General features: G+C 43.9%; 1 protein-coding gene and 1 long non-coding RNA gene across 5 annotated transcripts in view; both read right to left on the bottom strand.

Moving 5' to 3' along the window:
* Nucleotides 1–3510, bottom strand: part of ZNF706 (zinc finger protein 706) — a 7592-nt gene extending 4082 nt beyond the window's left edge. Inside the window, exon 1 of one of the 3 annotated variants that reach the window (XM_060611034.2) lies at nt 3357–3510. The gene's annotated coding sequence lies outside the window, so the exon portion shown is untranslated. Of the gene's footprint in view, nt 1–2418; nt 2738–2770; nt 3044–3356 lie in introns of those variants that run through there. The other 2 variants (XM_060611036.2, XM_060611035.3) reach the window with 2 other exon arrangements.
* Nucleotides 3511–10872: 7362 nt separating this feature from the next.
* LOC132664361 (uncharacterized) lies at nt 10873–89735 on the bottom strand. Of its 2 annotated transcripts, XR_013553380.2 has the most exons (5): nt 89381–89735; nt 79123–79250; nt 50773–50933; nt 23964–24089; nt 10873–13713 (listed from the first exon to the last, which is right to left on the bottom strand). It is a non-coding gene; the product is annotated as an uncharacterized LOC132664361 (long non-coding RNA). The 2 variants fall into 2 exon arrangements; XR_013553381.2 differs by lacking the exon at nt 79123–79250 and having other exon boundaries at nt 89381–89731.
* Nucleotides 89736–144179: the final 54444 nt, after the last annotated feature.

Here is a 144179-nt window from a genome sequence, read left to right on the forward strand (position 1 = left end):
ATCTTTCTAAACAACTGATCTTTGCAGGATTGCTGGAGAAATTACTAAATAAGATTAAATTAGCTCCCAATTGAGAGAATAAACCTTGTAAAAAGGGTAAAGGTACCTTTACAAAAATGAAAGGTACCACTTTTTACTACTGATAGTCTGAAATGAAGCTAAATGGGTTAAAAATAAATGTCACTGAAAAAGTTACTTTTACTTTTTCATTAAATTTAAGTCTTCGTGGAGCACCTGGGTGGCTGTTGGTTGATTCTTGATTTCAGCTCAGGTCATAATCTCACGGTTATTGAGTTCAAGCCCCACACTGTCAGTACAGAGCCTGCTTGGGATTCTCTCTCTCCCTCCCCTGCTCTTGCTCGCTCTTCAAATAAACTTATAAAACAAAAACAAAAACAAAAAAAAAAAAAAAAGGAAGAACTGCAGAAACTTAAAAAAAAAATTAAAGGCTTCTCAAACCAAGAAACAGACTCTTAACTATAAAGACCTGACGGTTATCAGAGGTGGGTAGGGGGATGGGTGAAATAGGTGATGGGGATTAAGAAATACACTCATCATTATGAGCATTGAGTAATGTATAGAATTATTGAATCACTAATATTGTACACCTGAAATTAATGTAACACTACATGTTAACTCTACTGGAATTAAAATAAAAACTTAATAAAAAACATTAAAGTCTTCTATTGGACAACACATGTTAAACGTGCTCATAAAGGGCCTATGAGCCCCAGCTACCTTTTAAATATATTGAAATTGGGTCCTAAGTAGAATTCCTATGTATAGCTTTGACTAGCACTGCAATTAAGTTTTAAACTTCTAAATCACTGCAGGGCGTGAACATAACATGGACCTACATCACCTTTAACCAGAAAACAGTACTGGCTTTTTCTGACTGGGATCCTAATTAGTTAATGGATATAAAATCAAAGCATTTCATAGAAGCACATGAGGTTCTCCCCAAAAAAGGAAAAAGGGAAACAATACATAAATACACTGCTTGGACAAGTTCCCACTAGTATTTAACACTGAACTGAAAGTCAAGTAAAATATAGAAGAGACCCAACGCTTTTCTAAAAAGCCAGCTATTTTAACAAACTACAAAAATTTTTAGTATGCTAGCCGAATGTAAGAACCCCGTTCCCATATAATGGTAAATATTACCAGATGTGTTAGTCCTTGAACACCAAACTTCCATTTTCGCTTTTCAAAAGCCAAATATTTATCATTTCCAAGCCAAACGGAATGATTTTAAGTATATTTAAGTACAAATGTTATGGCAGCATATCAAACCTGTTCCCACAGAAACAGTTTTAGATACTTGAGTATGATGTGGATGGTAATAGGTACGCAATCTTTATGTATCCCAGTCTATTATAACATCTTGTATCAGTACCTTATGTTACAATACTTCAGTCCTCTCAGGCTTCTGAACTCTTCTACACAATGTCTGCCACGCATGCTAACACTGATTTTGTGGGTAACCTCAATTGTTTTAATGCCACTAATTCCAGAAATTTCTTTGATAATTACAAGATATTAGCTATTCTGATACCACTTTCAGGCAGCGCTCTGTACAATGTCATGAGATATTATTTTTAACTTTTCCACCTAGGACTTCTCCTAAAATATAACATTACACAATAGATTTAACCTATTTTCCACTGTCATCTAAAGTAGTAAATAAAACCATAAAAGCTTTGATAAGTAAAGACTGTTGTAGCTTGTTCTTATTTTTAAAACAGAAAACTGAACACCCCGTAAAGGAAATCGAATCAACAGTCTAAATGCGTGGGGTAGGCCCCTAACTTCCAACAACTCACTGCATTAATTTCCTTTCTGAAAGCAGAAATGCAAACGAACAAGCCACCTGCTTTTGGACAGCTCAACTTAAGAAATGCTCTCAAGCCAAATCGAATTTTCTACAAAATCTTAAGCACAACTTCTTAATTACATACGACAAACTCAGAGGCAACAAGTCACTTACAAACACCTTAAACGCAGATTTTTAATGTTACTCTTATTTACTGTAATTTTCCGAGAGGGCTGCAAAGAGGGAAGTAGAACGAATAAAGAGTTGTTCTAAAATGAAGAGCTTTTACAGGAGGCAACAAGTAAGGAGTGCCCCCTAAGATCCTCTTAAAACCCAAACAACTAAGAAAAGATTTTTCGATCCAGGAAGTAGGATCATTCTCCATAACCATCTGAAACGAAGAGGCCCAGGCAGTGATCAACATCCTGACCCCCACGTTTTAACTACATCCGTTCACCGAGGGTAGAGAAAAGCACCAGGAGTAAGGTCTATCTCACCCAACACTTGACCGACCCCAGCTGCAGCCCGGCCCACCTTCCTTCCCAACCGGCCTCTCCCGCCTCGGGGAGCTCCTTCCCCGGTCCGGCCACGCAGCCCCCACCTACCCGCCACTCCGCACAGATTCCGGCCCGAGACGCGCCTCCCCGAGGCTTTGGCCGCCCCAAACCCGGCCCCTTCGGCCACGGGGAGCCCGGGCCTCGAGAAACCGACCAGCTGCTGTCGCCAAGGAGTAAGGTTACCGCTCCGCTCCGCGGCCTGCAACCCGGCCACCTGCAGGGCCTGGCAGGCGCCCGAGCTCTCCCTCCTGCCCGCGGCCCGCGCTGGGACAGGACGGGCCGCCGCGTGGGAGACGGGGAGGCCGGCGGCCCCTCGCGACCCGCGGCGACCCCGCCGCCGGGCCCCCACCCCGGCTCCCGGACGTCCTGCGGCGTCAGCGCCGCCCCCACTGCCGCTCACCCGGGCCGGGACAGTCTTGCGTCGGAGAGACCGCGCAGCGCGAGAGGGCCGGGGGAGGTGGCCGGAGGGAGAGCAAGGGGGAGCGCGCCCAGCACCGCTTCGGCCTCCTCCACCCGCCAAGGAAGGGAAAGAGGAGAGCGGAGAGCACAACAGCCCGCGCCTCGAACCCGCCGCCGCGCGCGCCCGCCGCCGCCTCAGCCTCGGGGGAGGCCACTACGCTCGTGCCCGCGCACGCCGCGCAGCTCTCCCAGTCGCCCCAGCGCCCGCCCGCTTTTCGCCGCCCACTCGCCTTCCTGCTGCGGCCACCTCCCCCGCCCCTCCTCTGCTCGCACGCCTGCGCCCTTTCCGGTCGCGCAGGCCAATGGCAGCGCGCCCCTATTACATAAGCGCCAGGGGGCGGGGCCTGGCGGCGCCGGCGACCCCTGCGAGACGGGAACTGCAGGGGACGTCGCCCTCTGTCCCCGGCGCCCCTCCTCTCCCGCGTGCGCTATCTAGGCGGCTTCAGCCGGCGCCGCGCCGCGTGTTCGCTGTCCTGCTGGGTGACGGCCCGCGGCGTGTTTCACAAGTCGCTCGCTAGCACACTCACTCGGGCGGCGGCCAGCCTCGGCCCCCGCGGCCCTTCGCACTCGCCTCCCGCCTCGCCGGCGCCCTGCTATGCTGTGGCTCCGGGGACTGGCCGGGAGAGGTGCGCCAGCGCCGCGGCGGCGTGGGACACCGGGCAGCCCGCCACCCGGACGCACCGCCGCCCTCGCCCCCAGTGCGGCCCGTGGGCCCGGCAGCCCCTAATAGGGACGCGGCCTTTGTTCTCTCATCGGCCTCCCTTTACCGCGTTCCCACGGAAACCCCGGTTATTTATTTATTTTACCAATCTGGGGTTTTTAGGGAGTTCAGGATTCCAGCCTCAGTGTTGCTGGCTAGGGCTCCCTGATCGGATTAGCGGACTACTAACTATACAGAGTTGCTAACATTTGGGGAAATGGCTAAGTTGGGTTGGTTTGGTTTCTCTTGATTTATAGGCCACAACAGCCAACTTCCAGTATCTGATTAAGAGCGATTGCGATTGTAACGATTATTGTATCTGCTGATTATCTGGAAAGGGCATTTTAGACATTGGCTTTATCGCTTCTCGGCCTTTTGGCTAAGATCAAGTGTAGACATTGGCTTTATTCTCTCGTGCACCCACCCCCCCCCCCTTGTTGGTTTCTAATTTGATTTATTCGTAACAAGGAAAAGGGAGGCTTTTGCATTTGACCCAGTCACCTTGCCCATAGCCTCCACTCTCCCAAATTTGCCTGTAAGTGCGCAGGAGTTGCTAGTTTAATATAACTACATCCCAGGTTAGCTGGACTGGGATACAGATATTACAGCTGAACTGTTTAACCAGGAAAGGGGCGCCTGGGTGGCTCAGTCGCTTAAGCCTCCGACTTGAGCTGAGGTCATGATCCCACAGTTTGTAAGTTCCAGCCTTCATCAGGCTTTGTGCTGACAGCTCAGAGGTTGTAGCCTGCTTGGTATTCTGTGTCTCCTCCTCTCTCTGCCCCTCCCATGCTCTTGCTCTGTCTCTCTCTGTCTCTCAATAATAAATGTTTAAAAAAATTTTTTTTAAATATCTTTAGTTTTCAGTTGTAAGCTAATTTTCATCACCACATGCCCAAATAGATACTGACCCAAAGGAACTGGAGGTGTCTAGAGAAACCAAAACCTGGCATATCATGAAGCTCTAGCTTAATCAATATTCACCATAACCATGATAACTGTATTAACCTGTCTACTAGAAGGGGATTGTGGTATTTGGAGAACCTAGAGACAGGAAATCCAAAGAGTTGTGTTTGGCCATGAATCAGAGTGGGCAGTGGAAAGGGACAGCGAAATTTGGCCAGCTAAGATAAGTCGTCTTAACTAGAGAGGTGATTTTTGCTGTGAAATAGTATTAATATGCCACTTGTTACCAAGGCCTAGGTGAAACATCCATTTAAGCCAGTGTTCCTTAAAATTCTGCGTTATACCACCTTTGAGAATTTGGTAAAAGCTAAGGAGAGTGCTCCCGGAAAGTTCATATACCTAAAAACTCAGCCCCATTGGTACAGTTTCTCAACCTTGGCACTACTGACGCTTTGGGCTAGATAATTCATTGTTATGAGGGGCTGCCCTGGGGATTGTAAGATGTGAGGCAACATCCCTGTCCTGTACCCTTTTGAAGTCAGTAGCACCCTATCTCCAGTTCTGACAAAAGAAAAATGTCTCCATACCTTTCCACATGTCTTCTGGGGGTCAAAAAACTCCCTCGGTTGAGAACTACTGCATAGAGGGTGTGGTATTATAGTAACTATATGTTGGTTAGGGCATTTGAAATCTGAAGGGAAAAAGGGAAAAAAGGGATGGATAAGATTCAGCATCTGAGAAGTGACAAACAGTAAAGGAAAGGCGGATGAATTAGCATTACTACCAGCTGGTGTCCTACTTATTCTATAGAAATGTGGCAGCAAATGGGATACGAACGCCTTGGAAGGATTTTTATACACATTTCTGCTTTTAATTGTGAATGCTGCAGTATTTCTACCGACTGGTTTTCTTCTCCTACCTTTCGAAAATTACTCTAGGTCAATATGCAATAAGCATGTGCCTATTTTCAATCCAAAATCACAATCAGATTAAAATGCTTCTCTGGAGACTTGAAAAGACTGATTTATTTGTATTCATGTCTGATTTTCAGGGCTGAGAGAGCTGATGGTTAATCAATATATTATTTCTCAAATGAACGGATTATTCTGAATCACTTTTCCCAATTTATCTGTGATATGTAGGTTAATAGCTAAATATAGGAAAGTGCTTAGCTTAGAGAGGTTCGTTCGAGTATAAAAGAGGCAAGGTCCTGGCCCCATAGGTCCTTCCACTTAGTGATGCATAATAATAGCAATAATGACAACAATAACTCAAAACAAAAATGTTCCCTTTTCTAGATCTTATTCTTTTAATCGACTTCTTATTGTGATTTCTCAGGGCAGGAACCTCTGTTTTCCCAAAAAATCTCATTCATTGCTGTGGCTTTAAATTAATGAACTTCGGGGGTGCCTGAGTGGCTCAGTCGGTTGAGCATCTGACTTCAGCTCAGGTCATGATCTCATGGTTTGTGAGTTTGAGCCCTGTGTCAGGTTTTGTGCTGACAGCTCAGAGCCTGGCGCCTGCTTTGGATTCTGTGTCTCCTCTCTCTGCCCCTCCCCTGCTTGTGCTCTGTCTCTTTCTCTCTCAAAAATAAATAAGCATTAAAAAAAATTTTTTTAATAATAAAATAATGAACTTCAGATGACCCTACATCTATCTTCTAGTTCAACTCTCTTCTGATTTCTAAATCGATATATCCAAATGCCTATTTTCCATTTCCACTTTAATGTTTTATAGACATTTCACATTTAATACCATATGGTCTTGAATCAAAGAAGCTATTGATGGTAAATCACATGTATCTCCACCAAGATTAAAAAAAAAATTACTGCCACTTGTACTATGGCATAATGCTAAGATACCCTTGATTGTACAGTATATTTCAATTTCAGAGATGTTAGAATTGGTTTTTAAAATACCGCAATTTATTAGAATAGCATCAAAAAGAATAAAATACTTAGGAATAACTTTACAAAGAAGTGCAAAACTTATATTCTAAATGCTACAAAACATTGTTGAAAGAACTTAAAGAAAACCTAAATAAATGGAAAGGCATTCCATGTACATGGATCAAAAAATGTAATATTATAAAACTAGCAATATTCCCCAAATTTATCTGCAGATTCAGTGCTTCCCCTATCAAAATCTCAGCTGTCATTTTTGCATAAATCAACAAGCTTATTTTGAGATTCACCTGGAAATTCCAAGGAACTCAGTTAGGGTAAAATAAGAAATAGATTTGGTCTTCAACCCCATTCCCAGCACAAAGCTCCTAAACCCTTGGAATTTCCTGAGTGATAGGAGTGTCTTTTGTCATTGATAAGGAGCTCCTTTTGAGCTTACCTGAATTTATGCTAATGCGTGGCTTAGGGTGGGGCTCCTAGATGGTCTCCAGATAGGACTGGTGAACATATCAAACAAGGGAGTGAGGATTAAAACTGTCTTTTTTTTTTTTTTAATGTTTATTTCTTTTTGAGGGAGGGGTGGGAGGGGGAGAGAGAGAGGGAGACAAAGAATCTGAAGCAGGCTCCAGGCTTTGAGCTTAATCAACTGAGCCACCCAGGAGCCCCAAGGATTAAAACTTTCATCAACAATAGCCAGACTATTGAAAAGAGCCCAAGAGTCCATCAATAGATGAATGGATAAAGAAGATGTGGTATATAGGGGCACCTGGGTGGCTCAGTGGGTTAAGCCTCAGACTTCAGCTCAGGTCTTGATCTTGATCTTGTGGTTTGTGAGTTGGAGCCCAGTGTTGGGCTCTGTGCTAAAAGCTCAGAGCCTGGAGCCTGCTTTGGATTCTATGTCTCCCTCTCTCTCCTCCTTCCCCTGCTCACACTCTCTTTCTCAAAAACAAACATTAAAAAAAGAAGATATTTTATATAAATATATATATATATATATATATATATATATATACACACACAGATATATATTCCATTATATATATTATATATGTATTCCATTATATATATTATATATTCCATTACATTCCATTATATATGTAATGGAATATTACTCAGTCATCAAAAAGAATGAAATCTTGCCATTTGCAATGACGTGGATGGACCTAGAGTGTATTATGCTAAGTGAAATAAGTCAGAGAATGGCAAATGCCATTTGATTTCACTCATCTGTGGAATTTAGAAATTAAAACAGATGAACATATGGGAAGAAAAAAAGGGGAAAGGGAAGCAAACCATAAGAGACTCTTGACAATAGAGAACAAACTGAGGGTTGATGGAGGTAGGGAAGTGGGGGATGGGCTAAATGGGTGATGGGTTAAGGGTTATTAAGGTTATTAAGGAGGGCACATGTTACGACGAGCACTGGGGGCTATATGTAAGTAATGAATCACTAAATTCTCCTGAAACCAATGTTAACACTATGTTAACTAGAATTTAAATAAAAATTTGGAAGAAAAAAAAAAAAAACCTTTCAGCCCTAACCACCAAGCTCTAGGAAGGCAAAGGGAGGGGGCTGGAGATGAAGTTCTATAAAAACTATTGAGCAAGATTAGATGAGCTTCCAGGTTGGCAAACTCATCCACATGCTGGGAAGGTGGCACACCCCAGTTCCATGGGGACAGAAGCCTCTGCACCCGGGACCCTTCTGAACTTTGCCCTATGTACCTCTTTATCAGGCTGCACATCTGTATCCTTTATAATGTCTTTTATAATAACAGTTTAAACATAAGTAAATGTTTCTCTGAGTTTTGTGAGCTGTTCTAGCAAATTAATCAAACCTAAGGAGGTGATCATGGGGACCTCTAATTTATAGCAGGTTAGTCACAAGCACAGGTAACAGCCTGAACTTGCTACTGACATCTGAAGGGCGGGGGTGGTGGCAGAGGGCACTGTCTTGTAGGACTGAGCTGTTAACCTGTGAGACCTGATGATATCCCCAGGTAGATAGTGTCAGAATTGAGTTAAACTGTAGGACACCCAGCTGATGTTGCAAAATTGTTTGATGTTTGGAAAACCTACATGTCTGGTGTCAGAAGTGAAGTAGTGTTGTTCTGAAGTATTGGGAGTAGAGGAGACACAGGGAGGAGGAGTCTGCTCTCTCTTTACATCAGAATAGCCAAAACAACGTTGAAAAGAGGAACCCAAGTTGGACGACTTACCCTTACCAATTTCAAAAGCTTGGCTATAAAGCTACAGTAATTAAGACTATGGTACTTGGAGAAGAACAGACATTTGGGGGGCACCTGGGTGGCTCAGTCAGTTAAGCATCTGCCTTCGGCTCAGGTCATGATCTCGCTGTTCATGATTTCAAGCCCCACATCAGGCTCCCTACTGTCCACGCGGAGCCTGCTTCAGATCCTCTGTTCCCCTCTCTTTCTCCCCCTCTCCTGCTTGCACACACACTCTCTCACAAAAATAAATAAATAAAAACTTAAAAAAAATTTTTTTAAAAACCCAGGCATTTGGTCAATCAGATAGACTTGAGAACCCAGAAATATTCACACTGATTTCAACACAGATGCCAAGAAAATTCAACAGGGAAAGAATAGTCCTATCAACAAATGGTGGGGGAACACTTGGATATCCACATGCAAAAGAATGAAATTGAATCCTTATCTTATGCCGTACACAAAAATTAATCAAAATGGATCACAGACCTAGGTGTAAATGCTAAAGTATAAAATTCTTAGGAAGAAAATATAGGAATAAATCTGCATGACTTTCAGTTAAGCAAAGCTTTCTTAGATACGACACCAAAAGCATTCATGACAAAAGAAGTAACCTATTTAAATAATGGGTAACAAATCTGAGTAGATATTTCTTCAAAGAAGATATACAAATGGCCAATGTATACAAGAAAAGGTGCTCACTGTTATTAGCCATCATGGAAATACAAATCAAAATACTGAGATAGTATTTCACACCTACTAAAATGGTGGATGTACTAAAAAAAGACAGGAATTACGCGTTGGAGTGGATGTGGAAAAAATGGGACCCCCATGCTTGCAATGTAAAATGGTGCAGCCTCTTTGGAAAACATTCTGGCAGTTCCCCAAAAGGTTAAATATAGGGCTGCCATACGATTCAGGAATTCCTATTCTAGATCTATATCTGAGAGAAAGGAAAACATACATCTACTCAATAGCTTGTACATGAATGCTCAAAATAGCATTTTGGCTATTTGTAATAGGCAAAAAGTAGAAACAACCCAAATTTTCATCAACTGATGAGTTGATAAAGTGGTAGATACATATATATATATATATACACACACACACACACACACACACACACCATATATATATACACACACACCATATATATACACATTATATATATAATAATTATATATTATAATATTTTTATATTATATAATTTATGTAATATAATTATATATATATATATAATATGGAATATATATAATATCCATTTAAGGAATATATATATTTAAAAAAAAAAATAATCCCTAAATGGAATATTATACACCCATAAAAATGCATGAAGCACTGAGACATATTACAACATGGCCAAATATTGAAAACACTATGCTAAGTGAAAGAAACCAGTCACAGAAGATCATATATTGTGTGATTTAATTTATCTGAAATGTCAAAAATAGGCAAGTCTTTAAAGATGAAGTAGATTAGTGGTTGCCTAAGGCTGGGAGAATTGGAAGGAGATGGGAAGTATATGGTAATGGGTACAGACTTTCTTTTGGGATGATGAAAATGTTTTAAAATTGACTGTGGTGATGATTGCACCACTCTGAATATACTGCAAACTACTGAATTGTGTACTTTAAATGAGTGATTCGTATCTTATGTGAATTATATCCCAATAAAAACTGTTATATTAAAAAAAATTTTTTAATGCTTATTTATTTTTCAGAGACAGAGAGACAGAGTGTGAGTCGGGGAGAGACACAGAGAGGGAGATACAGAATCCAAAGCAGGCTCCAGGCTTCGAGTTGTCAGCACAGAACCCCACGTGGGGCTTGAATTCACAAACCGCGAGATCATGACCTGAGCCGAAGTCGGATGCTTAACTGACCGAGCCACCCCCCTACCATGGGGCCTTGCTATATGCCCTCCTCTCTCTTGTATGCCCTGCCCTCCCTTCCAGTATGTCTACTTTATATTCCTTCTTCAAATTCCAGCTAAAATATCACATTCTCAGAAAAGCCTTCCTTCCTTGAGCCCCCATCTAAATGAGGATTCCTCTGTGTGGAGAAAAAGGAACTCTCGTACACTATTGGTGGGAATGTAAACTGGACAGCCATTGTGGAAAACAGTGTGGAGGTTCCTCAAAAAATTAAAAATAGAGATACCATATGATCGAATAATTCCACTATTCGGTACTTACCCAAAGAAAACAAAAACACTAATTCGAAAAGACATATGCATTCCTATGTTTATTGCAGCATTATTTACAATAGCGAAGATGTGTAAGCAACCTAAGTGTCCACTGATAGATGAGTGGATAAGGGAGATGTGGTACACACACACGCACACACGAGTGTGCACGCACATTGGAATATCACACAGTCATGAAAATGGACGCGATCGTGCCTTTTGAGACAACATGGATGGACCCGGAGGGTATTATGCTACGTGAAATAAGTCAGAGTGAGAGAGACAGATACCACATGATTTCACTCATATGTGGAATCTAAAACAAAAATAAATAATCGAAAAGCAAAATCAGACCTATACATACAGGTAACAAGCTGATGGTTGCCAGAGGGAAATGGTGAGATGAGCAAAATGGGCGAAGGAAAGAGGGAGATACAGACTTCCAGTTATGGAGTAAATACGTCATAAGAATAAGACGCACAGCAGAGGGAATATAGTCAATAATATTGTAACAGCAATATACGGTGACTACACGTGTGGTGAATATAGCATAACGTGTAAACCTGTCAAATCACTATGTTGCACATCTGAAACTGATATAACATTGTCAATTATACTCAAATAAGAAAATTTAAAAAAAGAGAGAAACACAAATACAAAAGGCAATTCTAAGAAAGGGAAGCATTTTATACTGTCGACTATGCTCATGAAAGTAAAAATATTGAATAGCAAAGAATAGAAAAGCTATGATGGAGTGGGGTGTGGAACAGTATTTGAGTGGATGGCGTCAAGGTTATTGATTCCTTTAAGGGTGGCTAATGAATGCAGGAAAACCTTCAGGTACTTACTTTTACAAAGAGCTCCGTTGGGGCACCTGGGTGGCTCAGTCGGTTAAAGCGTCCCACTCCAGCTCCAGCCACGATCTCAGGGTTCATGAGTGCAAGCCCCACACTCAGATCACGGAGCCCACTTGGGATTCTCGCTCTCTCCTCTCTCTCTGCCCCTCTCTTCCTCATGCTTTCTCTCTTGGTCCCTCAAAATAAATAAACAAACTTAAAAAAATAATAAAAAGAGCTTTGCTGAGGTGTAACTGACACACAATAAACTGAATATACTTAAAGTGTTAACAAATAAACAGACAAGGATCCGTCTGGTTTAGCACTCTGTACTTTTCATTCTTAGTAATTTATTATAAATATAGACATCATATTCACATATACATAAACACGTATGTATATACATATACAACCATATATAATCATATATGTAAGTTCGTGGAATATATGTAAATTTTTCCTTTCCATTTGACTCCTAAAACAATAATATGTAACATTTCTGTGTTGCCTACTCTCTACCAGGTACTATTACTCATACTTGATAGTACTTCACACATTTTCATTCATGTAATTGTGTCAACAATACTTAGGTAACTGAGGTATAAAATGGTTAAGTAAGTTACCCAAGATTACATGACTAGAAAGTGGAAAAGATTTTTTTTTAAGTTTATTTATTTATTTTTGAGAGAGATCGCGTGAGAGAGCGGGAGTGGAGGTAGGGCAGAGAGAGAGAGAGAGAGAGAGAGAGAATCCCACCAGCGCAGAGCCCAATGCAGGCCCGATGTGGGACCCAAACCCACCAACGAAGAGATCGTGATCCCAGTGGAAGTCGGACACTTACCCAACTGAGCCACCCAGGCACGCCGAAGGTGGAAAATATTTGACCCCGGCAGTCTGGTTCCAGAGCCTGGGCTGACTGTTCTACACCACAACGGAAGGCCCATAGCTCCTTGGTTACCCCTATGTAACCAGCATTGAGCACAGTGCTTGGCAGGGTGTAAGCATCAATAAACACTTGTCAAATGAAGATACACCTGAATGATCCCTCCATACTAGGTGAGAAGTCCTCCTCTAAGTATCACAGAGCATGCTGTAATAGCATTTACACAGCGGTAATAATGTAGATATGGATCTAACCACAATTATAACTACAAATATAACTTAATTGGGAGGATGCAGGGGTGCGAAGTCGAGGCAGGATGGGGCCAAGGAGGTGGGAAGAGCACTGAAAGCGAGCTAAATTCTTACTTGCCACAGTGGGAAGTCCTTGGATGATGCGTAACACTGAGAAAAACTTGCAGGAAATGGTAGTATAAGAATGTTTTGCAGAAGTGTAGAAGTAAATACCAAAAGAATTGACGGACAGGATTGTACACAGCTGTGGCTGAAAAGAGAGAAAACGGCAGGCAGGAAACTGAAACTGTTTTTCCTAACTAGCCTGCTAGGACTAGTAGGGTGTTTTAACTGTGCGCGTGCGTTACTGTGACAAAACAAAAACTAACTGAGCAAACTAGTCTGCGTTTCTAATCATTTTCTAACCGTATCTGTTTCCAGGCAGTATGTATGTCTTCATAGTGCTCGGTGCTTCAGAAAGACGGATGAACAATTCCGGGTATTATAATGAGTCCAGGTTTTATTAGCACCTTGGCATCTCCCTGCAGTTAGTCTCTGCTTCTCATTCCAGGTAAGGACATGCCTTGGCTTCCCCTGTTCCATTTTTCTAGTTCTCGGCATACCGTCTTTATCTTTAGACTCAGGCAGCTGAATGAGCTAGGGGGAAAAGTATCCAAAATGTAATGTGCCTGTCCTTGCTGCCTTTACATTATTAGTCTTAAACAGGTGGAAACACCAAGACAAAACAGAAAAGTCAAGAATGGAGTGTTTCATTCTTCCTCAGACAGCAATTCATACAGATGTCTACTGGGTGAGGGCCTTTGCCGTGATCTTAACCAGAGAGCTGTCTTGGTCTAGCTGATGGCTTTGATTTTGTCCAAAGTCCACTGATTGCATTGGTGGTGGCAGGCTGATTCCATACGGAGAAATCTGTCCTGAAAATGACTCCTGTGGTTTCGCCTGACTTCTGCTGATCTGCAGAGACATTTTTCTAACGTCTCCACTTTGAACCATTACTTTGGAGGAGAGAAGACAAGAAAAAAGCATTTAGTTGCACTCTGAAATGTAACTACTTTTTGGCTGAGTATGGTTATTAATGTTTTTAATTACATGCTTAATTATATTCTGTGTTTGATTTTAATAGTAGTTAAGCCATTGAGACTCCGGAGAATGTTTAATGGTTGATTCCCCAGATACAAAATGAAAGAGGGGGTTTGAGTGACTTCCCAGACCCCTCTAGTCCTTGAACTTCTATGACTTGATGACTCAACATGAACTTCATGGTCTTTTAAAAGAACTCTATTTATGAAAGGCAGAATTAAAACCACTCCAAACTCCATCCAGCTGCATTTTTTTTTTTTTTTTTTTTTTTAAGGTATGCTTCACACCCAGTGCAGAGCCCAATGCAGGGCTTGAACTCATAACCCTGAGATCAAGACCTGGATGCTTAACCAACTGAGCCACACAGGTGCCCCCCCCCAGGTACAGATTTGAAACCAAGGGTGCTCACTATTTACATAGAAGATGACAATGTAGTTTCTGCATACTATAGGAGAACTCTAAGTGTTTGAGGGATGGGTAGAAAAATAGTGTGAAGAAGGAAACACTTGTTTGAAACTAATGTCACTGTGTTCATCATGTTTTTTGTTTCCCGTGTCTTATGGAGTTTTAATATTTGGGAGGCCTTCCAGCCCCAGGGAGAGACTGCCCCTCCCGGTGCTAGCTACTTCCTGGGGATAATGGCAACCTGCCTAGAACTATGCCTTCTGTATGCACGTATAGTCTCGTGTGTATCCCCTCAACACTATCCCTGACTCTCCGACAGCACACCGGTGTTAACCCCGACCTAAGTCATCCCAGGGCCAGGTACCAGTCAATCAGAGATCATCCCTATAGCCCCAAACTGGCCTGAATTATTCAAACTGGCTAATTCTAAAATGTTTGCTCTGCCCAGCCTTGACTTTCCCACACAAACCCCGATAAAGGCGCTGGCCTAGGCTTTCCACTGGCTTCTGCTTCTGTGTCCTAACTACAACCTGGTACCCCCCCGTGACCCTGTGTGGTGTGGTGGGCCCCTCTTTTTTCAATGGCATTGACCTCGCCATATCGTCATTCCATTACTTCCATAAATTAAAATCCCATGGGTACAGATGAGACAATGATCTACATTCAGTGTTTGTTGAGTGTGGAAACTGGGAGAATTCCCTGGCCTCCATGTTCTTTGTAGGTATGGTTGGCTCACCTGCTTAGGACACCTTACAAATGATAATCCAGACTTCTCACTCAGTCCCCATGCAGGCCATGTCGCTTTATAGCATTTCACGATCACGCATCCAACCCCGAGACTGGGTCAAATTCTCAAAATAAATGTTTTATCTTAAAGTATAATGTGACAGGCATGTGGGGATAGAGGTGGAGAATGACAGATAATCACTTCAGCTTGTTATTTTGGAACCATTAGTCATAGGACATGCCCTACTGAAGCTAGGTCCCTAGTATTGTTCTTAATACAATTCTTAAAAGAATTCTTAAGAATTCTTAAAGAAGACATCCAGATGGCTAGCAGACACATGAAAAAATGCTCAACATCACTCATCATCAGGGAAATACAAATCAAAAGCACAACGAGATACCACCTCACACCTGTCAGAATGGCTAACATTAACAACTCAGGCAGCAACAGACGTTGGCGAGGATGCAGAGAAAGAGGGTCTCTTTTGCGCTGCTGGTGGGAATGCAAACTGGTGCAGCCACTCTGGAAAACAGTATGGAGGTTCCTCAAAAAATTAAAAATAGAACTACCCTACGACCCAGAAACTGCACTGCTAGGTATTTATCCAAGGGATACAGGTGTGCTCTTTCGAAGGGACACATGCATCCCCATGTTTACAGCAGCACTATCAACAATAGCCAAAGTATGGAAAGAGCCCAAATGTCCATTGATGGATGAAAGGATAAAGATGTGGTATATATATACAGTGGAGTATTACTCGGCAATCAAAAAGAATGAAATCTTGCCATCTGCTACAATGTGGAGGGAATTAGAGGGTATTGTGATAAGCGAAATAAGCCAGAGAAAGACACATATCATATGATTTCCCTCATATATGGAATTTAAGATACAAAACAGATGATCATAAGGGAAGGAAAGCAAAAATAATGTAAAAACAGGGAGAGGGACAAAACATAAGAGACTCTTAAATACAGAGAACAAACTGAGGGTTGCTGGGGGGGGTTGTGGGTGGGGGGATGGGCTAAATGGGTCAGAGGCATTAAGGAAGACACTTGTTGGGATGAGCACTGGGTATTATACAAAGGGGATGAATCACTGGAATCTACTCCTGAAATCATTATTGCATTGTATGCTAACTAACTTGCATGGAAACTAAACACTAAAAAATAAATAAGAAACTGAATTCACAATTACATCAAGCCTCTTATTGATGATAATAGCTATAATTTGGCCACCTACTGTGTGTCTCTAATCCTCACATCAGACCTTCACAGTTAGGTCTGATTATCCCCAATTTTTTGATGAAAAAACTGAGGCTCTAAGAGGTTACTTTTGTCACTGTCACACAGCTACAGGGTGGGGAGCTAGTAAGTAAAAGAGCCAGAACTGAGAATGGAAAGCTGATTCTAAACCCTGCCTTCTTTCCCCCACACCACACTGCTTCAGGAATGCATTCCAGCATGGAGAATTTCTGTGCCTGTGAACTGCTGATGCCCTGCATCAGACTTAAATAGTGGTTAACATGGGCAGCAAGCTTCTCTCTGTTGCCACGACTATGCCCTGCTGCTCTTTTGGGTGCCACAGGGATATCTCTTATCATGTCTGGCTCTTGTTTCTTAATCTGAAAAAACAAGGGATTCGGAGTAGACAGCTGTCTTTTATGATAACAACTTGGATTCTTTTTTTTTTTTTTTTTAACGTTTATTTATTTTTGAGACAGAGAGAGACAGAGCATGAACGGGGGAGGGTCAGAGAGAGGGAGACACAGAATCCGAAACAGGCTCCAGGCTCTGAGCTGTCAGCACAGAGCCCGACGCGGGGCTCGAACCCACAAACCGCGAGATCATGACCTGAGCCGAAGTCGGACGCTTAACCGACTGAGCCACCCAGGCGCCCCACAACTTGGATTCTTAAAATACGCTGGTAACTTTGCTACATCTGATGTATGAGAAATTTATATTTCATAGCCTTCTTATTTCCAAAGTAGGTTTGGAGTACCCAAATACCCAAGTGTTCACTTTATTTAGCTGACATTTTAACTTTTTTTTTTTCTTTCTTATAATTTCAGAAAGTCAACAAAGAACATGAATTGGTTAACCTTAAAGAGAGCTATCTTTAGTGGCCTGGAATTTAAAGGACAAATAAGAGAAGGATGTCTTTAATAAACAAGTGATGTGTCATTTGGGACAAATGCAGCGTGACATGTGGGTTCCTCCAACATAGTCATCAGAATACTTCAGCATACCTGGCATAGTTCACATTTGCAAGGTGTATGTGTGTGTATGCGTCAACCTTAGTGTTTAATTTCACTACTCGTCCGTCTCAGCAGGGCTTGTGCTTCCGGCGGTCTTTCTGCCCGTGAGGACAGGTATATACACAGATTCTTCTTGTGCCCGATCTATATTTTGACATGTGGCTTACACAGGTCAGACGTTTGGCTCACCAGAATCTGTGACCAGGATAGTATATTATTATCTGGCCCACCAGGGGATTGGACCCAAAGCGTAGCCAACTATTCTCACCAATCGGTTCAGGAAATGTGACATTTTCACATCAGCTGGGCCATGCATGCTACTTCTTTGTGTCTCCGTTTCTACATTTTTCCCCCCAGAGATAATAACACCTCCGTGACACTTAATGGAAGCCAATATTTTGCCCGATACAATATGTTGACTGCAGGCTGTTAACTGGCTTATAAGATAATCCAATTAACTGGAGAGAAAGACAGACAATGTTAAAAACAGTTGCATTGATTAAAACCTAATTATAACTAAGTTGAACACTGGCTTTTTTTTAAAAGAACTTTTTCAGTTTGGAGGAAATTCAATATGGGGAAAAGAAAAGGAAAGAAATTGAAAGAAATAGGAAGAGAATTTTTCCTGTTTTTGAGTCAAAACTTTTTGAGGAAACATATCTATTCCAACCCCTGTTTTTCTTACTCATCAATAAAATGCAGCATCCCATAAAATTTGCTATAATATGATGCTCCAGAGTTCTTTAATTATCAGATAAAGTCTCTTTTGCTGTTACATTATTATTGTAATTAGAGTGTACTTTTCAGCTGGCCCAGCATTTTTTTTCGTAATATAAATGCTTAGTCTGATTTGTGATCAAAAAAGCGGCAGAGTTAAAAATTCAGGTCATAAACATGTATTGAAATGGGAATGAAAGTAGCAGGTCCAAACTATTGGAAATGCGGCTGAATAAGCATTTACAGCAGGGCGTGATCCTGAATAATGCCAATATATCTGGTGGCTGCCTCGTTGGGAAATGGATGAGTCGACTCGCTAGACAAGTCCAACCGAGACTAACATGAGGTTCTGAAACTAGGGGACAGCTCTCACCTTCTGCTCCCATAGGATGATGTTTGTCAGCTTAAAAAAAATTGCCAAGCACTGTGTTTTTCAATAAGACAAAACGGGCCATAGGGTTCTAATGTCAGAGCAGGGCTTTGGTATTATCAGTGGAGTTCGTTTCTGAGAGCAGCTGACTGATGTTCTGCATTTTCCAGCTGAATACTTCACATGCCATGTCACTGACTCCCTCACACCAAAACCTCAAGTGTCCCTGTACCATGATGCACCTGCAGAATTACTAATGGACAGTCATTTTCCACCCTCTAAACATATGATCAATCTATTTGCTAAAAGGAATTCTGGCTCCACAAATGTGAGTTTTATTTTCTTATTCATCTTCTTCCTCCTTCCAAACAAAAAATAAGCTAGACAACTGTTGAAAATTTCTTACATCATTCCTGCTTCATTGCCATCCCAAAGTATGTGTCAGAGAGGGGAAATGTAGAGGGACTGTCTTAATTCAGTGTGCAGACTAATTGGGAATCCCTCTGGAAATTTATGGAAAACAAATCAAGGACTGCTCATATGAAATAATCATGAGATTGATCCTATATAAAAAACATGTTGATTTCTATGAATAACTCAAAATATCTAATCTGCTTACTTATTGGCCTCTTTGTAATTATAGGGAATATTTTTTCTTTTTCTCTTTACATCATTTACTTCTGTTACTTTGAATTTGCCTTCACAGCAGGTAAAGCATTTCCTTAATGCTTTTTCCATAAAAAGAGTAATATTTAAGGATCTGTTAGGAAGGAATTTAGAAATAGAAGAGTCCTAAAGTTTGCAGGAAACCATCAAAGACGTCCAAATAGCCAAAGCAATCATGAGAAAGAAGAACAAAGCTGAAGGCATCATGCTCCCTGATTTCAAACTATATTAAAAAGCTTTAGTAATTAAAACAGTGTGATATGGGCATAAAAACAGACACATAGATGAATGGAAAGGACTAGAGAGCCCAGAAATAAATCCATGCATTTAGTCAATTAATTTATGACAAAGCAGTCAAGAATGTACAATGGGGGAATGACAGTCTCTTCAATAAATGGTATTGGGAAAACTGGACAGCCATGTGCAAAAGAATGAAAATTGACCACCACCTTATGCCATATACAAAAATTAGCTCAAAATGGATTAAAGATCTGAATGTAAGCTCTGCAACCATACACTATGGAAAACAGCATGGAGTTTCCTCAAAAACTTAAAAATAGAACTAACATATGATCCATTAATTCCACTTTTGGGTATTTACCTGAAGAAAACAAAAACACTGATTGGAAAAGATATGTGCATCCCCATGTTCATTGCAGCAGTATTTACAAAAGCCAAGATATGGAAACAACCTAAATGTCCATCAGTGGATGGATGAATGGATAAAGCTGTAGTATATATATACGATGGACTATTACCCCGCTATAATAAAGAATAAGATCTTGCCATTTGTGACAATATGGATGAATCTTGAGGGAATTACACCAAGTGAAATAAATTAGACAGAGAAAGGCAAATAATATATGATCTTTCTTATATGCGGAATCTAATACATATATATAACGTATATATTATAAATATATATATATTATATATATAACGTATATATATAATATATATATCTCAAGCTCACAGCTATGGAAAACAGATTGGTGGTTGCACAAGAGGGGGTGGGAGAAGGTTGGGGGTGGGAGCAATGGATGAACTGTTTTGTGAGGTTTTTTAGCTTAAGTAAATTGAGTTGTTTTTTTTTTTAATTTTTTTTTTAACGTTTTATTTATTTTTGAGACAGAGCATGAACGGGGGAGGGGCAGAGAGAGAGGGAGACACAGAATTGGAAGCAGACTCCGGGCTCTGAGCCATCAGCCCAGAGCCTGACGCGGGGCTCGAACTCACGGAGCGTGAGATCGTGACCTGAGCCGAAGTCGGCCGCTTAACCGACTGAGCCACCCAGGCGCCCCTTAAATAAATTGAGTTTTAAAAAAATCTGTTACTAGTGGTGAAGCATGGGGAAGCTCCATAGCTGCTGGACACTGGTGGGAGTGGGGAGGTTGTGGCCACCGTGAGCCCAGTGGGGGTGGGAGATGGTGCACTTGGTGCATCCTGTGAACAGTGAGAGGGGAGAACTGCAAAGTCTCTCTCCCAGAAGAAGGAAATTGTGCAAAGGCAAATCAGCATAAGCACCATTTTTTTTTTCTAGTAGCAAATATCCTCAGGCAAAGATTGGCGTTCAGATTTAAATCGGATTTAAATCACCCATTTAGTTCTATGTCTCGTAGAGTGAATTTCATGTTAAAGGTCTGCAGGTCTTTTCTATTAACAGAAGTAATCAGCTATTTGCCATTATTCATGTAAATTAGAAATGTGCATGTTTTCTGTTGAGTCCTTTCTTCTGCCACCTGGTGGATTTTACTTAAAACTTCAGTAATAATGTGCTGAGTTGAACATGTCAGCTGATGATGTTTTATGATTTATCTCCTTTGAGTTTTTCCAAGTGTTTGATAGACACTGTTAATAAACATTTTAAAAACACATCATTGGATAATAATATAAATTTCAGGGATATCTAGGTCTATTTTAAGACACTCTAAAATTGTTACTGTTCAATTATTTTTACTTAGGCCCATTTCTCTGAAGAAATGGAATGGTCATGACTTTAGGTTATTGTCTTGGTTAAGGTCTCTAATTTCTTTTGGAGTTTTTATTTTTTTAATTTTTTGTGTTTACTGCTTTTTGAGAAAGAGATTCAGAGCACAACAGAGGAGGGGCAGAGAGAGAGGGAGACCCAGAATCTGAAGCAGGCTCCAGGCTCTGAGCTGGAGAGCACAGAGCCCTATGTGGGGCTCAAACTCATGAACTGTAAGATCATGACCTGAGCTGAAGTCAGACGCTTAACCGACTGAACCACCCAGGTAGCCCTACAATCTTTAGTATGCTTTTTACCTCCCTCTTTACCTATTTTGACCCTTTTGTATTTTGTAACTTCTTCAAATAATTCTTGGACTGAAGTTAAAAATGAAATTAAGCTAGTTTAGTATACTGTTTAAAACATTGATATTAAAAGAGAAAGTCACTAGTGGTGTATATGGGGGGGGGGGCGGGGAACAGAGACGGAACACAAGAACAGGTTAAATATTGTTGTTGTCCAATCAGAGTAAGTAGACTTGTTAACCAGCGTTATTCACAATAGCCAAATGGTGGAAACAACCCAAGTGTCCATCAACAGAGGCCTGGATAAACAAACTGTGATAAACACATGGGACAGAATATAATTCAGCTATAAAGAGGGAATGAGATTCTGACACATGGATAAGCCTTGGAAACATGATGCTAAGTGAAATAAGTCAGACACAAAAAGACAAACACTGTATGGTTCCACTTATGTGAGATATCAAGAATAGAAAAATTGGGGGTGCATAGGTGACTCAGTCAGCTGAGCGTCTGACCCTTGATTTTGGCTCACAGTTGTGAGATCGAGCCCCACATTGGGCTCCCTGCTGAGCATGGAGCCTGCTTAAGATTCTCTCTCTGTCTCTGTCTCTCTCCCTCTGCCCCTGGCCCCTGCTCATGATCTCTCTCTCTCATGGTGGGGCTGGGGAGGGGGGGGGGGTGGGGGGAGACAAATTCACAGAGACAGAAAGTAGAATACAAGTTTCCAGGGCTGGGAGAGAGGGGAATACGAAATTATTGCTTAATGGTTATAGAATTTCTGTTTAGGGTGATGCAAGAGTTTTGGAAATGGATTATGGTGATGGTCACACAACATTATGAATGAATCCCACTGAATCATACACTTAAAAATGGTTAAAACGGTAAACATCATGTTGTATGTATCTTACTGTAATAAAACATTTTAAAACACGTTAAATATCATTCTTTTATGATTAAGATAATTAGAGTCATTACTCTTAATGGGCTGTCAGTAATTGTCATGTGGTTTTCCCATGAGGCATCCCAGAACCCATGCCACATAGTTGATCATTATAAAGAAGATCATATTTTATTAAAGGAATAAAGTTATAATCGAGAGTTACATTTGGGAGTACATGAGCAAGGAAGCAGGAATGTGTAAGTTTCAGAGATGACCAGAAATATGCCATAAAAGCCAAGACGTTGTAATAGTTGTCATGGCTTAAGACTATTGTGTATGTTTACACACGAGATAGAGAGGGCATTAGGAGAAGGCAGCACCTGACTCCGGACACCCACCAGGGCAAGGGTGACCCTGTGCAAGGGTCTGGTAATGTCTAATATGGTTCAGAAAAATGGCGTGCCTCAGAAGACAGAACAGTGGGGCAGAGAATCTGGAAATCTGGAAAGGGAGCCATGACAGAGAGGTACGCCTGTGATATAAAATAGACATCTGGGAGGCCGATATATGAGAGCCAATCTCCCAGCCACTGAGAGGGACAAAAAGCAGGACTCTAGTTCCAGGGAGGAGTTAAGAATCTACTCAGTTTTATAGATCAAGAACTTGGAAATAAGGAAAGCTAGCCTAAGTTTTGATAATATTTATATCCTTCAGTTTAACAATTTGTTTATAGGGAATTGATTCCATAGAAGTAATTATTTAGCACAAGGATGTAACTATTAATACAAACATTTTAATAGCAACAGCACTTAAAATAATGAAAATTACTATTAACTGAAAGGCACAATAATAAGGAAATCCATACAACAAAACATGTAGTCATTAAAAATCCTATCATGGAAGAAATCCCAAAGGGTTGTAAATATGGTTTCGTTTCTGTAAATACTAGAGACTGTTCTTTGGTTAGACAGTACTTATGTAAGAACTCCACTGGAAAAAAATAAAAGGAGATTACACTGTCAACATTTTATATCAGAAGCCCTCTGTTACTCAGAACTTCTTTTCATCGCAGAGAGAGATCATGGGATAAGAGAGGTCTTTCTTTTGCTCATTTCATTCATGTTGTTAAAATGTTTTATTACCTTTGTATGCTTTACTAAAAGAGTGCTTTTATAAAGTCTTGCATGGATGCAGAGACCAAAAAAAAAAAAACAAAAAAAAACCTATATAAAAAACGTTTGCTTCTGTTATTGCAGAGGGGCTCTGCTCGGTAATAAATACCAGCTTCATTCATGCATTCACTGAACACCTACCTTGTGCCCAGTTAACAGTAGACAGAGCCCTTGTTTATAGGTTGCTTACACTCTAAGGCAGGGAGGCAGACAACCAATCAGGACACTACACATGACTGTGGGCGGTGATTGATGCTATTTACAAGATAACAGGAGACAGCAAGACTGGAGTGGCCGCTTCCGGGACAGTTCAGGAAAGGCCTGATGACCAGCTATGTATGTCCACCGGGTGGAAGTGTCCCGCACTTGACACTTCTATTGAATAATAAATCATGTCATTTCATACAACTCCTATTTATCTGCTCTGCGTTCAAGTATGGCAGGAGGCAGGTGGTGTATTATTGAGAAGGAGCTTTCAAGAAATGTCATTCTTGACTCACTTCACAATTTATTGAAAAGCCAGGAAAAGCATTACCAGATCATTAATGCAGACGTTACAAAATGAGCTTCAACATTTTTCTGTCCGGAAAATGTCTAGGACACGACTCTAAGTGGATCCTGCCCCAAAGCTGCTAGACCAGGGTGCAAACGCCTAACTGTGGTGCCCAGCCAGCGTGCCAACTTAGCCCGTCCTCTGCCTCACCTGTCCTCCACCAGACTCTGCTGTGCCAGTGCTTCTGCCACTGCCTCCAGAGTTGGTCGGACTCATTCATTCAGTGGACATTTCCTGAGTGCCTACTGCACACCCTGTGCACACAGAGCTTGTAGCCTTGTAGAAAAGGCAGACAATTAAACAAGCAATTACAACAAATTGTAATCATGCGATAATAAGCTGCTTCAGGGATTCTGAGCATAGGGCACAGGGAGAGTCATGAGAAAAGGGAAGCCAAGGACTTGCCAGTTCTCTTTACCCATCATTTTTCTAACAGAACATTTTCAAACCTACACTGAGGCAGAGAGAATAACAGAATGAAGTCCCATCTCCATCAGCCTGCTTCAGTGACTATCGATTCATGGTCAGTCTTGTTTTCTCTATACCTCTTCCATTTGACCAACTCTCCTCCCCTACTCCTTGGATTATTTTGAGGCAAATCCCAGACATGGTTTTATTTGAAAATATTTGTGTATTTATTTTATCTTCAGCTCCTGGTACAATATCTGCTCATGGTAGGCACTCACTGGCTAAACTGATTTGTTTGCTAAACCAATAAACACTTGAGTGGGCGGAAGAAAGGCACATATGAAGGACAGTGTCTGCCATATTGGAGTTTGGACTCAGTTCTGTGGCTACTGGGAAGTCAATGCAGGGTCTTGAATCAGAGAGTGACATAAAGTAGTCACTCTGTCTAAACTGGAGAAAGAATTAGAGGTGGAGGCTGCATCCACAGAGGGATTTTTAGGAGGCTATTGTACAAATCCAGGCAACCAGATTACAGTTATGTGTGGGAGAGGCTAAGTAGCTGGAAGAAGTGAAAGGGGGCTGGGGAGGAGGCTGGAAAAAAAAAACCCAAATTAACACCTAGAGATAGAAAGAAGAAGAGAAGGAACATAGCCAATAAGGCAGAACGACGAAAAAGAGCCAGAGAAAGAAGAGCGTAAGAGTATAAGCGAGAGGATGCTGAGGAATATGGAGGGAGAGGGGGGCATAGGACCAGGGGCCTGGCAGGTTCTTACGTTGATCTCACTGTGCCATGCTGGGCAAATGCCCACTGAGAGGAGGTTGCCCATTTCCTGCCAGTTCTCTTTGCCTCTCTGGATTGAGTGCCAGCTATTCTCAAGCCAATATTTGATCCAAGAAGGGAGGAGGAAGGGAGGGAGGGAACAAGGGAAGGGCAGTGCCAATAGTTCTCAGGGATTTGCGGGTATCCTAGAAGCATCTGGGCAATGTGAGAGGAGGTGAAATCTAGGCAGGAAAAGAGCTAGCAGGAACCAGACTGAGGGGGGAAGAGCCTGCAGCCAACTGGGAAGAGGTTCAAGGCCAGGTCTTCTCTCAGAGGGAGCTGGAGGGGGAACAGAGCTCTGGGCAGATGACCAGTGTCCCTGGCACATCCAAGTGGTATTTAATAGAATGCAGGCAGCTCAAGGCTCCCATAGATACTGGCAGCAGGGGAGGGGGCAGCCACCCTGTCCTCAAGCACACACGGAGCCCCAGGTATGGAAGCCACTTGTTGTCCCTACCCCCCCTCTGCCAGACTTTCAGGTTCAAGGCCTTGGCAAAATAGATCTTACAAGTGAACAAACAGCCTTTAGAATCCAAAGCTCGGCAGGAAGGGGATGAATATTTGAGATATTCCTATTTTCTAAACTGGCGAGATTTAATAAGGTTTCCTAGCCTCCATGAATATCCATTTGTCTTAGGGGTGCTGTGAAGGATTTCCCTCCATACAGCTGCCCTCTTACCACATTGCTTCCTCTGCGGTCTTAGGTGGGTAAGACTTTGGGTGGTGGCTGACAGTCATTGGTCAAGTTTGTTGCCGGGGCAGAGTGACTGGCCATAGCTCCTCAGCAAGGATGAGTTGACTTTATTCTTCTCCTTCATTTTCCTTCCAGGCCAACCAGAGGCTGCCCCCTGCAAATGTGTTTACTTTACAGATTCCACCTTCCCTTGGGTGGAGGCTGACCTTTGACTGGGGTTAGCAGACCCATTTGGGCAATGACCCTGAGGTATGCTCCCTGACCTAGCTTTCACTGGCAGCAAAGGTGGAATTTTGTTAGCTCTCTGCTACCTCTTCTGTCCAGAACTTGGGGACTTGCTCTTCCTGGATCCCTGGTGGGCCTGGAAAATGCTATGGGCAGCCAGGCTTCTGCAGGCAAGCCTTGGCCTCCAGCAGAGGAAGAAGATGTCCTGGCCTGCTCTGTCATTCCCTTGGGGCTCCTGGTGACATCCCTGACTGTCTTTTTGGCTTCTTTGTGATATATGTGGACAAGTTTCTCCCAAACTCTTCATGGAGATATTTGCATCAAAAGAGAAACTAACAGGAACAGTAAACAAAAGGGACCACAAGCAAGGGACTGGTGGATGTTATTCAGATTCCCTGTCCCAAACCACACATATTTTACAGAAAAGGGAACAGTCACCCTTAGTTTATCTTGCTCAAGAACACTGATTGCAATCTATTATGTACTTTGTTCCTGTAAGACGGATAACCTGTATCACTGCAGGTCCTGAACTGGGAAGTTCAGGCCCCATTTGACAGTTTTCCTACTTCTCTCCTTGTCCCTCCAGATGCCGCAGGATCAGATCAAACATGAACCTCTGCCCTTGGGTCTGAACGTCTGGACTTAAAACCGGTGCTTCTAATGGTACAACATAGTAATAGCTCAGCGTGTGTTAGCAGAGAATAGTTCTGGATAATGACATCTTCTCTAAAATGTGACAACTGAATTCCTGAAGTTCCTAGTGTATAGCCATTTTAAAAAGAAAGCTTTCAACAATATGTACTCATTACCCTGCCTTGTTAACAGAGTGGGCTGGAGCAAGCTTAAACTTGTGTTAATTTAGAATTGCCATTGGATGCTCCTGATATCATACTTGGCCCATGGGTGAACGAAACATAGCCTGTTGCTTCTCTGACTTCCATCACATTACCTCCTAGCCAGCCATCTGTGTCCCTGCTTCTATTTCAACAGTCCATGTTTAATAGTCAAGTTTAATAGTCTTTCTTTTGTACCACTCTCCCTTTAGTAAGCTCTCTAAAGCCACAGATATTCATAGAATGAGAATTTTTAGAGCTAGAAGGAAATTGGAGCTCCCAATTTGTCACCAAGGGCAGGACTGCAGGTTGCTAAGGAAACCTGACAATCCAGTGTTGGTACCACTAAGTCAAGATCGCTTTCTCTGTGCCTCTGAAGGAATCAATTATCAAGACTTTGTCTCAATTGGCATTGTTGAGGTCAGTCTTGTAAACTAATTTACAGCTTATTTTCACGGTCACTGTTAACCTGGAACCAGGCCCAAGGAGGAGAACACTGCTCCACCCAGATCCAATCCCACCTACCAGAAGTGTCATACATAGAGATTGGAACTCTCTAAGTTCCTATCCACAGTTCACGTGCCTCTTGCGTCCATGTGAGATAGAGCCACAGGTAACACTGAGCATTTAAGATGTGTATGAAACAGTCCGAGCCAAAGATTAGGGAATCGTGATGAGAACAGGAGAGTGTCCAGATCCTCTCCGTTGCCAACATGAGAATTGGCAGGTTTGGTGACTGGCTTCTGGGTGAAGTAGGGGGATGGTCCCAGATAAGCCAGCTCTCTAACTTGGGTGTGGCATAAACCAAGACTTAGAGCACACAGGTAAGAGCTATTTTAGAAGTGTAGATAGCAGGTTTATCTTTGAGCACATATTTCAGGGGATGTGTAGGGGAAATATAGTCCCTGGCTTAAACACTCAGACTGTAACTATTCTGAAAGAGGTTTATGGAATTTCTCCAACTCTGAAGATCCTGTGGTAGAAAGAGGCAGGACACATTGGTTCTCTTGGACCAGGTTCTTCCACTAACCAGCTATGTTTCCCTAAGCATGTCATGACTTTCCTGAAATTTCTGAAACATGTTTTACATATTTAATGAGAATATTTTCAAGGTCTGGGTTTTTTTTACTTTTTTTTTTTAATCTTTATTTATTTCTGAGAGAGAGAAAGACAGTGTGTGAGCAGGAGAGGAGCAGAGAGAGAGGGAGACACAGAATCCGAAGCAGGCTCCCAGCTCTGAGCTGTCAGCACAGAGCCCGATGCAGGGCTCGAACCCAAGGACTGTGAGATCATGACCTGAGCCGAAGTCAGACACTTAATCGACTGAGGCACCCAGGTGCCCCTCAAGGTCTGTTTTAACTGTGACATCCATAGCCAGGTCTCCTTTTCCAGGGTGGTATATTCAATCAATGCGTTTATGTATTGCCACTGAGACAGCTATGTTGGCCTCACACTCACAGCCTCAGGGTCTTTTGGTTTTGGTTTTGCTTTCTTTAAGTGGTGGTAAAAAAATCACATAATATAAATTCACCATTGTAGCCATTTTTAAGTGTACAATTTAGTAGCTTTTAGTACACTCACAATGTTGTGCAACCATCACCCCTATCAAGTTCCAGAATGTTTTCATGATCCCCCAAGGAAACCCTGTACTCATTATGCAGTTATTCTTCATTTCCCCCTCCCCCAACCCCTGGCAACCAGTAACCTGCTTTCTGGCTCTATGGATTTGCCTATTCTAAATTTTCACATAAATGGGATCATACAACATGTGTCCTTTTGTGTTTGGCTTTTTCACTTAGCATAACGTTTTCAAGGTTCATCTATGTCGTATATATGAACATATATATATGTGCGTGTGTGTGAGCACTTCATTCCTTTTTATGGCTGAATAATATTCCACTATATCCATATACCACATTTTGCTTATCAATGCATCCGTTGACGGACATTTGAATTGTTTTCAACTTTTGGCAACTGTGAGTAGTGCTGTTATGAATGTTTGTGTACAAGTTTTTGTTTGAACACCTGTTTTCAATTCTTTTGGGTATGTACCTAGGGGAGGAATTTCTGAGTCATGTGACAATTCTATGTTTACCTTTATGAGGAGCAGCTGAACCATTTCACATTCCTACCAGCAACGAGTGAGGGTTCCAATTTCTCTGCATCCTCACTAACACTTGTTATTTCTTTATTCCTTTATTATAGCCATCCTAGTGGGTGTGAAGTAATATCCCCCTGTGGTTTGGGTTTGTATTTTCCCAATGACTAGTGATGTTGATTATCGTTCCATGTGCTGGTTGGCCATTTGTATACCTATTAAAATCTTTTGCCCATTTTTTTCATTGGATTGTCTTTCTGTTGTTGAGTTTTAAGAGTTCTTTATATATTCTGGATAGTAGGTCCTTATCAGATGTATGATTTGCATATATTTCTCCCATTCTGTGGATTGTCCTTTCACTTACTTAATTCTTTGATTTACAGAAGTTTTATTTTTGATGAAATTCAACTCATCTATTTTTTTTTCTTTCATTGTGTTTTTGGTGTCATATCTAAGAAAACACTGCCAAATCCAAGGTCACGAAAAGTTACCCTTTGGTTTTCTTCTCAGAGCTTTATAGTTTTAGTTCTTACATGTAGGTCTTTGACCAATTTTGAGTTAATTTTTGTATACGGTCTGAGGTGGAGGTCCAACTTCATACTTTGCAGGTATATACCCAGTTATCTTGACAATACTTAGGAAGGTGCTTATAGCTGTTGGTTTAATTCCACAGCAGCTAGCCATATTAACTGTGCTACACTTTCCATGTATCGTGCCCATGTGCAGTGGACACTGCTGATTGTCTACCTGTATCCATTATTCCCTCTTTCTTCCTAACAGAATCCTAGTTTTGTTTAGTACCTACTTCTCTCCTCTATGATTCAGGGTAAAGTGATCCCACCCTGTACTCCAGATCTTGCTAAGCCTAAGTCTGCTGTTCTCACAGTATGGTTCCCCAGGCCCTTTCAGGAGTTTTATGGGATCAAAACTATCTCCATAATAATACTAAGATATTATTTGCCCTTTCCTCTGTAGCTGACATTTGCACTCATGATGCAAAAGCACTGTCGGTGCATCAGCATGAATCGAGTCATTGGCACATATCATACACACTGTAGTAGTATCATTGTATTCTTGCACTGCACCATGCACTTGCAGAAAAAAACACCCCAACTAGTTTTACTTAATGTCTTTGATGATGAAGAAAAAAATTTAATTCATTAAATTTTGACCCTTGAATATGCATTTTTGATATCTGTACTTTTAAAAATGGCAAGTTTTCATAAATTTCTTCTCTGCATATTGAAAAATATGATAATTGTCTTGAGGGAAAGCAGACATGTGATTGTGGGGTTGCAGTTTAGCTCCTTTTTTACTTGAAAGAAGGACTGACCAACTATGGTTACTTAAATTTGAGTATTTGGTAGACATTATCTCAAATTTGGACAAAGTGAGTCACTTCAGAGAAAACAATGGACAGTATTTGTTACCAGTGATAAAGGGCAAGCTTTTGAGCAAAATTAGAATTTTGGAAAATTTGTATTTGTCTCTGTGAGCTTGATAGCTTTCCTATATTTACTGATAGCTTCCCAATATTTAAAGACTTTTTTTTATAAAAAAAAAATTTTTTTTATATTTATTTATTTTTGAGAGACACAGAGAGACAGAGCACAAGTGGGGGAGGGGCAGAGAGAGAAGGAGACACAGAATCCGAAGCAGGCTCCAGGCTCTGAGCTGTCGGCACAGAGCCCAACGCGGGGCTCGAACCCACAAACTGCGAGATCATGACCTGAGCTGAAGTCGGATGCTCAACCGACTGAGCCACCCACGCGCCCCAAAAGACTTTTCTGATAAGATCAGTGGTGATACTAATTAATTAGATTACTGTGATATTGTATAATGAAATGTGTCAATATTTAAAAGATCTGCATAACTCATTGAACTAATATTTTCCAAATGACCAATGCTTGACTTTACAAAATTATGCAAGAGTTAAAGATCCATGCAAGATAGATCAATGGATGTAACAGAACATAAAAACTTCACTGATAGGGTTTCAGATCCACATTATAACCAATCTTCAGGAAACTAATCTTGGGTTTGAGTATAGTATCAAAGAAGAATATCTACAATATCTGAAAAGACTATTAAAATGCTCCTTTCTTTTCTAACTACGTTATCTGTATAAGACCGATTTTTTTCCATATACTTGAAACCAAAACAACATTGAGTATTTCTCAGTTTTAGTTCTTACTGCAACAAATGTTGATAGATATAACCCACATCAACAGTGTCCTGAGACCAATAGTTTTGAGAACTACTCAGACTGGGTCTAAGCTGTAATGGTATCATTGAATTAGTAATTTTACTGTTACTAGAATTTGCCCTAGCTCTGTGTATCTTGTTTTGAACAAACTAACTTTCTTCCTTTGTTTAAGCCAGAGTAAGTAAAGCTTTACTATGGCTTACAACCTAAGCATTCTGAATGGTGCATCATGGCACAAACTTCAAACCAATGGACTGTTTTTCTCTGATGAAGTGTATCTAATGCTAAGACATCTTCAGCTGTTTTTGTTTCCTATATCTGTAATGCATTTTCATCATTTAAATCATTTAAATCCAAGTAATTTGATTCTTATTGTTTACTATCCACAAAATACAGTGAGCTTAATACTTCCTTCCTTCCTTCCTTCCAGCTAGCCCCTGTTTTTTTTTTTTTTTTTTTAGCTTCTTCAAGATGTTATACGTAATGTTGTTATTATTCTATCTGCAGTCTCAAATTCTTCCAATTCCTGAGCCTGTTCTGAGTAAGGCAATAAAGATCTCATGAGCCTTAGCTTAAGACTCACTACTGCTCTTTACCTGGGGTTGGTGCATGGTGGTAAGTTCTGGGCTACAAGGAGCTCTCACTTTTTCTTGCTGTTTAATTCTCTGACCCGGTCTCCTTACTGCTTTCCCTTCCTAGCCTTTCAGTTTCCTATGAATCCTATAGTGGACATCCAAGTTTTTTGCCTTCTCAGCATTGCTTCTTCTGGAAACAGAATTAATGGGATTCTGATTTTCCTTTGAGGAACCAAGTCTTCACATAGTGCATACAATTTTCTGGAGACTGTTGCGCAATTTTCTGGGGACTGCCAAAGTAATGGCAAATGGCCCATATTAAGCCAATCAGGCTGTCTCCCCTTGGATAATGAATCTTGATTGAAAAGAAGAAAGGACAGAAAACTGCTGAAGTTGGCACTAAGAAGAGATTTTCCCTTTGTCCTTGTTACCTGAATCCTCAGAATCAATCTAGTTCTTGTCCTGAGGGCTGGATGTTCAAGTTTTCTATAGATTTGTGAGCCACCTATATTCTTTCTTCTTTACTGTTTATTTATTTTGAAGGGGAGTGCAGAGAGAGAGAGAGAGAGAATCCCAAGCAGTTTCCTTACTCAGCACAGCCAGACATAGGGCTTGATCCCACAACCCTGGGATCATGACCTGAGCTGAAATGAAGAGTTGGAAGTTCAAACAACTAAGCCACCCAGGCGTCTCCACCTGTATTCTTAATAGATTATTTTTGTTAAAGGGAGTTACAGTCCAAATTTGTGGCTTTCTACCAAGAACTTGGACAGAGATGTGAAAAGCTGCTCTGAGTTGCCTCCTACTAGATTGGGACTTTGGTGCTCCACCTACCTCATTGGGCCTCTTGTGCCTCTCACCCATAGATCAGAGACTAATGAATGACACTGATGGACAATGAATGAAATTAGTTAACCTACCAGCTACTTAGCTGGTTAAACATTCACCATCCCCATCAGATTCCTCCATCAGATCACATCACTGTGGATGTGGATGAGCAAAGCCTGAATGAGCAAAGCCTGTTCCCTCTGTGTCTATTCAGACAATGCACAAGTAATATCTTGGATTACCCCTGGAGGGCTAAGCACTGACTGGTCCCAATTCCTTTTCTCCCCATCAGTTCTGTGCTTATGAGTCCCAATATTCTTCAGACTCAAGACTTCAATGAATTTAGACTAGATAAAGGACACATACCTGTTTCACATACATCTTTAATATGCATTAGAAAGAACATGGGACCGAGCACAAGAACACCTGAATTCAAATCCTAAGTTTACTACTTGCTATGTAGCCTTGGGCAAATGATTTCATTCCTCTTGAGCCTCAATTTCCTCATTTGCAAAACAGGGGTTGTAATTATTCTTCCTTTACTTACCTTTCAGAGAGGTTGTAAGGATCAAATTAGATGCCGGATGTGATAGCAGGTAATTCCACCAGACAGTTTCTAAAGGACTGGGATCTTTTACCTGCATTCTAAGTACATGGCATAGCACCTGGGTCATAGTAAATACAACATGTTGGTTGAAGTAATCCACTTTGGGTGGGAACCAACTAGAATTGGGACTAAATTGGTGATGGGGAAAAAAGAGGAGCAGATCTAGGAGCATGGGGTCTCATTATTCTGTTGTCTTGTTCTTTGGCTCCTCTTTCAGGGCCCTTTATACTAGACTGAATTTTTGCAACACTGAAAACCTGGGTTTTCTTCCTCTCTGGTTGCCATTGACACTGGAACAGCCTGAAAGAACAGCTGAGCAATTCATCAGGTTCTTGTGGCTTAGAAGGACTGGGAGCCCACTCTAAATTAGATTTCTATTGACACACAGGCTCCAGTGGGGATGTTACAATTTGTGGTTACAAGCATTGTTCAGAGGTTGGGTGAAAGCTTTTGCTAAGCCCAGCTGCCTCAAGTTTTGCATCAACTTGGGCAAACTGCCAGCCCTTCTGCCACATTCTTTCCAGACCAGAAAGACTGAGTATCCATCACAAATTTTTCTAGAGTAAAATAAGCCAGCAATATATAGGTACATGTGCCCTTGGAATGAAGCAGAGATCAATGGGATTTTTTTATTGTTAATTAAAAACTTATTTTTAATGTTTATTTATGTATTTATTTTGAGAGGTGGCAAGGAGGGGGGAAGGGCATAGAGACAGAGAGGGAGACAGAGAATCCCAAATAGGCTCCACACTGTCAGTTCAGATCCCGATGTGGGGCTCGATCTCATCAACAGTGAGATCATGACCTGAGCTGAAATCAAGAGTTGGACACGTAACTGACTGAGCCACCCGGGTGCCTCAAAAACTTATTTTTATTGAGGTCAAATTTATATTCAATACTACTCAGAGATCTTAAGACTACAACTGGATGAATTCTTTCAAAAGTATATACCTAAGTAACCAATCCCCCCAGTCAAGATGTAGAACATTTCTGTCATCCTAGAAAGTTGTCTTCTGTCCACTTCCTTTTAATCCTTGCCCAACCAGTAGGCAACAATTTTTCTGTCTTCCATTGGCATGAATTAGTTGCCTTTTCTACAATTTCTTATAAATGGAATCATACAGTATGCTGTTTTTTGGTCTACTTTTCTGTGCCTGGATTCTTGTTTTTGAGATATATCCTTGTTGCATGCATTTGTAACTGATTTTTTTAATTGCTAATATTTCATTATATGAATATACTACAATTTGTTTATCCATAATGTTTTTGATATTTATTCTCATTATTGAGTGTATGAGCCTCTCATTATTTTTTACTGCTGAGTAATATTCTATTATACAAATACGCCATAATTTGTTTACCTCTCCTCTAGTTAAGAAACATTTGGGTTGTTTCTAGGTTTTGGCTATTATGAATAAAGATAATATAAAGATTCTTAAAAAGTCTTTGTGGATCTATGTTTTATCTATAAGTGCAACTGCTGGGTCACACAGGAGGTATATATTTAACTTCCTAAGAAACTGTCAGATCTTTTTCCCATAATGGTCGTACCATTTTACATTCCCACCAATAATGTATGAATTGCTTCATACCCTCACTTATACTTGTTTTTCAGTTTAATCGGATTACTGGGAATGATATTGCTGGTATCTGACAGGGTCAGTGGGATTTTAATGGAATTCTCTATACTTGCTACACACACTTCCAGGCAGGACAGATGAGGGCGATAGGAGGATCCTGGCATCAGTTAGGTGTTCTGGAATTCCACACTTGCCTTCTCCCTATACTTCACCAAGTTCTGCTGATATTTCCTTCATAATCTCCCCCATTTTCTAGACCCTTTTCCATTTCAGAGTTATCATTGTATTTAATGCTCTGACAGTTTTTATTCTGGGATTGAGCCCTTGAACCTAGGTCAAATTCTAGCTCCTGTTCCAGAAAAGAAGACATCCTTGAGGGCAAATAGTGTCAGGAAGAAAAGGTCTTACCTTCACCTCATCTCAGCCTATTGGCCTCCTTTAGGACACACTAGAGTGTGCAAGTCAGAGCAGATACCATGGCCATTCTATCATGTGGAACAGAAAGTTCTTTGGGTATTGAAGATGATTTACAGTAATCATAGGATTTAACCCAGTGATCATCAGAGCTTTATCAAGAGAATACAGTCAAGGATGACTTCAAAGTTTTGAGTCTAAAAAGGCATCTCTGTGGATCCTTAGACTTCAGTTCCAAAAACCTATTGGTTTAGGGGAGCTCTCCAGGGTACTGGACTTCTGCCTGAAAACATCTCTGACACCAAAGACTAGTGTTCCATGCCTGCATCTAACTAATATCTGTGTTTTAAACATTGTCCTCCCTATACCAGTTTTAAATGCCAACTCAAATTCTGTATGCCTATGACTATCTTTAAGACATTCCCTCTACTCTCCCACCTCCCCAGTCACTCTGTTGGGTCAAGCTACCATGATCTTCCAGCTTAGTGCTTCTCAAAGTTTAAAGTGCAAATGAATCATTTGGGGATCTTGTTAGAATGCAGATTCTATTTCTAGATTTGGGGAGGGACTAATATTCTGATGCTGCTGGTCTATGGATCACACTGAGTAGTAAGGCACTAACTGATTTTCCCACTACACCTCTTGTCCCTCAACAGTAAAGTTATCATTTTGAAAAACAAGATCTTTCAGTGACTCTAGTTACGCTAAGAATGAAATCTAGTCTCCTTCTTGTGGCCATAAGGCCCCTGCTTCATGAACTGGCATCTGTTTACCTTCCTTGCCACCTTAGGTACATCCTTCCCCCTCATTCTCTATTCTTCAGTCTCCTAGAACTTTGATTACACTTACAGAGGGTAACATTCTTTCCAACCCCAGGGCTTTGCACGTGCCATTTCCCTCCTTGGAACCCCTTATTTTTTTGTGTGGAACTGCCTCTTTCTATTCTTTAGGGATCAGCCTAAACCTTCTTAGAAACATCCAACTGGAAGGTAAGCTCTATGGAGATATAAACATGTCTACTTTATTCCTCCTGTAGTCTCAGCGCATAGTACACACTCAATAAATATTTGAATGAATAAATATAAATACCACAAGCTCTACCCAAACTGGTCTTGATTAACACAGGTTTTGTTGTTGGTTGGTTTGTTTGTTTGTTTACCAGTTTCAAGTAAATAACTTGTTTTTCTGACTAGTACCTCCAATCACTGATTATTGCATCCTGAACAATTTCCCATAACCTTCTAATGGCTTTATCTCTAAATTTCCAGCTTGTTAACCCACTGTATTCTCCATCATCAGTTAGTGAACCTGAAACACGCAAATATGCCTATGTCCTAATGCCCAGAACCTATTAATATGGCACATTACATGGCAAGGGTGACACTGAGGATGTGAATAACTGAAGGATCTTGAGATGGGAAGATTTTCCTGGATTATCTAGGATCAGAGTCAAAGAAAGGTGATGACAAAAGCAGAGGTTAGAGAGAGAAAGAAGAGAGAGAGAGAGAGAGAGAGAGAGAGAGAGAGAGACTGACTTGAAGTTGCTATGATCCTGGTTTTGAAGATGGAGGAAAGGGTGATGAGCTAAGGAATGCAGATGACCTTTAGAAGCTTGAAAAGGCAAGGACTTCTTATCTCCAGAACTGTAACATAATGAACCTGTGTTAGTTTAAGCCACTAAATTTGTGGCAACTTGTTACATCAGCAGTTAATAACATAGAGAACATTCCAAAACTTAAGTTCCCAGATACCAGCCAAGGGTCATCTCTGCAAGCAGGTCTTTCTAAAGAGCAGCATCAGCCTACAATGTTAACTTTCTCCTGGACAAGCCGACGGCCAGCCAATCATGTAACATGTGAGAGGAATCAGCCAACATCAGCAGGGCTGTCTACTCACACCACAGCAGGCTGCAGAAGTCCGGAGAAGACCCAAAGAACTGCCCAAGATATTATTACTGTGGGCAATAACATTAAATATTTATTATTTTAAGCCAGTGGATTTTATGATGGTCTGTTATGCGGCAACAGCTAAGTCACGTGGAATTTGAGAACTTTGAATAGGAATTCATGAGCCCGACCCATATGCTTCATCTTATCTTTTGTTCAGAAACGGCTTTATTTACACTGGTGTACGTCATGTCAACCACTCTTTGTTCTTCTCCTATCACCATACTTTCCTCCATGTCATACCCTTATCTGAAATGTCTTTTTCCTCCACATCTTTGCCTACTAGTTCAGAATGTAATTGACAGACATTTGGCATGGACTCTTGTGAGCATCTGACTTTGCAAATCTAGTCAATTGGTGCCATTTGGAATTTGGTGAGGATCAGGCGGTGTGTTACTAGTATTAAAGAGGCATTGAAGTCATTGCCGTCTGTAAGCTCTCAAAAGAGCGAATACTTTAGGAAACGTTCCCCTTGGGTGAGAAAGCAGAGTTGGTGAAGAGAGCTGCCAGTTGTTTTTTCCTGTCGGTAAGAAGGAGGTTTGTTGGTCCTTTGAAGGCTTATGGGACTCTTACTTCTTCCATCCCACAGCCGAACTGTCTGGTACTCTCATTGGCACTTTATGACTGTGTTTATAAATGCTAAGAGCTCATCTGGCCCAAAGTTAGGCAGCTTGTTGTCTTTCGTTGCCATTTAAGAGTTAAAGCTAGCTACAGAGTCCTGAAATCGGCCAGTGTTCTGAGGGAAGAGCTGCAAATCTTGTTGACAACCACAAAATGGCGACTCAGCAAACGCTCTTATTGAGTTGTAAAAAAGAAACACAACAACCAGTATTTATGGAGTGCTTACTCCGTGCCAAGCTTGGGGTTCAGTTATAGAGGTACAGAGTTGAATAATATAGAGATAGTTCTTAACCTCATGGAAATTGTAATATTGTGTAAAAACAATAGTTAATGTCAGAAGCAAATAATATCCCTAGGTCAGCAATGAGATATAAAGGCATCTGAAGACAAAAAGAAAAAATCTGACAATCATGATGTCATCTTAAGAATATACTAATATCTTTTGCGTGATATGACCTATACATTTCTAATTTTTGTACCAATATTTCATAACAGTCCCATACTCAGCGATATTTATTGAGTACTAACTATATTCTAGGCACTCTGAGGAAAACATGAAGAAGACCAATATAGTCCCTGCCCCCGTGATTCATGCATTCTATCTAAACACTAATAGAATGAACAAAATATCTGGGCCACAAAAGTGTGGTTCATATTATATTCTTTGTATATTCTGCATTATTGCAATTTTCGAATTTTGTTATATCATCAAACACACTCCTAAAAATTGTTATTTTCTGGCCAAGCTCTTTGATACATAGAGAGAGATGCAGATTATGTGGGTAGTCAGAGTTAGATTATGAATGAACTGCAAGAATGAAAGAGCAGACCTTGGGACTTCCGGTGATGTTTTCAATGGACCACCAGAGCATCTCACTATTCGTATAATGAACATTGTGAAAAGAGCACCGCACTTGAAATCAAGAGTTCTTGGTGGACCCTTTGCTGTGAAACACTGCCGTGTGGTTTTGGGTAAATGACTTTAGACCTTCTGTCTCCTATAAAAACAAGAATTTCAGCTCTGCTCCGCTCCAAAGATCGGTAACTCTCTGATCTATTTTTCCCATATAGTTGTTATTGAAATTCCTCGGTGACTTCTGAAAGTTTAAATTTAGTAGAGAACCGGCTATCTAGATACAGAACTGTCCGTAAAGTCACATGTTACTACTATTCATTTCAGCAGCAAGAACATGAGCAGCAAAGTACATTTGCTAATTAACCAGGGTTTCTTTGTGTTTAGGCAAACAGGATTTGGGGCACTAGCCTGGTAGGATCACTGACTCTGAAAGCCTGTTTTAGCCACTGTTTCAGAAAGAACACTGAGCTTCAATTTCAGGATGTTAGCCCTGGCACAGGGACTGGGACATAGAGGGGTGGTGCTAAGGCGCGTGTGGCCTTTGTAATTCTGCTCACCCACAGACCTACAGACTCAAAGTCCTGGAGGAATTTGCCTTTCAAATTTTTTTTTTTTTTCCTGCAGCAGAGCATGAATGGCTTCTGCCTTAGCCACTGGGGAACCCCTGGGGATGAAGGGTTTGCAATTCAGTCACCTTAAAAGCCACCAGGCTGGTTAGGGAGTTTTCTGAGCTTGAAAATGTAAGTAGGAGTCAAACAAAATGAAAAATCTAAAGATGTTATTGAAGCCCCCCCAGCAAATATTGGTGCTTTAAGAATATCAGAATACTTTTTGGAGGGGAGACCATCTAATTGCTTCTCACCAGGGAACCTTGCACACGTCACCTCTGACAGCACCAAATTGATGGCTCACTCCTTAAACCCCGGGTGAAGAAGGATGGCGTGGGCTAATAAATATTAATGAGGCCATCTCAGGCATCAATATTTATAAAGAACTATTAATGTGTAAAAGACAGAGGGCGATGGGGGGCGGGGCGAGGGATAGAGGGCACACTGCCACTAGCTGCTACCTGGCTGCAAAGGAATTCCTGCCCCTGGCTGAAAGCCACCTCTCCAGATACCCTTTCTCTCCCCACTCCCATCCGTACCAGGCCTCATTATTTAGAGAGCCAACTTCTTTTTACAAAAGGTACATTTTGATTACTCATAGTTGAATATCTCTTCCTCCCATCTTCGTGGTAAATATCTAACCCAGCATGACATTTCCTGTGCCCCTGTGGATTCCCAAGTTCTTCTGGTATCTGTCATGGCTGTTCAGGTAATGCAAGCACTTTTTAATATTAGCCTGAGTAAAACACGGTGTGAAGGTGAGTCTGTTGTTAGCAAAATTAAATGTTGTAAGGCTTGCTGGTAGGATTAAATGAGTGAATGCACATGAAGTCCTTAGCACAGCCTCAGACATATGGGAAGCATTGGTACACTTCACTAGCAAATTCATCAGGGCTCTGGCAGGAACCAGATGGCACGTTCAGACTAAATAATCCCAGGAGGGTTTAATAAAGGGTCTACAGGAATTTACAAAGGTATGGACAGCATTATGAGGGTTAAGGACAAGGGATACTGCAGTAATGTGGGGACACTGAAGGTAAAAGCCCTCAGTGAGTTAGGGCCAGGGCAGGGAGTGGTTCGCTGAACCCAGAAAGGGCTGCAGGGATCGCCTCCCTGACCAGCCAGAGCTGTGGCTTTCCCCAAAGGAATACAGCCAGCCCACGTGATCTGAAGGGAGGGAACACCACACCCTGGGGAACAAATGCTGCTCCTTGTCTCTCCTCCTTCCCCCTCCCTCGATTCCCACCAGTACCTCCTTTCAGCTGAATCCAACTAGAAGGGAACCTGTTTTTACAGTCCACATGGGTCAGCCTTCCAGGGCTTAAAATAGGAGGGACAGACAAGCAGAAACTACCCAGGAGAGCTAGCATTAAACTCTCACCTGTTTAGGGGCCCCTGGGTGGCTCAGTCAATTGAGTGTCTGACTCTTAATTTTGGCTAGGGTTGTGATCCCAAGGTCACGGGATGGAGCCCTACATTGGGCTCCACGCTCAGCATGGAGCCTGCTTAAGATTTTCTCTGTCTCTCTCTCCCCCTCTGGCCCTCTCCCCCATGCATGCTCTAACAACAACAACAACAACAACAACAACAACAACAAAATAAAATCTTACCTGTTCTGACTAGCTGAGGAGACAACTAGTCAATCTAAGTTAAAGAGACATCTGAACTACCAACTAGCCTATGAGACCCAGCATGGGAATCAGTAATGTTCCCTGGGCGGGGGGGGGGGGGGGGGGGGGGGGAGGGTGATCACTGCAGTAAATAAATAAGAAACCACATTTAGTTAGTGCCTCAGTTATATGTAAATAGTACTTCTAAACCAAATGAGAGTTTGAAAACAATCTGTTTTCTTCGAGTAGTGTATGCTTCCTCTTTTATGCTACTCATTCAGCAGACGGAGATAAAATTTACTCAGTGCTCTTCTGAATTCATCCTAATTCCTGATCCAGTTGAATCCCATTGAATAAAAATTCTATTCTGATACATTTCAAAGATTCAATCAAATAATTCTGGGATATTCAAGACCTGGAAGTTGTATTACTTTGTGTGTATTACTTTGTGAGGGCTGCCACAACAAAGCATCACAACTGAATGACTTGGAAATATATCGTCTCAAGCTTTTGGAGGCTAGCCGTCGGCGATCAGGATGTCTGCAGGGCTATGCTCCCTCTGAGGGCACTAGCAAAGAATCTGTTCTATTTTTTTTTTTAATTTTTTTTAACGTTTTATTTATTTTTGAGACAGAGAGAGACAGAGCATGAACGGGGGAGGGGCAGAGAGAGAGGGAGACACAGAATCGGAAGCAGGCTCCAGGCTCTGAGCCATCAGCCCAGAGCCCGACGCGGGGCTCAAACTCACGGACCGCAAGATCATGACCTGAGCCGAAGTCGGACGTTTAACCGACTGAGCCACCCAGGCGCCCCGCAAAGAATCTGTTCTAAATCTCTTTCTTAGTTTCTGGTAGTTCCTTGACTGGTAGCAGCGTATTCCAATCCTCACATGGTGTTCTCCCTGTGTGCATATCTGTCTCTGTGTCCAAATTTTCTCTTTTTATAAGGACACCAACTATATTGGATTGGGGCCCACCCAAATGACCTCACTTCAGCTTGATTACCTCTGTAAAGATCCTATGTCCAAATAAGGTCACGTTCTGAGGTACTGAAGGTTAGTACCCCAACATAACTTCTTGGGGGGCACAATTCAACTCCTAACAGAATTCTTTGGGCTAGCGTGTCCTCCTCAGGCAGACAATAAGAGCTGGCTGTGGGGTTATCTCTGTGTCCTGCCTTCATGAAGGAGAGCATCTTCCTGTGGGGAATGATAGGCTATAGCTGGGGGCAGCTTCACGAAACCTGGGGCCCCAGATGAGATGACTCCCTGATATTAAGAAACAAAGAGTAAGAGCAAAATTAATATAAATCAGCCATTTAAAAGGGAATCCAGGGTTGCGTGTGAGAAAACAAAGCAGTCGATGTTATAGTAGCAGCAGGGCTCAGAGCCCCTTAGGGACTTGCAGAAGGAAAGCTTCTCCTGGGCACTCTTGGAAGCAGACCAGCCATCAGTGCCCCCCCACCCCCCACCATAAAGCTTCTGAGAGCCCACAGCACATCTAGGCGAAATCAGAACCTATTTGCAACAGTTTCGACCAACAACCCCGAAACAATTTGAACATGCTTAGCCTATTACTTTCTCACCAGCCTCTTGCCCCTAAAATCCTTGGTCAGTGACAAAAAAGCAACTTGTTTTCTCTTCCTCTCCCTGGTCCCGTCTTCTTCCTGCCCCTCCCTGGCCCCCAGTATCTCCTACCCTTTCTTGTATGTCTTCTCCCTTACTGCTAAGCACAAAAATGAATGTTGATATTTCCCAGGATTTTGTCCTTGGCCCATCCACTGTTCTTCTTTTGTGCAGTCCAAGGATAACCTTACTCAGTGTCATGATTTCAACCACAGTCTATATTCATTTTCTCGGTTCTCCGTGTCTGTGTCAGAGCTCTGCATTGTCTCTGTTAAACCACTTGCTACAGCGAATGTTTTCATCTTTTTCACTAAACCATCTCTTGTTTGTCATTGTATTTCCTGGTGCCTCAGAATGATTGACATGGTTGTCAGTCAATAAATATTTGCTGAATTGTACGGTATAAGACGACTCCAAAATATTTATCTTGATACCCCTCCTAAGCTTCAGACGCCTCCTTACATCTGCCATCTTGCTGTTCCATGGGTGCGCATGTGTTCAAAACTGGACCACTCCCAGTCTGCTTTGCTATCTCGGGATGGCCCAACCATTGCCCTCACTGCTCACACTGGAAACCCAAGAAGCCATACTTTATTCCTCTCCCCTGCACCCTCCATTTTCAGTCAGTCATGAGGCCCTAAATATTTCTCACACTTACCCCTTCTCCAGTCCACCCCCCACTAGAGTGCAGGCTCGTGCATCCATTTTGTTCACCTGCAAGATTCCTGGTACCTGCAATTGAGCCTGCCACAGAATAGGTGCCCCAACATATTTGTTGAATGAATGAATCCCACTAACACTGTCTATTTCAGTTATCTGGGCTGCTTCACAAACCTACCCTAAAGCAACACTCATTTATTATTCTGATGGGTGGTTCGTGGGCTGGTCTTGCCAGGGCTCACTTAGCAGTTGTAGGCGGAGGGTTGCTGGAATGACTATCTGACTGGGATGCTCAGTTCTCCACCTTGTCTCTCATCATCCAGTCGGCTTGCCTGACTTCTGGGTAGCATGGTGGTCTCAGAGTTCCAAGAGGGAGAACCTGAAGCTGCATGGCCTCTTGAGGCCTAGGCTTGAAAGTCACATAAGGTCATGTCTACTGATGTCTACTGATGCACTCTACTGATAAAACCCTGTGACAAGACGAGGGCAAATTCAAAGGTGTGAAGGATAAACACCTCTTCCTCAGAGGAGTGGTGATGCCACATCACAAAAGGGTGTGAACACAGGAAATCCTCGGTCACTAGAGAACAACCACATCATCTCTCTCCCAGTTGCCTGCAGCAGCCACCAACCTCCCGAGCTAATGCACCCTTCAGATCTGTCTCCCACATAGCTTCCAGAACCATCCTCGCAAAGCAAAGATCTGACCCTGCTGTCAACTCCCTTCGTTTTCTTCCAGAAGGTAGAAGCTGCCAAAAAGGACAGCCTTTGAATAGCAAACGGTTAGCTGTAATTACGGCTCCATCTACCTTCCAGTGACAGTATTTTGGTGCAGTGCAGAAGGAAACGCACGGACACGCGCACCCACTGGCCTGCTCAGGACGTGGTGACGAGGCATCGAGACACCCCCACTGAGTGCGGGCGGCAGCAGCCTGCAGTTGCTTTTACAATTTGGCCATCTCCCCATTTTGACTGTGAGCTGAAATCTCGCAAAATGGGGAGTGGCAAGGGGGCAAGCTGAACAGAAGGGAGGTTCTGCGCATGCACACACACACACACACACACACACACACACACATATGCACACACGCCAGGCGGTTGGGAAAAGGCAAAACCTGCGGGAAGAAGGGTGGCAAGGGGAACGCAGCCGGGATCTTTCTCCCTCCTGCTTCAGTTCTCTTTCGGTAACTAAGAACATCCACGGAAGCTGGAGTGAGGGAGAATGTGCCCTTTCCTTATCTTTTTATTCGTTGTTAATTTCAATTTACGGATTGTCAGCATTTGAAAGCTATGGCAGGCGTCTTCAATGCTTTTGCTAACGAGCTTCTCAGCGCCAAGTTGCCATCATTAGCATCGTGGGGAAGTACTTCCCCAGCACCCACCAAATGCTCCTGGGTAGTGTTGCCTGGTTCTGTTTCTGCACAGGCTGTGTCCTCAGAGCACCCAGCAGGAGATGATGGAGAATCCTGAGATTGAAGGGATGCAGGGATGGCCTAAGGTGCAGGAAATGCATCTCTGCAGATTCCATTTCCCTGGTGCATGGTTCACGTTCCAAGCTGTGAGATGAAGGAGGAATGGCAGGTGGCTCCTGTTTACAGGGCAAGTGGGCAGAAGGGGGATCAGCTCAAAATGCACCCCATCCAACCTTTTCTTGTAGGCCTCAGCACCAGGGAGCACTTGGAGGTTCTCACTGTTCTCAACAGAATGACAGAGGAGAGGGTGTTAGCAGTGAAAGGAAGAAATAGGTGTGGGTCTAGGACAATGGGAAAACCAGAAAAAAGGAGGTGCACTGGGGACAATCAGGATGGGGCACCCAGAGCCAGGGCTCCTATGTTTGAAGCCTGGGTGTTTCCTTACCCTTCCTGGAAAGGTGATGGGAGCTAGAATGCCCATGTGGTGGCCACCAAGACAGGCAGCCCTAGGGCTTCAGAAATCTGGGACCTTGGAAGCTGAAGACACTAGAAGACAACAGACATGGAATGGAATGGAATTAGACTAGGGGCCCCAGACACATCTGCCGGCTAACTCTGCCTTTGCTCCTGCTTGTAATTGGAACCGGAGATAGAATCTTGGCAAGTGGGGATGCCAGCTTACAGCACGGAACACGGTTTTCTAATGTAACCAAGGTCTCTTGCTCTACCAGGTGGGTACAACAACCTCCCGCCCCTGGAGTGGAGGCCCCTCACGCCTCCATTAGCAGGAAGTCCACACCGTCCCTCATCAGGTCATGGAATCCCAGAGCCCTGGGGGCTTCCCCAGTGCAAGGGATCAGTCCTATCACTCCTACCTCATGGGAAGAAACCATAAGTCCGGTCATCCCATCAAAGGCACCTCTTCTCTGCCCCTTTTTGCCACCGCATGACATCACTGGAAGACCATCACCTCCGCACTTGAAGAAAAACCCCACATCTTCGGCAAACTCCAAGCTTCATACGGCAGTGATTTGGGGGCAGGACTCACTCTCCTCCATCTGCCCTAGAATTCTAGCCCCCCAACCCCTATGTGTTTCCATAGCAGTGTCCTTACCTACTTTTAAGTAATCTCTACACCCAACGTGGGGCTCAAACTCATGATTCTGAGATCGAAAGTCTCATGCTCTTCTGACTGAGCTGGCCAGGTGCCCCTCCACAGCAGACTTCTTAATCACACCTCTTTGACAGCCCTTTCCACATAGCCTCGCTATTATTTCTCTAAAAATCTCTTTCTCTGTCAGAACTTGTATACAGCGCCTGATGTATATTGTGTTCATTGAATGAATGAATGAATGAAAGAACGTTACTTTAAGAAACACCTAAAATCCCGGCTTATATTTATATAGACCTGCAAGCGAGTAAAGAAGGAATATAGATAACAAAAGTAGGCTAAAATCTTGAAGTTACACAGGGGGCATCAAAAGATGTTATTTCATTCCCTTGCTTTGATAATTAGAAAAATATATATCCAAATATTTTTAAAGAGATAGATGGCTTCTTCAGTCCTCTACAGTTATCCGTTCAAGCGGCTCCTATGATTTTACATGAGGAACCTGAGGCTCGGATTGGTTGACTTGACCAAGGTCGCACAGCTAAAAAGCCGAGGAGGTAGGTCCTGTACTGAGTCTCTCTGCCTCCAAGCCTCTTTCCTCCAGGCCACACTGATTTCCTTGTGATCCCTCACTTAAAACCATTGATTTATTTGTTTGCTAATTTAAGCTCCCAGCCCAGAGTAGTCACTGTTTTAGGACTTATGCATAAAAGGATACAAAAAAAAATCTATATATCCTGCCTAGTGGGTCAGAGAAGGCTGACAGAGCAGTAGCATCTGAGCTAGGCCTGCCTCTCCTGATTGAGCCAGTAAATCCCCTTTTGACAGAAGCTAGCATGAGCAATGATATGTAACTTGCAACTAAAAGTTTCCTCATACATGTTATATGGATGTAGCAGAATTTATTAACCAATCTAATATTGTTGGACATTTAGGTTGTTTCTAAAATTTCACTATTAATAATAAGATTATGATGAACCTTTTGTTTTATTTATTTATTTAATTTTTTAATATTTATTCATCCTTGAGATGACAGAGAGAGACACAGCGTGAGTGGGGGAGGAGCAGAGAGAGAGGGAAACACAGAATCTGAAGTAGGCTCCAGGCTCTGAGCTGCGTCAGCACAGAGCCTGATGTGGGACTCAAACTCACTGACTGCGAGAATATGACCTGAGCTGAAGTCAGACGCTTAACTGACCGAGCCACCCAGGCGCCCCTATGATGAACCTTTTCAAAAAAGATTTTACTGGGGCGCCTGGGTGGCTCAGTCAGTTAAGCGTCCGACTTCGGCTCAGGTAGTGATCTCGTGGTCCATGAGTTCGAGCCCCGCATCGGACTCTGTGCTGACAGCTCAGAGCCTGGAGTCTGTTTCAGATTCTGTGCCTCCCTCTCTCTGACCCTCCCCCGTTCATGCTCTGTCTCTCTCTGTCTCAAAAATAAATAAACGTTAAAAAAAATTAAAAAAAAAAATAATAAAATTAAAAAAAAAAAAGATTTTATTTTTAAGTAATCTCTACACCAAACATGGGACTCAAATTTACAACTCTGTGATTAAGAGTCACACGCTCCACTGACTGAGCCAGCCAAGTGCCCCTATGATGAACCTTTCTGCATATGCCTGTTTGTATACGTGTCTCAAAGCATCGAGGATACGTCTTTGATCTGTTACCATGTTGCCTTCCAGAAAGATTTGGATCAATTACTCTTCCGCCGTAATTGCAAAAGAATGCCAATTTCTCCCCAATAACCTACTTCCTAACTGCAAGGCCCTGTATAAGGATCAGGATAATATGCATAAAAATACTTTACAAATAGTTATTAAATTTTTACCTATTATCAAAGAGCTTTCCTCTTAAGAAGGGAAACTATTATGTTTTGGGTGCTTCCTATGTGCTGGGCACTATACTAAGAACTTCCCATGCATCATGCTTTTTAAACTTCGTAACAACTCTTTGAGAAAGGGACTATTTTTTATTGAAATATAACTGACATACAATATTCTGTTAGTTGCGTGTGTGTATAACACAGTGATTTGACTTTTGTAAACACTGAAAACTGATCACCACAATAAGTCTAGCTACTGTCTGTCACCTTACAAAGTTAATTCAGTATTATTCACTGTTCTGAAAGGGACTCTTATTATCCCCATTTCATAGGGGAAAAAAACGAATTAAAGTAATTTGTCCAATTTGCAAAGCCAGCATTGGAACCCAGATCAGTCTGATTTCAGCTTCTCACTCTTACCGTTGCTTATGTTAAGCGGAATGTCGAAGTATGAAATAGCGGGGGCATCAGACACATAACAGTTAACGATACTACCAGGCAAAGTTAGGTACTAGGTAAGTTAAACAGATGGCTATGCAAGGTAAATGTGTGCCTTAGCTAGGGTGACCCAGCCCCGGCTTTCGGACGGCAGGTGAAGGTGAAAACATACGTAGCCTGGCAGATAATACTCCTCAAAGACATTTCTCCCTCGTTTCTTTTCTACCACCAGGCACCCCCCAACTCAGTGTGGGCATCCCTTCCTCACCGAAGACGGTGCTGCGGATCGTCCAGAACTTCCTCATGTCATTTTCATCAAAATTCCCTGGTTCATAAAAAAACTCAGAAGGTGTTAAGATTCCTACTTGTTCTTGAGTCGTTGATTATTACAAGTTGTTGATTTGGGTAATAACTATTACCCAAGAAAGACTAGGTTTTTTTTCCCTATCTACTCCCCTTGTATTTTTATTCAAACCAAGAAGCCTCGCTTAATTATAAAAGTAATTCATTTTCATGCTACTGCAAAATGAAAATATGAGTCAAATACACCAATTACATCTCTCTCCTTTTAGTAGCTATCCAGGTACTTTGAAAACCGCTCACAAGTCTTTGGAGACAGTCAACTGGCTTCCGGTCTCCTCCCAGACTGGTGCTCAGGTGCCCACGTCCCAACTTAGGGCTGTCAGTTAACACAGATCAGTCTTATCAGGCTGTGGGCCTGAGGCCTTGGACACACCTGCCACACTCCCATGTCATCTCTTTGGGACGAAGGGGGGTGAGCTGCCCACGTGATGTGCGACTTTGTGGCGTCCTGGTAAAGAGATACAGGGACTCTGCCAGTTTACGTTGATGACCTGAGGTCAGCTTCTATATCTGTTTCCTCATCTGCAAATCGGTGAAAAATTACATTCTCGGGGCCTTTGTGGGTATTAAATGAGACACTGTATATTAAACTCTTCGCCCTGTGCTCGGCACATATTGTGTTCAAAACATAATTGTATACGCGGCTTCACACTGGGAACAAGAAGGGAAAAGATGTCCTTTCAAGACCCCTGTCTTGAACCTCAAACAGCTCTGCCTCTCCATTCCCTGGGCTCCGTATTCCTCTGAACCTTTGGGAAGCGGAAGGTAACAACGAAGGAGACCACACCACCTCTCCTAACACTCTCAATGCCATCATCACAGATCCAAGCTCTGTCTCAGCTGCCTGTTTCTGGCTACTACCTTTGTTCCTGCTTATATCATGCATTTTCCCCTAGAGAAAACCCAGAGGCATTCCTTGTTCTTCCTCTCGCTTGGCCTCCTGCACGGCTACAGTGCGAACAACGGTTGGAGTTGCAGGATTGAAGAAAAATAATGAAAATGATGAATTCATACCCATTTGCACATTAGAAAAAACCTCTGCTTTCATCAAAGCAGAAGGTGAAAGAACATTCCTAATCTGCTTCAGGTTATTTAAAGTTACATTCTTATAACAATAGAGTTAATAAAAGATTGTGTACAATTCACTCTACCTTAAGCCAGATGTTCACAAAGCATGCTCTATAGAATACCTGTTCAGAAGAATGTTAGCAACACAACATTAAAGAAAATCCCTTGCTAGCAGAACATGGGAAAAGGTGGGCTAAGCAAAATTTAAATTGTAGGACTCTCTCAAGGCCACAAGATGAAAAGTGCACACTGAAATCTCCAATGGGGGTTATGGTGTGTGATATTTTCCAAATTGGACTTCAAGCTCTGTTTTTGAGGAACATCTCGGAGGACGTGCGTTCTTCTCGACCCACTTTGGAAAACAGATACAAATCCAAGGAAGATCACATTTAACGACTGTTCTAGAAATAGAAGTGAGGCTGAGAATGATATACTTGAAGATAACCAGAGAACCTGTCCTTCTGTTGCCAGACAACAGGAATTTAAGAGGAAAGGGAGGGTAGTGGTTAGTCCTCTACCAAACTGGGGCAGTAGATTTTGGGGACAAAGCAGCACCTATGTAAAGAGCTCTTTTGCCCCGGACAGTTGTCACCGAAGGGGAAAATCAAACATGCCCTAAAAAGAACATATGCTACATAAACATGGCATGGTAGAGGGCAGCGGAGAATGGTGTGGGGTATGTTGGGGGGAGTGCATTCCTCTCTTCAGCTTTTTGGAAATATGGTAGAATTACGCAAAGGAACTAAGCCAGTGCCAGTGATTATTAAATAAAAGGTCCAACCGTGTATTTCTGCAACAGTATACAAAAATCACAACTTCTTCGACCACATGGGAAAAAAAAAAGAAAACTAGGAGTGCTTCGGGTTTGCCTCACTTAGACTTATAACCACTACACCTGAGTGACTCATACTTCTCTCCCTCCCTCTCTACGTATCAGTCATGCTACTCCTGCTCGTGAGGCCTCTGTCCTTGGCCACCGACTTCCCCCCACCACCTCTGTCTCATCCCAACCTCAGACAGGATATATCCCTTAGTTTAGGGCTATTTCACTTGCCTGTGGCAACAAACGAACAAATGTATTGGTGCATTGCACTGAAGAGCTGAAGAGGAGTCTGGGCTCAGGCCCAGCGTGAGCAGCGTGAGGGGGCCTGGGTCAAGGTCATGAGGACCCAGGTCTCTCTGCTGCATCTTTTGGCTCCACTCTTCTGTGTGCTGGCTGGCTCCGTACTCGAGCTCCACAGCTTGGCCAGATGGCTGTGGCCCCCCACGCCAGGCAGATACAGCGGTCTCTTCCCCAGAAGTCCCTGCAGTGGTCACCACTGAATCTCACTGGCTCTGGCTGGGTCCGGTCGCTGAGCCAACATAAGCATTCCTATCTGCTCCTTGACTGACCTTGTCCTCCCTCCAAAATTTGATGAATTTTTCACTCAGTGATTAATGTTCTATTGCCTCTGTATCTTGGTGAATTTCCCTATATTTTAAACAAGCTACAAATTATTCTAACAAAATAGTAAGAGTTACAAATGATACCTGAATAGGGTGGATACAGGTGGCTCGGGGTCGTGAAGGCCTGGCCCTGGAGGCACTGCCTGGATGGAAGGCACATGAGAGTGATTCTCCACGACGGTCCAGATGGCATTAGGGACCCTCTTCTCCCTCCGCGTCCTGAAGGAGACCAAGGGCACTGGGCTCTGTAGATCAGAGTAAACACAGGGTCTTGGGTCAAACGAGCAATGTGGGAGAAGCAGACTCTTTCTTGTTTTAGTACCTTTCTCCCCTTTTACCTGATCTTTAGAATATTCTAAAGCGTTCAGCTTTACTTTTCAACCATTCCCTGGTGGTTCATTATAGGATTAACCAGGCCAACATGCATAATCCACTGGTGTGAATTTTGTGGCTAGGGTTATGTTCTAGATTCACTTATGTTCGGGTCTGTGGCAGAAATACCAGACTCTTGCTGGCACAGTACCAATACCGGTAATATCAGGATCCAAGCTTCATCTGGCTGCTGTCTCCCCCTACCCCACACTTCTCAACTCACCAGCGTCCTTCTCCTTCACCCCACCTCTGTCTACCTTCCTCCCAGCCTACCCTGTCTGCTGTGCATCCCTCCAGGAGTATAAAAGAGGGTCTCACTTAGAGGTTCCCCGGCTATCAGTGACAGAGGACATTACACTATCCCTGCGGCCTTTGCAGTTAAGGCCTCGGAGAGGTGGGCAGCCCAAGACCCTCCCCATCTCTCCATCCCATTCCTTGGGCTGGTAGCACAGCATGTAGATAGACATGCTGGGCTCCCCCACACCCACTCTGTCCCGTTGCCTTGGCAACGAGACTGAGAAAGTTGGGTTTCTTGGTATCCAAGGTTACACTGTGCTCAGACGACTGCTACATGTACAAATGGATCTCTAGTTCGGTGAGAGGTTTTAACTGTATACAGGTGGATACGAGTGACACAGCGAATCTGGGTCTGATCACAAGATTCCCTTTCGTTTGTGTAACTAGAACTCAGGGTTATCACTAGGATCATTTGCAATCAGCAGAAAGAGCTGCTTTCTTTCTTCCCAGGAGTAAGGAAAGTGGGTTCTTAAAGGCAGGGGTGAGAACTGGGGCGAGAGTTGATAGAAAGGGAGGGTCAATGTTATTATTTACTTTTTATTCAGTCACGTGAATTTACAAAAGAAGAGGACCGTGCATCTTTGCCCTTTACAGTTCATAGCCCAGGGTGTTTTTTGGGGTGGTCCCACAGATCATCTCCCCCAAGACAGCCAAAGGTCAAGCTGGTAGTCAAGGGACACACATAGCTCACCCCAGATACTCCTCTGAGCAGAGGCAGCAGGCCCTCAAACCCACAGTCTTTTGTTGCCTCAGCCCTGCTCTGCCTTCCCTGCTCTCTCCTGCCATGGGGGGGAAGCTTCTCTGGGCCCAGCTCTACCTGGGTTGTGGCCTCTCAGCCAAGCTCAGCCACACAAGCGTCTCAGCTGGGTTCCTGCAAGGAGGAACGGCTCCATGGGCCGTTGGATCCAGAGTGCCTGTCTTCTAGCTTGGTTCATGACAGACAGCCCTTGATGGTTTCCAGGGCAGTTCCACAGACATCTCATGCGATGTTGCAAAAATCCAAGGAGGAGGAAGGTACAGTTTATCCGGCCCATGTTGCAAGTGAGCAAACAGGGACTTTGATGAGCCCACTTAGTAGCGTGGACCCGGCGCTTGTGGCCTGGGGTCCTCCTCTCCCTATCTCTTAGCCCCATGACCTGGGAACGTGGTCCTGCAGAAGGCAAATTTGCCATTCAGTTTTGAAGGAGATTTTGCAGACCCATTTTACTTGGCATTCTCTCAGAGAAACTGGAAGAAATTAAAGACAACCCCACCAGCTCTAGTATTAAAGTTCTCAATACAGAAGTTCATGGTCAGGGTGCCTGGATGGCTCAGACAGTAGACTATGCAGACTCTTGATCTCGGGGTTGTAAGTTCGAGCCCCATGTCGGGTGTAGAGCTTACTTAAAGAAATAAAATCTTATAAAAAAAAAAAAGAGTTCATGGCCGCAGTGACAGTATTTTCTGAACTAAAAAACAGGATATGTGGTCTCACCAATGGTTCTTGCTAATTTCAGAACTTGGTCTTATGAAAAAGAAAGCTCATCAGATTTAAATCTCATTCAGTTATACATGTAACCAATTGCCATCAGTGGAAAAAATAAAATGACTTGGATCAGGATTATCCCAGAAAGTTGGGGCCAGTGGGGCTGCATTGATGATGCTATGAGGTTTGAAGCCACACTTATTTTTTTAAATTCACATTCTTTTTTTCTTTCAAGAAGATTAAGGTGATTTATAAACAACTTCTATTAATCCTTTTGTGAATACTGAAATCAAGTTTAATAGAAATTGATCACTACAGGTTTCTTCTAAGAAACCTGGCAGGATTAATATTTAAGAGGAACCGCAGAACTCTGATCATTAACGATACTCTTTTCAAAAATTCAGATTAGGAAATTGGTAAAGTCAACAGTTCAAACATGGAAAAAAAGTGATTTTCGGTTAATGTCATGATCCATTTTTCTTTCAAAACTTTTAAAGGAGGGGTGCCTGCGTGGCTCAATTGGTTAAGCGTCTGACTTCTGCTCAGGTCACGATCTCATGGTTCGTGAGTTTGAACCTCACATCAGACTCTCTGCTGTCAGCATGGAGCCCGCTTCGGATCCTCTGTTCCCTTCTCTCTCTCTGCCCCTCCCCTGCTCGTGCTCTCTGTCTCTCTCAAAAATAAAAAATAAACATTAAAAAAAACAAAAAGCCTTTAAAGGAAACTTTATCTTTGTTTTCAGGGTTGTTGTTGTTGTTTTCTTCTGATTTCCTTTCAAGGAAGTTTCAGAAGGATTTAAGAAACATGTAGGTCAGGCAAATGTCTAGAATTTTGAAGAACGAGATTATAAATTCTTTGCCACCAGATCTCTCCTCACAAGAAAAGCTGGTGACAACAATGTGCCAGGGACTTTATTTCATGACAAATAGAAATAGTGAAGTTTTAGCATTAATTTGAAAAAGCTATGCTCCAGAAACATGGAAACACAGCAGCCAAATCATTTCTTAAAGGTTTTAAAATTAATAAAAACCTAATTGCAATATAATTTTATTACATTTTTATATTGCTTGTAAAATTACAATTACACAAATATGAAAACAGGCTTCTGTTACTTGACTGTCTCATTTTATGCTGTTCTTGGGGCAATTTATCCTTAAATATAATACTAAGCAGCTTTAAGTTGCCTATTTTACAACATCAACAAAATTAAGCTCCCTGTGTCTTAACCTGGAGTATTTTACGAGAAAACATTCTTCAGATTTAATAAGTGTTTTATGGATTTAAAGGGAATCGAAATAGAGTCGCATGATAGTTTTTTTTAAAAATAAGATTTGCATTCTCTGTAGGTGATTATAAAAAAAAAAACACCAAAATTTAAACTCAGAACCATACATACGGAGGCTCCTTAAATACACGTTTGTTCTTGCTTAATCTTAAAGATTGTAAATTACCCACCACCACACCTAGTGTCATTTGCAGCCTCGTGCCCAGGGGCTTAAGTTTCTTCCCACTTCGGAGATGCCCTGTGTAAAACCTATTTACACAAATATTCAAAAACTCGCAAAGTGCGTACAAGGCTAGCTGCCTCTTCCCTGCATCTGACGGGTGTTAAGGATTTTCGACCCTGAGCAGTTGAGACACAGTCTCTTCGGGAGTCCAGGTCTGAGGTAATGAACCCACTTACTGGAGAAACGATACACCAGAGAGAAACCCGGTACAAAATGTATCCAAGTTGAATCAGATTCCCAAAACAGCCACCAGATTTGCCCAGATTTGACTCTATGACCGACACAACCAACAGCAGTTGAAATGGGTCACAAACACAGCTTGTGTGACCAAAGTGACCAGATTTCGGGCACTGCACCAAGACCTTTCTTCTCCCTTTTTTCTCCTCCGCACTTTGTCTTTGGCCAGGCTACGCACCAGCACAATTGGACCTTTGTTCCACGGCCCACCCAGTAGTCAGCGGGGCTTCCTATTCTTGTGTTTTTCCTCCATCTGCACAAAAACCAGCCCTCCTCCTACCCTCTAAATCAAGATTCATGCCGTGGGCAGCAGCTTTTGCTAATAGAACTTGAACTTGAAGGATGAAAGAGGAAACAGAATCGAGTCGCCTTTTGAGGGGTTAATTGAACTTAATCCCGGATGGAATGAATGGCTTGAATGTCACTGCCCTCCTCTTCCCGTCCCCACACTCCTGCTCCCAGTGCTGTGATGCTGGGTTCCTGACACGCTGTCCTAATGCCAGCTTCTTCACAGAGACTTTGCACAGCACATTTCTTCTCTCTGATCTGCACTTCCGAGTTCAGTCAGTTATTTGTCCATGAGCTCGACACATTTACTGATCTTTTACCGTGGACCAGGCATTGTGCTGGGATGCAAAGATCCATTCATTCGACCCATTAATTATCAATATTTGTTAGGCTACTATTATGTGTTCTAGGTGCCAGTTACACAGCAGAAAACACAGCTGCCTTCATGGGGCTTATAATTTATGGGGAGTGTGGCAAAGACACATTTACAAATTACATATATAAATGATATACCATGTTAGGTGAGTGCCTCAAGAAAAATACGCCTGGGAGAGAGATAAAGTGTTGGATAAACTTAAAACTGAGCAGGGCGGGGGGGGGAGGGGGGCGCACCTGGGTGGCTGAGTTGGTTGAGCAACTGATTCTCAATTTCAGCTCAGGTCATGATCCCAGGGTTGGGGGATGGAGCCCCAGGTTGGGCTCTGTGCTGAGCATGCAGCCTGCTTGAGATTCTCCCTCTCTCTCTCTCTCTCTGTCTCTGCCCCTCTTCCCTGCTCACTCACTCTAAAATAAAATAAAATTAAATAAATTAAAATAAGGTGGTTAGGGAAGGGCTCACTGTAATGATGAGCATCTACAGATGTGTGGGGCAGAGCCCTGTAGACAGAGGAATAGCCATGCCAAGGCCCTGAGGCACAAGAGTGTTTGGAAAGACTGGTGAGGCGCCAGTAATGTGGCTGGGACTGCGTTAATGAGGGGGAGAGTAGCGGGAGGTGAGATTGGGAAATAGGTAGAGGCAGATCATATGGGCCTTACAGGATGTGAGAAGCACTATGACTTCTCAAAGTGAAACGGGGAGCCATTTGAAGGTTTTAGGGCAGAGGAGGGACATAATGTGCTGGGGTAACAACTGACTGGCTGGGGGATCGGGGGAGGCAGAAGCAGGAAGATCCGTGGAGGCCCCCGCAGTAGGAGTGACAGACCGATGTTGGGGAGCAGGCGGGGCGGGGGGGGGGGGGTGTCCAGGTGGTAGGGAGCATAGGAAGTCCGGATATATTTTGAGGATGGAGCTAATAGGATTTGCTATGGATCAGATACGGGACGAGGAAACAAGGAAAGGAGGTATGACTCCGGTTTTAGGCCTGAAATCTGGGACAATAACAACGAGACGCAAATACGTGCCTTCAAAGAGCTCACGGCTAACGAGGGCCCTCGTGGCGGGAGCGCCTGCTGTCCCAGCATGAGGCCGCGGGGAAGTCGCCCGGATGCCTCGGAGCAGCCAGGGCTGGCTGGGGCCTGGGGCGGGGAAGGCACTGCACCAGGGTCGGGGTCGCCAGGCGGCCGAGGCGGGGAGGATGTTCCAGACTCAGAATCCACCAGGGGCCTGCTGCTCGGGGGGTGGTGGCTGGGCAAAGCAGGAGTGGCCACCAACGATGGCCCCGGTGCTGCCGGACCGACGCGACAGTCCCTAGCCGTTCTTCTGCGGTTGGAGAAGCCAAGCCCGCCTTTCACCCCTTCCTGTGCAGCAGGGAGGACCACGTGACAGTCCTGGCCAATGACACGTAAGCTCGTGTGGGTGGGGCTTTGCGGCAGAAACGTGCTCCGCCCCCCCGAGGCAGGAGTCCGTTCGGGCCGCTCGGGCGCCTTGCGCGGCTCTGGCTGCTTCCGGGAATGCAGACACCGAGTGCCAGCAATACGCGTGCACCTTCGAGCTGGCAAACCCACGTGCTAAGTCAGGAGGATGTAGAGGGAAGGTGGAAGAATGAGTCTTGATAAGGGTGAGCTGTTGCTCCCACTCTGATGGCCTGCTTCTAGACCTCTCCTAGGTGAGGTCATGAAAGGTCTTTGCTTGCGGAAGCCTCTGTTAGTTGGATGTTCTGTAAGTGCCCAAATCGTTCCTCAGTAATGGAGCCAGAAGCCTTGCAGCCCTTGAGAGTTGCTCCAACTTGTGGGCGATGGGGAACCCGCTGAAGCGTTTATGGGGGAGTAATGTGATCTGATTTCTACTTTAGAAAAACCTGGCAGCAACATGGGAGCTGAACTAGAGACTGGAGGCAGGGAGGCCCAAATGCAAGAGAAGGACCAGAGGTGTGGAGGGCCCTGTGTGCCAAAAGCTGGAAGACTCTTAACCTTGGGCACCTCTTCCATGCCTTCTCTAAGGTCCCTCTCTACTTGTGGGAGAAGCAGAAGGGGCAAGAAGAAATTTCTCTAATCATTGCCTTTTCTTTCTGTAGAGATTTCAATGCTACATAACAAACTAGCACAAATATAGCAGCCTACAGCCACACGCATTCATTATCTCAGAATCTCCAGTAGGGTCCGAAGTCCAGGTGTAGATGTGCTCTCTGTTCAGGGTCCCACCAGGCTGAAATCAAGACATCAGCTGCGTGTGATCTCAGTTGGAGCTCAGGGGCCACTTCCAAGTTCAGTTAGTTGGCAGAAATCAGTACTGGGTCTTTTAGGACGGGGGTTTCTGCTTTCTTGCCAGCCATCAGCCAAAGAAGCTCTCAGCTCCTGGAGGTCTCCCCGGGTCCTTGTCATGTGCCCCCATAAGCAGTTCTCAACATGGCAATTTGTTTCCCTCTTTGAGGCCAGTGGGACAAATCTTTCTTGCCAGTCCAGCTAAGATGGAAGTTGTATGTAACACAAAGGAATCACAGGCATGACTATCCCATCCCATTCCCAAGTCCTCTTCATATAAGAGAAGGGGATTAGACAGAGAATATATACCAGGGGGGTGGGAATCTTGGGGGCCATGTGGAATTCTGACCACTCTACCCATTATTCTCTTTTCCTCTCCTTTGCTCCTACTCTCTGCACTCATGTGGGACCTCATCTCTATGTAGTTCCTACCTCTAGAAAAATGTAAGTCATATTTTGGCATAGGAAGTTTCTTGTCAAAAGGGAATTTGAAGTGAATCAAAGGAACCTGACTAGAACTAAACCTCCCTCATTGGCCAATATGAAGTCCATTAGATTTGTTTGCCAAACTATAGTATTCATTGTGTTCTAGGTATTGCTGTTGAATGATTTATATACACGATGTTATTTGATTCCCTCAACGTCTGTTTGAGAGGAGCATTGGTGTCCCCATTTTACAGATGAGGAATTTGAGACTCGAAATGGAGGCACTCAGGCTCACACAAGTGGCAAGCTGAGGAGGCAAGTCTTTTCAAAGGCCTGCTCTTCACCACCATGCCATATTACCTCTGGCTGTCCCTTCACCAGTATGTGTGTGGTGGCCTGGGGGTGAGAAGCAACAAAGGCACCACTCAGAATGACATTCCTCCATTGCATTAGGTAGAAAAGGCACCATCTTCCAAAGTTATACACATCCAGTGCCTCAGATGGGTTCCTTTGGCTTCTCTCTGTGATGAACAGCGTCTGACATTTTCAAATCGGCCTTGACACATCCTCATCAGAAACACAAATTTGAATGAAAGAAGAATTTTAAGCCTCAAAAATCAGAAAGAAGACTTCTCAGCCTGCTTCCTGTTCATGAAAGGATTTGGGCCTCTACCAGTAATTATCAAAATGTTGAGACCGCAATAACTTCCCAATCAAGTATGAGGTAAACAAAAGTGTCTAATCTACTGCCCAGGAACTTTATGATTGTGTTTCACGGACTGAGTATTGGGGGCTGCCAACTGGTTGAGATGGAATATTCCATGCAGCAGTGCAATGCATCCGTCTCTATGGAGGCTCCAAACGGGGGTGGTATGAAGACATATTAAACTATAGGACCTAAGTGCTGGTTTATAACTTAAAAGGAACTGCATTTGTCTTCGAGAACAATAGAGAAGCTTTCAACCGAGTCAAACCCAAGAAAGACTTGTAAGAAACGTCTCCTAGAGGCGAAAATATCTCATAGGTGATTGACTATCACTGAAAATCTCATCGAGGTTCTAAAAAAGCCGAATGCACCCATTGTGGGATAAACTGTGGACTCGACTCATTGCAGTTGACAATACCTCCCTGCCTCTACTTCTGACACCGAGCCAGTCTGTCTAAGGAAAGGAGGGCCATCCTTTTAGTCATCTCAAGGCAGGAGCCACCGTGGCATCTGTGGAGGGCCTGGGGCACAGCATTAACATATCCTTCGCCCCTAAACATGGGTACATGACCAGAGACACTTTGAGACCCCAAGAAAGAATTAGGACATGGCCATGTTTCCCATGCCCCACAAATGAAATCTTAACCCTGGGCTGTTTTGTGATCAAACTGTCTTCCATGTAGACCTGGTGAACATATAACAAACGTCCCTTCCACTTCCCCCAAGGCAATGGAAGTAGAGTTTTGACTTCAGCTCTAACTTGCTATACAGCTTCTTCTCTTCTTCCCTGGGCTTGTCACTTTCCAATGCATTTCTAACAGGAAGAGCCAGGGAGACCACTGTGTGTTTTCCTTAAATGAGAACCAGCACGGAAGTATGGGATGAGGTGGCAGTGACTCGTGTTTGCCCTTCGCTAAACCAAGTGTTTAACTGACTTCTTATTTAGTTACACAGCAGGTTGGAAATCCTTGTTTACGACAGTATATTATGCTCTTGTTGATACATTCGATTAAACCTAGTTTGATTTTCTATGATAAACATTACATTTTTTACAAAAAAGTGCATTTTATCCTTAGTAAAAAAATGGCACAAAAATAGACACATAGAGCAATGGAATAAGAATAAAATAGAATTGAAAACCCAGAAATAAAGCCACAATTTTACGGTCAATTAATCCTCGACAAAGGAGGAAAGAATATACAATGGGAAAAACAGTCTCTTCAACAAATGGTGTTGGGAAAACTGGACAGCAACATCCAAAATGATGCAACTGGACCACTTTCTTACACCAAGCACAAAAATAAACTCGAAATGGATTGAAGACCTAAATGTGAGACCCCAAACCATAAAAATCCTGGAAGGGGGCATTGGCAGTAATGTTGACATTGGCCATAGCAACATTTTTCTAGATAGGTCTGTGAAACAAGGGAAATAAAAGCAAAAATAAACTATAGGGACTCCATCAAAATAAAAAGTTTTTTGCACAGTGAAGGAAACGTCAACAACAAAATCAAAAAGCAACCTACTGAATTTGCAAATGACATATCCAATAAAGGGTTAGTATTCAAAATATATAAAAACTGATACAATTCAATACCCCCCAAAATGAATAATCTAATTAAAAGTGGGCAGAAGACATGAATAGACATTCCTCCAAAAAAAGATATACAGATGGCTAACAGACACATGAAAAGATGCTCAACATCACTCATCATTAGGGAAATGCAAATCAAAACTACAATGAGATATCACCTCACACCTGTCAGAATGGCTAAAATAAAAAAAAAAAAATAGAAGAAAAATCGTGTTGGCGAAGATGTGGAGAAAAAGGAACCCTTGTGCACTACTGGTGGGAATGTAAACTGATGCAGCCACTCTAGAAAACGGTATGGAGCTTCCTCAAAAAGTTAAAAATAGAACTACTCTATGATCCAGTAATTACACTATTGGGCATTTACCCAAGAAATACAAAAACACTAATTCAAAGGGATACATGCACCCCTGTCTTTATTGCAGCATTATTTACAATTTCCAAATTATGAAAGCAGCCCAAGCGTCCATCATTTGATAAGTGGATAAAGAAGATGTGGCGTATATACACACAATGGAGTATTATTCATCCATAAAAAGTAATGAAATCTTGCCATTTGTAATGGCACGGATGGAGCTAGGGTATAATGCGAAGCAAAGTAGGTCAGAGAAAGACCAATACCTTATGATTTCACTCATACATGGAATTTAAAAACAAAACATAAGAGCAAAAGGGGGAAAAAAGAGAGACAAACCAAGAAACAGACCCTTAACTATAGACAACAAACTGATGGTTGCCAGAGGGGAGGTGGGTAGGGGGATGGGTGAAATAGGTGATGAGGATTAAACAGTACACTTATCATCATGCGCACTGAGTAATATATGGAATTGTTAAATTACTATATTGTACACCTGACACTAATATAACACCATGTTAATACTGTAATTAAAATAAAAATCTTAATAAAAAAATAAAATTGGGGCACCCGGGTGACTCAGTTGGTTAAGCGTCCGACTTGATCTCAGCTCAGGTCATGATCTTGTGGTTGGTGGGTTCGAGCCCCACATCAGGCTCTGTGCTGACAGTGCAGATCCTGCTTGGAATTCTGTCTCTCCTTCTCTCTGCCCCTCCCCTGCTTGTGCTCTCTTTCTCTTTCTCTCTCTCTTTCCAAATAAGCCAGTAAACTCAAAAAAAAATTTTTTTTAATTAAAAAATAAAATTAAAAACATTTATTTATATCTTTAAAACAAATCAGAAAGAAGAGACTGTGTGGGGGTTAAATCCAAGGCAGAGCTTCCAGCTTTTAGGACTTACATAAATTTTGTCTAGAAATCAATGGAGCATTAATAGAAATGCTGACCTACCCCAAACAAAGCATACACCTTCCCTGGGCCAATTGCCCAGATCTTTGCATGGGCCAGTGATGCCTGGGCATTGCTTCTTCAGAATTTAGCTCTTGATTTGTTGCTGCCAGGATTCGGACCAAGGCTTACAAAGGAGGCAGGAAGCTATCGGCACAAAATGGCCACATTGCTTTGTTTTAGAATCTTTGTCTACACACGTGGGTGAAGAAAGCACCACAGAAAGCCTGGGAACGTGTAAGGGAAGCCACTTAGTACAGTGGTAAAGATCATGGGCACTGGCCCAAGTCCTGTGTTTAAACACCTGCTTTGCCCTTTAATAGTTGTTTGACTTAAGAAACTTTTTATTATTTATTTATTTAAAAAATGTTTTTAATGTTTATTTATTTTTGAGAGAGAGAGAGAGCACGAGCAGGGGAGGGGCAGAGAGAGAGGGACACAGAATCTGAGCTGTCAGCACAGAGCCCCATGCAGGGCTTGAACTCACAAACTGTCAGATCATGACCTGAGCTGAAGTCAGATGCCTAACCGACTGAGCCACTCAGGCAGGCGCTCCTACTTAAGAAACCTTTTAAAAAAGTGATACAACCTTATTTCATTCACTGTTACACTACTACAATTTAAATAGGAGTACCGATCTCTCTGTTTGATTGAGGTGTTATTGACATATAACAGTACATTAGTTTCAGGTGTACAAAGTAATGACCCAATGATACGTATATGCTGCAACATGATCACCACAATAGCTAACATCCATCACCTCACAGAGTCACACATTTTTTTTTCTTGTGACCAAAACCTTTAAGTTCTACTCTCTTCGTCGCTTTCAAATATGTGACACAGTCTTGTTAACTATACTCACTGTGCTGTACGTCCCATCCCCATTTAGGGAAGATTTTTTTTTTTTTTTTTTTTTTTTTTACCCTCTCTGAGCCTCAGTTTCTTGATTTGTAAGCTGGACACGCGAAGACACCCACCCATGAGAGAATTTAAATGAGATATGAAACCACCTCGCCCGGGGCAGAGACCCTGCCCCCAGGAAGTGTCTGATAAGGGATGATGGTTGGTGTTTTCGCCTTTGCAGCTGTTCTGGTCTGCTCGTCACTGTCTGCCAAGCTCTAGCAGAGGTACCTCCATGCCCCGGTGGCAGCTTAGTCAAATCGTAGGCAGGAAATGGTGCATCTTCTTTTAGGCTAAGCTCCTAACCAAGCTAGGTTAGGGAAGCCCTTAGCACGAGAGGATGTTCAGAGTGCCACTGACAGATGCACAGGAGAGTGTGGGGAAGGGATCTGGGAAGAGAGGCCAGCGCCTGTGAAGGCCCGGCGATGAGACACGGCGCCTTCCTAGTGCTCCGCGGTTTGTTGTTACTGAAACTTAAGTCCTTTACGTGTTTCCCGCCCTGGTGTCTAGAGGAATGTGTAACACAGAGGAGTGTCGCCATCTACGTCACTTAGAGATTTAAGCGTTTTGAAAAGTTTGTGTCCGTGTATCTGAGTCATACACACACACACACGCACGGAGGCAACATTCTCCAAAAGTTCGATAATTCTTGTCTCAGGAATCAGGACCTGTTTCACAAACTGTGACCCTAGGAGGAAGCCCACTGCTTCTCAGATGCAGGGACCCTGGGAACAATCCTCCCACTGCATATTTTATTTTTTTTTTTAATTTTTTTTTTCAACGTTTTTTTATTTATTTTTGGGACAGAGAGAGACAGAGCATGAACGGGGGAGGGGCAGAGAGAGGGAGACACAGAATCGGAAACAGGCTCCAGGCTCCGAGCCATCAGCCCAGAGCCTGACGCGGGGCTCGAACTCACGGACCGCGAGATCGTGACCTGGCTGAAGTCGGACGCTTAACCGACTGCGCCACCCAGGCGCCCCCCCACTGCATATTTTAAAGCGGCAAACCTGTTAGCTCCAAGTCTAGGCGCTGTGGTCAGCAGTTTGCCTGCATGACGTCAGTTATGCCGTTGTCTTTATCCATTTCCCCTCAACTCAGGCTGTAGGCCACTTCCTGTAGACCTGGAATGTTTGATGGGCAGATGGACCTTATAATACCCTGCCTAACTCGGAGACGGGAGATACTGCTGGCTTGTCGCTCTTGTTGGGGAAGCCTGAATGGAGGCTCTTTGTACCCATGGCCTTGTGACCCAGAAGGGACAAAGACCAAAGGGCCGGCCACCCTGGTGAGGGGGGACAGAGCGCTTTCAGCTTTGGGGCATGGCAGCTCTTCCTTTCCGGCTCTTTGATTCCGTACCCATATCGTGTTCAGCCTTGTTTGCATCCTGTCTCTTTCAAACTATGCCACAGAATGACACCATGTGCAAACAAAAGTATCTTCCCCTAGATCTCCTAAGAAAGAAAGAACGCAAGCAAGAAAGCAAGCAAGCAAGAAAAGAGAAAAGAAACGAAACGAAAAGAAAAAGAAAAGAATAGAAAGAAGAAGAAAGTCCTGTGTCAACCAAATGAAAACCAGGGCAATGTCAGTGTCCTTGGGCCTCCAGATACTGTAACTTATGGGCAAAAATAGCTGCAAAAGGAATCACAGATCCCTCCGGCCCTGACAGCCTGGATCAGGCCAGATGGAGACCACAGGCTCCCCCGCAGGGCCAGGCCTGTGGCTGGCCAGCCTCACCTGCCTGCCCCTTTCCCCAGGTACCATTTTGAAGCCTGGGTTCCTCTGCATTTTTATTCTCTTCTCTCTGGAGTCTGCTGTTCACACGCAGGAGTTACTATGGTAATAGAAAAACCCTGTTGTGTTAGAAATTTTGTAGAAATATCATTTAGGCAGAAGCGTGAAGCTGGTGTGTTTATCTTTTCGTGGGGATGGCAGCCCAGATTCTGAGTTTCCAGGGGAGCTGGAAGAATTCAGGTCTGAGCACAACTGTCCAAACGCCCGGGAAGTGGGTCATCGCCTGGGCCGGTGGACTGGAATGGACCATCCGCCAGGCCTGGGGGAAGCAGGGAAGGCCTGGCGTGGGGCAGAGGACAACACCCTGGCCTCACTCCCTTCAGAAAACTGTCAGCACTCCAGGTGTGCTCATCACCCGGAAGAATCTTGTGAATGAATAAATGAGGATAGGGCCTTATTTTTAGTTTGTTCCCCAAGCTTCCCCTTCTCCCCTTATTAAGGGAGGAGGCTGGACTGAGACCTCCTGAGAGCAGAGCCTAAAGCTTATTTGGGTTTTGCCCCCTCTTCCTCTGCTCCCCATCTGGCCCCAATCCTAGGCTCAGTAAATGCTTATGTTGACTTAACCCATAGCACTGAGAACAGGACAGGCAGATTTCATCAGTGATGTGAGGAATAGAGTGGACAGCCCCTTCTGCAGAGATTTAACTGAGCAGAGTTCCCAGGACAGAGCAGCTTGGAGTTCTCATGTGAGTCTTGAGACCTCTCTCTACAGGGCTGAGCCTCCCCACCTCCCCCAGACAACCCAGGGCAGTTCTTGATGACCTACTATGCCGAACATTTCTGTGCCTCACAGTGTGACCGACTGGCTTATCGGCCCCGCCTCCACTACTCCACCCCTTCCATTGTGTTTTGAGGCTAATTATCTTTTCCTCTGCTCTGCGGCATAAACCACAGGGAGGTGACTTAGGTGTTCACACTAGCGTTTTATCAGAATCATAGTCTCGTGGAGTGTAAGCACTGCCATGGATCTGAAAGATCATCTGGAACCATGAGCGATTCACAATCTTTTTTTCCACCCAGCCCTCTAACAGGATGAAACACACTTCGATCAGGAGGAGGAGCCCTTCTAAAGCGGTGATTCTAACTGGGGGCAGGGTGGGGGGGGGTCACATTTGGAATCACAGAGGGTTGGGGGAGGTACCTGTCAGGTTTGCTTTCTGTCATCTAGAAGGCAGAGGTCTGGGGGAAAGGCAACACAGGGCAGATACATTTTGATAAAGGTGACCAAGGACAGCCTGAACGACACAGCTAGAAGCAGTCCCGAACCCCCTACACCCCATGGTTCTGATATCCCTTTGTGCCGAAAAACACCAACCAAGTTAACAACTAATTGTTTAGATGTGGGAAGCCAGGGGGACCCAATGATGGGAAGCAACCAGAAACACACAGAAAAAAGACAATGCTTTGTGTCAAATTCAGGTCCCTGACTCCCAACCCAGGTTAGGATGTAGCACAGTACATAGCTGCCTAAAAAGGACTATGCTTTCTGAAGGAGAGGAGTAAAGGTATTGATCTGTTCAATCATTAATATGATATTGTGAGGTGCGTCTGGGATTAAGCGTCCGACTCTTGATTTCGGCTCTGGCTGTGAGCTCATGGTTCACAGGTTTGAGCCTCACGTTGGGCTCTACACTGACAGGGTGGAGCCTGCTTGGGATTCTCTCTCTCCCTTTCTCTCTGCCCAACCCCCTCCCTCCCCCCCCCCCCCCCACAGGCACCGTATCTCTCTCTCTCAAATAGATAAACTTAAAAATAAAATAAAATAAATGTGGGATGAAGAAGGAGCCCAGGAGAGCGGTGGGAAAGGCAGGGGACCGCGGGCATCAGCTAGAGCTAGGGAAGCGGAGCCGTGCAGTGGGAGGGCAGAGGCTGTTCTCCGGGATCTGCAGGCTGGGAAGGAGAGGCCTGCAGGGCTGAGGGCCCGCGCTGGGACACCTCTCTCCAGCTGCCTAGTCACTGACATCATGTTGGTCACACACCAGCTCTACCACTTGCCAGCTAAGTGACTCTGGCAAGTTGCGTAAATCTCTCTCTGTGCTTCAATTTCATCTTTCGTAAAAACGGAGACGGCAACGAAAGTCCTCATCTGCCAGGTGACTGTGGGGATCAAGCAAGGTAGTAAGTGTGAAGTGGTAGAAGGTGATCTACTGTGTTAACAACAATGAGTGTATCGCCCTGGCTGGTTTAAGGGTGCCCAGAAAGCCAAACAAAGAATGTCAGAGTTGTTAGAAAACGGGAGCAGTTACCATGGAGAAAATGTATCAAAGCAAAGGGGGTGGCAGGCGGGGGGAGAGGGGAGGTTAACCAGAGCCACCAGACTCTGTCTTGGGCAAGTCAGTGAAGGGGGGGCTTGAGTGTTAAGGCCTCTCATATACCTGCCAAGCTTGGTACCAAACGATTTTCATTCTTTTTCTCCAAGCCCTCCCTGCTCGTAGAGCCTTCCTCCCACCTCCCAGGTATCCGCTCCCATCCCACCCTTTGGCCGTGGGTACAACCTCCCACCACCTGGTGTGGTTCCCTCATGCAAGGACACTTGTATTTGCCACTTTACTGACAGTGGCCATCAGACCTTCCCTGTGCTCAGATCCCTGCCTGTCCCCTGCTAGGTGACAGACGGCTGCATCGAGGAACAAATCTTAGACATTCATGGCATACTGCTTTCTGAGTGCCAGAGTGGCCTTCAAAACCATTTCAGGCGACAGTCACAAAGTTTTAAATTGGTATTCTAGACAAATATGTGGTTTGGGATCAAAGGAAAACAAAGTGCTCATCAGGAAGGATTCCTGGTCATAGCAGAGCGAGCTATTTCTTTCCCAGGGTGACGTTCGCCACACCCAGTTTCCTCTACCTATATGTCCCAAAGACACCTCCCATGCCATCTGTCCTAAACTGATGGCACCATCATATCTTCAAAACCAGCTGGGGCACCTGGGTGGCTCAGTCGGTTGAGCATCCGACTTCAGCTCGGGTCATGATCTCATTGTCCGTGAGTTCAAGCCCCGCGTCGGGCTCTGTTCTGACAGCTCAGAGCCCGGGGCCTGTTTTGGATTCTGTGTCTCCCTCTCTCTCTGACCCTCCCCCATTCATGCTCTGTCTCTCTCTGTCTCAAAAATAAATAAAAGTTAAAAAAAAAAATTAAAAAAAAAACAACCAGCTTCCCCTTTGTTCCTTTTCACAGGTGCTGGCAGCCCCCACGATTAATCAGATCTGAAACGGGTCGTTCATTCTTGATTCCCCCCTCTTCCTGAACACCCTGCCACCATTCAACCGCGTCTGCTAAATTTGGGGTGACCAAGTGCTACGGTCTGATAGGATGTGTTACCCCCAAATTGGTATGTTGAAATCCTAATCTGCAGTGAGATGGTATTTGGAGGTGGGGCCTTTGGGAGGTACTTAGGCCATGAGACTAGCACCCTCACGAATGCAACTAGTGTTCTTATAAAAGAGACCCGACGAGAGAGCTCCCAAGCCCCCTTGTGCCATGTGAGGATACAAGAAGTCTGTGACCTGGAAGAGGGCCCTCACCTGACCATGCTGCCACCCTGGTCTTGGGCTTTCAGCTTCTAAAATTATGAGAAGTTTGGGGCGCCTGGGTGGCTCAGTCGGTTGAGCCTCCAGCTTCGGCTCAGGTCATGATCTCACGGTTCGTGAGTTCGAGCCCCGCGTCGGGCTCTGCGCTGACAGCTCAGAGCCTGGAGCCTGTTTCAGATTCTGTCTCCCTCTCGCTCTGCCCTGACCCTGCTTGTGCTCTGTCTCTCTGTCTCTAAAATAAATAAACATTAAAAAAAAAAAAATTAAAAAACAAAATACATTTGAAAAAAAAAATTAAAAAAATAAAAATAAAATTATGAGAAGTTTCTGTTGTGTATAAGCCACCCAGGCTGTGGTATTTTGTTCGAGCAGCCTGAATGGACTAAGGCACCAACTGTCCCAGTTTTCCTGGGACTGAGGAATTTCCCAGGATGTGAGACCTTCAGTGCCAACATTAGGGAAGTGTTATGGACGTAATGTTCTAGGCAAAATTCTGGGAAGGATGTGACCCTTAAGCATTCATATAGCAGTCAGTGTTATGCCACATCCATTATCTCTCAGAATTTGGGGGCTCTTGTTAACATCCACTGCAAGTCTCTGCCTCTGAACTTAGGGGCTTCACCTCCCACCCCTGCCCAACCTCCGAAATCTCTGCCCACCTGCATGTAGATCAGAAGTGCTAGGAAACGGGGCTTCTGGGTGGCTCAGTCAGTTAAACGTGCGACTTCAGCTCAAGTTATGATCTCAGTTTGTGAGTTCAAGCCCCATGTCGGGCTCTGTGCTGACAGCTCAGAGCCTGGAGCCTGCCTCAGATTCTGTGCCTCCTTCTCTGTCTGCCCCTCCCCCACTCACGCTTTGGCTCTCTCTGTCTCTCAAAAAGAAACAAACATTATGGAATTTTTCCTTAAAAAAAAAAAAAGCGTTAGGAAACTCTGAGCCTTGGAAGCAGTTCTCTGGAGTGGTGTACAAATGCCCCAGCCCCCTCTCTTTGGAAAGGATAATTTGGAGATGTGTTATTTTACACCATCTCTCAGTTTCGCCACACATTTAAGCAGGTGATTCGCTGCCTGCCCCTCTCTCTGGGTCGCTTCCCTGCCGGCGCTCCCTGTACTTCTCAGATAAACTACTTGCCCCCCAGTCTGCTTCCGGGGAAGCCCAAGCAAAAACAGTCACCCGAGGAGAAGCCCTACATTGGAGCTTGTAGATCAGAACTATTCAATAGAGCTTCCTGCGCGATGTGAATGGTCTAGATCTTCGCTGTCCATAGCGAGCGTCACTGGCCACGGATGGCTATGAAGCATTTGAAATGTGGCTAGTGGGGCTGATAGGCTGAATTTTCAAGTTTACTCAATTTTAACTAACTTATACTTTACTAGCCACATGTAGCTTGTGACTATCATATCGGAGAGCACACATTAGGGGTCAATCATACCTTTCTCTTTATAGAAGTAAAAAGTGTTTTGATTTCTTAAAAAACAAGGGTTGGGGATTGATAAGAAGAAGGGGTGTGGAAGAGGTGGGGTGAAAACCCCGGTTGTTGACAATTCCCTTTCCCCTGGGTCTGTGGAAAAAAGTTGTGTAGTTGGAGGATGATTCACTGATGCTGTCCATAAAAGATAGGACTCACAAATCATAGACTTACCTGCGTTAATTATAAATAAGGCTGGCACCCCTCAGGATGCTCTTAGGTCTTGTAATTAGTTCATATAAAATCACTCAAGTGTTCTCTCAGTAAAGTTCAAGCTACATCCAAGCTACTTTAGTACCTCCTGTTCTTTCAGCCACATGTTCTTAGAGACGAGGTTTCCCATGACCTTGAGTTTATTAGGTCACCAAGAGAGGTTGAGAACGACCTCCTTGGCAGGCACGTTGAATACATCTTCCTAGGAGAGAGTGTTTGCTAATAACCATTTGTAGTGCTGAGAAAAAAATTAAAATCTCTTCCCAAAGTCAGGCTGTTCACACAAACCGAGGGCCCTTGTAATTATGCAGAGTTTTGTGTTGTGACCGGTTGTGCCTCTTGCTGTTGTTGAGACAGAGGATGCAGTATGGCGACAGGTAAGTGCTTGGGCTTTGGGCCACCGTGACCTAGGGCAGACACCTGACACTTCCTCTATGTGACTGTGACCCTTCGTCACTTAATCTTTCCCCATCTGTACAATGGGCATAATAGTTGTCCCTAATACCTGCCCCACTGCAGCGGTGTGAAAAGAGTAAACGAAACAATGGAAGGAGAGGTCGGCACATTGCCTGGCATCCAGAAGGCACTCGGTAATTAACATCACCCTCACCAGTGGCAGCCCACAGACCCGAGTTCCAATCCCAGATCGTGTGACCTTAGCCAAGTTGCCTAACCTCTCTGTGTCGCCATTTCCTCATTTTTAAAGTAGGGATGATCTCGAGCTTGAAGGATAGCGTAGAACACAGATCATTCGTAGGCAGTACTTGGTATGCAAATCGGTACTAATTGTGTAATTATTATTCTACCCTTTTCCCCCTGTAGTGATAGGCACATAGTGGAAGTGGAATGAACACTTTCTAACTTGATTTTTCCCTCCTCTGCTGAAAAATGCTAGGCCTCTTTGAAATCGCATTAGTGAACTCTGAAATTTGAGTTGCAGTCTATCAAGCTACGTCAAGGGTATTCCCTCATTTGACCTCTTGTTTTTTTCTGAATGTAGTCAGGGATAAATTTTGTATTTTATATGGCAATTTCAGTCAGATTTTTTGGGAGGGGGCTAGGAATAAACCAACATTATATGAGTACTCTGTGTCCAGCACTGGGTCCAGATTTACCTATATAATCTCATTTTGTCTTCATAACAATTCTTCGTTGTTCCTCTAAGGGGCTAGTCTCATACCCATTTCAAAGGTAGGGAAACCGAGGCAAAGGGTGGCCGAATGGGTGGTACAAGATCATACAGGGCAAAGCCATGTTTCAAAGCCAAGCTGTCTCTCTCCAGAGCCCCAGGTCTCTGATCGTCTGCTATCTCCACACGATGTGAACTTTTCCTCTTCCTCAAGGGGCTCAATCCTGGCCAAATCTTGCTAAAATGGGTGTGGCCACATCCACTTAAGCTCTTCTGAGTGTCTCTGTTCTTTCCTCTCCTTGACCCGCTAGATCCCAGCAGCAGTTCAGGCCCTGGTCTCCCTGCCCTCGAGGTCTAGGTGGACAGCAGCTGTCCCCACTTGTCACATCATGGCGGTAGATCCTGTGCTTGCTTCTCTGTGGTTAAAGAGCTCAGTGAAGCATATAATGCTATAATGGATTTCCAGTTGCTTTAGCTAACGTCCTAGCTCTGGTTTCCTGCTCTGGTTCCACTGCAGGCCTTTACCATTCTGATGGAGACCCGGTAGCACAGATTGGGGGGTAAGTGGTAATGCGGTGCATGCATGCTGCAGGGAGTCAAAAGCAGGTTTTTGGTTCGGTCTAATCTCTCTTGTCTGTCTCTATCTCTCTGCCTCTCTCTCCAACAAACTGTTTATTACACAGATGCAAATGTGTTGCAAAACTCCCCCTTTTTAAAAGCAAGATGGGGGTGCCTGGGTGGCTCAGTCGGTTGAGCGTCCGACTTCAGCTCAGGTCACGATCTCGCGGTCCGTGAGTTCGAGCCCCGCGTCGGGCTCTGGGCTGATGGCTCAGAGTCTGGAGCCTGCTTCCGATTCTGTGTCTCCCTCTCTCTCTGCCCCTCCCCCGTTCATGCTCTGTCTCTCTCTGTCTCAAAAATAAATAAACTCTAAAAAAAAAAAAAAAAAAAAGCAACATGGCGGCTCATTTCCAGGCTGCTCTGGTGGGTTGAACAATAACCATATATGGGCCAGATCCGGGCTGCATGTCACATAATTCACATTCTTGGCTTCTTGAGTCACTGTCATTATCTAACCTTTCCAGAGAGCCTGCAGTGTGTGGGCATGGATGGACAGGAAATCAGAGAAGCCCCATCTGGGTGCGCATCTGCTCGGGGACCTCTTTACCTGTTTCTGGAGAAAGAGTTTCACATTTGCAGTAACATGACTGAAAAATTCTTGCCTTAGAATCTAAGGCCTCTTTAACTCTGGAGGGAACTATCAGAGGTTCCAAATAGAGACAGATTGTAAAACTGTTCTACAGTGAGAATCATTCTCCAAATCCGGTCTTCATGCCAAACCTCTTCCTATTCCCTTTAATCTCAAAACTATTGAGACAGATTCTTCTTCTGCCCTCAGTCCAGCCCTCCTCAAACGGGAAGCACCTTTGGAAGCTTTCTTTTGGAAAGTTATCCCTACGTGGTGGAACGCGTCCCTGCCCCTCTCCTTATCTGTCCGTGTGCCCCCCACCCCCATCTTTGCCCCCTGGTTTGTGTAGAAAGCCTTAATAAGAAACAGTCTGTGAGAGTTTTCCAGGGCTCTGCAGTGAGGTGAGGTGGGGGAGCTCATCCCATCCCAATGGTCCCTGTGTGAGGTCCAGGCTTAGGGTTGGGATACCCACATTCTCCTGAGGAACTGGTTGGCTACTATCCTAGGGACCCTGTCAACGAACTCTGGGCTCACGCACTTGAAGGCCCATGGGGCATTTCCCATGAGGAGCGTGGGCTGGGTGGGCCACGTGACAACTGAGAGCACGTGTGTCCTTCAGAGGGGAGCTGTCAGCTCCAGCTGATGCTGCCATCTGGGAAGGCAGGCCCAGCATTGTTGTACCTTCCATATCTTCTGATTGTTTTTTTTAAAGAGAAGCCAGAAATGCTTTCGAACAATATGAAATGTCTCAATTTGTTAAGGTTGGCGACCATCCAACTGAAACATGAACAAATAGTACTGGAAGGACCCAAACAACATATCAGTGGGCCACATTTGGCCCACAAGCCGCCATTTGCAACTTTAGGCAAACCCTCCTGGCATTGACTACTGAACCCACATGCATGGCCTACACTTAGCAAGCCTAGAGGATGTTGTGGCATGCATTTTTTTACTCGATGGTATTTCAGTCTTCGTCTTCTGTATCCTTGTTTCCGTTTTTGTTTTTTCCATCCTCATCACTTAATCCTGTTGAATATTATCTTGTTAAATTGCATGTGCCACTGAAGAGAGCTTTCTGGAATAAGAAAGCGAAGTCATCCACTACTTGTCTGCAGCACGCCTTTCTGCCCCGTTTCCCCACGCCTGCCCGTTTGGACAGGTCTTCAGATGAATGCCAATTAGTCTAAGACAATCATAGTAACTCCACTCCTCTTGCCAATGACTGGGTTGGGCATAGTCATGTGACACACCTCTGACCAATGAGATGTAAGATAAAATCGGAGGGAAGGGGATGCACCATGGGAAAGTTTTCCTTGGTGAAAAATCTCCTGAGTTCCTGATGCCCTTGTCAGTCCCAGAACTAGCAACCCAGGGCCTCCCTCCCTCTGCGTCTGGTCAGGTGAAATAGTTTTTCTTCATATTGAAGCTACTTTTGGTCAGGTTTTTCTATTGTTTGCTACCAAAAGCATCCAAACTGATATAGAAAAGAAAATTTCTGGGTCCCGAACCATGCTCCACTCAAGAGATGAGATTACTTATCTATCAGTGGGCCCAGGCTGACTGCCCCTTGAGGCCTCTTACATGGAGAAAACCGAAGACTCTGCCCTCTCTGCCAGGTACTTGGGAACAGATCACAGGCACATTCATTTGGCGACATTTACCAAATGCCTCCACGTGCAACACTCACCTCCAACAACCATGTGGGTAGGGGCAGGAGGCACCAGATGTGTGACAACCTCACAGAATTCCAAAGATGAAAGCTGGAGGGAGTCCTTGCTTAAAAGGGCCAGGTGAATACATTTTCATCTCACAACCTCTCAGGATTCCCAAACTGTCAGGATTGGGCCAGCTTGGGCCTCCCTCCTTTCCTGTAGCAACATTTTAGCCTCTTCCTCTACCATCAACTAGAAAGTGTGGTTAGAGACACCTGGCGGAGGTGTCCAGGGCTTAGCCAGCCTTGAAGGGGCTGCAGTGAGGAGACGTGGAGGGTGTTCACTACATTCCACAGCGGCCACCCTATGGTCTGGGAGTCCTTCTCCCTAACTCTAGGTTCCTCCCAATATCTTCCATCTCCTGAACCCATTAACGCTACAGAAAACCCTACGAGGAATGATGATAATACTAACAGCAGCAGTAATGGTAGGGATGATTAATCCCGAGTAGGACTGTGTGCGTCAGACCCTGTTCTAAGTGCTTTACTTCTATCAGCTCGTGTAACTCTCACAGCAACTCACGACTTAGGGGATAAGTTGTCCCCATTGTACACATGAGGGAACTGGGGCCCAAGTCACGTAGCTAGTCCCCTCACAAAGCAGGGATTCGAAGCGAGCGGGTATGGTTCCCAGGGCTAGCACTGTCCCACCCAGGGCTAATTGCACCCACTGCTGGTGTGGAAAGAGGGGATAGGAAAACGTTTACTTCTCACTCTCTGCATGACTTGGATTTTTTAAAAAATCTTGAACATGCACTACTTTGGGCTGGGTTACAAATATTAGACATGACAGCGACCACACACTCTTGGGAGCATGTGTCTAAAGACTGTACATCTTAACCTCTGACATGCTGCCCCTCGTACAAGCCTATGTGTCCCATTCCTCCAAATTTCTACCATCCTCCACACTGAGGAGACACTAGAAGAAGAGAGATAAAGGGTGGATTCTACAGGAACCATATGGTCCCCAGATAACCTTGGCTAGAGCACCTCTGACCTGGGGAAGGGGTGAAGTGGAGAATTAGTCAAGTAAAGATGCAAGGAAGGTGAACTTGGGCGGGGCATTTGTCTTCGCTCTTAGATTGCAGGGTTTATAGCATGAGGGTCAGAAGCCACTGATACGTTTCTACAAAGCAAGCATCTGATTTCTTGGGTAGGTGTCTTTCTTCATTTAGATGCATGTGCCAGTACTATGGCTATGTAACAGTTACCCCCTCAATTCGGTGGCATAAACAGCTACCCATCACGCTTATGGATTCTGTGGGTCAGAAATCCAGCCGAGGCAGAATGGAGATAACTTGCTGTGTCTGCTCCGCAGTGCTGGGCCTCAGCTGGAAGCCTTGAAGGCTGAGGGCTGGGATCCTCTGAAGGCTCGTTCACTTGCGTGTCTGGTGGTCAGTGCTGCCTGTTGGCCGAAGGTCTCAGTTCCTCTCCATGTGATCCCTCTACTTGGACTAGTCTTGGCTTCCTCACTGCATGGTGGCTGGATTCCAGAAGTGAACGTTGAGAAGATGGCGGGGAAGGGAAGGAGAGAGAGAAAGACAAGCACCAAGTGGAAGCTTTACCCTTCTTGGGATCTAGCAGCCTAAGTCACACAGTTTCACTTCCGCCATTCCCCAGTAGTCAGCACAGTCACAGGCTCGTGCCTAGACTCAAGGGAAAGGAAAACAGACTCTACCTCTCAGTGACTGGGTGTCAGTCGCACTGTAAGAAGGACAGGCTGTATGAGATAGATATCTCCATCTTTGGAAAACCATCTGTCCTGTCATATGAGGATGACAGCAGCAGTAGAATGTCAGGTGTCATCGACCAGAGAGACCACCCGCCCCTGTTATAGCTTTGAAAACACTCCTCACACTAGTTTTAACAATTACCCATCCTACAGGTGTGCTGTTTCAAAGGGGCACATGCACCCCCATGTTGATAGCAGCACTATCGACAATAGCCAAAGGATGGAAAGAGCCCAAATGTCCATTGACTGAAGAATGGATAAAGAGGATGTGGTATATGTATAATGGAGTATTACTCGGCAATCAAAAAGAATGAAATCTTGCCATTTGCAACTACATGGATGGAACTAGAGGGTATCGTGCTAAGTGAAATCAGTCAGAGGAAGACAAAAATCCTATGACTTCACTCATACGAGGACTTTAAGACACAGAACAGATGAACACAAGGGAATGGAAGCAAAAACAATATAAAAACAGGGAGGGGGACACAACATAAGAGACTCTTAAATATGGAACAAATGGGCACCTGGGTGGCGCAGTCGGTTAAGCGTCCGACTTCAGCCAGGTCACGATCTCGCGGTCCCTGAGTTCGAGCCCCGCGTCGGGCTCTGGGCTGATGGCTCGGAGCCTGGAGCCTGTTTCCGATTCTCTGTCTCCCTCTCTCTCTGCCCCTCCCCCGTTCATGCTCTGTCTCTCTCTCTCTGTCCCAAAAATAAATTAAAAAAAAGTTGAAAAAAAAAATTTAAATATGGAACAAACAGAGGGTTTCTGGAGGGGTGGTGGGACGGGGGGTGGGCTAAATGGGGAAGGGGCATTAAGGAATCTACTCCTGAAATCATTGCTGCACTATATGCTAACTTGGATGTAAATTTAAAAAATAAAAATAAATAAAAATAAAATAAACAAGTAAATAATGCATTTAATTTGTTAAAAAACCAAACAATTACCCATCCTTCCCTTCCATCAGAGTCTTGTTCTGAGCCAGTTAATCTGAGAAACCGGTCTCTGTTCACAGATGCTAATGGGTTACTCATCTCCTAAGACCTAATTGCAACAAATAGGGACCTGCTTTTTGGAGACATGATTACTTGGCCTAAGAAGTGCCTTAATAATGGTCCCAGAAGAAGGGAGTGGGCACAACTGGCTCTCTTTTGGTGCCGCTCAGCTCATACTGGGTGGACAGCCACTTGTCTCTCTGAATGCCAAGCAAGGATCTGTATGACAGTTCAATTAGTGTAAGATTGCTAAGAGCAGGTACTCACGACATACCTGAGCGTGTAGAGGGGAGCACACAGAAGTCCTTTATCTTCTGGATCAAAGATGTTAACAATAATGGTGTCGAAGTGGTAGAATTAGGAGTAATTTTTGTTCTCTAATTTTCTCTATTTTCTAATTTTTTCATGAGTACGTATTACTTTTATTTTATTTTTTTTTTAATGTTTATTTTGAGAGAGAGAGAGAGAGAGAGACAGAGTGCGAGCAGGGGAGGGGCAGAGAGAGAGGGAGACACAGAATCCAAAGCCGGCTCCAGGCTCTGAGCTGTCAGCACAGAGCCCGATGCGGGGCTCGAACCCATCAGCCGTGAGATCATGACCTGAGCTGAAGTCGGACGCCCAACAGACTGAGCCACCCAGGCGTCCCTGTATTACTTTTATAATAAAAGAAAGAACATTTTTAAAACTTTCATCAGTAAGAGATAGGCCGACAGGAAACCTTGGCTCCAACCCTTCTCTGTCACTATCATTGTGACCTCTGCCAGGGCCCTAGAGAGACAGCTCTCTGACTTTGTTCAGCCAGGTGTCAATGTTGATACCATACCTAACTCCTGCTCCATCACAAGGTTGTCACGATTATCTCATGGGTGAGCAAATGCAAAACATTTGGAAAAGGCATTATTGCAAAAATACTATTTCTTGCTATTTGCCCTTTTTCCCCCTGAATAAGCTAGACTTCCCCAAAACGATAAAAGTGAAGCCAAGTTGTTTACTTGTTCACCCTAACATCCATGGCCATTGTGGAGGCAGACGCCGAAATATAGGTTTCACAACATATTTAGAAATCCTGTGAAGCTCCTATCACAAATAGAATTTCCTTTAGCATTTTCTTCTTTGGCCTTCTCGACGTCTATCTTACAACTCTATGCAGGACCTGTGAGCTAATAAATAATGTATTCAAAGAATTCTGCAAATCCAGAAAGGTCACCATTTGTACACCATCAGTCTATCAACAGAAATTTTTGGCTTAAAGTAAAAAAGCAGGTTTATTTTGGTGACTGGTGACTTGGAATACCAGCTGCAAAAAAGGAATGGGAAATGAAGGCCTGCCACCTAATCCCTTTCCAAATATTCATTTAAAGTCCAACTTTCATCAGAGTGGGTGAGTCTTCATGGGTGAAACCTTGCCAGATGGATTGCTGGTGGGAATGCAAACTGGTGCAGCCACTCTGGAAAACAGTATGGAGGTTCCTCAAACAGTTAAAAATAGAACTACCCTAGGACCCAGCAATTGCACTACTAAGTATTTATCCAAGGGATACAGACAGGTATGCTGTTTTGAAGGGGCACCTGCACCCCAACGTTTATAGCAGCACTATTGACAATAGCCAAATTATGGAAAGACCCCAAATGTCCATCGACAGATGAAAGGATAAAGAAGACGTGATATATATACACAATGGACTATTACTTGGCAGTCAAAAAGAATGCAATCTTGCCATTTGCAACAACATGGAGGGTATTATGCTAAGCGAAATTAGTCAGAGAAAGACAAATATCATATGACTTCATTCATATGTGGAGTTGAAGATACAAAACAGATGAAAATAAGGGAAGGGAAGCAAAATAATATAAAAACAGGGAGAGGGGCAAAACATAAAGAGACTCTTAAATGCAGAGAACAAACTGAGGGTTGATGGAAGGGTTGCTGGAGGGGTTGGGCTAAATGGGTAAGGGGCATTAAGGAGGACACTTGTTGGGATGAGCCCTAGGTGTTATATGTGGGGGATGAATCACTGGCTTCTACTCCTAAAATCATTATTGCACTATATGCTAACTAACCTGGATGTAAATTTAAAAAATTAAATTAAAAAAAAAAAAAGAAAGCTTGCCAGATGGGTACATGAAGATTGGGAAAGCGGCATAACCTGCAATTGAGACGAGTTGGGTTGCTACAAGCCTTCATTAAGAACTGAGGGTATGGAGGCCGCTGGGTGGCTCAGTCAGTTAAGCATCCAACTTCCTCCTAGGTCGTGATCTTGTGGTTCATGAGTTCAAACCCTGTGTCGGGCTCTGTGCTGACAACTCAGAGCCTGGAGCCTGCTTCAGATTCTGTGTCTCCCTCTCTCTCTCTGCCCCTCCCCATCTCGTACTCTGTCTCTCTTTCAAAAATAAATAAACATTAAAACAATTTTTTAAAATAAAAAGAACGGAGAGTATGCACAGCCTGCCGTGGGTGTCAGCTCTGTTATGGCCTGGAGTCCCAGGCCCTGCCTGCCTCGTGGCACAGCTGAAGAGGTTAATGACCCCGCAGAGACTCAGGACCACTCACCACCAGCTCCTTGGATCCCAGAGCAATCCCGACTGAGGCCCTAAGCCTTGCACAGAAGCCCCGTCCTTGCCCCCAAGCTGGGAATGACTTGTATCGATGACTTCAGTCTCACCGGTTTCTTATGTTTCAACAGCCCCACTCTTCCCTCGTCCTGTGCCGTGAACATGACCTGCAACAGGCACTCTCACCCAGAATCCATGAAACAGACGATATCCCCATTCTCCCAATGAGGAATGTAATTTAGAGTCGTCAGAGGACTTGCCAAAGGCACACGCCAATGGCAAAGTCAAGTGTGCCCATCCCAAATCCCTTCCTTTTGGCCCGTGTGCAGCCCTGCGTCCCCAGCTCCCGCTGGATCCCCGGGGTGAGCTTCCACCCCCTCCTTCCGCCCTCACCGTCTCCGTTCAGTAGCACCTGTGTCTTCTCCAGGGCACGTCACTGTTGCTTCCTGTGTGCTGCGGGCTTGGCCGCTTCGGAGGTATAATCACTGGGTGTCAGGGAATTTGGTCGGGAGAAATTTCACCTTATCGGGAGAAAGGAACACTTTCATTCCTTTCTCCGCCTGAACAAACACAGCTCACCACCGGGAAACACAGTATTGGCCATTTCCCCTTCTCTCCAGGCCGTGGGATGCCCTCAGGTCTCTGACTTCCAATATCTGGCCTAGGATGCAGCCGGTTTCTTTCAAAATAAGGGGTCCTGTCTTTGGAAGATGGCACCCTGACCTCACAAGAGCTGTGCTAACCGTACTCAGAGCAACTCTCACAGTGAAAAGGTGAAAACCTCAAGCACAGAAAAGCCACCTGGATCTCTCCTGCTGTCCTTAAACAGGGTGGTCCGGCAGGGAAGTCTGATTTGTATTGTTTTCAAAACCTAACATTTTGTTTGTTTTCCATCAGGGTAGGCTAGTCAACAGTGAGCAAAGCCTTTCTTATGGCTAAGAACACAGGGAGAATTCTAAACCAGTTTTTAAAATTGAAAACGGACATCCGGCCCAGGAATCTTACCCTACAAGACAGAAATACACGTTTGCATGTTCTGTCTCAGTTGCTTGAGAAGAGGCTCCCGTATCTTGTGACCAAAGGCCTCTGGTCCCAGAGGCTGTGTGGCTCTGGTTCCTGACAGGCCTAGAATTCCAGCTTCTAATCTTTTGCAGACCTCAGTATGGACAGACTAAACTTGAAATGTCTGCAAAGGCACTACATGTGCTGGCTCTTTTCTGGGCTCAAGTTCATGCCTTGATTGCACGAACTGTCTTCCCTGGAGAGGCAGACTTATTCCACTCCAGGTCTTTAATCATTGTTTATACGAGGCTTGATCAAACTTCTGAAGGGCAATTGGTTTTAAATAAGCAGTCACAGGCTCAGCTGAGGTCTAAAAAATACATTTTCATTCTATTGTAGTGGCAGGATACACAGAAAATTGCACGGGGATCAGAGAAAGTAAGAGAGGAGAGGGTCAGCTCAGGACAGGAAGAGAATACATGTGTCCACAAATTACACAATCTACAATTACGTAATACATTAGCAAGTAACACTCTAGGTCCCAAACTCTCTGGGAGGAAAAAAATAATAACTTGTTTTCCTCTTCCCTTGTCCTTTTCTTCCTTCTCAACAGTGAAAATGAGTTATGATGCAAAATCATATTGCTCTAAACCTGTTATCAACACCCACCCTTGGAGACAATATTAAACAAGCAGAGAATGACTATTCTCCATTTAATTCTCCTGTAACACCGTTACTATAACTACCACTACTAAGTACGACATCCGGATAGGCCTTCTCAGATTACAAAACTCTTCTTATTCCATTTGTCACTCCAAAAAAACTCTGACTCTTTGTTGCCATGATCCTCACTTCGGAGATGAGTCAATCCATCAGTTTCTCACTATGTAGACAGGAAAGGTCCAAATCTACACTCTCTGATGATACTGTGGATTGGGATTTGGGGATGGCTGCCCCCTCCGTTTCTACCCTTAGACCCTCTAGAGAGTGACCAGCACACCGTGTGTGAGTAGTGGCCACCAAATTCTGTCTGGTCATCAAATTGTTGCAGAACAGTCTTAAACCTAGAGGTTTAACACTACAACCTCTTTCTTGTATGTCACAATTTTGTAGATCAGGAATTCAGAGAGGACTTGATAAGGTGGTTCTTCTGCCTGTGGTGTAGACTGAGTCATTCGGTGGTATTCAGCCGGAGTGAGCTGGTCTGGAAGATCCACGACAGCTTGCTCACATAAATGGTGCCCTGGCAGGGATAGCTGGGAGGCTGTGGCTTTCTTCCTCTCCCAGCAACCTCCAGACCTCTCCATGCAATCTCCCCAGCAAGGTTGTTGGACTTCTTACCTGGAAGATTAGGCCTCCAGATCCAGTGTTCTGGGAGACAGGAAGTGAAAGCTGTCTGACTCCTAAGGCCTGGACACGGTCAAAGCAGTCCCAGACCCTGCCCTGATTTGAGAGGGATGGCAAATGTACCTAATGTTTGCACAACCCCATAGAAACCACACAAGTCCAAGACTGAAGCTATTTGATGATGATATCTCAATAGTTGTCTATGGATACTCACAGTTTTGAGCAATTTTGATTCACAAGGGAGAAAATGCATATTGTCTGCTTCGGGGACCACAAATTTCTACCCTTCAACAAATGACCAGCTTTGGATTTCCCAGAGTACAGTGTATGTGACTGTCAACTGGCCACCCCCAAGAAGACTAAAAGAAGAGAGAGTTCTGGGGTGGTTTATGAGGCCTGGATTTTCAACAGCTCGTTCCTTCCCTTAAGCAATGCCCAAATCCTGATCCCCTGAACCTGTAAATGTTACTATATATGGCAAAAAAAAAGAGACCTTGCAGATGTGTTTAAATGAAAGATTTTGAGATGGAGAGATCATCCTAATGACCTGTGGGTGCCCAACATGATCACAAGGATCCTGATAGTAGGAAAGCAGGAGACCAGGGCGGGTAGCAGGAGATGTGATGCAGAAGCAAGTGGTCTGAGTGATGTGAGGAAGGGACCACGAGCCAGGGAATGTGGGCAGACTCTAGGAGCTGGGAGAGGCAAGGAACGCATTTTCGGCTAGAGCTTCTAGAAAGTACCAGGCCTGCCAACATCTTGATTTTAGTGCTGTAAAATTCATTTTAGATTTCTGATCTCTAGAACCATACCGTGATAAATGTGTGTTGTTTTAAGCCACCGAGTTTGACCAATGTGTTACAGTAGCAGAAGGAGACTAAAACCTTCCTCTAAAGCATAGCTAAGAGATTACAACATCTCATGGGATTTGTATCAACAAAGGAGTCAACCTAATAAATAAAATATAGCAAAATCTTCTTCTGCCCGGCGAGAAGTTACAATTTAGCTTTCTACCCTCCACTAGATCCCTGTTAACGCACTGCACTCTTCGATTTACTCTCCCTTCCTTTCTAAGGGGAACGTCTTCCAGGGAAAAGAATGAAAACTAACCAAGAGCTAAAGACCATCTTCTAATGACCGAGGGAAGGAAGAACAGTGGATTTTGTTTTTGTTAAATAACACTTCTAAACTCAGAAGAGTGGTTTGACTGGGTGGGGGAGGGTATCTCTTTTAAGAACAAGGCCATTAAACATTGAATGCATTTCTTAAGAATTATCTGAGTGATTCAGTTGACTTTTCACATCAGAGAATAGAGCTTAACTAATATCTTTTTTTTTTATATAGCGAAATACTGTTGGGGATTTATGTAATAATGCTTATTTGCTTTTGATGAGTACTTAACAGATCACTGTGAATTTTAAGGCTCATAACAAGTAAGCTTGTCTTTCCCTCAGAGAGCAGGGAAGAGAAGGCTCATCCAGATCCCACCCTAAGTCATAAGCCACTTGCCTTCCTCTAAACCTCTCAAGTCACTGTCAATGTTCTTACCTAACTTCCTGCTCCTCACCCAACAAGAACTGGGGAGTTGGAAGTGGGTTAAATGGAAAATGAATACGATATTTGCCCGTATCAAGGAACAATTTGGTCTCAGTTTAAGCAAACTGACCTTCAAGACAATAGGGAGGGAGCCTGGGTGGCTCGGTCAGTTGAGCGTCTGACTCTTGATTTGGGGTCAGGTCATGATCCCAGGGTCGTGGGAGTGAGTCCTGTGTTGGGCTCCTAATTGAGCATGGAACTGCTTAAGAGTCTCCCCTCTCTCTTTCCCTCTACACCCCCACTCAAAAGTTGAAAAAAAAAAAAACAAAAAAAGACAACAGGGAAATATGAATATGAACTACTGTGGTATTAGGTGATAAATGCATGGTGAGCGTGTTGAAAATGCTATCTGTTAAAGATGTGCCTCTGACATATTTATGGGTACCATGACATGTTATCTGAAACCTACTGTACTTCCCTATCCCCGGCTCCTAGAGTTATAATGACAGATGACAACCTGTTGAAGCTGGATGACGGGGTCCCTGGGGTTTCACTTTACAATTCTTTCTACTCCTGTGTGTGCTTTGAATTTTCTATGATTAAAAATAAAGAGAAAAAGAACTATGGCCTTGGGCCCCAGGAAAAATACCATGGAGATCTCATTACAGAGGGTTCTCTTCTCTCTCTCTCTCTCTTTTAACGTTTATTTATTTTTTGAGAGAGAGAGCATGGGCAGGGGTAGAGAGAAAGGGAGACACAATCTGAAGCAGGCTCCAGGCTCTGAGCTGTCAGCACAGAGCCCGAAGCGGGGCTCAAACCCATCAGCCGTGAGATCATGACCCGGGCTGAAGTCGGATGCTTAACTGACTGAGCCACCCAGGTGCCCCGAGGGTTCTCTTTAGTATGTCTGTTCTCAGCCTAGATCCTCCCCTCGCCTCCTTGAGCACTTCAGTGTCTGAGGGCAAGATCTGCCCTGGAGCACGAGTCTCAGGAAGGTGCATGTGGCGAGCCATTCCTGGCCAGCATTTCAGACGAGGGAAAGACAACCTCCAGCTTGTCTGAAAGAGAAACAAGGAAATGCTCTCCAAGACAGCTCACTGTTGGGCACCAGTGGAGATGGGACCCATGTGTCCCAAACGAGACAGAATCAGGGTCAGCAGCTGAGGGCTGGAGTCCATGAGGCTCCCAGAGCACACCTGGGCCCACTCAATAGTTCCAGAATCTAGTCCCGAGAGCCCCTTTCCCTTAAAGATTCCCCCTCCCCATTTATTTATTTATTTGAGTGTGGTTGACCCGAAAGTTACATTAGTTTCGGGTGTATAACATAGTGATTCAACAAGTTTGTAAGTTAGGCTATGCTCCCCGAACTGTAGCTACCACCTGTCACTATACAATGCTCTTACAGTGTCACTGACTTTACTCCCTATGCTGTGCCTTTTATTCCTGTGACTCATTCATTCCCTAACTGGAAGCCTGTATCTCCCTCTCCCCTTCACCCATTTTGCCCACTCCCCATGCCCTTTCCCTCTGGCAGCCACTGGTTTGTCCTCTGTGTTTAGCCTGAGACTCTTGATGAATTCCAGAGCAGAAGGCGGAGAGGCAGGGAGTTAGGTACAAGGTCAGAGAGGTGCAGTTGTAGGAGAAGCAGCTTAAGGTGGTCACCTGGACAGCAGAAAGCGTGCTCCCTACCTTAAGACAGACAGGTGGTAGGAAAGTCCTCTGCTCCCAGGTAGGGCACCCAAGTGTACTCACATAGGGGTAGGAGAGGGATCCTTTCTAAGATGATTCCCGGGCCCGGAGGCCTGGCAGGGTCAGGTGTGTTTTCTGGCTGGCCGAGCGAGCTCAGCCGCCCAGCTTGGCTGGACTTCGGGGAGCCGCCTGGGACAGTGTCACCACCGGTCCAGTCCCAACCCAAGGCCTCCAGGATGCAGCCCGCCATATGTCAGTCAGGCAGCAGCGAGAAGAGTCGCTGACACCTTTCTGAGTCCTATCATGGAACCCTTTTCATTCAGTTACAGGAAAATACTCTACCAAGGGGCATGATTTTCTGCTGAGGTATTGAGAGTCAATGGTTCTCAACGCCGGCTGGACATTAAGACCACCTGGGAGAGTTCAAACCCCCAGCGCCCCGACCCTGGCCCTGACCAATTAGGTCAGCACACCTCAGGGGTGCTGAAAAGCTCCTCAGGTCATTCTCAGGTGCCCTGGAGGTTGGAGACACATTTTGTGAATCATTCAGGACTCTGCTCACCTGTCACCCCACAGAAAGGCTTTCTCAGACCAGCCCACTGAAAGAACCTGCTTATTTTCTCTTCCGAGTACCACTGATGACTGAGATTACGTTACGTGACAGATTTATTCGTATGTTTTCATCGTCTCACGGGCAGTGGGCATCATTTAGTCATCTGCTTTGCTCACCCCCATACCCCCAGCTCTGAGAACTGCACCTGCCACACAGGGGACACTCACTGGAAGGTTCCTGAATGAATGTATTAGCAGGAAGCAGTTTTTATACGTTTTAGGATCCATTGACGGCTGTGGTGGATGCATAATGTCTGTAAGATTGCAGAGGAGAGGAGAGTGGATCAGAGTGGAGCCTCGCCCTAACTCCAGGCTTTGGAGGAACAACCTCCCTGAGTCCCTCGACGTTACCGGTAGATGGCCCAGCAGAGTGTGGTGCACAGCGCCATCTGCTGGATAAAACAAAAGCGGGTTTGTTCTAATGTCCTGGTGGGTTGTTTCAAAGCGGCTCTCCTTGGAAGAGAGCAGAAGGCAAGCCTCATCCTCAGCCCATTCACCAGTTTGAGTGAAGCACCACGATGGATGAGTGTGTGTGTGTGTGTGTGTGTGTGTGTGTGTGTGTGTGAGAGAGAGAGAGAGAGAGAGAGAGAGACAGAGAATGGAGACAATGATTGAGATTTTACCGTGGATGAAATTGTGGGTGTGTGTGCACGTGTGGACAATGATGAAGATTGTACCTAAAGCACAAATGCAAAACCAAAACCCGCCACTCCTTTAGGATTGATCCAGGCAGCGAAGAATCGCTGGGTCCGTGCCAGGAAAGTCACACCTAGGAATCTTCAAGTAGCTCTCAAAAGTGAAAAATGCCAAGCTCACACTCTGTGGGAAACACTGCTCTCTCGCCCCTTTCCACATCTGTTGCTCTGAGGCCAGACTGAGGTGACCCCATAAAGGGCTAATTGATGGTCTTTGATCAATTTCCTGGAGCTAAAATGACAGAGGGCCCAGCTGTTAGAAGATTCCAAGTACTTAAGCGGGTTTCCAAATGCTTACCGCATGTTCGGTAAACTTCAGACTAGTTTAGTATTTTTTTTTTTTTAATTTATTTATTTTTGAGACAGAGAGAGACAGAGCATGAATGGGGGAGGGGCAGAGAGAGAGGGAGACACAGAATCGGAAGCAGGCTCCAGGCTCTGAGCCATCAGCCCAGAGCCCGACACAGGGCTCGAACCCACGGACCGTGAGATTGTGACCTGAGCTGAAGTCGGACGCTTAACCGACTGAGCCACCCAGGCGCCCCTAGTTTAGTATTTTTATACCATAACCTGATCTTTAGAAGGACAGTTCAATAATCTCTCAGTCTCCCTCAGACAGACAGACACATACATACCCCTCACTTACACCCACACCCCCCCCATATACACACCCCTCACACACACACACACCCCCCACATACACACCCATCACAAACACACACACCCCACATACACACCCCTCTCTCACTCACACACACACACACACACACACACACACACACCATACAGATACACACAGGATTTAATATACTTAGAAGTTTCCTTAGACCCTTACAAGAATATTTATTTCTATTTCAACTTGAAAACATTGGATAAGGCCAGAAATAATCTCTGGGGGGAACAGAGATTATTTAACCAAGAAGGAGAAAGTTAATTTCATAGAACCTTCAAATGCACAGGAGGCATTGATTAGAGAAAAACAGGACTATGATGCGTGTGCGCTCGTCATGCCATGTGGAGGCTTCCACGTTATGGGGTTCTGTTCAGGGACATCACGCTACCCTGTGTGATAGCAGATCATGTGACAGAATTCTAAGGTCTACCAAAAATTGTTATGCCAAATATGGGCACCAGCTGTTCTCCAAAGTACAGAGGTGATAACAAGAACAAGAACAACAAAAATCAGCCTACGGTGTGGCTGGAGAAGCTGAATTAAACAGCAGGATGACCTTCCCAACAGTGAGATACCATATTCTAGACCAAGTCATGGAGAGAAGCTCTGAAATACCTCTTCTGTGAGTCTTTTCAATAAGTGACAGATACTCATTTGAGATTTCTGGAATTGAAGGTTCTCAGGAATTGGAGGAAATGAAAAAATAAGTAAACCCGGCAGTCATTCAGCGAATATTTAACGAGTGCCCAGTCTATGTCAGGGCCAGTCCTGGTCCCTGGGGGGCATGCAAGCCTGTGCATGACCCAGTCCTGGGAGCGAGGCATGTGGCCAGTAGGCACTAACCCCCCCCCAGGAGAGGCTGCCTCTCATGGGCATGACCAGGTTGTCCTTGACCTGAGGCTGGAGAGATGGGTCGGATTTTGTTTGATAGGACAGCTGAGAGGGAGATGAGGGGGTGTGACCAGGCCAAGGCAACAGTGGGAATGTAGACCCAGACCTAGGAATACACAAGTCTGGTCTAAATTTAGGAGAGTGGGTCGTGTGGCCTGGAGGAGAGATATGTGGGGCTAGGTGGGGACCGGTGAACTGGGAAAGGTAGTTGTGGGTGACCGCGAAGGCCAAACTGAGGAATCCGGACTTTGTTCATGAGCAACAGGATGTTAATTATGACCTTGAAGATGCCAGTGGTCAAAAGGAATGCTGTGACTCACATACGTTCTGAGCCTGGGTGTTGGTCTCATGGGTGTCCCCTCTGTGTCCTGAACATCTGGGTACAGGCACGGGGGAGACCACCGGGTCCTCTCTGGGAGAAAAGGCAGCCGTGGCCCAGGAAGATGCCACCTCCCTCCAGACACGCTTGAAACCCAGCTCGGAAGGCATAATCTGAGCGGCATTGCCTTAAAGGGTCATCAACGAATTTCTACTTTATGATGTTTGTAAATTACAATCTTCTACAGATGATAACCCTCTATTCCAGATACAAAGAGGTCTATAAATATCTTGCTATTTTTCGGGGCGGGGGTGGTGGTGGGGAATACCTCCAGCCTTGGTATTTTGAGACTGGTTTATTTCCCTTATTTAAAATTTTTGCCTACACTCTAGTTGCTCCCTCTGATCGGCCTACTGCTATTTGGAGGCATTTAAAAAACTGAAGTCCTGGGGCGCCTGGGTGGCTCAGTCGGTTAAGCGTCTGACTCTTGGTTTCAGCTCAGGTCACGATCTCATGGTTTTGTGAGTTCAAGCCCCACGTCGGGCTCTGCACTGACAGCATGGAGCCTGCTCAGGATTCTCTCTCTCCCTCTCTCTCTCCCCCTCCCCTGCCATTGTCTCTCTCTCTTTCAGAATAAATACATGAGCTTTAAAAAATAATAAATAAATAATAAATAAATAACTGAAGTCCTTCCAATATTTCTGGGATAAGAGTAGCAAAGTGGTTAAAGTTGGGCTCTTGAGTCAGGCTTCCTGGGTTCGCATCTTAAAAACAAATTGTGGGGGCACCTGGGTGGCTCAGTCGGTTAAGCTTCTGACTTCAGCTCAGGTCATGATCTCGCAAGCCAGTGAGTTCAGGTCCCGCATCCGGCTCTGTGCCGACAGCTCAGAGCCTGGAGCCTGCTTCAGATTCTGTGTCTCCCTCTCTCTCTGTTCCTCCCCCACTCACACTCTCTCTCTCTCTCTCTCTCTCTCTGTCTCTCAAAGATGAATAAATGTTAAAAAAACAAAATTTAAAAAAATTGTGGGCATATTACTTACCCTCTCTAGGCCTCTGTTTTCTCATCTGTAAAATGAGCCTAACAATGGTCTTACTACCTGATAGGATTGTGAGGATTAGTGACCTAACACACGTCAAGTGATTACAAGTGCCTAACACAGAGTCAAAGCTCATACATGCTCCCTTTATCACTTTGCGTCCTGTACCTGGGCCAGAGTCTGCCCCTCTTTGGTAACAGCTCACCTGGTAACAGCACACCTGCCTCCTGATTCCTTTATTTTTATATTTTTTATTAAGTTTATTTATAACTGAAATAAATGGAGCTGGGGAGGGGCAGAGAGAAAAAGGAGGGCAGAGAATCCCAAGCAGGCTCCAGGTTGTCAGCACAGAACCCAACGCAGGGCTCGAACTCAAAAACTTGAGATCATGACCTGAGCCGAAACCAGGAGTTGGACGCTTAACTGACTGAGCCACCCAGGCACCCCACCTGGCTCCCGATTCTTGCGTCAGGAGCCTGTCCTTGTGTGGCTCCTGCTACCTTCTGGCCCTCAGCTCCTGCCCTCTCCCTTTGCCTCTGTACCCAACAGTACCAGCCTCTGCTAGAAACGTGCACTCACGCATGCTTCCATGGTTTTGGGCGGATATTCCCAGGAATTTGTACATCTCCTCTCCGTCACTCAAACCCAACACAGGGGTCACCTCTTCTGTGAAGACAGCTCCCTCCCCACACTACCCTCTATCACGCCCCCGCTCACCCTGGAGACAGCGCCGTCTGCTGTCGTGGCCTGGGCCTTACTCGCATTCCTGTTACCAAGCGCACGGCGCTGATGGGTAATGGCAGCTTCACAGGCCTGAGACCCAGTGGACACCTGATAAAGGTTGGCTCACCTGAACCAAATTGAGCTTAGAAGATCCAAATTGGAGCTCTAGGCGTGTCAAAGATGTCGTCTCGGGCAATGTGAGGTGGGAGTCGGGGACACCCAGACCCAATCAGCAGCGTTCCACAACGCTTCTGGCTTAGTTAGGGACTCCATAGGCCTGCAGGTGAAAGAACAAGATAAATAAGAACAAACATGTGGAGCTGGTAAATACAAGTGTAAATGCTGAACATGGGATGGGGTGAATTCGAGGCTGGGGTAAGGGAAGCTAAGACTTGGATTTGAGGAGAAGGTGGAGGGCGAGGCAGGCAGTGTGGGCACGGCAGCGCCTTCGGGAAACCCGACAGTCCCAGAGGGAGGACACACACGCCCTGTGCGGGTGTACTGCCTCCAAACGAAGCCAGGTGAGGGTAGGGTTTCGAAGTAAGAATCACAAGGGGAAGACTACCAGACATTCTTGGGCAAGGGGCCTTCATAATACGGGTCCTGTTCTGCTAGTTTTTAAGTGCTTTTAATACAATCCTTTAATAATTATTTATACAATGAATAGCAAGGGAGGAAGCGAAACACAGAAGAAAAAAAGATGAGCTACGGACTCAAATGGACACCTGTGTTTGAATCCCAGCCCCACTACCGGCTAGTTCTGTGACTTAGGCATGTTCCTTACCTTCTATATGCCTCAGTTTCTTCAGCTGTGGACTGGAGACGACACATGCTTCATTTGGGGGCAAGGTCACTTTTACGAAAGGTATAATTTACATACAACAAAAACTTACCAATTTTAAGTGTTCAATTTGATGAGGTTTGTTTTACACATATAATTGTGCAACCAACACTGCGGTAAAGATGTTGAGCATAATCACCTTAAAAAGTTTCCCCCCGTGGGTGCCTGGCTGGCTCACTCAGAAGAGCATGAGAGTCTTGATCTTGGGGTTGTGAGTTCGAGCCCCACATTGGGTGTAGCGGTTACTTAAATAAATCATGAGGGGCACCTGAGTGGCTCAGTCGGTTAAGCGTCTGACTTCGGCTCAAGTCATGATCCCAAGGAACATACAGTGTTATAATCTTTGTGTTCTATTCTTTTTTCCCCCCGACTTGGCGTAATGCTTTTGAAATTCACCCACGTTGTTGCTATTATCAAGAGTCTCTTCCCGGCCAGTTCAAGTACAGTGGTCTTTATAATGAATTGTCACAACCAGTGACAGGTTTCTTTCTTTCTTCTCCCCGCCCGCTGCCTCACTTGATTAGCCTGAAGTAAAAATAAAATAAATAGTTCATTCCTTTTTATTGCTAAGTAGTTTTCTATTTTGTGAATATTATGCAATATATTTGTCTGTTCACCAGTCGATGGACATTCAATTCCAGTGTTTGGCTATTATGAATAAAGCTAGTACAGGCATTTGTATATAGGTCTTTGGGCAGACATACATTTGCACTTCTGCAATGTAAGTGCCTGAGGGTGAGAGTGCTGGCCATATGGCAGGTGTACGTTTAACTCCATAAAAAATCTTTTCCAAAATGGTGATATCATTTTACATTCTCACCAGCAATGTATGAGAGTGCCAGTTACCCCACATCTTCACCACCATTTGGTGTTATGCGTCTTTTAAAATTTTAGCCATTCTAATGTGTTTGCAGTAGTAACTTATTGTAGTTTTGATCGTCATTTGTTTTTCTGGTAACACTTTTTATGTGCTTAGTGGCCATTTATGTGTCTTCTTTGGTGTAGTGTCTGTTCAAATATTTTGCCCATTTTTTTTTTTTTTTTGTATTGAGTAGTTCCTTTTCTGAACTATATTGAGTGGTAACACTGCTTTATATATATTCTGGATACAGTCTTTTATCTGATACATGATTCGCACATATTTTCTCCCATTCTGTGGCTTGTCTTTTCATTTTTAAACAATGTGTTTTGAAGAACCAAAGTTGTTCATTTTGGTGAAGTCTAATTTATTAACCTTCTCTTCTCTAGTTCATGTTTCATGTGTCCAAGGTAAGAAATCTTTCCCCAACCCAGGTCACTAAAATTTTTCCTGTGTTCTCTTCGAAAAGCTTTGAAGGTTTTCTTACCCTTAGGTCACAGGATCCATTCAGGGTTAATTTTTATCTATAGTGTATGATAAGGGTCAACATTCATTTTTCTTTTCTTTTTTTTTCTTTTACATATGGATAGTCAACTATTTCAGCCCCACCTGTGGAAAAGATTATTATTCTTTCCCCATTGAATTGCCTTGGCTTCTTTGCCAAAATCCAAATAGCCATGCATATTTCTATTTCTGAATTCTCTAGTCTTTTCTAGGATCTATATACCTATCTACATCAACACCACTTTTGATCATCGCTGTACACTTAGAACACACCTTGAAATCAGCTAGTATAACTCAGATGTTCTTCTGTTTTAAAATTGCTTTGCATATGGTACTTCCTTTGCATTTCCATGTATACTCTAGAACCAGCATGTCAATTTCCACAAAAGCCTGCCAGGATTTTGACTGAAATTGTGTTGCATTTATATATCAAAATTTGGGGAGAATTGACATCTCAACAATATTGAGTCTTCTGAACCATGAATATGGTATATCTAGCCGCCTTTAATTTTTCTCAGTAATGGTTCATGATTTTCAGTGTATGTGACTTATACATGTTTTATGAAATTTCCAATAAAGAGTTTAATATTTTAATGTTATTGCCTATGGCATTTTTAATAATTTCAGTTATGATTGTATTTAATAATACAAATAATTTGTCTATATTGTTGTATGCTGTGATCTTGCTAAATTCACTTTTTAAAAGAATTTTTTAAATGTTTATTTATTTTTGAGAGAGAGAGAGAGATAGAGTGCGAGCGGGGGAGGGGCAGAGAGAGGGAGACACAGAATCTGAAACAGGCTCCAGGCTCTGAGCTGGCAGCACAGAGCCTGATGCAGGACTCGAACGCATGAACTGTGAGATCATGACCTGAGCCGAAGTCAAAGCTTAACGAACTGAGCCACCCAGGTGCCTTTAAATTTACTTAAAAAAAATTTTTTTTTAATTTACTTATTTTTGGGAGACAGAGAGAGGCAGAGCATGAGCAGGGGAGGGGGAGAGAGAGAGGGAGACACAGAATCCAAAGCAGGTTTCTTCTGAGGCCTCTCACCTTGGTTTGTAAATGGATGTCTTCCCTGTATCTTCACATGGTTTTCTCACTATGCATGTCTATGTCCAAATTTTCTCTTCTTCTATAAGGGCACTAGTCATATTGGAGTATGACTCACCCTAATGACCTCATTTTAACTTAATACCTCTTTAAAGAAACTATCTCTAAATAATGTCACATTCTGAGGTACTGGGGGTAGGACTTGAACACATGAATTGGGGAGGGCAGTCACAATTAACTTATAATACTCTCTCTCTCTCTTCTTTTCGAACTTCAATTTATAGGCCAATTTATATTGTTCTACAGATTACTGACACTCTGTTCTTACACTCTTTTTTTTTTTTCAGTTTTATTCCTCTCTGTGTTTCATTTCGTATAGTTTCAATTGTTCTGTTTTCAAATATGCTAACATTTTCTTCTTCCATGTCTGATTATGCACTTTTTATATTAGAAATTCCACTTGGGGGGCACCTGGCTGGTTCAGTCGGTTAAGCATCTGACTCCTGATCTCAGCTCAGGTCAGGTCATTATCTCACAGTTTGTGAGTTCCAGCCCCCTGTCTGGCCCTGCACTAAACAGGACAGAGCCTGCTTGGGATTCTCTCTCCCTCTGTGTCTGCCCCTCCCCCACTCATGTGCACACTCAATCTCTCTCTCTCTTAAAATAAATGAATTCACTTAAAAAAAAAAAAAGAAATTCCATTTGGGTCTTTTTTACATCTCTCATTTCTCTCCTTGTCACATCATGTTTTCCTCTGACTTTTTAAACATGGATTGTATTTCTAATAGCTCATGTACCACTCATATCTGTTAATTCAGTTCTATCTATGCTATTTCTGTGTATGTTTCACTTAATAATTGTTCTTTTTTTTTGGTTTATGAGTTGTATTTTCCTTCTTTCCATGTCTAGTAATTTTTTTTAAAGTTTGTGGATCTATAATCTCTCTCTCTCTTTTTAGTTTATTTATTTATTTTGAGAGAGAGAGGCAAGGGAGGAGGGCAGAGAGAGAGGGAGAGAGAGAGAGAATCCCAAGCAGGATCTTCACTGTCAGCACAGAGCCCAATGTAGGGCTCAAACCCATGAACCCTGAGATCATGACCTGAGCTGAAATCAAAAGTCGGCTGCTTGGGGCGCCTGGGTGGCTTGGCCGGTTAAGCGTCCGACTTCGGCTCAGGTCATGATCTCATGCTCCGTGAGTTCGAGCCCCGCGTCGGGCTCTGTGCTGACAGCTCAGAGCCTGGAGCCTGTTTCAGATTCTGTGTCTCCCTCTCTCTCTGCCCCTCTCCTGTTCATGCTCTGTCTCTCTCTGTCTCAGAAATAAATAAACGTTAAAAAAAAAATTAAAAAAAAAAAAAGTCGGCTGCTTAACTGACTGAGCCACCCAGGTGCCCTGATGTCTGGTAATTTTTTATTAGAAGCCAGATATTGAGAATTTTACATTCTTGGATGCTGGATATATTGATATATTCTTTAAATATTGTTGGGCTTTGTTCTGGAATTCAGTTACGTCACTTCGGAAGAGTCTGATCCTTTTGAAGCTTGATTTACGATTAGTTAGGAAGGAATGGTTAGAATAGTCTTTTATCTAGAACTTATTTGGCCCCACTATCGAGGAACACCCTATGATGACTATCCAGTGCTCCATGGGAAGATTTCCCAATTGGGCTAGTGTATATGAACTAATCTAGTCATCTAGGATTTGTTAGAGTTCTTGGAATTGTTATATCTACCCTATTCCAGGGATTATTCCCCCTCCCTGCTCAGTGGTTTCCTTACATGCATATGGAGATCAGGGCGACACAACCAAAGATTACAAGGAGATCCCTCTGAAGAACTTTGAAGTGTTCTCTCTCTCTCTCTCTCTCTCTCTCTCTCGCTGCATGTGTCTTCTCCAGCATTGTCTCTGCAAAGTTTATCATTTTTGCCTCCCTGTGCTCTGAATTCAGTCTTCTCAACTCAGTGAGACTACTAGACTCTGTTTGGGGCCATCTTCACTGCACTGCAGCCTGTAAACTTATTCCAAGTCCCAAGCTCGGATACTCATAGGACTCACCTCCTTTGTTTCCGTTCTCTCAGTGATCACTGCCCTGTAGTACCTATTGTTTAATGTCTGAAAGACATCATTTCGTATATTTTGTCCATTTATCCAGTTGCTTAAGGTAAGAGGGTGAATCTGGCCCCTGGACGGAAGCAAAAATCCTCATATTTTCAAAATTCGTATTAAACCTGGTAATATGCTGGGGATGTAAATCACCTAGCAGAGTACTCGGCACTTGAATAGAGATAAGCTCCTTTTCTTCTCCTCATTTTGAAATGGTACAGGAACAACGTGAGCCATTTGAGCCATTCGAGCTCACGTGAGTCATTCCTGATGCTACAGGAAATGAATGGTTAGAAGAACATTCCATCTTTGTGCTTTAGAAATATACTTCAATTCCAGACGCATTTACTGAGCGCCTGTTGATGTGAGTTGCTATTCTAAAGCAAAAGTTTTGTCCACAACAGTGATTTCAGAGATGCTGGCATTCTTCCTCACGAGACTCCGCTTAGACTCCCATTTATGAGAAATTAAGGTTTGATGGTGAAGGAGGGTACTTCCTGGTGAGATTTACTGCCACAGACTTTGTCAGAATAGATTTCTTCTAATGATCAGGTCCTTCAGTAAAATGTATCTTCTACATTTCTAATTATAATTGACCAGGGAGCTATTGCCCTGACCCATTAGTGTGGAGGTTGAAGCCTGCATTGCCATAATTTGGTGCTTGTCTTTCTTGTTTCCCTGCATTCTTCTCCTTGTCCAGGATGCCTGCTTGTGTCTTTATAATCCCAACTTTTAGTGAGTAATGCTGTTAAACTCTGTACTTCAACTTCTTCCTGCATACAGTGACAATAATAAGAATGCCTGTTTTGCAGGATTGTTGGGGGGATGCAGTGACTTCATATGTGTAAGGAACTACAAACTGTACCTGGCAGACAGTGAGTCCTCATCAATGTTTGCTATGATTATCATTGTTACTACCGCCGCATTGTTGTTTGTGAATTATTATTTTTACGTTACCCAGTGAGAGCAGGATGCACTGGAGAGGATCCTTATTTTAACTGGACTGTGATTTCCTTCAGGGAAGGGTCCATTTAGTTTATCATTGTCTCCCGCATGTCCACCTAGCCCATAGGAGCACTAGGGTGAGATGGTTAAGGTCAGGGGTCAACAAACTTTTCAGTAAAGGACAGATAGTAAATATTTTAGGGTTTATGGGACACAGTCTCTCTGCCCTTGTAGCACAAAAGCAGCCATAGTCAACACAAATGGGCCTGGTTATATTCCAGTAAAATTGTATTTTCAGGGGCGCCTGGGTGGCTCAGTAGTTCAGCATCTGATTTTGGCTCAGGTCATGATCTCATGGTTCATGAGTTCGAGTCCTACGGTGGGTGAGCTCCAACCCTGCATCAGGTGAGCACAAGCCCCGTTTTGGGTGAGGCCCACCTCTCTCTCTTCACCCGATCCCCCTGCCCCATCCCTCCTGAGATTCTCTCTCTCTGCCCCTCACTCACTTGTGACCTCTCTCTCACTCTCAGAAAAACAGTTGTATTTTCCAAAACAGACAGTGGAACAAATCTGGCCCATGGGCCATAGCTTGCCAACCCCTGGTTAAAAGTATTACTCTGCAAATCACACTGCCTGGACTCAAATCTCAGCTCTGCTACTAACCTTGTGACTTTGAATTACACCTCACTCATCCTTTGAGAACAAAGTCAAGTTCTCTTCCTGTGGGAATTCCCTCTTGATGGCCCAGCCACAGGCCACCTCTTCCTCTTCCTCTTTATGGAAGTTCATTTGACATTATACTCTAGGTGGCCTTGGGTTCTCCAGAGAAATTTGACTACCTAACTTGTCCCCACATACTTTCTCTGTTTACCTCGTCATCAAATCTCTCCTGCAGTGGAACATAAGCTCCTCAGGGCAACTGGATGGCTCAGTCGGTTAAGCGTCCGACCTTGGCTCAGGTCATGATCTCATGGTTCAAGAGTTCGAGCCCTGCGTCAGGCTCTGTGCTGACAGCTCAGAGCCTGGATCCGGCTTCAGATTCTGTGTCTCCCTCTCTCTGCCCTTGCCCCACTCATGCTCTGTCTGTCTCTCTCTCTCTCTCTCTCAAAAATAAATAAACGTTTAAAAAAAAAAAAAGAACATGAGCTCCTCGCCATTGGTTCTCCAGCACCCAGGACGGTGCATGGCATGTAGCAGGCACCTAACACAATGTCGTTTATTGAATGAATACATGAATATTTTGTATTGTTGTACCCTGTTGTTTTTATCATTTAATTTTTCTCTTTTTGGCTTAATTTCCCAAACTAGAGCCATAGTTTCTTGAAGACACGTCTCCGATCATCAATTCAGGATTATCATGAAAACTAAAATTACACGTATAAGCATCTAACCCAGAGTTTGATGTATACGTGTCAACTGCTTGTTTACTAGTTCATATTTTCTTCTATTCACTTAATAAAGGTTTACTTTCCAGCCACCGTGAAAGGAATTGAAAGGCAAGGTCCTTAGACAAGTATGACATCTAAGACACTAACTGAGGTATATCATCAATGTAGCTGCATGAAATTGCCATATTTTAAACTCTGCAGTTCTGCAGGAAAGTGGTGGTATTTTTGCCACAGCCCACATCAAAGTCCAGATGGAGTGAGGGAGGGATGGAAACGGAGCCCCATAACCCCCAGGAACTCTTAAGATTTCATCTCCTGAGTAGTATGGTCCATCTGTTTTCTGTAACTTCCTTAGCAACTTAACAAGTAAATTCTTAAATAGTAACTGCCAGCAATATTTCAGGGGTTTTTTGTATTTCTTATCAGGTACAAGAACCACGAAGGTAGCCCCTTATAAACCGTTCTGCTGTGAGAGACGTCCACCGAGTTGCTCTTCTGGATCCATACGCCCTTCAGTCTGTCTCTAGGGGAGGTCTCTACTCACAAATCCTTCATTGGACATCCATCGTTCCTCCATTTAGCATCCGATATCCCTTCCTGAGGCAGCAGCTGCCAGGTGTTCCCCAGGACCCTTTCCCATCTCAGACTAATGGTTAGGGTAAGGATGGTGTCCCTTGGATAATTACTTATTTAGCAAATCATTCTGAGAAGCACCCCTCTTATCTATCTATCTACCTATCTATCTATCTATTTTGGGAGAGAGAGATTGGATCCCAAGCAGGCCCCCACTGTCAGCCTGGAGCCTGTCGTGGGGCTTGATCTCATGAACCTTGAGATCATGACCTGAGCCAAAACCAAGAGTCAGACACTTAACTGACTGAGCCACCCAGGCACTTGAGAAGCACATCTCTTTTTTTTTTTTTTTTTTAAGTATGTAAAAACAATGCTTGTTCTTGCAACTTTCATCTCCTGGATGGTTCTGTCTTTGAAGAGATTTTTTTTTTTTTTTTTTTTTTTTTTTTTTGTGGTTTGATTGAAATGTGCTGGTCAGACCTGGAAATACAATGAGTGTGTTCACACGTCAAATCGGTTTCTTATCTCAGGTGATGTTTTTCACATCAGGTCTTTTTGGTTTTCTTTCATTGTTATTTTAAATACGACTGAATTTAGTCACCACCAGACTTGTCAGTGCTGTTTTATCATTCAAACTCCCAATAGCTAGAATCCAAACCTCAGAAAATGTGCATTCTTACACTGTTGACCATCATGAAATGACATCAGCGGATTGGAATAGGAGGCTTCGTGTTCTTCATCTTGGTTCGTGGGTTCCATCAGCAAGTTCCCAGCACCTGCCAAGCCCAGATATGACAATCATAGATATTTTCAGATTTTTCAGTCCTGATTTCTAAAATATCCTTTTGTCTCCAACCATGTCTAATTGGCCAGCTGTCTCGATTTTTGGATTGGGAACCCAACTCACTGTAAGAATAGAGTGCTTGCTTTCATCACCCAAATTCTTAGCTCCTTCACTCCACTTACTCTGTTCCTTGTCCCTCTTGTTCTTCCTGCTTCTGGAATGTGAGTCTTTGGCTTTCAGCCCTTCCTTTGGCAAACTGTGATGACCTTTTCTCCTGATGATTATTGTAGCAGACAATGTCATGCTTCCTGATCCTCTTGGGTCCCCTAAAATATTACTATTTTTAATTATTGTTTAACTACACAAAGACACAGCACTGGAAGTGCTCAGGGGTTCCCCATCCCCTCCTCCATAGTCTCAAGACCATTAGCCACTGACTGTAGAAGGAGCACAAACACCCAGCTGAGGCTGGGACAACTGTGAGGCATTCCTTATGCCCATGGTTCCCCTCAGGTTGAGGCTGAGGCTGAGCCTTGCAGAGCCTTCTGCCTGAGATCTCCCCCTTGCTTGGTGTTATGGGTTGAATTGTGCCCCCCCCCACTTGCACCCACCACCCAATTCACACATTAAAGTCCTGACCTCTAGTACCTTAGAATGTGAACTTATTTGTAAATATAGTAGTTACAGGTATAATTAATTAAGATGAGGTTATACTGGAGAAGGATGGGCCCTAATCCAATATGATTTGCATCCTTGTACAAAGGGGAAGTTTGGACACAAAGACGTACACATGTGCAGAATGCCAGGGGAATGTGAAGGCAGGGATTGGGGTGAAGCATCTACAAGCCAAGGAAGACCGAAGATTGCCGGCAAACTACCAGAAGCTGAGAGAGAGTCATGGAACAGATTCTCCCTCACAGCCCCCGGAAGGAACCAACCTGCCAAGACCTTGGACTTCTAGCCTCTGGAACCATGAGATAATACATCTCTGCTATACAAGCCATTCAGATGGCAGCACTTTGTTAGGGCAGCCCTGGGAAACCAATGCCCTTGGCTTCCTACCTTTTCCTGTCCTACTTCCCACTCCCTTACAGGTGTCTTCTGGGAGCACTTCCTTGATCAAACCACTTGCACATGAATTCTCATCTCAGGGCCTGCTTCCTGGGAACCTTGGACAGATATCGGGTGTTAGATATCTCTCACCAGCATGGATCTCTCCTGAGCTAGACAGAGGATCCAACTGCCTACCCGACACCTGCACCTGGTCGTCTCTCAGATATTTTAAACTCAGTGTGACAAAATCAGACTCACCACTTATGGAAGTCTCTCTGCTCTCCAACCGTGCTCCCCTAAAATGTGATGGCACCATCAAGCTTGAAATGGCTCATGTCAGAAATTTGAAAACTACCTTTGCCCACTTTTCCTCTCTCACTCTCTTAGAGCTCATCATCGTTCAAAGCCTGTCAGATTCCCCCTCAGTTCCCAAGTCTCTCCTCCCCACTCCATTCCTTTCTGTTACTGCCCTGGCCAGTGCTTCACTTATCTCTCTTGGATGATTACACTAGTCTTTTCGTCCCTAGTCTTCCCTCTTTTATCCCCTATGCCATTCATACCAGAATGCCTCCATGACCCAACCCAATGATGTTACTCCTTTTCTTAAAACTTGTCAATGTCTCTCTATCACCAAGAGATGAGATCCAAATTCCTTGGCATGGTGAGCCTAGCTCCTGCCCCACGTGGCAGCTTCCACAAGGGCCTCACTGAACCATCAGGAGTTCCCTGGGTGTGTATGCCAGTGCTCTCCTGCCTCCTGCTTTAACTGTTTTTAAGTCTAGAACTACCCCCTGCCTTCATCCCATGGCTGGCTAATTCTTATTCGCGCTCCAATCTCTTCTGAAGCTTGACCAGCTCCATGGAGCCCCCCAGCCACTCCACCTGTGGCTGTGCCCTGAACACCTTGGTCACACCCCAGGACGTTACCCATCTTTCTGAATTGTAATCGTTCACCCTTCTCACTAGACTGAACTCTGTGAGGAGCAAAGGAGAGAACACAGCCAGAGTTAGAGCCAGAGTGAGGGAGCTGGGCAGAGCCTGGAGGAAGCTTTTCCAAGCCCTGCTTTGTTATCCTACCAGCAGTGTTTTCTTTAATACCATGTTCCTGGACACTGTAAAACCAAAATTAACCTCATCTCCATCCCCCCTCTCCTCTCCTTGATTGGTGCTACCCTTTGCCTGGGACAGGCAGACAATCATGCCTATTATTCTGGTGGCAACGGAAAGACAAGTTCCTTCTAAGGTTTTAGGGGTTTGTGGTTGTCTTGAGTAAAGGAGGAGGGTGAAATGAGAACTCAGAAGGGGAGATTAAGCTCATCTTTAAGTATAGTCTTTTTGTTTTCTGCCTCTTGTCTATTGCTTTAATGCAAAGGTTTCCATTGTTAAAGAAATGAGAACTCATTTAGACTTTGAGATTAGAATGAAGGTAATGAGTATCCTCAATGCACTACTTACATAAAATGCATTTTACTTTATCTTTACTGAGTTTACAATGGAAGGTTTGTGCTCTGTGACCCATTCATTCAGTAAGCATTTACTGAGCACCTTATGTGCCAGGCACTGGGCTAGATTCTGGGGATACAGAATTGACTAAGATGGTGCATCTCCACTGGCAGACACCCAAACACTAAAGAGAACACTGTATGGCTGTCAGATGGCCAGTTGTTCCCCAATCTTTCTTCTTGCCTTCTTCACAGTAACAGGTTCCTCAGCCCCTGTGGGCACTTGGGGCAGATAGTGAGAGAGGGGCCGGGACTCTCAGAGGCCAGTAGGAAAGGATGACCGTGGTGGTGGATGGGGTGGGAGTGGGGGTAGTTCTCAGGAGCAGAGAGGAAGGAAACTTTGAAGCCATAACATGTGACCCAGACTTCAGGAATGAATACTGGAGTTTTGTTAATCCTTTTTTTTTTTTTTTTTTGGAGATGATTATATGGCTTTTCTTTGTTAATTTCTTAATATAGTGAATTATGTTGATTGATTTTTGAATATTAAACCCATCTTCCACATCTGGGATAAACCCCATTTGGTCATGATTTATGTATTGTTGGATTTGAATGGCTAAAATTTTATTTAGAATTTTAACAACTGTATTTATGATAGATTTTGGTCTGTAGTTTTTCTTCTCTTTTCTCCCTTCCCTTCCCTTCCCTTCCCTTCCCTTCCCTTCCCTTCCCTTCCCTTCCCTTCCCTTCCTTTCCTTTCCTTTCCTTTTGTTTTTTTTTTTCCTCTGTAGTTTTCTTATAAAGTCTTTGTCGGATTTTGGAATCAGGGTAATATTGGCTTCATAAAATAATTGGGAAGCCTTAGACCTTGGATTTCCTGGAAGATTTGATGTCGATTTGGTACTATTTCTTCCTTAAGTGTTTGTTTGAGAGAATTCACTAAACAAGCATCTGGGCCAGGAAGTTTCTTTGTAGGAAGATTTTTAACTAAATATTTAATTTCTTTAGTAGATTTAGGGCTATTCAGGTTCTCTGTGTCTTCTCGAGCGAGTTGTTAGTTTGTATTTTTCAGGGAATTTGTCCATTTCATCTAAGTTGTTCATAAAATTGTTCATATTATCCCATTATTATTTTCTAAAATATCTGCAGGATCTGTAGCAATGCTACCTCTCTCATTCCTGATATTGGTAATTTGTGTTTTTTCTCTTTTCTTTCTGATCAGTTTCGCTAGAGATTTATCAATTTCATTGATCTCTTCAAAGCTTTTGGTTTCATCAATTTTTCTCTATTACTTCTCTAGATTTTTTTCTTTCATTGATTTTTATTCTTATCTTTATTATTATTTTCCCCTTCACCTTTCTTTGGATTTCATTGGCTCTTCTTTTTCTGGTTTCTTGAAATAAAAGCTGAAGTCCTTTCTTTGACAGCTTTCTTCTTTCTGAATATTTGGTGCTATGAGATTCCTTTTAAGTATTTCTTTAGCAGAATCCCATACATTTTGTGTTTTCATCTTCATTAAGTTCTATTTTGCCTTTTGATTTCTTCCTTGACTCAGGGGTTAGTCAAAGTGTATTATTTTACTTCGTTTCCACATCCCTGGGACTTCAGAGATCTTTTTATTACTGATTTTTAATTTAATTTCATCATGGTCAGGAAACATAATGTGTGTGACTTGAGTCTTTTTATACTTGAGTCTTATTTTGTTGCCCAGAATATGGTCTATTCTGGTAAATGTTCTGTGTGCACTGGAAAAGAACGTCTATTCTGCTGTTGGTGGTGTTCTATGAATGTCAGGTCAAGCAGGTTGCTAATGCTGTTCAAACTCTCTTTATCATCACTGGTTTGCTCACTACCTGTCCTATCAGTTATTGAGAGGGACACATTGAAATCTCAGACTGTAATTGTGGATTTATTACTCCTTAAAGTTCAGTCAGTTTTGGCTTCGTGTATTTTGAATCTCTATTATTAGACACATAAGCATCTAGGATTTTTATGTCCTCTTGAGGAGCTGACCCGTTTGCCATTAAGAAATTGCCTTTTTAAAATTCCTGGTAATCTTCTTTGCTCTGAAATATACTCTAATATTAATATAGCTACTCAACTTTCTTTTGACTGGTGTTGGCATGGTCTAGCTTTCCCCATCTCTTTAGTTTTATCCCATCTGTGCCTTTCTATTTTAAGCGTATTTATGAAAGGCCCTACACAGTTGGGTCTTCCCTCCGAATGCAATCTGACAGTCTCTGTACGTATTTAGACCATTTACATGTAACATGATGATCGGTATAGCTTGTTTAAATTGACCATCTTACTGTTTGTTCTCTAGTTTTACCATTTGGTCTTCTTTCTTTTCTCTTTTTCTGTCTTCTTTTGGATTCCTTAAATATTTTATATTTTATTTTTTTTTAAAGAGAGAAGGCATGAGTTGGGGAGAGGGATGGGGGGAAGGAGAGAGAGAGAGAGAGAGAGAGAGAGAGAGAGAGAATCTTAAACAGGCTCCAGGCTCAGCACAGAGCCCAATGTAGGGTTCGATCCCACAACCCTGGGATCATGACCTGAGCTGAAATAACAGTTGGATGCTCAACCCACTGAGCCACTCAGGCACCCCTGGATTCCTTAAATATTTTTAGCGATTCCATTTATTGGCTGATCAACTATGATTCTTTGTTTTCTTTTATTAGTGGTTGTGTTAGGAGTTGGAGTATATATTTAATTTATCCGTCTACCTTCCAGCGATACTATATCACTTCACATATAGTACACAGACCTTCCAATAGCGTATTTTCATTTCTCCCCTCCAGACCTTTGTGCATTTAGCACAAGCCTGGGAGGTGATTCTTTATTTCAATTTATTATTTATTATAATACTGCTATCAATAGGACAGTAGCTAACATATATTGAGCACTTCACATGTGAGTTCTCATTTGGGAACTTGTTTCATCCAAGTAATCTCAGAATGGCATCTCCCATGTTACAAAATATCTTTACATAATCAACATTTCTGAGTACTTGCTCTGGACCCAGCACTGTTCCAGCTGCATGCAATCGCATGCACTGATTTATTAACCTTAGTAATAACCCTGCAAGGAAGGTAGAGGGAATTTGGGTAGCTTGCTCAAGACTGGAATCTGAGCCTATCAATCTGACTCCAATATCTACCTTCTTAACTGGTGCACTATTAATAGGGACTATACTGATCTGTTAAATTAAAATAAATGATTATAATACTTTTAGTAGGAGGTACTTCACGTCAGGATAACAGATAAAGATATCAAGGAAGTCATCTTGGCTCTCCGAAGGCAACATTTTTCTTTTGAAGACCCACATACTAGTCCCCTCTTGGAGGCTTGCTGATTTTGACGGCTCATGGAGCCGTCAGGCACTCAGATCTCTTTCACTGTCTGCTTCCTCAGATCAAAGTCTTGGCTTCACTTTAGAAGTAAAATCTACGTTTTTAAGAGTATAATCTTACTTCACTAAGTTTTATTTTTTGATAAGTTTTCAGTGAAAATCATTGTCCAAGAACCATGAAGTTTAAAAAGAAAGGGCCAAAGATCTATTCTACCTTCTGAGTTCTCCTTTTACTTTTAGAGTCTTGTAGGGGATTTATGCTTTAAAATTGTATTTCTTTTAAGAGAGTTCTAGAGGAGCGATGGTGGATGGGTGCCTAGTTAACACAATGATTTTTTTCTTGAATAAAAGAAGACTAAATCAACACGAACTAAAGTACTTGTGCTACGAGCCATGTAAATGCGGGTTGTTCTGCAGGACTATACACTAAGGTATTCTTATTTCCATTTTACAGATGAAGAAACCGGGGCTCAGGTTAACACGGCTAATACATGGGAGAGGGGAACCGTGAAAGCAGGTCTCTCTTCAGCACACGCCATGCTTTCTCTAGTTCCGCTCATCACCAGATAGTGCATCCGTTCTTATTTTCTTTTTACGGTTCTTATTGATTAACTGTAAGGGCTAAAGTACATTAAAAAAGAAATAACCTTGTGGTTTCTTATTTTACATGGAAGCATATTTCTAAAGAAGTCAAGAAAGGAAAAGGAATCTGACGTTGATGTTTGCCTGGGCAAAGTTGGGAAATCCCATAGGTTTTTGTTTTTGTTTTTGTTTTTGTTTTTTGCGTTGAGACACAAATTGCTGTAATCCGTATCCACTTTAAAGGTGATATAGCTGTTACACATTCTGCACATACTGTTTAATGCGCCCAATTTCACTGTTTTTGCTTTGGTCAGCAGGTGGCAATATTGGGTCGCAAGGAACATTTAATGTTCTTAAGCGATGAGGTCAACAGTGACTTTACTTTCGTGGATATAACTGTATTGTACAATAAAATAATGGGTTACAATTTGAACTCTTGAATCCTATTTCTTCCCATGAAGAAGGTAACACAAATATTTCAGGCAGCTTCTTTGAGGGGGTTGCGTAGACGTCAGGGTGCTTGTCCTGGAACCTCAGTGAGGAACGGGACCCACATTCTTACCCTCTTGCAGTAGAGCCACTGGACCCTGATGGTGACCTCTGGACTCCTGAAAGTAGGCGCTAGTCACAGGGCTCAGAGTCACTTAACAGAAAGGTAGGTTCCTCACTTAAAGAAAGTGACGATGGAGATTATAGCAATATCTCATTTCTTTAGAGATTCCCCGATCCAATAATTTCAGTTGTTAAAATGCCATTCTAAAAGTGAATCAGGGTGGGAGAGGGGAGCATTTACACCAACAAAATGGTTGTACAGTGGATGCATAGAGACAAATTCATGTAACTTATGCCTGAGAGAGACACTGAGCTCCTATTAGAAACTGTTTACTCTTAATGCAGACGGAATTCAAATGTGGCTACTTAGTTTTCAGGTACACAGCAGAGGTGGAAGAGAGAACAATCGCTGGGGGCAGGTGCAGAGACAAACTCAAGTTCATCCATCAGGGTAGGAAGCCTGGGAACAGGAAGACGAAAAGAACAGAAGGTGAGACTTGAAGGCCTGGGACTGCAGGGCTAGGACAGACAGCCCCAAGGTGTCACTGCACAGTGCTCAGCCCAGTGATAAAGGCCCCGAGCCATCCATCTGAGCAAGGGTTGTATCTGCAATGCTCCATTTCATAAGGCAAGTAAGTGTGTAATGAGATAGAGATGAAGAGATTCCTACCAAAGTGGGGAAAGAGAAAAAATGGTTTGCTGCAAAGAGTGGTTGCAGTGACTGTGAAAGTGAACTCTTCCCCCAGGGAGAGGCAGTGTGAGCCCTTGGGCTCTGGAGGCCGACAGACCTGCACACAGATCCCAGCCGAGACATGTGGAGGGAGCACCAGCAGGCGCTCATGCTCCCTAAGCCTTGGTTTCCTCATCTGTACAATGGGAATTAGAGGGTTTTGGTGAGCGTGCCAAGCCCTTAGCCCAAGCCAGCATACATCAGTCCCAGCTATCATTTTTTATGCCAGGTAAGCCAAAGTGTAAATGTGTGGTCATGACCTCCACCTCTGTTGGGATCCCTAGGACCACAGCCACGCCTTGGATTGCCCTTTTCCTGCGCAGGTGTTGGGCTGGTTCCCGCAACTGGGCCCGGGGTTCTGGCTGTAGCCTACGGGACACTGTTCTCTGTGTTTGCTGCAAAGCGTGGCCACTGGTCCCACCCCACCTGTATAGCTGGGGATCCCTGGCCATATGGCCACTCTGCCCCCTGAACTTTTGGCCACTCTCAGTGCTGCTTCCACCTTGTGCCTGGACACTGCTATTCCATCCCACCAGCGAGGTCCTCACTGAGGCCCAACAGTATAGTGACCCTCTCTTTCAACTGAGGCTCAGCAAAGCCAGTGTTGCGAGACTGAGCCCGGCCTCGCGGACAGCACTGACCTCAGGATGAGTCCCTGACTGGCTGGACCCTGTCCCTTTCCTTATGTGAAATTCGCATCCCTCCTATCACCCCTCCTTGCTTCCCCCAGGAAAGCACTTTTAGCGCCTGGTGGCTTTGATGACAGCTCAGGGTTCCCACACTGCATTACAAAGTCGAACCTGGGGTGTGCCTGGTTCCCAGACACACCCCATGTTAGTTTCTTGTGGCTGCTGTTACAAAGTACCGCAAACTGCGTGACTTAAGTCAACAGCAATTTATTCTTCCACAGTTTTGGAGACCAGAGGTCTGCAATCAAAGTGTCGTCAAGGCTGTGCTCCCTCTGCAGGCTCTAGAGGAGAATTGTCCCTGGCCTCTTCCAGCTTCTAGGGGCTCCATACATTACTTAGCTGTGGCTGCAACACTCCGGTCTCTGCCCCGACCTGCACATGGCCTTCTACCCTTCTGTGCCTTCTCTTCTTGTGTCTCTTATACAGACATGTGTCACTGGATATAGGGCCCATCAGGGTAGCCCAGGATGACTTTGTCTCCAGATACTTAATGACATCTGCAAAACCCTTTCTCCCAATAAGGTCCCATTTGCAGGTACCATATCTTTTGGGGGCCACCATTCCACCCAGTACACACCCCCATGCCTTGCTGGTCACTGAACGTGGAGGGAGAGCTGTGGAGGATGGCTCTGGAGTCTTTAGTTTGGGTTTCCCCAGGCTCTTATAGGAGTCCATTTGAGGTACCTACTCACCCTGCCCCTCCCCGCTCCCCTCTTTCTTCCCAGTTCCAATGCCTTCCAGCAATCCAGGCCATGTTCATGCATGCTAAGAATGGACTGGAAAGATCTTCAGCATCTCCAGAGCTGTCCATAGGAGACACTGTGGTCCCTGCCCTCATGCCACACAGTTTTCCCAAAGCAGGACCCTGTGAGTCCCACTAGGGGAGCCCCAGCACCCTCAGCACTCTTACATTCAATCCACGAACCTAGCTGCCTCCCTGGTAATCTACCTTGGACGTTGACATCACTCCATGAGCGTCCCAACTGCAGCCTCATCAGGCTCTGTGTATTAGATCACCTCCACCTGCTGAAAGTCCTCAGCACCGAAAGTGTACCCATCACACACACACACACACACACACACACACACACACACACCCCAAGTCGATGCCTCAAGGTAAAAAGCCTAGCACCGTTAATCCCCACAGGTATTCTGAAAAGATTATATCCACACTGGACTTTTGGAAACTGGCTTCATTTTTTTATAGGGATTTTCAATATTTTAGCAATGATCTACATTTCCTTTCTCATCATTTAAATGTCTTATCTCCTAATTTAAATATTCCGGTGCAACTCCCAGTTGTGATTTGTAAGTGTTCACTGTAGTGAACGCTCAAAAGTCACGCAGGAGGCGGGATGACCCTTCGTCTGGCCGGTCTGTCCCAGACATCAGACATCGTGAAGTGTCTCTCAGCCCTGCCCCCTAAAGGCCAGCAGTGCCTCCTCATCAGTGAGGACCAGAGAGCAGCTCCAAAGAGCAGAACAGGCCAGGGCACTGGGCCTGGGAACCAGAGCCCAATCCCCCAGAAGGGGTGGGGGGGGTGCCTTCCGGGAGGAGCTGCAGGGCGTGCTTGCGAGCAGCCAGGCTTTGCTGAAATGGGTTTCTCCGAAATGTTTTCTCAGTTCCATCTCTTAAGAGTATCCCATTCCCTTAAAATAACCACAGATCTTGCTTTTCTGATATAAATCTGGGTTTTTTTAGGTTTATTTATTTATTTTGAGACAGAGAGAGAGAGAGAGAGAGAGAGAACAATCAGGGGAGGGGCAGAAAGAGAGGGAGAGAGAGAAAATCCCCAGCAGGCTCCTTGCTGTCAGCACAGAGCCTGAGGCAGGGCTCAAACTCACAAACCTCAAGATGATGACTTGAGCTGAAGCCAAGAGTCGGGATGCTTACCCAGGCGCCCCTCTGATATAAATCTTGAAACATATTGATTTTACTGATGGGTGCTGGATAAGCTCTAGGTTTCAATCTGCCTAACATTTAATAATTTGAAGACCTGCCAGATCTTTGTGTCTATATGGGGAGATTTACCTATATGCAAATGGCTACATTTGCTGAACCCGACCAAATGCAAAGCAAGCCTTCATTCTTTCAAAGGATGGGTAGCCTTTGGGAGAGTTGCGTGAGCAGGATCAACAGATCCTTTGCCGGAGGGGGATCTGCTGGCTGCTTTCCGATTTGACAAAGCCAAGGTGAGGACTTCTACCCAGGCCCCTAGTTTCGGGTAGCGGGTAGCGTGCTTTCCTCAGTGCAGCTAACTTCAGGACTCTGTGTGTGCTAATTACCCACATTCCCAGGGGGCCTGTATTCCCTGGAGGTTTGGAAGAGCCCTTAGATTTTTACTTTTTGGAGCAAGATCCTCAGGCCTCTGGCAGCCAGGTGCTCCCAAACTCTCCACTTGGACCCTGCTTTCACCTGGCCTCGCTTGGCCAGCGGCCAGCGGGTAACTCCCGGAAGTTGTAACTAGAGGAGGAGGAGACGGAGCTCTTTCTGGTGCGTAAATATTGACTTGTGGTTTTGTATCATGGCAATCAAGGCCTTTCTTGCCCTGGGCCTGTCACACTCTGGACTCCTATTCCTCCGCACATTGCCCCCCACCATTCTATTGCACAGACAATTAGATTGGCTACGATCTGAAAAATAAGCATGAAAAAAGCTCTATTTTGTTCGCTCAAGCCTTCATTTTAGATCGTCTTTCCTCTGCCTCGCTGCCTGGTAGAAGCTTCCTCCTGCTTCCTGGCCTCAGAGAAGGCTTGCTGGCTCAGCCTGGCTAACACTCCCACATAGCAGCATTTCGTGCCCAGGCCACGTGGGCCCAGGTGTCGCAGCTGTGGGCCGCCTGCCTTTGGGAGTCTGGGTTAGCCACTCCTCGCTTGTGCTTTCAGCATCTGGGCAAACATCTCACCAAAGCCCTGTCTCGGTATCATAATGGCCCCTTGCTGAGCTGGCCCCAAGGCTATGAGCTTCTGGAGGGCCGGCCCACATTTCTGTTTGATTGCTTGCTTCTGTGGCTCCCCGTCCTGAGCACAACAAATAGCACAGACAAAACGTGCTCAGCTAAAATTAACTGAATTAAGTAGAATTTCAAAGCCGAAGGAAGGACAATTTACTTCAGATCATCTACTCCAGAGATCACCACATGTCCAGAGAGACAAATTGGTTTGGCTAAACTCACCAGCAAGTTATGAGGGAGGGAAGACTAATCCATTCGCCATGACAAAATGGTTCCAGAACACTTGCTTTTTATTTAGCATTCTGCACAGCATCATGGGGTCAAAAGAGACAAGAACATTTGTTTTTTCACATAAGAAACTTACACCGCAGGGGCGCCTGGATGGCTCAGTCGATTAAGTATCAGACTTGTGCTCAGGTCATGATCTCGCAGTTCATGAGTACGAGCCCCACATCGGGCTCTGTGCTGACAGCTCAGAGCCTGGAGCCTGCTTTGGATTCTGTGTCTCCCCTCTCTCTCTGTCCCTCCCCTGCTCACTGTTTCTCTTTCTCTCTCAAAAATAAATAAAAAACACTTAAAAAAATTTTTTTAAAAAGAAACTTATACTGCAGCTCCCTGACAGTTAAATTATATTGTAGCTGACCCTCACCAAAGCCTTACTGATAGATCAGTGAGTGGGCGAATGACGAATCTTTTTATTATCTAAACTCCCTGGTGTAAAATGCACACAGATATGAGAAAATGCACACAGTTTAAGTATACAACATAAAATTCTCACAAAGTGAGCACTCACTTAATGGCACTCCTATCAAGAAAGAAAATTATGCCGGTGCCCAAAAGCCATCTCTACGCTTTCTCCCAGCTACTGCCTATTCCTTCTTCTTCAAAAGCAACTACCTTCTTGACTTAACCCTGGATTTGTTTTTGCCTGGTTTTGATCCGTATGTAAATGGAGCAGTGCAGGGATGGTTCCTTTGTGCTGGCATCTTTTGCCTAATGTCATGTTTGGGCTGTCATGGTATATTAGGTGTGGTTTGTTCCTTTTCATCGCTGCACAGAATTTCATTGTATGATCCCACCACCCTCACCCCCACTAACTTAGTTTGAACCCTAAACGGCCTGGTTTTAAACACTGCCTCCACTCCATGGTACCTGTGTGATTTGGGGTAAATTGATAAATTTCTGGTGCCTCTGTTCCTTCATCTGTAAGATGTGCATAATAATAGTTTATAACGTAAAAAGGATTTTATGTTATGTTCACAGGTCTATGCTTTGCTTTGTAAACGTAAAATTTTGTTTGGGTTATTATTGCTATACCTACACAGATCTTGTGCGGATCTGTATCATTTTTAGAAATGGCTACACAGTATTCCATCCTATAAATGCATTATACCTTATTTAACCAGTCTCTTATTGGTGGGCATCTTAAGTTGTTGGCAGACTTTGCTATCTTAAACAATGCAAGAATGACTAAGAATATACCTGGCTGTCCTTTTGCAAATATATTTTGGGTTAAATGTCTGGCAACGTGCCAGATCAAAAGGCACATGCTTTTGAGATTTTGATCACATTTTTCTCCAGAGGTTGTGCCAATTTATGCTTTCAACAACCACACGTCAGACAACCTGATTCTCATCAACAATTAACATTACCAAATGTGTTGAGTTTTTGCAAATTGGCTAGGTGCAACATTTTTATCTTTTTGTTTGTTTTTATATTTAAAAAATTTTAAGAACCGGGGTGCCTGTATGGCTCCGTCGGTTAAGTGTCCAGCTCTTGATTTCAGCTCAGGTCGGGATCGCACGCTTGTGAGATCCAGCCCTGCGTCAGGCTCCACACTTGGTGGAGGGTTAGGGTTAGGGTTAGGCTCCACTTGGCGTGGAGCCTACTTGGGATTCTCTCTCCTTCCCTCTCTCTGCCCCTCCCCCCAACTCTGTCAAAATAAATAAATAAAATTTTTTAAAAAATTATGAGAACCATTTGCATCTACCTGCTCTTATTTTTAGTTTATTTTTCTACCAGATTGTTTTTGGTTTTGTAAGAAAAATTTAAAACCCTTTGTAAACTAAAGAAGCTTATACATTCAAGAAATATGTTGCATATAGTTTCCTTCCAGCTTGTCATTTGTCATTTGATTATGTTTACCATACATAGTTTGACTATCTTGTTGTGCAATTTATCAATACTTGCCTTATGGCTCTGGATCCTGTGTTTTGCTACACCACTCTGAGATCGTCTTTTGTTTCATTACTTTTATAGTTTGTTTGTTTTTTTAATGTTGAAGTTTCTGCCCTATTTGGGATTTATTTTGGTAAATGCGCTGGGCAGGAATAGAGCTTTATATTTTTTTCAAACAGCTAGTCAGTTTTCTCATAATTTATTAAGTGATCTAACTTGTCCAACTGGTTTGGAATGCTACTACCTTCAGAAGGTACTAAATAAGTCTATGTGTTTGGTTTTCTTTGTGAATTCTCTTTTCCATTCCATTGAATTATCTGGCCCTTTCCTCTCTAGAAGAACATGGGATTTTATTCACTCATAGGCTTTAATATCTGTTAGGGCCACTTATTCTTCCTATCCCTTCCCCCCCCCCCACCCCCCCCCACCCCCACCAAGTTTTCTTTGTATTCATTTCTTTGAATTCTGGTATCATTTTGTAAAATTCCTTCTCTTCCGAGATACTATTTTATTGAAGTTAACAACATGTATGCACTAATTCAGAGAGGTTTGATTTTATATTATTTTCTGTTTCCAGAATGAGGGAAATCTTCTGCTATATTGCTCAGTTATTTAAAAGTTTTCTGTGTATACGTTTTCCACATTTCTTCTACAATTGATTTCTTAGTATTTTACTTCCTCACTTGCTATGGTAAAAGGAGATATTCTTTCTATTATATTTCCCAACAGGCTATTGTTTATTTATATTAAAACTATTTATTTGTATACTTTAATGAATCACCACCTTTTGATACTCTCTTTAGCTCCCAAGTTTTGGGGTGAGCCTCTTTACCTCTCTAAAAATATAACCACACCATCCATAAATCACAGTCACTTTACTTTCCAATATTTGTATCTCTTGTTCCTTTTTCGAACTGGACTGTGCTTCCAGAACTCTGTTAAGCAACAGTGGGAGAGTATTCCAGATTTTAATGTTGTGCTTCCCTTTGGTGTGTGGGAAGACCTGTGATTGAATCAAGATCAGACCCTCTTTCCTCTGTTCTAGGCCAAGCTGGGAAACTAAACTTTGGTGAGAGAATTCTCCCCGAGCCAGTCACCTCACAGGAGCTGTGTCAAAGCCCCACTCAGTAATAAAGTATTTGTTGTCTTTCTTTGTTTACCAGGTGTGTCTGTCTCTCTCAGTCTCTGTAGAGGTGGATGATGTGGAAAGAGTAGCTACCTGAGACCAGATTTGAGCTTCCTTGTCTCCTAGCCAAGTTATGTCCCGCCCTGTTATGTCATTCCCAGTAATACATTTTTCACTTACTAACTATAACTCATTTCCTGTTTGACATTTTTACCTTATAAGTGTTTATTCGAATAGTCTGTTTTACCAACTCTAGTTTATATTTTTAAAGTTCTGGAACCAAATTGCATTTCCCCACGTACACCCAATCCCCAGTATGAAGTCCTGCATGCAGTAGGGCCCCCAACAGCTAATTAACTGACGTTACTTACGGGAGTACACCTGGAAATTAGGAAAGTACACTTTATGGACAACATGAAGATCTTAATAACAATGACAATGGGGAGGGGCGCCTGGTGGCTCAGCCCAGTGAGCATCCAACTCTGGATTTTGGCTCAGCTCATGATCTCACAGTTTGTGGGATTGAGCCCCACATTGGGCTCCATGCTGACAGCACTCAGAACCTGCTTGAGATTCTCTCTCTCGGCCCTTCCCCTGCTCACACTCTCTCTCTCTCTCTCTCAAAATAAATAATCATTAAAAACCAAAAACAAAAAAACAATGAGAGTGGTTGCCTTCGTCACCTCTCAGTGTTGTTTCCAGAATCAAATGAATAATGGAAAGGAGAGTATTTTGAATATGTGTACCATTGCTAAGGCTGATTTTCCACTCCGCCTACCATGTTGTAATGAAATGACGACTTTGGTTTTCTTGACTAGACCACAAGCTCCTGGAGGACAGGACCAAGTCGTATTCATCCTTGAATTCCTGGTATCCACCCCAGGTCTTGGCATATAGTAAGTACTTAATGTCTGTAGAGCTGAATAGAATAGCAAAAGGTCTTATTTTGATATGGGGCCAGTTGTGTGGTTGGTCTGAGGGTCACATGAGACATGGCTCCAGTTCTAAATGGCCACAATAGACCAATCACCTAAAACAGGACCCAGCTCTGGAGCATGCCAATGCCTTGGAGCTCCCCACCTTTGGTTTCTGATGATTTATCTGGTAATTAATCGCATGGTGCTTGGGGCTATTTCTTCTGCTGTTAGATGCTATTAAGTTATTTTATCATTTTGCTTTTTCTCATGTATTTAGGTCATTTCCTAAACAGATGGCATACAACTTGGGGAACAGTATACGATTATATCTGTTAAAGATTTCCTGCACTCCTGGTACAAAATATTGTCCCTGGCCCTGACCCAAGCTCATAAAAAAGTCTTTTTTCCTCTCTTCTATTTCTGGACTGATCGTTTGACTTCCTCAGTTAGATTCTTTTTATATTTTTAAAATCCAAAATGTTTTTCTGCTACCCTCTGGATTCATGGGTCACTGAGTGATAACGATAATTGCCATTTATGGAGGGATTACCATATGCCAAGCACTGTATGGGGCACTTAATATAGAGAAGGTGTCCTGACACATGCTTTGCAGAATAAGAAACACTTGAAAATTCCCTTTCTCTATTCTCTTCCAGTAGAGCAAGACATTTGGGCTATCTGCATTTCAGGATGCACACTGGGTCCCCATAGAGAGCACTGAGGAGAGATTGCTCATTTGAGGTGAAGAATCACATGACAATTTTAAACGATTGTTAAATTACTCTGGTGACTTAGAAGCACCTTGAAAACGGGGTATTCTAAGTGCCAAAGGCATGCAATTTTCCAAGGTGCAAACTGTGGTTTGGGAGTTTTGAAAGAGCATTGGCTGCTTTTGCCCTGCAGCAAAATGAGGACTTTATTTGAAAATCGTATTCTGGGGGCACTTGGGTGTCTTGGCCAGTTAAGTGGCCGACTTCAGCTCAGGTCACGATCTCACAGTTCATGAGTTCTAGTCCCGTGTCAGGCTCTGTGCTGACAGCTCAGAGCCTGGAGCCTGCTTTGGATTGTGTCTCCCTCTCTCTCTGCCGCTTTCTCACTCGCACTCTGTCTCCCTCTCTCAAAAACAAAATAATGAACATTAAAAAAAATTAAAAAACAAAAAAAGGAAACTGTATTCTGTGTGAAGCCTCATCATGAAAGCATATTTCAAGGACCTTGGAGAGGTCCTAGGAGAGTGAAACCAAAGTGAGTCTACAAATGCCAAAGGAGCCTTACTGGGAAGGGCCTGCCAGGGGCTTGCATCTACCTGGATTGGAACAGTAGTTGCTAAACTTTTTGTATTGTGTCTCTTGCTAGTAATACTGAAATAAACATTTGTGCCCATGCCTTTGCATTTGTTATTTTAAAATCATGCACATATACAGCTATGCCATTATATTATGTATGATACAAAATATACACAAAAAGGGATATTTTTAAAGAATGAGAGAAGAGGGAAAATAAGATTTTAACAATAATTTAAGCTATCTATACAATACCAAGTTACTGAAAGTTGTGTAACTAAAAGTCCATTATTAGTAGTATATTTTTATTATTACTATCTTAAAATCTTATTTCGACACTTGAGCCTGAAGTCAGTTGACTTTAATACTAGGTTTAAATACCAGTTTTAAAATGGTACCTCATAAAGATATGCAGAGCCAAGTGCAAGAATACATCATTGGCTACATTTACTGAATCATATGTGTTTTTCAATATGTTTACATTATCCACTTTATAGAAAAAAAAAAGGTGCAGGAAGGTCCAGAACTTTCCAAGGCCTCTAGCTAGGGCCAGAGCCCCAGTCTCCTGACCCCCAGGACATCACTCCTTCCATTCCAAGGAAAACCATTTTCCACCCAATGACATCTTTGCTTTACAAATACTCTCATACCAGGGGCACCTGGGTGGCTCAGTTGGTTGAGCGTCCAACTTCAGCTCAGGTCAGGATCTCACAGTTTGTGAGTTGGAGTCCCATATTGGGCTCTCTGTTGTCAGTACAGAGCCCACATCAGATCCTCTGTCCCCTTTCCTTTCTGCCCCTCCCCCACTCATGCTCACTCTCTCTCTCTCTCAAAAATAAACATTAAAAAATTTATATAATTTATTGTCAAGTTAGCTAACATACAATGTATACAGTATGCTCTTGGCTTTGGGAGTAGATTCCCGTGATTCATCACTTTCATACAACGCTCAGTGCTCATCCCAACAAGTACCCTCAAAAACATTAAAAAACAAAAACAAAAACAAATACTCTCATGCCCTTTCACCTGTGTATGTCTGGGGTCATGTCCCTCCAAGTAATTGCAAGATTTTTTTTCAAGGCAAGAACCGTGTTTCTACTTTGTCGTATTCCCCTGGTGCTCAGTGGACAGTGGGAAGAAAGAAGGAGGGAGGTAAAGGAATCTGCTTTCACACCTCCAAAAGGAGCAGCTCCACCAGCTAGGGATTACCAGGATAGAAGCGTTCTCCTGTCGGAGAAAAAGTACACTCCTTGTACCACAGATGCATTCTTTCTGTCTTGTCTTTTCCCATCTGTTCCTGGCACCTTGGCCCAGAATATAATTCTCAGGGATTAAGCTAACTTTACTTACCTTTCCAATCATAAATGTTGAGGCAGTTTTTTCCTTGTTTGCAATGGCTTATTAAATTGCACATTGATTTATTAAGCACCGCAAGGCTAAAAGCTCAAGTGGCAGATTTAAAAATAGTTATTTATTCAAGTAAAATCTCAGCCATAGGATTAACCAGGACCTAGCCTCCTCCTGAGGGAAACCTGCAAAATGGTCCCCCACAACATCTTTGTGTGGTGTTTCTCCCATTTCCTGATATATTTCTTCTTATCCCTCATGGCACACTGTTTCCAAGAATCACACCTAGGTGTTTCCCATTGTCCCCCTGAGATGAAGCATCAGGTAAGACCAAGGGATCTATGAAGATAGAAGAGAATACGGGGTCAAGTTCTCCTGGTGGGGCTGGCACAGTTCCAATGCCATTTCAGTTCAACAAAACCAAACTGGAGCCCTGGGGCAGTAATAAATTGTTTTGTTTGCCTAACACTCCTGGTAGCTTCCAGGAAACTTCATATTTCTCTCCTCTCTTTTGGGGAAATTGATCCTCTTCCTTGCTTCAACTGTTCAGTTCTATCCATGGCTGCCAACCAGAACGCCCCACTCAGCTCACATTAGAACTAGGGATGGGACCCAGGCCATGCTAAGGAGACACCTTCGCTACCCTAAGGAAACTTTTTGGGATTGAATGTCTTTGGGTGGTGATGGTAGGGGCTCTGCTATCTCCTTTGGCCAGGCTGGGAAGATATGTGAGAGCGGATACTGCAGCCATGATTCCTCTGTGTGGAATAAGTCTATCTGCCTTTAGAGGAAGAAAAGAAGAGCTTATAAATGCAGAGAAGCAAAAAATGAGAGTGGAAAGACAGTCTTCTTTAACTACAGCTTTCCTCGTTACATAAACTCTAAATAGCCCCTTTTGCTTCAACTACCTTGAACTGAGTTTCGGTCACTTACGATCAAAACGGCCCTGATGAGGACAATGCTCCTTTAAATTTTTTTTTTTTTAACGTTTATTTATTTTTGAGACAGAGAGAGACAGAGCATGAACAGGGGAGGAGCAGAGAGAGAGGGAGACACAGAATCGGAAGCAGGCTCCAGGCTCTGAGCTGTCAGCACAGAGCCCGACGCGGGGCTCGAACTCACGGACCGTGAGATCGTGACCTGAGCCGAAGTTGGCCACTTAACCAACTGAGCCACCCAGGCGCCCCAAGGACAATGCTCCTTTAATGAGTGCCTGGTTCCATTCCCAGTGTTCAGAGACAAAGATGAATATGATTCTGTATCTGTCCTCAAAGTACTCAGAACCTATCAGGAGAGGAAGTTACAAACAACCACAAAGCAATGTGATGGCTGCCACGGTAGAAGGAGTGAACACAGCCACAGGGTTAGGGGAAAGAATTCCGAAAGTGCTGAAACTAAAGATGGAAGTTTATCTACTTTTTAATGTTTGTTTACTTATTTGTTGGGGGGAGAGTAGAGAGCGAGCAGAAGAGGGGCAGAGAGAGAGAATCCCAAGCAGGCTCCCGGCTCTCAGTGCAGAGCCCAAAGTAGGGCTTAAGCCCATGAACTGTGAGATCTTGACCTGAGCTGAAACCAACAGCCAGATGCTTAACCAACTGAGCCACCCAGGCGCCCCACGATGGAAGTTTAAACTAGGCCTTCAAGTCTCTGGAGTCAAGGCAGATAAAGACCCAGTAGGATGGGCATTTGTATCCAGTCCCTTTCCCTTACTAACTGGGCAATTTACTTACCTTCTTAGTTCCTTCTGTAAAATGGAGACCATAATCATCTCTATCTCATAGGTTTTGGCAAATATTAAATGCTATAATACTTGTAAAATGCCTGGCACAGTAAAAGTCTGGTAAATGTCAATGATTACCATCCTCCTCCCAAGCACAAAGTCCACATCCATGTATTTTTAGGGTTTACCTTTTAAATAGAGTCAATCAGGGCAACACAGCTAGGGGAGAGCATATCTTACACTCTGCTTGATAGATACACTGCTTCCTAAAGAGGCACATTTACATCACCTCTCATGTATACTTGGTCACGGCCTGTATATTGGGTCTGGATCCTTGCCTCTTTGGAGAGAAGAATCTCAAAAGGAAGGAGAGACCCCTGCTTGGACCTGAATGAACTCAAGGTAACATCTTACAGAATCTGAACAGGAGGCAGAAATCCCATTAATTTACAAGCTGTTATGTAGGGTTTTAATAATCTCAGGCTTATTATCATTCACAAAATCCATGGTACTGGCTTGGTTGGTTCAGCTTTGCAAATTAATAGACAACGAATGAAAAAAGCACAGAGGGGTGCAGTTCCACATCTGACTCTTTAATAACCATTCCCCAAATTCTAAAGCCAAAGGCATCTAGGCCTGATTTTGTTTGGGGGATCCTCCTGGGACCTGGAGCATGATGGGATTCTAATAAGCCTTGATGACTGGGTGCTTAAATTTTGTTTATTATGAAAACCTAGTTAGTCTTGTGTGGCAAACTGCTTTATTTCAGCACAAATAGCATAGAATTGGAAGTCTGTCTCTGACCATATAATGGATTAAGCTAATATGCATGCCCCTCCTATTACAAACGCTGAGAGATGCTGGATGAAATAAAACCACCACCTCCTCTAATTTAAATCCATAGTTGAATGAATAGAGAGAGATTACTTGGTTTAATGGCCTGATGTGGTGGTTTGAAACTCTTGATGATGTTATCTTGGAAGGCGTGTTTTGTACGTGAAGTCTGATGGACTAATGAGTGTGCACGCGAGCAGAGGAGAAATATGGAAGAACGGAAAAAGCTTTACATTTTAGTACATTTAATAACACTTTATTTATGCTTCTTGAGTCAGAGGCCCCTCAGTTTCATCTTGCCTGGGCCCCATAATCATGTAGCCGATCCTAGGTAAGTTTCTATTTATTAACTTAGGTGGTTAAGTATATAGATGTTTGCTTTATTATTATTCCTTACACAGCTCTCCTGCATATGTGATACTGTTTACAAAAAGAAGAGAATAGGAGAAAAAAGACAGGTAAAAATGCTTCTGGAGCCTCTTTTCCATAACTCCAGTGAGGCCGGTCTTTCTTATAGAAAACGGATTTTATTTTTGGATGCTACCAAAAGTAATGTGGCAATGAGTCTGATTCATGACTGCTGGAAAATGCCACTTGAATTCACACATAACATCATTACTATGACTGAGTTTGTCATATGGTTCACGAACTAAGATCTAAAGAAACACCCACCCACACCCACACACACACACACACACACACACACACACACACACACACCCTGTTTTGAACATACTTTTCAATACATAAACATCACTAGATTGTTAACATGCTTCCAAGTAGACTCTTCTGATTGGATCAGTGAACTTGGAGAGTATGAGTCCTGATAAGACAGTTTAGAAATAGGCAAACTACTTTAAAGTCCTTCCTCCACGCAGTCCTTGAACCCTGTGAAAGTACAACAAGGATTCATTTCACAATTCCCTCTTCTAAAAAAATGTAGAGGAAATTCACCAGGCAAGTCAACATAAATGCATCTTCCACCGATGAAAAAAAGGCCTGTTTATCATTTGGCTAAAATGTATGTGGAAAAGATGAATGTGTGATGCCCAGGGTGTCCTAAATCTGTATCACACTCCACCTGTAGGTTTAAGATAAGGTTGGGAGATAAAGTTCTTCACTTCTAACTAATCGACACCTTTTCCCCTGATTTGCTTGACATTTGGTGGAGCTCTCGATCCTTTCTTTTCTTCTTCTTCTTCTTCTTCTTCTTCTTCTTCTTCTTCTTCTTCTTCTTCTCCTTCTTCTTTTCTGGGACAATTTAATCATTCTTGCCTATTAATATAGATCAAATTGGACAAGCCAGTTCCCATGATGTGTGATTTGAATGTGACTTCTACCACATTTAACTTGCGAACCACGCTCTGGGTGATGACTGCCGGCGGTGGTAACATGGTGGACGGAATTCCACGCTAACGGCACTCGTGAGCTGTATCTTCCCTGATGCTGGTTGCTTCCCATCTCTGGGGAAGAAGCAGGACGGAAGAGTCCTTAAGCTTGTTAAACAAGGCACCCGGGCCCGGGAAAGTTGCTATCTGCCTTGAGGACTTTCCTGCTTGGCCAAGTCAGTGGTGGGCCCGGCCCCTCCCCCCGCCCTGCTCACCAGGAAGAAAAGGTTCGGGCCTCTGGCACAGTCACCAGGGAGCTGGTCTCCAGGGCTCAAGCCAGAGACGTGCTAGAGCCAGCTCATGCCAGCTTGCTAGAACCAACTACACACGTCTCTCTCTAATTCGGTGTTCAGTGATCTCACGTTGGTGGACTGAAATCAGCCATGGCAGGTTTATTTACACCAATAGAATTAGCAAATACAAAGCTTTTCTGTTTAGAAAGCTTGCTGTTGAAATGTTTACCAGCACACCACTGGCTGAAGCCCTGAGAGCTGAGACTCAGAGCCCGTTAGGAGGTGAGGGGTAAGGTAAGGGGCCTTGGGAAGGCTGGGCTGCATCCCTTTAGTTATGATTTAGTTGGTCACATTGTAGGAAAAATTCCAACACAAGGACCAATCTGGCAGGACCGTTCTCAAGAGCACAGACCAGCAGCTTGGCTGACCTCATAGACTAAGGGTGAACTAGGTGTGTTAAATAGCCATTCGTTTTCCACCCACTCGTTTAGGAGCAGGGAAACACTTGTTCTTCCAGATGCAGATCTGGCCAGTGTTGAGAACTAAAAAGATTTCATTACGTGTCCCAGAGTAAAAATAGACACCTTGCTTTTTTTAAATGAAAACCACATGATCTCTTTTGATATTAATTACTAGTTTTGAATTTAAAAATTTAAAAATTAGATAAAGAACTAAATTTTAACTTGAAAAAGAAAACCTTAATCAGAATCGATATAGAGGGGCGCCTGGGTGGCTCAGTCAGGCAAGTGTCCGACTCTTAGTTTTGGCCCGGGTCATGATCTCACAGCTTGTGAGTTCGAGCCCCACATCAGGTTCTGCACTGACAGCTCGGAACCTACTTGGGATTCTCTCTCCCTCTCTCTCTCTGCCGCACTCTCACTCTGTCTCTTGCTCTCTCTCTCTCTCTCTCAAAATAAATAAATAAACAAAAAAAATTCTTAAAAAAGAATTGATATAGAGAAAAAGGCTTGCATAGCATTTTTTATAGGTCTTTACCATGTTGTACATAAGAGTGGTAACTTTCTGCAGGACTTGGCATCTGTTCATATAGCCTAGCAGAATGTATAAATGGAAACCATTCTGAAGGATAATGCACTGTCACCCTTGGTGAATTTGGATGGATGGATGGTCAACACTGAAAACTCCAGGGCTGCATGTGTATTGTGTATTGGATAGTCTGTCCTCACTGCTGTTGCCTCAGTTGATGGCAAGTCTAAGTGTGCTGCTCCCAATGCAGCTGACATTATCTGAACCAAACAGAGACGATGATGGATTGAATCCACTTAGCAATATGACATAGACAAAGTAATACCCAGAAGCGTGTTTTTGTCTCTGCAAAAAGGAAATAATTTCTTTTTCTTCTTAAGATGAATATCCAGTTTCTAGACTCATCTGATTCTTTTAAGAACATCTAGTTTTTAGACTCATTAAACAGCCATTTCTTTTTAAATCCAAAATTGACGTTTCTGATCACATCACTTTTATCCACATCTAAGGGGCGCCTGGGTGGCTCAGTCAGTTAAGCCTCTAACTTCGGCTCAGGTCATGATCTCTTAGTTCATGAGTTCTAGCCCCCCATCGGGGTCTGTGCTGACCGCTCAGAGCCTAGAGCCTGCTTTGGATTCTGTGTCTCCCTCTCTCTCTGTCCCTCCCCCACTCGTGTTCTGTGTCTCGCTCTCTCCCTCAAAAATAAATAAAACATAAAAAATAAATAAATACATAAAATTTAAAAATTGAATTATTCACATTTAAAATTGTGAATACTAAAAAAAATTTACATAAAATTCCCACTTCAGAAATGCCTGGAGATTCTTTTGTTTCTTTGTGAACGTGTACAAAGAAGAGTCCACACTAACAGCTGTAGGAAGTGTGTGAGAAACAGGCAGCATTGAATTAAGTGTGTTCTGAATATCTGGGGAAAACGTTCTAGGTTTATTCAACATTTAGGCAACCGCTGTCTTTGTAGACTACAGCTAATTCTGCTCTCTGGAGAAGAAAGCTCCTAATCCCAGAATTTATTAAATGCTTAGTACCTTGTTGAGAAAAGCCTGAGGCTAAAAATGTCAACTCTAAAACGTCAGAAAAGTCTGAAGTTCTCATGGCAATGTTAATTTGCCCTTCTCAAAAGACGTTTTGATGTTAATAAAAATACTGTTAACAGACCAGGAAAGTGCAGCTCCTTCTGACTCGTGTTGAGTCAGCTCATCTTAATTAACTTACAAGATTCCTCCATTTCCTGGGCCCAGAAAAGTCTTTCTTGGTGCTATAGAACAAGAAAGAAAAATGGATGGACTTTATGGCTGGGAAGCATGAAGAGGAGAGACATGTTGTTGGAAAAGCTCTGAGCTGAGTTCAAAAGGGCCATGGCTAAAGTCTGGGATTGTGATGCCTCCCACTTTGGTTTTCGTCCTCAATATTACTTTGGCTATTCAGGGTCTTCTGTGGTTCCACACAAATTTTAGGATTGCTTGTTCTAGCTTCAAGAATAATGCTGGTGCAACTTTGATTGGGATTGCATTGAATGTGTAGAGAGCTTTGGGTAGTGTTGACATTTTAACAATATTTATTCTTCGAATCCATGAGCATGGAATGTTTTTCCATTTCTTTATATCTTCTTCAATTTCCTTCATAAGCTTTTTATAGTTTTCAGCATACAGATCTTTTACATCTTTGGTTAGGTTTATTCCTAGGTATTTTATGATTCTTGGTGCAATTGTGAATGGGATCAGTTTTCTTATTTGTCTTTCTGTTGCTTCATTATTAGTGTATAAGAATGCAACTGATTTCTGTACATTGATTTTGTATCCTGCAACTTTGCTGAATTCATCAAGACAGCATGGTATTGGCACAAAAAAAGACACATAGACCGATGGAATAGAATAGAGACTCCAGAATTGGACCCAGAAAAGTATGGCCAACAAATCTTTGACAAAGCACGAAAGAATATCCAATGGAAAAAAGACAGTCTCTTTAGCAAATGGTGCTGGGAGAACTGGACAGCAACATGCAGAAGAATGAAACTAGACCATTTTCTTACACCATTCACAAAAATAAACTCAAAATGGATAAAGGACCTGAATGTGAGACAGGAAACCATCAAAACCCTAGAGGAGAAAGCAGGAAAAAACCTCTCTGACCTCAGCCGCAGCAATTTCTTACTTGACACATCCCCAGAGGTAAGGGGAATTAAAAGCAAAAATGAACTATTGGGACCTCATGAAGATAAAAAGCTTCTGCACAGCAAAGGAAACAACCAACAAAACTAAAAGGCAACCAGCAGAATGGGAAAAGATATTTGAAAATGACATATCGGACAAAGGGCTAGTATCCAAAATCTATAAAGAGCTCACCAAACTCCACACCCGAAAAACAAATAATCCAGTGAAGAAATGGGCAGAAAACATGAATAGACACTTCTCTAAAGAAGACATCCAGATGGCCAACAGGCACATGAAAAGATGCTCAATGTCACTCCTCCTCAGGGGAATACAAATCAAAACCACACTCAGATACCACCTCACACCAGTCAGAGTGGCTAAAATGAACAAATCAGGAGACTATAGATGCTGGTGAGGATGTGGAGAAATGGGAACCCTCTTGCACTGTTGGTGGGAATGCAAACTGGTGCAGCCACTCTGGAAAACAGGATGGAGGTTCCTCAAAAAATTAAAAATATATCTACCCTATGACCCAGCAATAGCACTGCTAGAACTTACCCAAGGGATACAGGAGTGCTGATGCATAGGGACACTTGTACCCCAATGTTTATTGCAGCACTTTCAACAGTAGCCAAATTATGGCAAGAGCCTAAATGTCCATCAACTGATGAATGGATAAAGAAATTGTGGTTTATATACACAATGGAGTACTACCTGGCAATGAGAAAGAAGAAATATGGCCTTTTGTAGCAACATGGATGGAACTGGAGAGTGTTATGCTAAGTGAAATAAGTCACACAGAGAAAGACAGATACTGTATGTTTTCACTCTTATGTGGATCCTGAGAAACTTAACAGAAGACCATGGGGGAGGGGAAGGAAAAAAAAAAGTTAGAGAGGCAGGGAGCCAAACCATAAAAGACTTAAAAACTGAAAACAATCTGAGGGTTGATGTGGGGGTGGGAGGGTGGGTGATGGGTATTGAGGAAGGCACCTTTTGGGATGAGCACTGGGTGTTGTATGGAAACCAGTCTGACAATAAATTTCATATTTAAGAAACAAAGAAAAAAAACAAAAGGGCCACGGGCAACCACATGGTTTTTATCATGAAACAAGTTAATGGCAATTGAATTTTATGCCAGCCCCATCCACTGGAAGAAGGTGGCCTTAGGACTCTGGAGGGCTCAGAATCCAGGGAGAGTCATGCAATGATGGGGCTTTGGATCCCATGGCCCACAGTCTGCCTTAGTGGCAGGCATCCTCAGGCATCTGGCCTGAGGAATTATGATTTATTTACTTAGACTCCTTCCTTCTCCCACTCCGTGTCCCCTTCTCCCTGGCTACTACATACACTTGTTGTTCTAAAAGCTATTTAAAAGGGGATGCTTTAGGGGTATCTGGGTGGCTCAGGTATCAGTTAGTTAAGCGTCTCACTTGCCGTTCTGAGTTCGAGCCCCACGTCGGGCTCTGTGCTGACAGCTCAGAACCTGGAGGCCTGCTTCAGACTCGGTGTCTCCCTCTTTCTCTGCTCCTCCCCTGCTCATGCTGTCTCTGTCTCTCAACAATAAAATCAACGTTAAAAAAATAAATAAATAATAAAATAAAAGGGGATGCTTTATACATAACGTTTGCTTCACTCTCTTCCTAACCAAATTCTTTGTTTATCCACATACCTGGGGTTTCTTGTTTGGTGAGAACAAGCAATGTTGTTAAAGTGACGTGCAATTGGCCAATGTTCCTTGCACTAAAGATATCCTAACTGTCATGTCAGTATCTGTTGCATCTGTGAAGAATTTTGATTGGGATCAAGTCCAACCAACTACCAGTGGTGGCTCAAGGTATGTTCCTTAGAGAATGAATCTGAAGCATTTCATAAACCAAGGCGGTGATTCTCCACTGTGGCTGCACATCGTGATTCCCTGGAAACCTCTAAAAGTACTGATGCCCAGAAGAATCAAGAGCCTTTAAAAATTACATACCATTGAACTGGGCAATTCCACTTCTAGGAATCAATCTACTCTAAGAAAAGAGAGATGTGAACAAAGACATATGCACAAAGCATCTCAAGCATTAAAAAAAAATTTTTTTTTTAATGTTTATTCATCCCTGACAGAGACAGAGACAGAGACAGAGAGACAGAGCACAAGTTGGGGAGGGGCAGAGAGAGAGGGAGACAGAATCTGAAGCAGGCTCCAAGCTGTCAGCACAGAGCCCGACGCAGGGCTCGAACTCATGGACCGTGAGATCATGACCTGAGCCGAAGCCAGACGCTCAACCGACTGAGCCACCCAGGCGCCCCATCAGGCATCTTTTAAAAAGCATTTTCCAAGTCTAATTAAATGAATGGGGAACGGTTAGATAAAATATGATGTGCCTGTAAACAATTGTAGATCCATTAAATGGCACTTAGGATATGGTATTAGAAGTTGGGATATCATTACTCTTGGGGAAGGGATTGTGACTGGGAGGGGTATGGAAGAGGTATAAAGGGGTGCTGGTAATACTGAATTTCTCGACCTGAGTGCTGGTTGTACAAGTGTCTTCACTTTGTGAAAATTCATCAACCTGTATTCTTTTAACATATGCATTTTTTAAAACACACATAAAATTTACCGTATTAACCATTTTTAAGTACACAGTAGTATTCAGTACACTCACATTGCTGTGCAAGGGATCTCCAGATCTCTTTTCATCTTGCAAAACTGAAACTCATACCTAGTAAATACTTCCTCATTTACCTGCTCCCCCAGCCCCTGGCAATCCCCACTCTGCTTTCTACCTCTATGAATTTGACGACTCCAGGTACCTCATGTAAGTAGAATTATTAACAGTATTTGTCTTTCTGTGACTTAGTATAACGTCCTTAAGGTTCATTTGTGTTGTAGTGTGTGTCAGAATTGTCTTTCTTTTTAAGCTGAATAGTATTTCATAGTATGGATAGACCACATTTTGTGTATCCATTCATCCATCGATGGGCACTTGGCTTGCTCCCACCTTTTGGCTATTGGGAATGATGCTGCTATAAACATGGGTATGCAGTTATCTCTTCAAAACCCTGCTTTCGGGGCGCCTGGGTGGCTCGGTCGGTTAAGCGTCCGACTTCGGCTCAGGTCGTGATCTCACGGTCCGTGAGTTCGAGCCCCACGTCGGGCTCTGTGCTGACCGCTCAGAGCCTGGAGCCCGTTTCAGATTCTGTGTCTCCCTCTCTCTCTGCCCCTCCCCTGTTCATGCTCTGTCTCTCTCTGTCTCAAAAATAAATAAACGTTAAAAAAAATTTAAAAACCCTGCTTTCAATTCTTTTGGGTATGTACCCAGAAGTGGATTTGCTGGAGATAAAAATGCACTTTCTATCTGTATGTTATACTTTAATGAAAATTTAACTTTTTATTTACATCAGCAAATACTGATGCCTGGGTTTTACCTCTAGGAATTTTTATGAAATGCCCTGGGGTCAGCCTAGGCATTAGAATTTGTTAAGCCCCCTCAGTGGATTTTAACATGCAGCCAAGGTTGAAAGTCTCTGACCTCAGAGATTCATTTAAAGCATTCTTACATACAGCTTGCAGAGAGCTGTGCAGGCATCAGGGACTGGGGTATTCATTCTTCACCCAACCTATGCTATCCCTTCAATATTTTAACTTCAAATCATTCCCATCACATGGTGACCTAGACCAGGAAATAGTAGGTCAGTCAGTGCTTTGTGCCTTCCATTGGTTGGAGGTAAGGGAGACAGCACACCTGGGTCTTCATTTCAGCCCTTGCCAGAATGAGTGCACAGCGTGCTCTTTCTGCCCATGGAACAGGTAGGTGGGTGCCTCCATGATGAGACTATTGGGATAGCCAGAAGGGCCTCCCCAACATGCACACATACAAAATATTTCTCCCTGGAGCTTCCCAAAAGTCTTCACTTCCTTTTTTTGCATGATGTAAATTCCTGCCAATGAGTAAGAACCTCCTTTATTTCTCCAAACTTTTGTTTAAATTCTAGTTCATTAACATGTAGTGTAACATTGGTTTCAGGAGTAGAACTTAGTGATTCATCACTTACATGTAACATCCAGTGCTCATCATAACAAAAATCTCTTTTAAATGCCACTGACCCTGGCAGGTTATATGTAGACTATTGGCCATTTAAACCATATTGTGAATTAGTACAAATAGATATTTTTCAATAGTAAAATTATTATTTTCAAAAATAAAAAGCTGTGATGTCAAGACATGGAAGCAGGGTTTTTTCAGCCTCAGTACTGACATTTGGGCTGAATAATTCTCGATGTGAGGAGATCTTCTATACCTTGTAGGATGTTTAGCAACATCTCCAGCCTCTACTCACAGGAGATGCGAGGGGCACTACAACCCTCAGGTGGAATCACTAAAAATATCTCCAAATGTTGACAAATGTCCCTTTGGGGGCAAAATCCTCTCCAGTTAAGAGCCGCTATACTGACAGAATGAGAAGTTTGATGGAATAAGAGAGTAAGAAGAAATTTTGCAACGTTAGAAATTTAGGCACGGTTAGAGCAGATCAGGCCTGGATAAGGGTGGGTAGAGGGGTGTCAATGCCCTTTTACGTCTCTACTTGTGTCTCAGCCCCAGAAAACCCTCCTCAGTGTTCTGAGGTGAGAAATAGGTGCATCATGGGAAGCAGCAGGGTACTGAAGACAAGACCATCCATATGAAATAGTGCCTTGCACCTGCATGAAAGCTCTGTGTCCCCTGGACACAGGAAACCAACTGGTCTCCTCTCCTTCGTTGCCTCCAAAATGTGGGAGGTTGTGAAGTTAGGGCGTATTATGGGAATCGTCTTGCCCCATCCTCTCCCATTCAAAAATTTTTCCAGTTTTTCATGGCGACAAAGCTACCTCTTGTGAACGTCATAAATACGGGTGTTCATGGACACAACATTATGCCAATTTATCACCTGTGAAACCATAACACATATTCCTAAAGTTTCTTAAGTCTAATCTGCCCAAATTCTAAACGACTCTGTGTTGCTAAAGTACATAGATGGAAGGCAGAGGAGGAGCATGCTGGCTGGTGGCTGAGGCCCTGCTTTCTAGGGTGACCCAGAACTTCTGGAAACCACCTCTTCCGAATCAGGTCCTTTCCCCACCTTGGAGCAGGAACCTTAAAAACTATTTCCCAAGACTGTCTCTAACTAACAGTGTGTTTTATGCCTGTTTCCTTCCAGTTCATTCTCTTCACCTGAGGCTTCAGCTTTATTCAGGTGATGGGACCCTCAGCCTCTCTCCGTGAGGAATAAGCAGCCGTAGGCAGGGGAGCCAGCACCCCTGTGAAGGCAGACGCTAACCCCCATCCCCGAGACTTCTCCGTCCCCTGCTCCACCCAGCTCCGCTCATGACCCTAGTGGGGCAGCCATTTTGCAATGAAAGACACTGAGTAAACAAAGCACTGGCCAGGGAGATTGGCTCAGATTTAACAGAGGATGTGTACAGGCCTTCAGTGCTCCTCGGCTCACAAGCTTTAACCACTGTACAAACTGATTTAGAACACTAAAGCCCAACTGTTTGTTTAGTGCCTTTATTGACTCAATTCCCGCCTCTAAGGCAGGTGGCCTCGGCCAGCCACTCAGTCATTGTTCTGATCCGTTCTCCTCAGTGACACGGTGGCCTCCCTGTTGAGAGTTCTTTTCTTTATTTCATTTTCTGGTCCTTGAAAAGTCGGACAATCGACTCACATTTACAGATGTAGTGTTTCATTTCTAAAGAGGCATAATTCCCTCTAGTAAGAGTTTTCAGCTGTCGAAATGGGGTTGTTGCAAAATAGGGACTTTTCTACCTTCCTCTTGGAAAGCGAAGGACCGATTTCCCTGGTGACTGTGAGGTGTGTTGTCCCTGTTCTGGTATATTAACTCTTTCTGACCCTTGCTTGTAAATGGCTTCCAAAGTGCCCTAATGTATAATTAAGATGGGCCAAAAAGCTTCTACAAACCTCCCATTGTGCCTGGCTCCACTGTGAGAGTTAATGATTTCTCCAAAAGGGCAACTTGGAAGAAAGAAGCTGGATTGTTTTTCTCGTGGTCTACTGAACAATAATGAACAATAATATCATTTATTAAGCATATACTTTGTGTAAAGTACTATGCCTGGTTTTGTTGTTGTTTTTAGATGCGTTGGCTCCTTTGATATTCACCATAAACTTGTGTGCAGGGTAGAATTACTCTCTTTTATCAGATGGGGAAGATGAGGACAGAATGGTTAAGTAGCTCGTCCACAGTCCCTCAGGGTCCACAGGCAGAGCAGGAATTTGATCCCAAGTCTGTTTGACTCCAAAGCCTGTGCTACTCCCTCTCTGGCCCCCGGTCACTCATCTAGGAGAAAAGGAAAACCCACGAGACCCCAGGTAGGGGGCGGCATGCACATGGAGTGGGCCAGGGAGCCAGGCCAGAAGTGGCACCAGTGGGGGGTTTGCTATGGTCTGGCAGGTCAGAGTCCACTTGGCCACCTCCCCCAGGGGCACAGAGCCGACATCCTCTCTTCTCTGTGGCCAGGGCTGTCCTGGGACAACTTCCTCAAGCTTTTCTGTCAGAGAGTAGAGCTCATGTGTCACTTGATCTTTTTTTTTTTTTTTTTAATGTTTATTTATGTTTGACAGAGCGAGACACAGAAACAGAGCGCGAGCAGGGGAGGGGCAGAGAGAGAGGGAGACACAGAATCTGAAACAGGCTCCAGGCTCTGAGCTGTCAGCACAGAGCCCAGCGTGGGGCTCGAACTCTGAACGGCAAGGTCCTGACCTGAACCGAAGTCAGACGCGTAACCAACTGAGCCACCCAGGCACCCCATGTGTCACTTGAACTTGCCGCCAGTAAGGGAAGCTGGGAGAAGCACACAATACTCACACATTCACACACACACATGCAACATGCAGACACAAGTACACTTGTGGGTCACTCAACCACATGCACACGCACATGTATTCATTCACACACACACGTGCGCGCACTTGGACATTCATATGCACATTTGCAGACACACGTATACATGCATATGGATGCACACACACTAACGCACACACATCCACACACACATATCCAAATTCATTCAGACACATTTACATCCATCCGTACACATCCGTCCTCAACAATTCACGTGCATACTCATTCACACTTCCACTTGTACACACTCACACATGCACACTCACAAATGCACGCTCGCAGTGAAACCCTTCCACTCATATAAAGTCATGCCTGCCCACTTACAAACATCCACTCACATGCACATTATTCACACACGCACACTCACACACCGTCACACGTATTTCTCTTGCTTCCCGCACAGAAGCTAAGGTGCAAGGTCAAGAGGCCAACAGCCAACATAATAAATTGTAAGCGGGTGGTGTGTTGTGGGGTTTTGTGACTCCAAAGCCACTTGAAATCACTGGAGAGCTTAGAGCAAGGGCACTGGCTTTATTTTAAGGCAATGTGGTCTCTCTCCTAGCTTCAACTGGCTCCAGTCTTCATGAGCCAGGTTTTTGGCCCCAGGCCCTCTGGCAAGAGTATCCACTTTGGAGTCTCACACGCTAGCTCTGCAACCTTGGGCAAGTAGCTTAACTTCTCTTTGCCTCTATTCTGTCATCTGTAAAATGGGGATCATAACAGTGCTTACTTTATAGAGTTATGAGCACTAACCAGGCTAATACATGTGAAGTTCATGGGCCAGGGAAGGGCACAGATTGTTCAATAATAGTGGGCTATGAATGGCTTGGGTTTACTCAATTTCATTAATCAGGCAAACCTGGTTAATTTCATTAACCAAAGGCAAACATCAATGGAAATTTTGTTATGGAAGTGAGGTCCAAGGAGAGTTGCCAAGTTTTAAGGGCTTTCTGCCCTGGTGGCTGTAATCTATAAGCTTGAGAAGGCCTCAGGGCAGGGGACAGCTATCTTTTCTTCTTCTCAGTCTAAGTGTCCTAGGGTCCCTTAGACTAGTGAGTGATAAATCGGTCGGGGGGGGGGGGGGGGGGCGGGGTGGAGTCAGAAGGGCAGCATCTCAGACTGATGAAGAGGCCAGGTTTACACCTTCCTATCCTCCCTCCCTCCTCCTTAGTTAAATTAATCCTTATCTTGTGAAAATTTTGGAGAAGGAGCCATGCAACAAACAAGACTTTCATTTTTGTGCTCAGCTTACTTGCAAGCAGCTCGAGTTTAAGGATTAGCACATTTAATCTGCACTCCCAAGACCTCTCCTCTTAAAAGTTACAGAAGAAAGTAGAATTATTTTCATTAAAGAGTAGTTAGACCAATGGCACACTATTTCGTTCTATTTCTTTCTTTCGCTCAGATTCTGGATCAGTTTGCAAAATTTCCAAGTCTTCATTATCCGCCCCACCCCCGGCAGGCAGTATATTGCTTTGCTCTGGCAGCAACTCTGGGTCATGCCTTCTCTTTCCTTCTTCCCTCTGTGACAATCTATATCTTGGTTCTGTCTTTCCCTCAAAAAGTCCCCGTGGGGACTAGAGGCTGTTTCTCTCCTTCCAGCCTGCTTTCCACCCGAGTAGGTCAATGCTTGATCAGAAAGGCACTATTTGCCTTAGAATTCCAACTATTTTGTTATCAGAGCAGTCATCTCATCAAAGGAATGACCAGAAAAAGGCTATTTTACAGTCTCTGAAAGCACAAGTTCCTCTCTTCTTTGCCACAGAGATAAAGGGAGGTTTCCCAAGCCATTTTCCTTTGTAATTTGTTTTTTACGTTTGCACCCATGTTTACCAAATAATTCCTATCTATGCCTAGAGACTAATTGGAATGATATTCACTTACTGCTCATAAGAGTTACTTGGGGAGGTGACATGGGGTGATTTTTATTTAAGATTTCTGCTTTGTACTGTTCCAAATCAATTGACTTAAAATGAAGACAAAATTTAAAAACATACACACAGCAATACAGCAATCATTTAAAAAAAATTCTTCAAAATGCACCACTTTTTTTCTTTTCTGTAGTAGTTTTTGAACACCTCACTCAGCTGGCCAGTTAAGCAGGACTCTTTTCAGAGCTCTGTTCAAGACAGGTTTGGGGATAAAAAGAAAGTTACTCTGGACATGGAGCCAACATTTCCCTTCATTTTGGAAGGCACGGTTGAATTATCAACTCAGAAAGCTTTTATAAAATACACCTTATGGGAGTGCCTGGCTGGCTCAGTTGGTGGAGCATGTGACTCTTGATCTCGGGGTTGTAAGTTCGAGCTCCGTGTTGGGTATAGAGACTACTTAAAAAGAAAAACCTTTTTAAAAAAATTAACAGTAAAATAAATTAACATTAAAAAAATACACCCTATGGACATATCTTTCTTCAGGTATTGTTTTGTCAGATTTCTCTAAGGACAAACACCACGGTCAGTTGGGAAGGGTTAGTGTGTGGGCTATTCCTGGCGTCTTTAAAATGAAAGGAGGGGGGCGCCTGGGTGGCTCAGTCAGTTAAGCGGCCGACTTCGGCTCAGGTCATGATCTCACGGTCCGTGAGTTCGAGCCCCGCGTTGGGCTCTGTGCTGACAGCTCAGAGCCCGGAGCCTGTTTCAGATTCTGTGTCGCCCTCTCTCTGACCCTCCCCCGTTCATGCTCTGTCTCTCTCTGTCTCAAAAATAAATAAACGTTAAAAAAAATTAAAAATAAATAAATAAATAAAATGAAAGGAGGTCCTTCTTGTACAGAAGGAAAATGCCAGTTTTCCCTTGGTGAACACCACTGGCTACACTTCAGAGATACATCCTTGGGGTTAATTTCAGCTTCCAGTTGAAGTCTAGCTTCTTTCATAAAATCACGTGTATGAAATACATCTAACTTTGCATATAATTATAGATAACTCATTTTCTTTGTTGTGGCAACATATTAAAACTTATTTATCCATTCTAGCGCATATGGTCATTTGGGAAGTTTACGGTTTTGAGCTATTATGACCTGTGAGACCATAAACCTTCTAGTACATGTCTTTTGGTAACCGTATGTTAGCGTTTCTGTTGAGTATGCGTGTAACAGTGAAACAGAATACACTATGCGAACGTTCAGCTTTACTAAATACTACTAAACAGTTTTCCAAAGTGTTTGTACCAATTTACATACCCAACTGAGTGTATGAGAATTTCAACAGACCATTTTTTTTTTTTTTTAATCAGATTTGTGATGGATAGTGACTCTGGAGAGAAATACTAGCCTGAACTAGCAGATGATAATGCGCCCTGAGGACTTCCAAGAAGTCCAAAGCGCCATTCATTTTCACGTTAGACGGAAACATCCCTCTGAGAGCGAAAGATCGAAACATCCTTCTGAGAGCTAGAGGGGCGTGCCTCATGCCATGTTTTCCTGAAGCGGACGAAATTCTATGGAAGCAACTGAAATGCTTTTTCTAAACGCCTTACTAAGCTCCATATCTTCCCATGCTCCCCCAGAGCTTTGATTTTAGGTCCAAATGCCTGTCTGTGAATTTGTTACAGGAATTTCATGCTCACGGTAGCATTTCTACTGTAACATTACTAGTCTCAAATAACAAAGCCTAATGCTGTCACCCCTCAGAGCATTTCCCAGGCATTCAGCCAGTAAAAAGGGGCATATTCGAAAACTCTCAGGCCTGACCTTGAAGGTCTTTGGACAGCCTGTCTAGGTTTCCTGGCCTGGCTGCTCCTCAGACACACCTGGGCAGCTCTTCAAACTACATCCCCACTCTAGAACAAGTGAGTTGAATTCCTTGGGGTTGGAACTTGGGGATCTGTATTTTATAAAGTTTTCAGGTGATTCTGATTTGATTGGACACCACTCGTCAAACTTTGGAATCACTGTTGCCTCCAGATAGAAGAAGGAGGAGGAGGAGGAGGAGGAGGAGGAGGAGGAGGAGGACAAGGAAGATAGAAGATAGTCATCCAATACAAATACAATAGCAAAATCCCAAAATAAGAAGGGAAGATGAGGGAAAGGTCAGGCCTTATCCTCTTCTTCAAAGTATTCAGTGGTAGGTGGTTCTGATTCCAGGGTAATAATAATTATAAGCCACAATTACATGACATTTAGTAGTTTGCTGAATGATATCACATATATTATGTCACTTAATCACTCAAGACTTCTTCATGGTAGAAAGGATAATCCCCAATTTACAGAAGGGGATACTGAGGCTAAAAGATTAAGTGAGTGATATACCTGCATTGAATAGTAGATCTAGGACACAAACCCAAGTCTCCTGATTCCCAATTAAAAAAAAATTTTTTTTTAATGTGTATTTTTGACAGAGAGAGAGAGAGAGAGAGAGAGCAGGAGAGGGGCAGAGAGAGAGGGAGACACAGAATCCAAAGCAGCCTCCAGGCTCTGAGCTGTTAACACAGAGCTCAACGCAGGACTTGAACCCACGAACTACAAATCCTGACCTGAGCCGAAGTCAGACGCTTAACCGACTGAACCACCAGGCACCCCCCCCCCCCCGATTCCCAATTTTATGTATTTCTCTCCATCCCCTAGTACTCAAAGAGTCAGAAAGCTACATGGAGGCCAGTAGGAGCTAAGTGTTCCAACTACTCTGAATGATCCCCATGAGTCTTACTGGATACTCTTCCATTCTCCTCCCTCCTTCTCCTCTTCTCCTTTCCTTCAATATGCTTTCAATGTCTCCCATGCACCAGGTAACCTGCAACATGCTAGGGAATCAGAGATTTTTATTTTTAATGTTTATTTTTGAAGGAGGGAAAGACAGAACGTGAGCAGGCCAAGGGCAGAGAGACACACACACACACAGAAGCCAAAGCAGGCTCCAGACTCTGAGCTGTCAGCACAGAGTCTGAGTGGGGCTCGAACTCACGGAACGTGAGATCATGACCTGAGCTGAAGTCGGACGCTCAACTGAGCCACCCAGGCGCCCCTGGAATCAGAGATTTTTAAAAGTTCACCTTCCAGTGGGGAGAAAAACAAATCCTCGTGCAGAAATGCACCAAATGTCACGGTCACATCTAGAGAAATGACAGACCGCCACAATTAGACCAAAATGGAAAGGGGAGATTATTGCCGTGATCACCCATTCAATTGGGCATGTGGATTCATACTCTCTACTCCGACAATAGGTCCCAATTATTAACGATAAGAACTTGCTTTGATATACTCTCACTTCAAAGGGGGACTGTTTTATTTTGAAACAATCCCACTGCCTCCAATACCCTGTTAGTAGACCCTTGGAAATGTGCTGTTAGGTTTCTCATCTATATTCTATAACATGTGTCTACCCTCTCCTGACTAAATTTAGAGGCATGCTGTCTTATTAGGGGTTCATTTAGATGCTCTTTAAAGAATTATCGATGTTCAAAAGAGGTATAGAGGCCTTAAGTAACTGTAGGGAGAAGCTCAGGGATTCCCTCCCGGGTCTGGTGCATAGGACAAACGGCTTCCATGCACCAGGAAATAGCTTTGTTTATACTCAGCCCCTGGGCTGGACAGAGTAGGGATAGGTACGTGTGTGTGTTCATATTTTTGCGGCACAGGTTGGTAGCATGTGGATTTTTTTCCAACAAGCTATTTCAGTAGTGACAATAAGCCACTCACTTTATTTTCAAACACCTACAAATTATTCAACAATAATAAATAGTTGTCAGATGCCCAATGGGCACCAACAGCATCTTAAGCACAGAGTCCATGGTGGTGAAGGAAACAGATACGTCCCTGCCCACACTCCCCGCTTTCCAGGTTGACTACTGAGAGCCCATTAAACATTTCTGGAAGAGCAAATGTGGGCAATGCTCTTAAAACTGACACTTCACATCACTGCTTAACCCGCTTGACATTTCTGAAGCACCGCACACGACTGATGGCCCATTAACTGTGCCCTTGTTCACCCTTTGGTTTCTGTGTCCCTGTCCTTCCAAGTCCTCATATGCAGGAGTGCTTGCTTGCCTTCTCGTGATCAGTGCGTCTCCTCAGGACAACCGTGGCGTCCTCTTGACTGCTGTCCCTGCTCCAAGGTCTCTGACTCTTGTCCTATCTTCCACGTGTTCATTGGAGTTATATTTTGTTTTTCCCCTTTCCAACTCAAAACAGTCATAACTGACAACTACGTGTGTTTTAAAAACATTTCCGGAGAAAGCTCCATCTATTGTCTGAATCAACGAGCCCTCGTTTGGAGCCTCCCGTGGACCAGGCTGGTACTAACCTGGAACTAACATGAGGCTGGTCCAAGATAACACAGTCAGGATGTGATAGGCACGAACACAGTCTTCTCATCCTTAATTCTGGTTCCTTCCATCTGCTGCAAGGTGGTTCCCTAGGAAGCAGACCCTGAGACGATGATTCATGTGCAGGAGGGTTGGAAGGAATGTTCTCAGGACTGGAGTCTGTAGAAGGGAAGGGGAGGAGTGGCATTGGGCAGAGGGAGAAGTTGGGTGACAACGCAGTCTCAAAGGAAGTCTTAGCGTTCTGAACACGGGGTGGCTCTCGGAGTGTCTGCTTTGAAGTAAGACTCACAGCGGGAGGGGTGTGAGTTCTTCGGTTTTGAAGGGGGATCAGGGCGGTGCATCTCAGCCTCCACCACACCTCCCACATTGCTAGGATTCACTGCAGGTGACTGATTTGACTTGTTGCATTGAGCTTTAAATAAAGGGCAGGGAGTTCCTGGAGAAAGAGAGCTGAGTTCCTGCGGTCAGGACTACTGCCCTAGGTGGTGATAGAACAGGAAGAGGCTGGAATGGATCTGATCAAGTCCCACCTGATAAATGAGCAAAGGCCAAGGTCAGGCCAGGGTGGACAACCATATTTCTTGGCTCAGGTCTTCCTTTACAGATGCTGCCCCTTTTGCCTAGAATGTTCTTCACTCAATCTTCAGGCCTCTGCCCACATGTGACATCCTCTGTGCTATCTCCTTGGGCTCAATATAAATTAAAATCTTAGAGACCCACTTGCTTAATATCCTGAAACCTGCTTTTGTCACATTAGTCACTCTGTGGCCCACTGGGAGACTATTTATTCAATTTTTTCCCCTATTTTGCTGAGAGACTCGTGAAGGCAGACATTTTTTTTAACATGGCATCTCCCGTGACTACTGGGTGCCTAACACATAGTAGGTGCTCAATAAATATCTTTTAAATGATTAAAATTGCAAAAAGAGCTATATCAGGGTTCTTTGCACAAAATGGAAACTGACACTGACATTATTAAGCAAAAAGGGGGTTATAGGAAGAGTGTGGGAGACTCCCAAAGTCACAGAGAATAGGGGTGAAAATAGGCAATACCCAGAAGCTCTACAGAGGGTCATGAGGCTGGAGCTCTTGGACAAATCAACCATTTTCAGTCGCTACCATTCAGCCTAACAGTCAATTTCCACAGGGGAAAGGGAGTGTTTGACTGGTCTAGCCTCAGTCATGTGCTACCTCTGTGGCTGGAAGAGAACAGAAAGAGGAGAACAACCTCATCAGGGTATATACAAAAGGAAATTGGGGGAAGTTGAAGGAGAAGAAATGGATTAAGGGCAACCAATCAAACCAAACAAACCCATTTCCATGATAGGAGCCAGAGTGAGGAAGGAGAGTCCTGACTACCTGGGGGTATCAGGGAAAAATCCATGGCAGCAGGGAAGAGTCTACCCTACTTTCCCTATCCCAGCACCAAGCATTATGCCTGCCACCCTGTAGATGTTCTAAAAATTTGTGTGTGCGGATGACGTTCCTACCATAAGCATCTGAGACTCTGGTCACTGGACCATGTTTAGTCCGTTGGTGGTGGTGGTGGTGTTAGTCCTGCTGGAGAGTTTACACCCTGGGAGCAGCCTGCAGCCCATGACAGATGGAAGATGGTGGGTGAATATCTGCTTCCTTGCCCTTGTTCTACGATGTCACCCAGAGGTCCACTGTGATTGACTCCCAGTTGCCCATGGCAGGAACCTGCTCTTTTTTTTTTAATGTTTATTTATTTTTGAGAGACAAAGAGGGAGAGAGGGAGCAGGGGAGGGGCAGAGATGGGGGCATAGGATCTGAAGTGGGCTCTGTGCGGACAGCTGAGAGCCCGATGTAAGGCTCAAACTCACGAACCATGAGATTATGACCTGAGTGATAGTTGGACACTTAACCCACTGATCCACCCAGGTGCCCCAGGAACCTGCTTTTTAATGCACGCTATAGACTTCCTTTTCTCCTCTGTCTCACTTCCCCACACCCCTCCTGGGGCTTCCTGGAATTACTTCCCAAACAAGTCACTTGCATTCAAGTCCTTGTCCCAGGTGGGCTTCCTAAAACAGCAGGCAAGAAGGCAGGGGCAGTGAGGAGTGGCTGCTCTCAGTAATTACACGAAGATGAGCAACGCTGTCAGGAGGCATCAGAGAACATTTAGTCTCAGGGTGATTCATTCCAATGTTCTTCCCACCCCTGCAACCTTCGTCACAACTCTGAGCCTTCCATGGTCATGTCCACTGGTACCAATGGGTAGGTACTCAGAATGGTAACTCAGTTTTCAGTCGATCTGAGAGAGACATAGTCAGGTGGTGGCTTAGTCCATTCAGGCTGCTATAAACAAAACACCATAGATTGGGTGCCTTATAAACAACAAATATTTATTTTCTCACAGTTATGGAGGCCAAGAAGTCCCAGATCAAGGCACCAGGGCAAATGCAGTGTCTGATGAGAGCCTGCCTTCTGGGTCATACATGGCCATCTTCTCTGTGTCCTCACATGGTGGAAGGGGCCAGGGGTCTCTCTGGAGTCTCTTTCATAAAGATACTAGTCCCGTTCACCTCTCAAAAGTCCCCACCTCCTACTCCCATCACCTTGGGGGTTAGGATTCCAACATATGACTGTGGGTGAAGGGGACAAATACTCAGTCGATAGCAAATGCATAAACTGCTATCAGAGAATCTCTCTACACACTGCCAAAGCTGACTGGATGTGCTCTGGGATCTTTGCTGCTTGGATGGCCCGTCTTGTGGCTTGCCTACTTGCCTGGGACATGGGATTTCCATAGCTCCTCTCCCAAATGATCACCAGCGTCACCCCTAAAGCATGAGAACCCACACAATGATGTCACTTCAGTGTCAGGTCAAGGATCGGGGCCCTGTCTCTCAGTGATCTCTGAAACGCAGATCTAGTCATGACCTGGGTTTGCTCAAAACAAGGACTCCCCGTTGTTTGTAGGATGACATTCAGACTTCTTTTTTAATGTTTATTTATATTTGAGAGGGAGAGTGAGCACAGAGGCAGGGCAGAGAGAGGGGGTGGGGGGACAGAGGATCTGAAGCAGGCCCTGCACTGTCAGCACAGAGCCCCATGCGGGGTCGAACTCATGAACTGTGAGATCACGCCCTGAGCTGAAGTCGGACACTCAACCGACTGAGTCACCCAGGTACCCTGACATTCAGATTTCTAAGTGTGCCTCTTCAGGTTTTTCATTCATGACCTGCCAGCCTTTCTAGCATCTTCTGCCACAGCTCCTCCCTGTGGCCCCCAGGGAGCCACACCAGACTGCTCTTCTCACCATCCTGCAAACGTGCACCTGTTGTCTTAAACTTGCAGCTTTGCTCTTGCTGATCCTTACTCTCCCAGGCCCCTCCCCGCCCCCCGTCTGGGTCTGGTAAAATCTCTTCTGTAAAGCTGTTCAGAATGCCCCTTGCATACCTAGCTAGGAGTTATTGCTTGCTGTTTCTGTTTAAAGAATACCTTTCTCCTCCACTGTTACCATATCTTTCAGGGAGAACAAGCTAGAAAGAAATCGTTTCCACTGAGAAGTCACTTCATTATTTTTTTCAATATTTGGTTTTTATTTGAGAGAGTGCGCATGTGTGAGCAAGAGAGAGGGGCAGAGGTGGAGAGAGCATCCTAAGCAGGTTCCATGCTGAGTGTGGAGCCTGATGCAGGGCTCATTTCCACGACCCTGGGATCACGACCTGAGCTGAAATCAAGAGTCGGACATTCAATTGGCTGAGACACCCAAGAGCCCCAAGAAGTCACTTTAATATAAGGCTCCCTGAGAAGAGGCCTGAAATAGCAAAATAACAAGCAGCATCAAGAAACCCTAGTTATGTTCCTGGTACGAACCCGAAGGTTCTTGGGGCACCTGGGTTGCTCAGTCCGTGGAGCACATGACTCTTGATCGTGGGGTCATGAGTTTGGGCCCCATCTTGGGCTAAGAGTTTAGTTTAAAAACAAACAAACAAACAAACCTGAAATGAGGCTCCCAGTGCCACTTCCTGGTAGGATCGCTCTCTTCTCTCTCAGAAATAAAGTTTAAAGGAAGGAAGGAAGGAAAGAAGGAAGGGAAGAAAGAAAGAAAGAAAGAAAGAAAGAAAGAAAGAAAGAAAGAAGAGAGAGAGGGAGGGAGGGAAGGAAGGAGGGAGGGAGGAAGGAAGGAGGGAAGAGAGAGAATGAGTGGGGGGCAGGGAGGAAGGAAAGATTTCAAATGAAAATTTCAGATACAATCAGCACATATATTCAATTCCTCAGAAGGAGTTCCCCAGTGTTCAGTTTCCTCTGCTGATATTGCCTGTAGCCGGGGACCTTGGGCAACTGCAATTTCAGTATTCTCCATTTTGCTCCAAGAAACTGGTGCAGCCTACGGAACAGTTAAGAGAATTGGCACCAAAGAAAACCTAGGCTCTAAAAGGACAAGCAGGTGCTTTGCTAAATGACCTCAACAAGTTCCTCCAAAAAAAGAGAGGCAGTAACTGCGGCCAGGCTTGCTTAGCCCCAGGCACTGTTCCTAAGCAGGCTGGGCACAACATGATGGAGGAGGACAGTCACATCCCAGCTGGTGGCAACCTTGTCGGTTACTTAGGCCTTAGTGTGAGCCAGGCACCGCGAGCGGAGCCCAATGCTTGCAGGTCTCATTTAATCTTCACAAGAAACTAGGAGACAAGAAGGACTTCTGTGACTTGCATTTTGCAAATGAAGTTTCGAGATGTTAGGGAACTACCCAAGGTCATGGCACCCCTCGACTGCAAGACAGGACTGGAATGGATGTCTGCATAACTCTGAAGCCTGTGCCCTAAAGTTGCTCCTTGCAAACTTGGCTGCATGTTAGAATCACCCTGGGATCTGGGGAGATGAAAAATAAATCAGACAAACAATAACAACAATAACAAAACAAAATATATAGCATGTTACATGGTGATAGGGATCTAGAGAAAAATAAAGCAGAGAAGAGGGACAGCGTGGGGAAAGGGTAGGCTTTAGTTTTGAATATTGCCAGGAAAATAATCAATAAGATAACATATCAGCAAAGATCTGGGGGGAAAAGAAGAGGAAGCTTTGTAGCTATCTAGAGGAAAAGATTTCCAGACAGAGGCTATATGGCAGGTATAAGGTCCTGTTATCAAACAATTGGCCAATATGGCCAGAGAGATGGAGGTGGGGGTGGGAGTGGGTGGGTAGCAGATGAGGTCAAGGAATCATGTGGAACCTTCTACCACTATAAGACTTTACTGACTCTGTAAGTCTACTGGTCAAATTACTCATATTCAACTTCAGCAAGCATTTAAAGCATCTTACATCTTAAAGTAGAATTGACTTAAGCTTCATTAAAAAAATGTATCTTCAAAGTTGGAGCACCTGAGCAAATGTTTAGGACCAGGGTCCAGAGAAGGGAGGGCTGGAAAACTAGGGAAAATGGCGGAGAGGGGCAGTAGGGTCCAGCTAGGGCTCTAAGGAGTCACCCAACCACCACAGGCCATCCTTCCTTTGAATAAAAAAGAACAGGCACACCTGAGTGGCTCAGCTGGTTCAGCACCTGACTCTTTATTTTGGCTCAGGTCATGATCTCAGGGTTTCTGGGATCAAGCCCCACATGGGGCTCTATGCTGACAACACAGAGCCTGCTTGGGATTCTCTCTCTTTCCCTCTCTCTCTCTGTCCCTCCCCTGCTCATGCACGCTTGCTCACTCTCAAAAAAAAAAAAAAAAAAGGACTTAAAAAAATAACACTATAAAAAAGAACATCACAAGGGCTACTTGGAAAATCCAAGCTCCTTCATTTAAAAAAGTAACGGTACATGGATTTGTAAGCATTTTATCTCCAATTCTCCTCTTTCAGAAAGAAATCAGCAACTTTTTCTCTCCATTGCCTACCTTCTGCCTTGCCACCTATCTGATTTCTTTGATTTTTATCCTGCTCTCCTAATGATGCTCTAGATGGTCTCTGTTTAACCAGCCACAGTCCCTTTGTTGGTCTCTTCAGCTTGATTTCCTTGTCCCCGCCCCCACTTCCAGTTAAAGCACTATTTTCGGTGGTGGTTACATTCTTATTGTGGCCTATGCTCAAGGCCTATGTCCCACCACAGCACCGCCCCCCTTCCCCACTGCATCCTCCTATCACATCCTCTATCTCATCCTATGTCCACATCTTGGTCCCTGTGGGAGACTGTTGGACCGAGGGCCCTCAATAAACCACACCTTGGAATAGTTGCCACCTGTACAGATCCTCCCACGTTGACCGTGGGGCGGGCCATGTGACCTGCTTTGTCCAGTGGGACATTAGCAAATATGAAGCAAGCAGAGGCCTCATTAGTGCTGACACATTGAGGCTTACATTCTGGAAGTCATCTGCGCCACTGTAAAATTGCCTGAGCTAGACTACTGAAGATCGGGAGAGACCCTGATGGATGAGATGCCACCTCAGATACCGGGCCAGGCCAAGTTCCCAGTGGAACGCAGCCATGTGAGGTCAGCTGCAGCAGGTGAAGCAAAGAAAAGCTACCCACCGGAGTCTGTTCAACCCTCCGGCTCATGAAAACATAATAAATACTGTATTTGTTTTAAACCGCTACGTTTTGTGGCGTTTTGTTATAAGGCAATAGATAACAAAAACAATCCTCATCTGATCTGGTCCCAAACCTGTCAGTCCCAGACTAGGCCAGGACATCCCCATACCTGTGTCAAGGTCAGTTTCTGCACATCTACATGCTTTCACTGAGACCTGCTGACCCGGCTGCACCTGAACCTTCTACAGGCATCTGGTTTGGGACAGCTTTGCATTTGGACTTTCTGAACAGGAAACACAGTGAGGGAAAATTGGGTGTACAAATATTCACTAATAGCATGCTGTGTTGTGACTTATGTGTGACTCACCTCATTCACTCCTAAGCCTGTATTCTATCTGTCATTACGCTGAATCATTGTTTGGAAAGGGATTCAAATTTACACTCTCTGTCAGAAAGGGAGCACAGCACTTATGGTTTGGGGTTTGTTTGTGTTTTTGAAAAATGCCCTCTTTGTGGGGTTGCCTGGGTGGCTCAGTTAGTTAAGCATCCAACTCTTGATCTCAGCTCAGGTATGGATCTCAGGGTCCTGAGTTCAAGCCTGGTGTTGGGTTCTGCCCTGGGTGTGATGCCTACTTTAAAAAAAAAAAAAAAGTGCATTCTTTATAACAGTATTGTCTCTGTATTGATTTCAT

Source organism: Panthera onca, chromosome F2 (genome assembly GCF_046562875.1).
Source record: "Panthera onca isolate mPanOnc1 chromosome F2, mPanOnc1 haplotype 2, whole genome shotgun sequence".
Classification (NCBI taxonomy): Eukaryota; Metazoa; Chordata; class Mammalia; order Carnivora; family Felidae; genus Panthera; species Panthera onca.